The sequence below is a fragment of the Canis lupus genome, chromosome 1, assembly GCF_003254725.2.
Source record: "Canis lupus dingo isolate Sandy chromosome 1, ASM325472v2, whole genome shotgun sequence".
NCBI classification, from domain to species: Eukaryota; Metazoa; Chordata; class Mammalia; order Carnivora; family Canidae; genus Canis; species Canis lupus.
Window position 1 is genome coordinate 45,109,501 of NC_064243.1, and position 144,179 is coordinate 45,253,679.

Genomic DNA, 144,179 nt, shown 5'->3' on the forward strand with positions numbered 1-144,179 from the left:
CAGATGGGCAGTATTTAAACAGCTCCATCCCTTCATCCCACGGAATTTAATATGCCAGCTCCCCAGACCCCAGAGCCCTGTGATGTCCCTGGGCTCCTGTGTGCTCTGCTTCTCAGAACCCAGCCCCGGTCTGCGTCTTGTGCCCTGCAGGCCTCAGGCAAGCCCGCAGACGACTGCCTCTGATACCCAGCCCACGTAGCTAGCAGCCTGAGTCCCCGGCTCTGAAGCTTCCTGATGTGACACTTGCCAGGCTCAGTCCAACGTGCTGCCCACTGGGCTTTCTGCTAGCCGGCTCTACCTTCCTTCACGGGATGCACTTCTCTTCTGGCAAATCTTAACGCCCACTGTTGCCTGACCCATGGCTCTTCTTTAAGTGCCCTGCTTTGTTGTGCTTGCCCAGTTGCTTTTGCTCCTGGCCTAGATCTGCCTCCCAGCCCTCAACCTGCTGTAGTCTGGAACGTTTGTGCCCGACCCTTTTTCATATATATATATGAAAAAATATATATATATATGTGTATATATATATATATATATATTTCTATTATGTGTTTCTACCCCACTCTGACCCTTACCCTAAAGTTTGAAGAGAATAAATGAATGGAAGTGGAGCTGAGGTTCCTAGAACTCCAGATAGTGAGACTGTGGCTAAAGACTCTGAACACTCAGGAAGGACATCTTCATGGACTGGAGTGTCTTGCCATTTTCCTAAAACCTGGAATCTTGAAGTGATTGAGACGAGTGAATCTGTGTGTTGAAGGATGGCAGTGGTGGAGATTTTTTTTTTTTTATCACAGACTTCTGGAGAATTTCTAGACATCTGCCATTGAAAGATAAGCCTGGTTTCCTTGTCATAGACACAGTGAAGAGGTGGACACCGTTTCCTCAGTTCCAGAGAACCAACTGTCTAAAATCCTAACCTACAATTTATGAGATGCATACAGAACTCTCAGCAAGGATGAACGTGGGACACTCCATCCGGCGAGGAAAATCCATTTGTGCCACAACAACTGGGGGTATCATTCCTCGTCTAGCAGGGCAAAAATCAACCAAGAATGTTTGAATATTATGAAATGTATCAGGTTCATGCAAAATTATCCCTTAAGGAATACAAATTAAAAATCCAATTATAGAAATAAATATTACAGGGACTATTAAAGCCTGTTCCCATTCCCTCTTCTCATCAGAAATAGCTACTATTCTGAATTCGGGGACTGTCATTTAATTTCTGTGCATATGTGTTTACTTCCATGTATGTGATTACGTGTGTGTTTGTCTGAATAGTATTATTTTGCATTTTTCAATCTTGAGCAGTTCTACTCTATGTATAGTCTTCTACAATGTTTTTTCTCAATATGATTATGAGGCTTATTCATGCTGTTCTAATTCTGGGATCTGCAAACTATGGCCCATGGGCCAAATCCAGCTGGTGCTCTGTTTTTATATACTCCTTGAGCTAAGAATGGTTTTTGCATTGGTAAAGGATTGAATAATAAACAAAGTCAAAGCAGCAGACAAGACAGAGGCCATCTGTGGCCAACAAAGCCTACAATATGTATTATCTGGCCCTTTATAGAAGAAGTTTGATGATTTTTGTTCTTTAGTTTTGTCTGGGTTATTCTTATCCCTATATTCTTCTAAAATACATTTAAAAAATTAGCCTGCCAAATTTCATGAAAAATCTTTTTAGGATTCTGAATGGAATTACTTTGAATTTATAGATTGTTCTGAAGGGAAATGATGCATTTATGATATTGCTCCTTTCCATCTGTATTAGTTATCTATTGGTGCTTTAAAAATTATCTCAAAGTCAGCAGCTTGAGACAACACAAATTTATTATCTTTTTTTTTTTTTAGGCCCAATTCTAATATGCATCTCACTTGACTAAAATCAAGGTGTTTGGGGGCTGTGTTCTTTTCTGAAGGTTCTAGTGGACACTGTTTCCATGCCTTTCCCAGCTTCTAAAGGCTTCTCCCATTTCTGGACCTGCAGCCACTTTCATCTTTGAAACCATCAGTGATATTTCTTTGGCTTCTGTTTTGGCCGTTGCATCTTCTTTGACTCTGACTGACTCTTCTGCCTTCCTCTTCCACTTCTAAAGACCCTCAAGATAACAATTGGGCCCACCCAGATAATCTAGGATAATCTTCCTATATCATGGGAATGATCTCAAAGCAATCATAATATCATCTGAAACCTTAATTCCCCTTTGCCATAAAACTTCACATATTCATGGGTTCCAGAGATTGGGATGTGGATGTCGTTGGGGCATTAGTCCACCAACCACAGGCCCATCTAATGAGTTTTTTTCTTTCAGTAATTACGTTTCTAAGTTCTATGACTTGCATTTGATTCTTTGCATATCCTCTCCTTTGCTGAGACTGTCTCTTCTTCCATTTGTTTCACGAGTGATTGCAGTTGCCTGTTGGAACATTTTTATGAGAGCTGCTTTAAAATTCTTGTTAGATAATTCCAACATTCGTGTCATCTTGGTGTTGGCATCTGTGGATTTTCTTTTCTCATTTGAGTTGAGATTTTCCTAGTTCTTTGTATGACAAAATTTTTGGATTGTATCCTATACATTTTAAGTATAATGTTATGACACTCTGGTTCTTATTTAGATCTTTAATTTTAGCTGGCAGTTAGCAGGTTTAGGTTCAGAACATACATCCTGGCCCACTTTTGTGGTTTGTGGTTCCAATATCAATTTAGTTTTTCAAAGCCTTTGCGTTACTATTCTGGGATGCTATGCTTGGGTGCAACCCTGGGGGGCCAATCTACAACCTGGGTAGTAGTCTTCACCAGAGTTCAAATCTCAAATCATTTGCTGTGTTGATTTGGGTTGGTTTCACACATTGTGCTCTGGAGAATTTTCCAGGACTTCATATTCAGATTTCCCTTCTTTCTATAATGCCCAGCTCCCTGACAACCCCAAACCCCTGCTAGATGTTTGTTAAGTGCAGGACAAATATTTGGCAAGTCTCTAACCCATAGTCCTGGGGTAATAGTCCAGTGAAGTAGTAACAAACGGTGTTGATGTTAGCTTACAGTGGATATGGTTGATAGAGTTTTAAAATTTTCTTTGTAAAGGTTTCATGTACTTTGTTAGAATTATTTATTGGCACCTTAGATTGTTTGGTGCTGTTCTACTTCCAAACATTTTTAAAAAATAAATTTGAATTTTGAGGTAAGTTGACTGGAAATTTGGAGGCCGTGGCACAAAATTATCATATAAATATGGTAATAGTGATGGTCCTTTCCTTAGGGAATTACTTGAAGTTGTTTGGAATTGGTAAAGAATTCTTAAAGCAGCTTTCTTTTTGTTCAGTTTGAGGGGAAAAAGTGGGAGAAAGTAACTTAGAAGGCTGCAGATATTCTTATAAAAATTGAAAGGGAGAACAATTTAAGAATTGAAGGAAAGAAAAAAAGAAAAAGATGAGAACAAAGTCTATCATAATGAGGCTGGTCAATGTCTAGGACGACACTTTGGATTATTAGGTAACAAGGCAACCTATGTAGATAAAAACTAGGATGCCAGCCACCTCTTAGGGAAGGGAAAGACTAGTCAACTGGATAAGCAGGGCTTTGTTTGTGCTAGTATAGTGGACCAGCTTTGCCAATAAGTATGGACAGATTGCCTATGCTGGAATATGAGTAAGCAGTGCCATCAACTTGGAATTTTTATTGTACATATAGCAGGTCATAAAAGCACAACTTGTACTTTCTTGAAACATTTATAGGAAAAGGTGGAACAAATCAGATGATGAAGTAGTGGTGTGGTATAGGTGTTGGAAAGTGTGCAGAAAGTAAGAGAGAAATTATAGTTGATTCAGAGGTATTTTGCGTTTTTAGCCTAGTCATTTTGATAGACGATGGTGCCATTAACTGAAAAAGAAAAAATAGAGGAGGAGCAGAAGTATGAAGAGAAAAAATAAAGTGTTAGGTTTGGGACACGTAAAGTTTGAGATGCCTATTTTACTTCCAATGGTGGTGTATGTACTTGGCTACATCAGACTGGAATTTAGACAAGTATATGCTGGAGTTTTAACTTTGGGACTCATCAGCAAACAGATGGTATTTGAAGCCATAGGAATGTGTGATATTACTCAAGAGAAGAAGGTAGAGAGAAAAAGAAGGACTACGACCAAGACCTAGGACACTCCAACATTTTAAAGCTGGGCAGAAGAATCTGGGAAGGAAACAGAGACAGTTATATCACCCAGTCAAAAAAGAGGGAAGTGTTTCAAGAAGGGAGAAGTGGTCAACTGTTTCAGTTGCTGCTAAAAATAAAAAGGAGTTGGATTTCACATCTTGGAGCTTATGTTGGGCCTTGAAGATAGTTACAGCTGTGGAGATAACATTCTTATTGGATTGTGTTAAAGAGAGAATGTTGTGGACATTCAACTATGGAGAGTTGATTGATGTAATGAACACACATTCATGAATAGAGCAGATAAAGGACAAACGTAATTTAATAAATTTCCAAAACTTGTTTGCCTGAGAAAGGAACAGAGGATTCTGGAGCAGAATGGAGGCCAGCAGTATTACTTGGCTTCTCTCTCACCCCACTAAACTGGAGTCCCATTCATGAGTCAAAAAATTCCTAAGTTTCACTATATACTCTCAGTTTTGGAAGGAAGTGAAGAGAGAGATTATTTGCTTTTTAAAATCTTCTGATGGGAAGTTGTGAATGAATAGAGAAAGAAATCAACAGAGCTGACATTCCTTGTTGGAAGAGAAGGATCCGAGCTTCACACTTAATTCGGGGATGGAGTCCGAAGCCTGGGTGTATCTCCCTATGGAAATGCATTATATCCTCTTTCCCTCACCCCTGTTAGCTAGAGTGACTCACCATAAAGGACAGTTAATAATCTTGGAAGATACAGTGTAGTCTAGGAAATCTAACTTAGTCTGCACACCACCTAAGCTGAGCTTCCCTCCTCTCTTGTATACTGCTCCATCCCAGCTGCTGTTTTCTCAGACCACAGGAAGTAGATAAAACATGACATACTCAGGCTAAAGCCACGCCGTAGAAGAGAAAACATGATCCACACAAAAACTTGTACTTAAATGTTCATAGAAGAATTATTTATAATGGCCCCTCAAAGTAGAAGCAAGCCAATGTTATAAACAAGGGGATACTACTGGGTGTAAATAAAAGAAATGAAGTACTGATACATAATACAATGGATGAACTTCGAAAACATTATGTTAAGCAAAAGAAGATAGCCACAAAAGATACATATTATATGGCCCCATTTATATGAAATAGAATCCATTTATATGTTCAGAATAGGCAAATTTATAGACAAATTTATAGACTTAGAAAGTACATTAACAGTTGCCTACGACTGGGAGCAGGTTGGAGGAAAACAGGGGGAATGGCTGTTGATTGGTATGGGTTTCCTTTTTGTAATGAAAAAATGCTCTAAAATTGATTGTGGTAATGTTACAAAAGTCTATAAATATATATAAAAATCTTTTAATAGTGCATTTTATTTTTTTCTAAAAAGATTTTATTTATTTGAGAGAGATAGAGATTGTGAGAAAGAGAGAGAGAGCACAAGAGTGGGGAGGGTCAGAAGGAGAAGCAGACCCCTCACTGAATGGAGAGCCTGACTTGGGGCTCAAAAAAATGACACTGGGATCACGACCCAAGCCAAAGGCAGATGCTTAACCAACTGAGCCACCCAGGCACCCTTGGGTGCACTTTGAATACGTTAATTTATGGTATATAAATCAATATCTCAATAAAGCTTTTATGGTAAAAAAGGAGACAAAGAAAGAGAGAGAGAGAGAGAGAGAGAGAGAACATGGTCTTAGAGAAGGCACAGAGAAAACCCTCCAAAACTATTCCCAATATGGAAGAATCATTAAAATGTCTGGGCAGAGTCAGCTAACATGAGCAAGGTAAATAAAATAAAATTAAATAAGATAAAATACACACATACACAGCATAGCAACTATGCAAAAGTACTACAGGTAATAAGGGAAAATAACCAATGTAGAACAAAAAGGAAAGCCCCTCAATCTAGTAGAAATTATAACTCTGGTAATTCCTCAATATTGCTTCATGTAATGCTGAACTGAATGAGAACATTAAGTTAATAAGGCAGAAAAAAAAAGACAAAATTAGGAAACAACAGAATAAGATCAAAAGGGATATTACAGATCTAAGATAAAAAGTTGGGGCCACAAGCAACATCCTTATTGAACTAATTAAAAAATTGTAAATGGTAAGGGATAAAATAGACATTACTGAAAGCTGAATTCCAAGTCCATAGTCTCTCTTTAAGCTGAATTCCAAAATCCAAAAAACTAAGAGAATTTAGAGGGGTTTTTTTTTTTTTTTTTTTTGGTAACCAACGAGGTAGCATAATCTGTCCTGAACAGATGTGAAGTTATTTATAATCTTTGCTTACCCCACTTGATTTGAATCTTCATATTTAAACTTTTCATTAAAAGAAAACATTAAAAAGGTGATTTACTTATAAAGGGGAAAGAATGAACTTGGCCTCATATATCACCACAGCAATATTCAATGACAGCAAACACTAGAGTAATATCTACCAAGTTCTAAGGGGAAATGAATATGGCCCAAGAACACTATATCCAGCCAATAATCAGTTGAGTGAAAAAGCAGCAGACTGCATTCTCAAATACGAATTAAGTCAGGGAATATAATACTCATGAGTTCTTCTTAAAACCTATTGTTTGACAATCCAAAAAATTAGTAGTTTAGGCTCAACAGAAACTCAAGAATGGAGAAGTTAGATTAAAAGGAATGGTGGTGAGCAGGGAATCCAATTCAAGTTATTATCCGGTTTAAGTTATTTATAGAACATTACAAAGGCTACATTTAATCAATATTTCTTTTTTTTTCTTTTATCCTCCTGAACATATGTGAACCTTGGAATACCTTGATTCCAGTGTCATGCTCCCATCTTCCATATTACTGTTGTCTAGTATTTCCATTTTGCTTTTAAAAACATTCCTTCTGAAATAATCATTCATTTTATTTCACAGTCAATGCTTAGAGATTTTGACAAAACATCTTTAAATGTCTTTGGTCATCACTGCTTCTTGTATCCCATTAATTGAATTTCCTTCTTCCTTAAATATATCTTTTTGAAGTTGTTTCAGTGAGGGAGATAAATTTTCAGTTTTCTTTTGTTTGAAAATATCTGTATTTTGCCTTCACTTTTGGGTAATAATTTCACTGAGCACAAAATTCACAACTGATATTCATGTTCCTTCAGCACTTTGAAGTATTATTTCCATTATCATCTGGTCTCTATTGATGCTTTTGAGAAGGCAGCTGTCAGATTTATTGTTCATTTGTAGGTAATTTAACGTTTTTCTTTCTAGTTGTTTTAGGGTCTTCTTTCATGATGATGCCTCTGGATGTTGAATTTTCTTTTCCTTTCTCTTTCCTTCCTTTCTTCTTTCTTTTCTCCTCTCTCTTCTTCCTTTCCTTATCTTTCTCATTTTTTTTCTTGCTTCTATCTTTCTCATATGGTCTTCCAGATGAACTAGAATTTCAAGAAATTGTAAAAAAAAGGTGGAGCTTTGATTGGAATTTTGTGTAAACTATTAATTAATTTGAAACTGATTGATATTTTGATATTGATATTCCCATTTAGAAACATGCTATTTCTTTCCATTTGAAAATGTCTCTCTATAAATGTTTGGTCAGTTATCGAATCATTTTGCATAATTCGTGTTAAACACATTTGTAGGCTTGCTACATTTTGCTTCTATTTTGAATACATTAGTTCCTTTTTAGACAAAATCCAAATTTTCTGTTGGTTATTGGTGTATTAAAGAAATCTGATTTTTTGGTATTTTTTTTCTATCAAGATGTGTCAGATTCTACACAATATCTAGAGAAAAAGAATAAAGGTCAAAAATAAATAGGGGATGCAAAGAGCAGAGGTTTTTTTTTTTTTTTTTTTTTTTTTTTTTTTTTTTTTTTTAACGCAGCAAGAGGCACCTGGGTGGCTTAGTCAGTTAAGGGTCTGCCTTTGGATCAGGTTGTGATCCCAGAATCTTGGTATCCAGCCCCTTGTAGAGCTTCCCTGCTCAGTAGGGGGTCTCTTATGCCTCTCCTCCCTGCTAGTGCTTACTTTCTTTCTCAAAGAAATAAATTTTTAAAAATGCAACAAAATCAGTTTTTTAAAATACTTCATTTTTTTTAAAGAATAGTTTTAGGTTTACACAAAATTAAGAGAAATGTAGAAAGATTAAAATATTTTTTAAGAAATCTAATTTTAAGAACAAGTATCCTTTATTAGACAAAATCCAATGAGTACAGAGTGCATTTTATTTTTAAATAGAGGGAAAGAAAACTAATAATTGAATATAACCAAGAAAACCTTTTAATATATCTAATTTTCCTACTAAAGATTAGATATATACATTGCAGAAATTTCTTATTGTGAAAGTTGAATCACACTTAAGTGAGGAAATAAACACACAGAAAGACTGCATGTATTAAAATTAGTAGAGTTTGAATGATATCTATCAAGCAATACTTGAAGATAAAAAATTCCAATTCAGAGGTAGTAGAAATAATTTTTGAGACATCAGGGAATAAACCCACCTTTTTTTCCTAGACTGTATTTTGAAATAGACCCTAGAAATCATAGAATCAAAGTCAATATCTGAGGATAAAGTAAAATAAATGATCAATTTATAATTTAGAAATCTCTGAAAGAGCTCAAGTGGCTGCCTGACTTTGTAAAACAAATCATGTCAGACATATTTAATCCTCTTTTATGGCAAATGACCGTCCACAAAGATAAGAAGCATTCATAAAACAATCTATTTTAACTTCAAAAAATGTTTTTGTTCTATTGTATATGACATGCTAATTATAAGCTAAGGGAGTATGATATTGTGGATGATTCTTAATGGCTAGTTATCATTAACTTGTTCCTGATTGGGAACTCATATTAACAGGCAGTTAAAAGAATTTGTGGTAGAATTCTTTGAATTCAATAATTTAGTTGAAAACCTAAACAAAAGATTTGAGATATCACTTATTTAATCTGCAGTTATTATAAAACTAAATACTATATTATTACCTGAGGCTGAACTTTAAAACAATCTTGAAATATTGGAAAGAAAAATTCTAGAAGCTTAACCCATACTATGAGAGAAAACTGTAAGATGTGGGGAATACTTTGGGACTATTTGGGGATAAAGTAGCTACATAGTAAAACAAAAAGATTGGCTCAATGGGAGTACAAAATTAATAAAAATTCCTAGTGTATTTGTGGGGCAGAAGTTGAGCTGGGGTCTAAGTGTCAAGACAATCATAGATCAGGATATGATAGTAGGGGCCCCTGGCTAGCTCAGTTGGTAGAGTGTGTGACTCTTGATCTCAGGGTTGTGAGTTCGTCTCATGGTGGGCATACAGCTTACTTAAAAAAGAAAAAGAAATCAAAATGTGATAGCAATAAGAAGTATGCATTAAAAAGAGTAAGAAAGAAATGTGGGTGGAAGGAAAGAAAGACAGGCAAATATAGAATTTAGCTATATTGGAAAACATGGCACACGAGATCTCAAAAATCACTTTTCTCACCAATACTAGTCATGCATCTATTAGAACGTTATGTCTCATTTTAGTCCACACATTTAAACGGATGTGAAGAAATGGAAATGGATTTGAAGAAGAGCAACAAGAATGATTGAAGGGCTAGAATATATATCCCGGGCTGAAAGGTTAAGAATCTAGTATTGTTTGGACTAGAAGAGAGATAGGTAAGAGATGATTTTATCACTTTCAAGATATAAAGGATTTTTGTGAAAGAAAGCCCCCATTGGCGATTTCTCAGGTCTATAGAGGATGAAAAGAAAGCACAAAGGAGCTTAAGTTTAAGCAGAAAAGATCAGGTTTGGATAGAAGGCAGATGTCTCTGCCATCGGGGTGATGAAATTTGAAATGACTTCTAAGGGAGACTCAGAGCCAGGCAGCCATCTCAGTCTCCATGTTGGATGCATGGTTGAGCAGGGAAAACGAGTTTGAGAAAGATGACATCTCTCAGGGGTCAGCAGGCTACCTCCTGCAGGCCAAATCTGGGCCACCATCTGATTTTTGGATAGCCCATGAGCTAAGTAAGGATCACTTTTACATTTTTAAATCATTAGAAACAAATCAAAAGAATGTTCCATGACAAAAGATAATTATATGAAATATGATTTCAATGTCCATAAATACAGGTTTATGGGAACACAGCCATGCCCATACCTTGATGTATTGTTTGTGGCTACTCAGGTACATTAAAACGCTCGAGTAGAGTAGTTGTGACTGAGATTGTCTGGTCCATAGAACCTAACATCGTTATTATATGGCCCTTTACAGGAAATGTTTCCTGACCGCTGACCTTCATGATTGCAGCCACTTACGGAATACATGGAATTCATCCTCCAAAGTCTAGAAGCTTTCTTTGTTGTAATAAAAATGGACGCCCCGGGGGTCGGCTGAGGAATATAAGTGGCACATCCTTTGAAGTGTCTTGGAGAGAGCTTTGGGTCCACAGAAAAACACGCCAATGCTGCTGCTGCAGTAGGGTAAGACAAGGAAAGCTGTTATGATGTAGGAGCAAGGCTAGCCAAAAACCAAGACAGAGTTATAAAATTAGCGAAGTGCTCAGGCTTGTGACTTAATTTATTTTTCTCCACTCACTTCCTTTTTCTTAAGTTCTCTATCCTACTCTCAGTGCAGTGCTCCCACCCAGGCCCCAGAGTCTTGTTAGACCCTGAAACACACAGGCAGGGGGAGCCCAGAAGATTGAGGGTAGCAAAGCCATGATGACTGGGGAGGGAGTTTCAGTGACAGAGGTGATTTCACTTGGATTTCTGGTCAGGTTGCCCCAATTATGTCCTCCTGGATTGGTGACTAGAATGTGAGGTTCCTGTTCTGCTTTACTCATCACTGTCGTCTCAGAGCCTGGAATAGTGCTTGGCACACAGTAAAAAATGCACAATTGTTTGAATGAATGAATAAATGGTTCCATCGATTATTATCTGGATGATCTTGGACAAGATCTCAGTCTCTGCATGCACAAAACAAAGAGATTAATGACTACATGTATATGTTTTATTGAGAACAAAATGAGATAATGCATTCAAAAAGATTTTAAAAGTGTTATTGTTAACATCTTGTTCAGCCCTGCCTTGTTATACATAAGAAAATTTATACTAAAGTGATAGTAACTTTGTTTTTCCGATTGGAATGCCTTTGGTTTTCAACGAAGGCCAAAAAAGAACAACTGGAAAAGGAAAAAGACATTGCTGAAAGTGGAGTCACCCAAAAGCTGTCATCTCTAGTCATGGCATTTCAGAAAATGGTGTGGAAGAGGTATTTTTGCAACTAGTGACTATCCCAGGGCTGCTCAGATCCCCTGGGACCATGACTGCCAGCTCTGCTGATACATAAATAACACACTGGTGCAAGGATTCAGGTTGTCTCTGGAAGTCAGCCGCAGCTAGTCTCTACAGGGACTCATGGACCATGTTTTCCCTGGTCTTGCAGTGTCCTATTCCTTATAACATTTTTCCAATCTTTGGCACAAGCTGAATTAGTTACTAGTTACTCTAGAGGAAAACCTCTCATACTTTGCTGTGCATAAAATCACCTAGGCAGATTTTCATAAACGTAGATTCTCAGAATTGAATCCAATCCAAGGAATGCATTTTTAGCAAGGCCCCCAGATGATATTGAAGCACATGGTCCTATGAGACACACTTTGAGAAACATTGTCTTGAAGAAATTCCTAGGATTCTAGGACCAGCCCACCTAGCATCTCTGCTCCTTGATAGCTGGCTCTTGTTGGGAAGTTCCTCTATAGCCTCATTCTTCTTATATGTTAGCATGGTTCTCTGCCATGTATCCAATCCACATTTATAATTATGTGTTCGAGGATCATAATAGCCATGGTAGAAATTGATGGTTCAATTCTATTTCAGACTCTAGCTTCAAAGGAACTTATCAAGTGGACCCATTTGTAAATGACGCTATGTTTAAAATATGTAACTACTATTTTTTGAAGATATTATTCCTTGGTTAAATTTGAGAAAGTGCCTTTTTAGAAAGTATTTTCCTCTGAAAAATATGAGTTTATGACTTAATGAGCAACTTTAAGGTGTTTATGGAAATAGAAGGCACTAGTTAAGAATGCTATTGGTTCTACCACTCTGTTGCTGAGGAGCTTTGGGCACATATATTGTCTTCTCAGAGCCCCTGTTTCTTTATCTATGAAATGAGATGCATTATAATACCTAGCTTCTAGAGCCTCTGAGAGGATTAGACATGACATTGCAGGTGCAGCCTTCTGTCCTGTGCTTGGTCTTTGGTGAGCTAGTAACAGCTTATACTCTGACCCACAGGATGTCCATCTGCTACATGGGGCTGAATAGAAGATGCAGAGTGGGCTGTTAACCCAATGATGATTATAGTTCTCCTGGATCAGCACTCTTGTACTGGGTTGTTTGAATTCCAGAGTGAGACATTTTGAATGATAGATGGGTCAGGCGAAACCCTTCCCAGTGAGGAGTCACAGCTTGGCTTTGTGTCTGATACCCAGAGGTAGCCCTGCATCTATGTTCAAAGACGCCGTTATGGGTGGTGATATTTTTCCATTCGTGTAGGTGTCACCAAAGAGATTGCCCACTGGCTCATTCCCAACAGGCTAAAGTTGCCCTTTCGTTTGCAGTTGTAGTGACTGTTTGCAGATCCTGAGGATACCCTTTGATGCTCTGCCTTTAAGACTCCATTTCAAAGGCTTCTGATTGCTAGTGGCCAGGTGTACCACTGGTGTCCCCAGCAGTTCACAGCAACCCTGCCTCTTTTGAAGTTGTGGCTATTACACTGCACAACGAAGTACACACTTTGCTGGATTCATGTAACTGTCATGGTGATGCAGTCACCAAAAAGTCTCACAAAGGCCATTCATTATCTACCTTCCACTAAGGCAGAAAGGCCAGTCCTTCACGAGCACTCCCTTTATTACTGTCCCTGCACACGGCAGTCTATCGCTTGCCTGGTTTACCCTCCTCGGTATTCGTGGTTTCAAGCGTGGAGATTTCTTGTCACGGATGCATACTGTGTGAATCACAGAGCTGAGAATCTGCACGAAGTGGGTAAGGCACAGATGCGGCAGCATTTTTTTTTTTTCTTTTATGAGGCAATGGACAAGTGCAACAGAACCCTAATGGGATTGGTAGAGAAAAAAAATTCTTCTATAAAGTTTAATTACCCACGATTGCTTAGAATTAAAAAAAAAAAGATTCCCTGTAAAAGAAGTGTAAAAACACAAGGCACTATTCTTCAGTTTACAGCCTGCAAGCTGCAGAGCTTGCACATGAATGAGGAGCCGGATCCAGGACAACATTAGCAGCATCAATCAGTCTGGGCTGCTGACTTTGATGAGAAAAGGACAAATTCTACATGAGCTGCAAAGATGGCTTTAACATTAACAGCATTATTTTTAGCTCTGATAAACAATAAAGAGAATCCTCCTGTTCCCCCTCTTATTTGCTAAATAACTATTGTGCTCTTTTCGGTGGGGTTGATGCATTTTTCAAAACAGTTCAGCGATGCCATGCATGAAAGGCATCCAAAATGTCACCCACCAGGAGATTTCTGCTCAGCAGATATATGGGAGAGTGGGTGTGCCTGGGAGTAATCCACCATCTTGCTGGATTCCCAGGTTCTGCTGCCTTGAGCCCTTCTCTCTTTAAATTGTATGTTTGTTTTTATGTGTTGGCTTTTATGCTTGGTAAGTTATAACCCTGTAGGGGCAGACCCTAAACCCCATTTTAAAAAAATCAAATTACTTTATACCCTGAGTGCATTCTGCAAATAAAATCGATAAACAGAAGCTTCCCGTGGATTTATGGAGGCTTAGAAAGAAGACAAGGAGGGCTACAAACTTGGTATCAGACAATGGACACGACTTCTGGTTAATCTTTCCTAGTGAATGTTTTTCATTAGAAATTCCTCCCAATGAGTCATCGTATAATTATATTTTGTACAGCACCTTCTTTTCACAACCACAGATGATAATTATGTTGGCCAGCTTTTTTTAAAAAACCCATTTTGCAGTTGATTTGTAGCAGCCTGCTCTGTGACTTTTTTCTGTAACCCAATTAATCGGTGGTTCATTAGGAGATACAAACATCCCTAACGGTGCTTGGTCACCATTGAGAATTAACTTGCTATTCCCACCAACTCCATTTCCTTTGGGAAAAATTAGGAATCTAGTCAAAGCTTTTCACATCCTTCTCATTGTCCCTTCATCTGCTGATGCTGGCCACTATGCTCAGCTCTGTGGGCACAAAGTTGCTGCCTTTGAGGATGGCCATGGTCAAATAGAAAGCTAAATAAGAGAGAAATAAAAGTAGGTGACATGTAGCGTTGGATGCCAGGAAATGGTAGAGCCATTTTTCTGCCCACCGTCTCTCTGTCCCCTCTTAGATAAAACAAATATATATATATACACACACACACCTTCATCCAGAAATATGATAATATAGTTGCCATACCCAATGATTTTCTAGGTAATACCATCAAAGACACTTTGCCGAGTAATGACAAATCCACTTGTGCTCACACACATCCCTAAACTTCGCTACCACAAATAAAGCCAGTAATTTTCACTGAATCTTCACCTGACTATAACTGGAGAGCTGGATGTTTTCTGGTGGAAAAGCACTATTAAAATATGCTAACAATATCCCAGTCATAAGTTAATGGTGGCTTTATTTTTCTCATAAAGCTATAATTTATCACATGTGGGATTTCCACTTAGGTCTATTTCTTTGGGTATTCTGAACATTTTAGTCACATAATGAATGTTAAGAATATCCTATTAGATAGAGAGCCCTGTATGCTATAATCAGAATGTTAATTTCTCAAAAATATCATTTAAAAACATTTTGCACATATGCATGTACAAATGAGAATTGGAGAGTGTGCACACAAGCAAATGTGGTTCCAGATGGACACATTTACTCAATTTAGTTTAAAGGTATTTTTACATTTCTGAAAACAATGGGTGGTCTAAAATACATTCATGCAATATGGATTAGAAGTTCCCAATCATATGGTAAGTCGGCACCTTTCTTTATCATTGGGTTGGATTGAACAGTTAGTTCTAACAAATGGTAGTACTCTTCTAGTCTTTATTTATTTCTTCAGGATAAGAGAAACACTTCTACTGAAGTTATGAAGAAATGGCCAAATCTTCAAAGTTTTTATGGTAATTAATTACATAAAGTTTTACATCTATATGGCATGGTGAAATCATTAGCAGATAAGTCAAATGTGGCAAACTATAAATACTCTGTGAAATATAAGATCAAAGATCGAAGTCCTATGGAAAACAACTTTATTCAATTAATTAAAAAACAACCCGATCCATAGATCCAGATGGTTGACTACATGCACAATGAGTGTGTATCAAAAAAGTAGCAAGCTGTGACAAAGATCTATTTATTTTCATTCTTGTACCTTCTTGGAAATGATTTCCTGATTTTCTGAATATTTTGTTAAAGCTTGGGAACATATCGAGAACATTTACAAAAAAAGGCAATACAGCTATTTTTGTGAAAATATGGATTAGGAAGACTTGACTATCAATGCCTTTTTATTTAATTAACTTACCATATTTTAGTTGAGAGAATGCTTTTCATTGTTTTGTGTTTGAAGTACTTTTCTGTGCTTGCCCAATTCAAGCAATGTAAGCAAATGTCACATGCCTGTGAGTTTGGGCATGCCAATTGAAGGCTTACTTTCTATATGTCCACTTACTAGTTGTTGATCTCTTTTAAAACTATACTTGCATTTAGTTATACCGCTGATAAAATTACAAAAATTAATTCAAATAAAAACAATAGAGTACACTTTCCCATTTTCTACTTTCAGTCTTTGATCTCTTTTTAATTTTTTCCTCCCCTTTCCTTATTTGTATTCATTTTGATGCCCATCAATTTGTTTCTCTATTACTGTTATTTTTTGCAATTTTCTGGTTCCTTTGGAGCTTGCACTATTCTCTTTGATCTGCTTCCCTTCAAGCTTTATTTTTGGTGCTGTTTTTCATGTTCTGTAAAAAAAAATACATTTTTGCCCTTCTTCCCTTTATTCTTTTGATTTAACTCCTTCTTAGAACAAGAACAAACTCCAGCTTTGAGTGAACAGGTAAATGTTTTTAAAAGAGTAAGCCCTAAGAATCCTTGGCTTCGTGCTGATGAATAGAAATGGTTGAGAGCCTACTTCAAAGGCCCTCAAGAACAAAGAACCTTTTCTAAGACCACTAACAAATCCACCAATTCTTTCTGACCCATCTTTGCCAAAAGATATGAGCTAATGACAGGAAAGACCTGTCTTGTAAGAGTAGCCAAGTAGGCTTGGGAACAAACATATTCTTGACATAATCAAGGAAAAACATACTGTTTATCTCTTTAATAACCATCTTTTTTTTTATAACCATCTTGAGGAAAATTAATGTTACTTTGTCCTTTGTGCAGAACAATAATTGGATTGTGTGTTTCATTTATATCTGGACAAAGGCCAGGATATTGAAATACTTCTCAAAATTAGATTTTCTTGTTTAAAAATTAGATTCTATTGGCATTCTCTTTCTGAGATTTCTTCATTAAAAGCTTCATTAAACATAAATCTTCTTTTACACAGCAGAAAACAAAATTATTTTAAGAAGGTCATTTTAAAAGTCTTTTGGAAGGCGGTGCTAAGCTCTTCACTGGTGACTTGTCTTACTGAGGATCTGGCATTCCAGGGAAGAAATGATCATTGATCTTTGCCTACATGTGTCTTATATTAATTACATTGATAGTTGGAGCTATATAACAAGTTGTGTTCTAGTGTCTAAGGCCATTACAAATAGACTATTTTCAAAATTTGGGTCTAGGAAGTATGCTGCAGAGGCTTGATTCAGTGATAACTTTAGGGGGCCTCTTTTGCTCTGGGGGAGATGAAGTCATCCATCAGGAAGAGTTTATGTAGCTAATGTGCTGAAAAGCTCAACTGGGTTTCCAGTACATTTACATACTAAACTTTGATTACAGCTTCTGAAAAGGAACATACACACTCTTCACAAAGGCAACAAGACAAATGACAACTTTGTGGTTTCCCTGCCTTCAGACTGTTTCCTATTCCTCATTCCCTGCACGCTTGGACAGACAGGCTTCCCAGCACTACCCGACATAATTGTTTGGGCAGAGTCAGTGTAAACTCAATTCTGTACTCGGTCTCTTGGTGCTGTCTTTGGCTCACACCTTTCTAAGGTTAGGATGATAATTAAGTGGTTTGGTTTGAAGGGCCTTCCCCACTGGGCCGCAAACTTCACGTGTAACAAAAACAAACAAATACCATGTGACACATCAATAAAGGGTAGTCATATCACAGAGTGGTCCTGTTTATACGAACTTAAAGCAAAGATGTATGGGTCTCTGTCGAAAGCCTGCAAGTGGGAACATTCACTCTATAATTGAAAACTAACTCTATGTAACATTTATCAGATGAGCAGATTTTTTTTTCCCAAAGGGAGAAAATACCCACAAAACAAAACAAAACAAAACAAAACAAAAAAACAACCCTGGTAGTGGTTGCATAGGAACTTGTAACATTTTGTTAGTTTTGTACCTATAATCTTGTAAAGGAACTCACAGATAAAATGATCCAGTCTCTGCCCCTGGACAAGTACCTGATGGGTGGGAGATGAAGGGTAGTGACTTCCAGGCTCAGAGAAGGTGAGGGGTCTAGGAGTTGGGCCTGGACGTTGAACAGGCAGCACAAGGAAACCAGATTCTGAAGCTCTGGAAGCTGGGATGGACTCAAAGCACGACATTTAGAGAGAAGACAGGACACTGGAACTGGGTTCTGGGCCAAGTGTCAGCAAGAGTCAAGGCAAGAAACAAAGTGGAAATGGGGGAGTTTCAGGAATGGTGCCTGGACAGTCCCTGCTTGCTGTGGGCTTGTCCAGTCTTATTGGTCATCTGAGGCCGAGCTGGAGGGTGGGAGCAACTATACAGCTGGTCTACTCCCTCCTTTATTCCTTCCCTTAACCCTGCAGTTAAAGGTGAAGATTTTCTTGGCCTCCCTTGTTGGATATCTTTTACACTCAGGACAATTCAAAGTCAAGAGAAGGTCTCCACTGCTTCCCATGGACTCTCTCCTGGGCTGATGCAGGCACAGTGTGGTCAGGAACCCAGGGTCTCTGCAGGGAATGCTCTTGCTTTGGGTCTGGTGTATCCTGCGCAGGCTATTGGGGTTGGCTGGGGGTCTCACAGAGCTGCAATTGGGCAGGCTATGAACCTTGGACTGGGTCACTCCTTCCACACATCCCTCACCTACCTCCTTCCAACAGCTGGACCAGAGAGATCTCAAAAATTTAGTGATACTTAATGAAAAAGAAAATGGAATTGTTCTGGTGCAAAGAGAGTGTAATAAAAAGATCATAAAGAGCAGCCAAAGTGACCAAAAGAGAACTAATATTCACCAGAAGAGTATTCCATGGAGCAGAGAACATGCTGGGGAATTACAGAAGGCTTCAGAAGGCAAGGACCCTGATGAGAGACCATAAAGCAGCATCACCGGAACTTCAGGGAAAGCTGGGAACAGGGAATTAGTCAGAAAGAGCCTAGGAGACTTTAATTCACTCTTAATGGTTCAATACCGATAAAGTGGACAGAAGAAAGGTCAGGGTAGAGAAGATGTAAATGACACGATTAATCTGAGAGCTACGAGTAATTTACATTAAACTCTGTGACCTGCACACAGAGGATATGTGGTCCTCTCCTCTGGATATGGTGGTTCTTTGAACTCCTGTCCATCTGAATTTGCTTCTTTGTCTATCTCATCTAGTTTCCTGGTTCTAGCACAGTTCACATCTAATATCTCTCACGTGTGTGTCTCTCCAGCCTGAACTCCTCTGACCCCTGACTCATATTCACCTGCCTACTTGGCATCTCCAGTTGGATGGGTAACAGGCATCTCAAACTAAACATGACAAAGAACCGACCTCTTGATAATCCTGTGCCTGCAAACCTGTTCCTCTTAGTCATCCTGAAATTAGTAAGTGTAACTGCATTCTAGCTTGGGTCACGACGCTCTCGCATCTAATCCATCAACAAGCCATGTCAGCTCTACCTTCCCCAAATACCCGTATCCAATCACCTCTCAGCACCTACACTGCTCCTAATCCAAACCACTACCACTGTTTACCTCTTCCCTGGCCTCTCCATGTCTGCCCTGGGGCACTTATAATTTATTCTCTCACAACGGCCAGAGGTGATATCATTAAACATAAGACAGATCATGTCACTCTTCTGCACAAACCTTTGCGTTTCAGTGGCTTTCTCTCAGAATGAAATCCAAAGCCTTGTAATGGTCTGCAATCGTTCCCCACCCCCCCAACCCCGCCGCCGTTGCCTCTCCCATATGCCTTCTGCCACTCTTCCTCTAACTTAACTCTGTTCCAACCTCACTGGCCTCCTGGATCATGCCAGGAACAGTGTCTGCTGCCTCAGGATCTTGGCACATGCTGTCCTTCTGCTCTTTCCCAGTTATCTACGTGGCATACTTCCTCACTTCCTTGGCCTTTCATCAAATATGGAAACCATTCTTTAAACAAAGACAATATTAGGACATACTGACTTTCAAGAGACATAGATGATAGGGATTCAAAACAGAGACTGAGTTAGGGGACTTAGAAAAACAATGATAAACATTTGCATTAGTGTTTTGCACTTTACCAAGCTATATATTTTTTGAATTATGGAAACAACACTGTGGCCGCATGGGATCATTTACAATTTAAAATGGGGCCCAAAAGCTCAAACAAGCTACTATCTAAGAGCAAATACTCTTCCTCCTCCATGTTGAAATTTATTATATAATGATGATAATAGGGTAATAAGGGATATAATAATAATGATAATAGCTAATATTTACTGAATTCAAAGCACTGTTTTAAGCACTTTACACGTATTTTCACAGTTAATCCTCACAGAAGCCTGGGAACTAAGCACTAATATTTAATCAAAGCTTAGAGAAGGAGACTAGGTCAGTGGCAGGATAAATAACCAGATCAAAGTAAGCAGGTGGTTAGGAAGGGGCCAGGATTTACACCCAAGCTCTCAAGCTTCAGATCCTAGATCTTTAACCCCCCATGTTAAATCCCTGCTTGGTCTGATAACATTTTTTTTTTTTTTTTGGTCTGCTTTGCTAAATATGCTAGATACAGTTTTCAGTTGGACATAAGTGAATTCTCCAGTTGGGTAAGTTGAGATCAACTGTGTTTACTGAACATTTCTTCAAGACCTAGGTAGTTTAAGAAATATCATCCTAAAAAAATAAAAAGAAAGACAGAAAGAAAGGAAGAAAAAAGAAAGGAAGAAAGAAGAAAGAAAGAAAGAAAGAAAGAAAGAAAGAAAGAAAGAAAGAAAGAAAGAAAAAAAAAGAAAGAAAGACCATCTTTGATTGAATTTAAGTGTGAAAAATTTCCGTGCAATTGCTAATTGTCAGACGCTGTAAGCCAGTCAAGCCAAGGCCCGTGGTTTCTAGAATATCCCATGACCACCATTTCTCAGGTTTGATGTTTTCTCTCTAAACAAGGTGTCCACTACTATGCATTAGCAGCTTGCCCCTTAGACTTTTCCACTTCAGCGGCAACCTCCAAGGAGCTTCATGGGCAGAGAAAAGTTAGCGCCTTACCTGGGGTGAGCATAGGCCAGCTGCCGGAACTCATTGCTCCAGTTGGGTCTTCCATAGAATGTTTTCTGCTTTAACCCCGTGACCACATCAGTATTTTCATCCCAATGTAAAGCAATGTGAACAGCCTAAAATAAAAGTCGTGATATCAGGTGACATTTAGAAAAAGAAAAAATAGGAACCTGTTTCTAAATAAAAGATCAAGTAATTATGTTCATTTGTTGATTGAACATGCAAAAAATTTCCTTGTGTGGCTAGAGATGCTTATCATTAATATAAAAAAAATCACTGATTTTGCCTTTTGGGATAGACATCACATCTCTTTTTTCCTTGTGTTCCACCTTGGGGATGGTTGAAACAAAGGGTTTGATGTATACATGGTTGATGTGCAGTAACATGAGCCTGGGAGGATTTTTTCTTGACAAGGATGCAAGTAGTACAGTAAATATGGTCAAGGGAAAGCAAGCAGTAAGCTACTTCTTTTTTTCTGCCAAATTTCTCAGAAATTAATCTCTACCTCTGTCTCCATTCACTTAATATTAAACCTTAGGGATTTGAAAAGGGCCCTGCCAGATTAAAATGATAGGAAATGTTCAGGAAGCAGTCAGATCTTACAATCAGATCAGCCTACTAGGATGAAACGGTTTGAAGTGTACTTTCCAGGTTCAAGTGCTAGGAGGATGTGGAGTCTGGCAGTCAGACCCTGGTGGCCAAGCACAGGAAGGGACATGATTAGAGCTCTGTTCCTAGCCATGTGCCTTCAAATTATACAAATGCACCCAGGCATCAGGTAAGTAGTGGCTGATAAATAAGAGCCTGGGGCATAGCACTGCCTACTGATGATTTTTTGAGTTGTGGAATCCCAAAAGCCACTTTCCTTCTTACTTCCTGGGATTTGTGTCTTCTATGCTTCCCCCAGAGGCCCCGACACAGCTCTTGAGTTCACATGCTTCACCCATTGGTGCTCCAATTGCTCATGGCCTCTGACTCATCCTGCTCCTGACCAGTTTGGCTAACAACCCTCGGGGTCCTACCTTCACCTCAGGTTCCTGCTGTACACCGGCCTCCCGGGCTGGCCTTCTTATCAGTCTAGGAAAGCAGCCAGGGGCAGGAGGGGTGAGCAGAAAACAGTGGAGAGGCCCCAACAGGCCTGACAGTGATGGTCGACAACGGTGGAATTGCAGAAACCCGGGCTGCAGGAATTTGTTGTCAGGCACGTCTGACCTGGGGTGCGGTGGGGGTAGGGAGGGGTAGGGATCCTATCAGAATGGAGTTTGGAAATAGAACCCTCCAGGAGAGAGAGCCATAGCTGAAGGATGGCAGGATCCTCTCCCTGCACAGGTTTGTCAAGACAGAGAATGAAGCATGAAATATGAGACAAGATCTTGCTCAGGAACAAGAGTTGAGGATTGAGCCTTGAAAAAGAGCAGAAGCCTTGGTACCAGAACTGGGACTCAAGGTCAGAGTTGTGTCAGCCTCCAGATTGGAGCATCCCATCAGTATTGCAGCCCCACAGCCCTATTGCTTCAGAGTAGGATTGACTGGTGCCATACAGTCAGCTGATTTCAGCTGTGGGAAGAAGGTGGAGGCAGCCAATTTACTTTTGACAAAATGCCAAATCTAATGACCAAGTCAGGTCCATTCTCCTTGGCTTCTCTGCCAACCACAAGGTTGATCAGTACTTCTTGATTTTATATGCATTGCAAAATACTATTTCTTTGACTTCTTTCTGACTCTTCTTTTCATTCAAGGACAAAACATTAGATTTGTATTTCTGTGATGTTCTCCTGTCTCACAATGCAGCTGCCTTCCCAGTCTCTAGTCCCCTTTGGACCACTACTCCCCAAAGAACTTTCATTTTCTTTTTTTTTTTTTTTTTTTTTTTAATTTTTTTTTTTTAAATTTATTTATGATAGTCACAGAGAGAAAGAGAGAGGCAGAGACACAGACAGAGGGAGAAGCAGGCTCCATGCACCGGGAGCCCGATGTGGGACTCGATCCCGGGTCTCCAGGATCGCGCCCTGGGCCAAAGGCAGGCGCCAAACCACTGCGCCACCCAGGGATCCCAGAACTTTCATTTTCAAGGTCCCAATTAGCATTGTCTACAGAGATGACTCCCAGCTTTCTCCCTGATGCTCTCATTTTCTGGCCCGAGTAGAGTCCTGGGTCTTAGACTCCCCAGGCATATTTTTACGTATTTTTTTTTCTGTAAATACGTAAATACTTCGAGTGAGCAACACAAAAAGAAAGAGAAGGTCTCTGTTTTGTGAGGAACTGGTCTTTGAAGGGAGGGGAAGCCCATGTGCACAACCTCAATGACATAAGTCAGACCCTGATGCTTCTTTATGAGAGACAGAAACAAAACACCCTGGAGAGGTACACAAGTTACGCTGCTGAAACCCCAAATACTTTTGACTAAGAGAGCTGGGGATAGCCATACAGGGGACAGGGTTTCAGAGAATCATTCCATGCAGTAGGCAGTGGGGAGGACAGAGGACATTAAGTGACTCCCTCCGGTAGAGGGGACATAGGGGGAAGATATGGAGGTGCACAAATATAAGGCATTGTTTGGTGGTTCTAGTGCCAGAGGAGCATGATGGGAATGCAATAGAATGAGCCAGTTACCATCAGGTCAGGAAGAGCCTTGAAGTACTTGCTAAGAAGTCTGAGTATTATTTAATAGAAAAAAGGGCCCCTTTCTACTCATGTTAGTGGTATTGTTGAGGTACCAATCAGTGATGTTCAATACATTTGGAATTATGTTTGTTCCATATTTCTCAGCCCAGTGTTCAATTAATCTCCAAACCCTGTTGATTTGCCCTTCATAATACCTTTTCCATCTGTCCCTTCTGTTCTTGTCAGTCTGCCACTTTGAGGTTGTTGAATTCAGTTTAACAATTGGCTATTTCTAAAGCAGCCTTTTGATTCCTCACTGACAGAACACACCAATTATTTTTTCCTGCAATTTGAGCATCTAAAGAGTTTCAACATGTCACGATAAAGATTTAAGAACACGTTTATTTTAATTTACTGTATTTAGTAAAAAAAAAAAAAGTATATCTTAAAGCATACTTTTAGAAGGAGCAGAGGTGGGATGGAACAGAGTTGTGGTCACAAAATCCAACAGGGCCTCAGTCTCAAAACTCCCAAATAACTGGGAATTCTTAGATGGACGCATGTAATAAATTCACTTCAGAAGCTGAAGAGCAAGTGCAGAAGTGGAAAGTACAAACAATGGCTGTGTCTGTACTTTATCAAGTGGATCATTAGTCAAAAATCCCATTTGAATAAGAGAAATGTTTGTTTGGAAAACATAATTAACACTATTTAATTCATTAAGATGTTTTAAGCTTCAATCCCAAGGAAACTGTATTTCAGATTATCCCATAGGAATAAATATTTAAGGCTGACTGCAAATAAGACCTTAGAAATTCATTTAGCTGCTGATTTTTAAGCTAAGTCTTGCTCCAAGGTACAGAGTCAAATTTCAGTGATGTCCCATAGAGCATTGTGTGTGTGTGTGTGTGTGTGTGTGTGTGTGTCTATGAGAGGGAGGCAGAGAGGGAGACAGCAGGAGTACCTACTCTCAGGAACACATTATTTGTAAATTTAGTGATTAATGCAATTTTTGGCTCAAACATACTTTCCCTGAGTAAATATCAACAGGAACAACCATAGAAGTGCTGATTAGAACACGCATTTCATAAACCTAGTGATCACTTCATCACTAGCTTCCATATGCGAGGAGTTAAAAAAGATTTAAAACTTAGTAATTATCATTCAATATTGTCAACACTGAAAATACTACCCTAGTGCAATATTTTGATATCTGTTATTTTTGGTAAATTCAACCTTAATATTTCATTAAAACAATACACTGCAAAACATGTGCCACAACAAAAGAGCCTCTTGATCTTAGGTGAATGAAAATAGGTGCACACAACTTCTAAAAATGCCTTAAGATAAAGAAATCTCTAGATAAATCATGTATTCATAATGATTATTTTCTGTACATGTTCACATACTTCACAATACAAAATGTTGAATGTAAACACTCTGGAATTTTTTTTTTTCTGTCAACTCAGAATAGCTCAAAGCATTGAATTAGAAACCAATCAGCAGCTGAACAAGACTATACAGCTGATTAGTAATATTTGCTTGATGTCACTAAAATGACAAATGCAATTTTTAGTGACATAATTTTTTCCTGGATTTTCATGCTTGGGATTGTCTTCCATTAGCCAACCTCTTTTCCAGTCTTCTTTCCTATTCCTCAACAAGTTAACTGTGGATTTTTAAAAATCACTATGATTTGAATAGTTCTTTCTAATCTGATTTTATTCTTCTTTCCATTTTCAGAACATACAAATAATTCTTTCATGCCACCAGATAACTATATATATGACACTGTCCCTCTTTTCTTTGCTCTATTATTAGATGACTTATGTAATACTGATTATTCTGAGTCTTATCAATACCTGATTTTCATCCCAGCTGGTGAGAAATATATGATAGCTCAGAAAATGAGCTTTCCCTCGCTCACTCATAAGTGTTTCCAGTGAGAGTAAGAGATCAGCAAACCACTCAAAAGCCTTTGGATCGCGGCAAATCCAGTAGAAATACACCTGTCAAGAGAGAAGACAAGAGAATGGATCTGTCCCTCTTTTCATAATGTGCTGATAATCACAGACTACTTTATCTCCATTAAATTATTTGAGCTCAAATGGGCACTTCTGCAAAATGACATACTTCTCTCTGCCAGGGAACAGTCACACTGTGATTTCTTTTGAAAAAATTCACATTGTGTTTGAAAAAGTCCAGAGTGAATTCAGAGTCAGGAGTCTGTGGGCTGTTGCCAGTTTCACTGGATGAGGATCAATTCACCACATTCCTGGCTGTGCTTCTTTTGAATGAGGTTAATAATCATAACTAGCTGTGCCTTTCATTGCTCCCAAAGGGGGATAAACCATTAGACCAACCCCCTTAATTTTTACTCATGACCTAAGCTAGGGATTTGAACTCTCTTCTCCAGAGACCCTAAGGGCTTGTGCACTGATCTACTTCACCATCATGATTTCCGACTTCCGAAGGGTGGAGATTATGGAAATTGCAGAATCAAGTCACACACAGGCCAGAAGTTTTCCCTCAGTCAAACATATCAGTCTCCAAGAAAGCTGGTAGGTGTTGGTTATGGTTGTGTGTCAACTACTATAATGAAATTATGTCTAGGAACATTCTTTTTTAACTCTCTGTGTTTAGCAAATGGCATGTGACAAGAAGTAGTCTAGATTTGCTGAAATAAAGGCTTAGTTTTTGTGCTTTGAGTTTTAGGTAATTGTATCTAGAAGAAACCACAGGAGATAGATCTATTAATTCTCCTGATTTTTCTCACATTCCTGTTCCTTGCTCCCCACTACTGTTTCCTTCAATCCTTCCCCAAAGAGACTTCTCTATAGCTTAGCAAGATCTACCAGAGAGTTGGCCTTTCCCTCCATCAGGAAATATCTCCTCCAATAGATGCTGTACTCCTGCCTCCCCTCTCCACCAGCCAGGCTTCAAGCTTGCAATCATGATGAAAGTTATACATGAGATTAATTAACAGACCAAGTTCATGAGGAAGAAAATTCACAGAATATATTTCAAGGCTAAATATCTTGCCTATTTTCTCCAGGTTTGTGCAGGAATTTGTAATATTGATAGTAAATAAGAGTGAAAGCTAGTGAGGGTAAGACCTTTTCTCTTAAAAAAAACCCAGAAAAACATAGGGGAAGGAGTAAAAAGGAGAGAGAAGCAAATCATAAGAGACTCTTAATTACAGAGGACAAACTGAGTTTTGATGGAGAAGAGGTGGCTGAGGATGGGCTGGAATGGGTGGTGGAGATTAAGGAGGGAAGTTGTTGTGATGAGCACTGGGTGTTATATGTAAGTGATGAATCACTAAATTCTACTCCTGAATCCAATATTACACCATATGTTAACTAACTAGACTTTAAATTAAAAACTGGAAAAAAAAAAAGAATTAGAGCCCGATATTTGTTGGACAGCTATGGCTCAGGAGGCACTTTTGATACTAATCTCAGCTCAAATAATGATCTTTAAGTGTCTTAATCCCCCAAAGGAGCACCTATCTCTTCACAGTTGTAAATGTGAACCAATGGTTCCTTGTATGGAACACCTCATAGACCCCCACAAGTATAGTGATTGTGTTCATCTGCTCCCTTGTTGGCTCAACAAATGTGTATTCCATGCTTATTCTATGTCAAGACTACTCTCCTCTCGGAACTTTAAGAGCAAACAGAAGAAGCAAAAATTTGCCATTCTCCTAGTGTTTGCATGCAGAGGGAGAAGAAAGATGGTAAGAAGTAAAGCATAGGGTACTTCTGAGAGTGATAAGTACTATGGAGAAATGTAGCTGGAAAGGGCTGCAAACTAAGTCAAAGTGTCAAGGGAAGGGCACGTTTGAGCAAAGACGAAAGGAGGCAGAGGGATCGTGGTTGAGGTGGGAGCCCTACAGATGAAGGGAGCAAGGAGTGGGAGCTCTGGGGAAAAGCCAGGAGGTCTGCATGGCTGGAGCTGTGAAGGAGGGAGGGCACTAAGAAATAAGGTCTGAGGGGAAGGCTGGGAAGTACAGATGTGCGGCTTGGGCCATCTTGACTTTGACTCTGAGTAAGATGGGAAGGCACTGCAGGGCAGTGAGCAGGGGAGTAACAGGATCTGTGGAAAAATCAGGGGAAAGGAACCCTGGAAGAATGGAGGCCAGGAGGCTGATTTTATATCCCATGTTAGTGACGAGTACTGCTAACTTCTTTCTTTTCACTTTGCATGGTACCTGATCTAAATTAGTCTTTGAACACCATAGCCCTCCTTTTGACCTGCCTTGCTCCCCATGGAAACAGAAAATCTATTGACTGAATTTAATACCATTCTTACCAGTGCACCTCCCCTTCCTTCTGCTCTCAATAGGTTGTTTCACCTAGGAACATTGATGGTGGCATTTGGATTAGAACAAACACCATTGATTTATTTTCTTTTATTTCCATTTCTTAAGGAACGTGCTTAAAATACATTCATGTAGGAAAAATACCCCATCTACTTTTTTAAAAAACTTGTCAATTTCAAATCCCGTCTCAATCATCCTTACTTGAAAAATGCCCACATCTTAGCTTCCTGCTCACACTGACCCTTATCCTTTCAAATAGAAATCATGCCTGTCCTTGCTTTCTTGTGGCTTAGCAGTGTGTCAGCGTTCTTAGGGCTTGCCAAGCCTTTTATACTTTTTACTTCCTTGTAATGGCTTTGTGTGTTTTTCCCTCTGTAATTGACTTATAGGTGACACTGGGCAGCTTTGGTGCAAGAGGCAATGAAGAAAAACTGAATAGGCTCAGAAGTGCTTCAGGCAGAAAAAGAAGAAAAGAGACTTTGAACAGAGAAAAAGGCTATTTACTTTGACTCTCTTTCATCCTTCTAACGGTGAGGGACACTCACTGTGAAGGGACAGGGCAGTTCTACTTCTGCATTTCGTCCAGTAGCAAGGACCTGGTCACCGGTAGAACAAATATCCCAAACAACAGGCTACCCCTCTGTGATCTTCCAACACTTACCCTTCCTCAGCCTCCCAAAACAAAAAGCCCTGAAATCAGTTACCTGTCTCAAGCTTGGCTTCCAGGGTTCTGCGGCTGATAGCAGAGGCCCCCAATACTTAAGGTTACTTTTTTTTTCTTAAGGTTACTTTTAAAAGAAAAGTTTTGTTAAACAGAGTCATCCTCAGTAAAGAGATGAAAGTTCTGAACTTTCATAGCAACAAAGTTCTTGCTTTTAAAGAACTCATCTCACACATTTCTGTAGACAAAACGGATTCCCAGATGCTTCTGGAGACCACTCCAGGAGTGTACAATGGTTTTAGAGAGTTCTCTGTGCATATGGCCTGTCTCAGGCTTTAGTGTCACATTGTTCCCAGCAGGGACCACCGTACCATCCTCAGCCACCCCCACCTCTGAGGATGTGGGTCTGGGCAACATGCAGTGCTGTGATCTCTGTGAGCACCACTTCATCCCTATGCTCCCTGCAGCTGGGCTTCTCTCTAAGAATTCTGCAGACTTGTACTTGGACCAGGTTAGGTTGATCTGGGACCAGAAGGGAATGGACTTGTGCTACTTTTTGAGAAATGATTTCAGAAAATGAAATAAGAATAGCTACTACTCTCCACAGATACTCCCTGTCTCATGGCCTGGATAGGCATCCCCAAACACAGGCGGAGGACATAACCACAAATATAATCTATATTTCTTTAGACCCCAAATAAATTTCCTGAAGATGGAATGGGGGCAAAATTTATTCATTTATATGTCTATTTATTTATGGCCCAGGACCTCTCCAAAGACAGAAATTTTATGTGAGGACACAGTTTTATGACACACTGTGGCACAGTAATTAAACACTGTGAGGCCCCGAGACCTCTAACCTGTCCTAGGCTTCCAGCTTCCAATTTTAAGGCTGGGTAACTGGGGGCACGTTTTTAAACTTGATTTAACTTGTTTAATCTCTTTCCATGTGTATAAACAAACAAAACAACCCTCCAAAACAACAACTTATGAGATTATGGTGAGGATGAAAGAAATGGTTCATGGAAGCATCTGGCACAATGTGTGACACAAGCATTAAGTGCTCAGAGCTGTTTGTTGTGATTGCTTCTCTCTTTGCTGTCGTTTGGAGGAGCTTACAGAATGAATACTACATGTTTATATTAGAGACAGCAAAGGGAATCATTTGCCTTACTTGGGGATCTGTGTTCCCACAGGGCACTTGTGAATCATACAGGTGGTGATCATTGAGAAGAGGTGAAGCTCAACTTTATTTCTAAGATCTGGGAACCTCAGCATTGATCATAAGGATGTAGTCCTGACAGAGGAATCCCTTCATTAGCAAAGTGCACACCAGGCTCTGTGTGTGCCATTTTATAGGGTGCCAAGGTTGACCTTGACCTCTACCGAGAAGAAGGCCAGTGGAGTTGCACTGTGACTGCTTTCTTCTGGACAGCACCTTCTGTTCCCCACAGTTATGAGCTGAATGTTTGTTATCATCTCCAGATTTATATGTTGAAACCCAATGACCCAATGTGATGGTATTTGGAAGTGAGGCCTTTGAAAGGTGGTTAGATTTAGATGAGGTCATGAGAATGGGTCCTCGGATGATGGGATTAGTGTCCTTCTGAGAAGAGGAAGAGACCAGGATCTCTCTATCTCTGTCATGTGAGGACACAGCCAGAAGGTGGCCATCTGCAAGCCAGAAAGAGAGGCCTCATTAGAACCCAACCATGCTGGCTCCCTTATCTCAGACTTCTAGCTTCAAGAACTGTGGACAAATACACATTTGTTGTTTAAGCCACCCAGTCTATAGTATTTCTGTTATAGCAGCCTGAACTATATGCTATATGCTAAGATATCCATGCTGTACAAAATAATTCTGAGCTGACAAAACCTTCAAACAAATAGGGTGATGGAGACTTTCCACTGAGGGAATTGTGGCCATTTAAAAAAAAAAAAAAAAAAAAAAAAAAAGAATTCTCCCTAAAAAGATAAAGACTGTGACTGATTAGAAAATATAAATAAATGTTTAATATCCTCAATAAATGGTAGCTATTATTGTCCTGGTTTTTATTTTGTTGTTGTTATTGTGAAGGTCTTCCTGAACGAATATAATAACAAACAAATTTTGGAGCAACTATTTCTTCTTGTTGAGAAACTTCCTTAATGTGGCTTCCATGTCCCATTTTTAAGGAAAATATAATTATAAAGTAGTTTTTCTGGTTAACCATTATCAGACTGAGACCAGTCTTTGTAAATCATTTTAGTCTCTGAAGTCTTTTTCTTTCTTTCTTTTTTTTTTTTAAGATTTTATTTATTTATTCATGAGAGACACATAAAGAGGCAGAGACACAGGCAGACGAAGAAGCAGGCTTCCCTCAGGGAGCCCGATATGGGACTTGATCCCAGGACCCTGGGATAATGCCCTGAGCTGAAGGCAGATACTCAACCACTGAGCCACCAAGTGCCCCTGAAGACTTTTTCTTTAAAAGTTCTTTAAAGTTAATTATTTCATGGCCGTACTACTGCTCTGCCCTGTGAGTGAGGGCCAACATCATTTGTGCCTCAGTTTGTTTTAATTATAGTTAATAAGACTTGTTGGACAACCAAAATGTTCATTAATAATAAAATCACTACATCAATTGTGAGATATCTATACTTTGGAATACTCTGAAGACAGTAAATAAAATGAAGTTGATCTATAGGTATTGACACCAAAGGTGCTCTAAGCGATATTATGAAGGGCAACAAAAACAAAACAAAGTGTATCTCTTTCTCTCCAACCATATCTCTACTAATTTGTATATAAAGTAACACACTGTATATGTGCATGGGTGCAAATATGTGGAGAAGGGATGGAATGAGACATGTTCCACTGTTCAATGGTGAACCCTTAGGGTAAGGTGGTGGTGGTGGTTAGTTTGGGGAGAAAGGCTAATGAAAGGAGATTTTTTTTGACTGAGTATTTTATTTGAATCTTTTACAAGGACTTTATAGTCTGGTATTCCTTGTGTGGCTAATAAGCCCAAATATTAAAACTATTAATACTGGTTACCTCCCCACAGGGCAATGGTGAGGCCTAATGCAGGACTGAAGTCTTTTGAGGCTGTCTAGTGAAAGATGGGAGGCACAGGTGTCTTCTTGGGGGGGGGGTGCACATGTGGCTTCATGTACCCCAGTTCAATTTATTACAACACTGTCAGTGGTTAGCAGAGAGATGATCAATTCTAGGAATAGCCAGAGCTCCAGTGTGAGGGAAAGGGAAAGCAAATAATTTCTCAAACTAAACAGATTAAATTAAGTGCATTTTTCATTCATTAGAAAAGAGAGCAGGCCCTCCTTTGTTTTATTAATATATTTAAGTAGGGTATGGATTTTTGCCTTTCTTGGCCTCTTTGCCTTGTTCCCACTGGCCTGAGCTGTCTTTTTATTTGAATTATCTGTTTATTATATTAGGTTAAGGACCCAAGGCCATCTTGCATGGGACACACTATAAATACCCATTATCATGGTTATGTATTATTGAGGTGATGAAGGAAGACAATTTATGAAGAAATGCGATTATCTCGGTTTTTCTATAATCTATCTTATTATAGTCTAAAGATTACATATGCAGTGAGGAAAAGGAACCAAATCTTCCAGTTGGCCGTTCTCTCAGCCCTGTCTACACGGCTGTGACATTAGGGGAACTAAAATGTATAAGCCAATATATTTGTCCCTGCCATCTCCCCCTCCCCATTTGTACACACCTATTTCATTCATCATTTTGACAGTTTGCACAAGCAAACTGTCCTAATTTTTTTCAAGAGCTCTTTTCACAAATTGAGTGTGATGTGGAATTAATCATCCCGTTAGGCAGGCGTTGGAGGATGTTCATCACGATGGGGCATTTGCACCCCCAGCGCTCAGTGTCCTTTGAGTTGGATCACAGAGACGCCTCAACCACTCACGCCTCCTTCCCTCATCCCAAAGGAGCGGTGTGTGCTCATCTGTGTTCAACTAAGTGAAGTTTGGCTCTTACTCGTGTGTTGAAAATACCCTTTTCACATATTACAGCTTTTCCCCACTTTTTTTCCCCCAGCAAGCCATCATTCTACTTATTTTTACTTTGCCTTCTTGGGAAATTTCCTTCTAACCGCTTCATCCCCTCCTCCCTACCATCTTTAAAAATAAAAGATCGTTAGAAAGAAATTTTAAAACACCAGCTTCAAATAGAAAGTGCTACACATGATCCCAGAGAAGCAGCAGGCATCCTATTGGCTATTCTCCTGCATTTTAGAAATGTTCTAGAATAATATGGCAGAGGAGAAGGGTAAAGAGATACAGTTTGCAATGGTAGCAACTAAGAAAACTTTGCAGGTGGTTTTTTTATTGTAGACTTGCAACATCAGGCTAGTATGTAAAAATGTTCACTTTTATGCCAACTGGTCTCTTATACAGGGAGAAAATCCCACCTAATTGCAGTTAAATCTTTAGGCTTAAATTTCCAGCTCTGGACCCCTATGCTGCATTTCCCCTTTTGCTTATTACAGAAGAGAACAATCTGAAAACTATAGCCCAGATCTATAATTGTGAAGACATTGTTAGATAAATATGTACTGCTGTGCTCTCCTGCACTTTAAAAATTATATAGATGCCGACAGTTTCGTGGAAAGAGTATTTATATCTCAAACACATGTAGGCGGCCCTGACAAATATTAGTTACATAAGCCTAATGATAGCTGTACTCAAACAAATACAAAGTGGCTTTAAACCAGAAAAGCTTCTTAAACTTTTTCTTTTGCATGCAGCCTCGAAGCAGGTGGGTCTCAAGTGGAATTTTCAGCAACAATTCTCAATAGCATGAAATCTCACTTTTTGCATAGAAAAGGCCTGACATGGAAATTAGAAATGCATGCTTCCATCCTGACTTAGTGGCTAACCGATTGGGTGACTTTGAATAAAACACTTCCTAGCCTAAGTACAGATGCTGACTTTCACGGTCATATGCAGAGCTGGGAGTTTATGACTTCTCAAGTTATATTTTGTGATTCTATGCTTTTAGTTTTCTTTCTCCCAGATACCATTATTCTGACCTTCATTTTCAGTGGAACATCGCCCCAATATTACCCTCAGTTTCCGTAAGTTATAAAAACATTGTTTTTTTTTTTTTTTAATTTCCAATTCCTTGGTTTCTGGTTTTTTGGGGGGGATAGAGATCAATGTCCTGGTTTTATAGTTTTGTGGTAACTGCTTAACCCTCCCACTGAAACAGCCTTGAGAAACCCCATAAACAGAGTCCAGAAATAACAATAAAATAGTGAGGGAGGAGGTGGTATTAGGATTTTGTGGGTTTCTGTATAGACTCTGAGATGTTGTGGCTTCTTATAAGAATTTTTCCTATTTGTAGTAAAATAATTGGAACATATTACTTGAATCATAAAATTACTGAACAAATAGTCTTTTTGGTTAAATAAAAAATGGATTAATCTTAATAATCTAGAATTTTATAAAAAATTACATAGAAGCCATTTGTTCATTTTGGCATGTAGATATTTATTTACTCATTGATTTACTCAAAAATTATAGTGTGCGTGTGTGTGTGTGTGTGTGTATCTCATTATAAAGACACCCAAAGAAGTCATACTCAAGGAGCTTAGAATATATTAGGGGAAATGAAATCCTTTGTGAACATGATATAAAAGCATAAGGATAATAGATATTGAGAGAAGGGTGAGGAGTTGTAAGTCTGGTGTGAAGAGAGTGAGGGGCTTGTCATGTCAGTGTCAAAGGGCCTGGCACGTAGTAGGTGCTTAATAGATATTCAATGAGAAAATAACTGAGTGAAAGTGAGACACGCAATCCATCACCCATCTCCATGTGAAATATAACGTGACCTCCAATGTTGTGAAAACTATGAAGCAAGAAGCTGCTTCTGTGGATGGGTTTTACTTGGTAGACAGTGAAAGGAAAGAAAAAGCCTACAGGGGATTGAGAAGTTATCATAAACCATAACAAAGCACTGTCATGGGGTCTGAATAGATAAAAGAGTAGTTGCTTGTTTTGTCCTATTGACTGAACGTCTGTGTCTCCCCAAACTCATATTTTGAAACCTAATCCCCAGTACGATAATATCTGGAAGTGGGGTATTTGGGAGGTGATTTGTTCACACAATTCAGAATGGAATTAGTGCCCTTATGAAAAAGACTCTAGACCTCTAGACTTCTGTATCTACTTTTTCCTCATTGAGTTGCAAACTGTAAGTCAACAAATTTGACTCTTGCTGCCAAAAAAAGAAAGAAAGAAAGAAAGAAAGAAAGAAAAGAAAAGAAAAGAAAAGAAAAGAAAAGAAAAGAAAAGAAAAGAAAAGAAAAGAAAGACTACAAAGAGCTCATCCCCTTCTGCTATGGGAAATTAGAGCCAGAAGACTGTTGCCTATAAACCAGGAAGCAGGCTCGCATCAGACACCAAGTCAGCCAGTCATAGATCTTGGACTTCTTAGCATTGGAACTGTGAGAAATCCATTTCTGTTGTTTATAAGTGATCCAAGTCTATGTCACCATGATACAGCAGCCCAAATGGACTAAGACATTTTGTTGAACTTATTGTGGTATAGAAGAAAGAAGATGAGTGTGGATTCGAAGAGTCTGGATTCAAACTCTCATTCTACTATTTATCTCTTTATTAGCTCTCTGTGCTTTGGGTTCCTCAGTAGTAAATTGAGAATGTTACCTAACTGAAAGAGCAATTATGACAATTTGATAATATAACTCTATCATTCCTATGAGCTTTGTGATCAACTTCAGTTTTCTCATCTGTAAATGGGAATAAAAATGGTGAGTTCCTTAAAAAGATGATGTGAGATAGTATGTGTCAAATGGCTAACTTCCTGCCTGCTTTCAGTAGCCATGGTTTGATGAATCTAAGCTATTCGTAGCAGTAGTACTAGAACTCTATCTACATCTTTGGCAGCTATAATTAACTTTTATATCATTTTATACACATTTACATTATGTTATTTACACATCACATTATTTATTTGTCTTTATGTGGTATTAAAACTCCCTGTTGGATATGGACTCATTTCTCCATTGCGCAGAGCAGGAAATCCAGCTCAGAGAGGTGATCTGAGTCACTCAAGGCGATGCTTCTAGTGAGGGTGGAATCAGGCTGAGGAAGATTATCTGGCCAGGCATCCCTCTGCCTACAATACAATGGTGGCAGTCATATCTACCATATGTTGGTTATGTCATGGAAAGAGCCAGATGGATCTAAGTTTGAATCTTCATTCTGCCTTTTATTACCCATGTATTTTTAGGGCAGTCACTTTGGTTTCTCTAAGCTTCAGTTTTTTTATGTGAGAAAAGGCTTGCTACTATCTACTTTATAAGGTTGTTGGGAATTATAATGATCAAATGAGAGAATGTATGTCAAGCACCTGTCACTTGGAAACGCATGAAATGACAGTTGATTTTTCTCTTATTTCTTAGTTAGAAAAGCCTCAACTTTAGAGACCTTCTGGTATTGCCCTGAGTGCTTCAAAGGATGCTATTCCTTAATAAATGTTAGGGGCAGAAGGTTTCCATGACTAACTAAGCTTGGGAAGGATGAGTGAAACAAAACTGAAAGAGGTTCTTTTCTACAGGACTTATTTAATAGGCTAATAGATTATATGAATCTTCTAGAATAGGATTTGTAGTAGCTTAAGTCCTTTCAACCATTGAACTCTCTTTAGTGGACACATGACTAATGTTCATATCTGACTCACATTAGACATGCTAATCTAATCAACTGAATTCCTTTGCTAGATGAGGGAACTGGAGCCAAAGTGTGAACTGGAAACATGGTAGGATCAGGCCTAGAACCAGGCTTGCTTGACACTCCGAGTCCTCCTGATTTGACACCACTTGGTATTAACACAGCTTCCTTTCTCCTGCTGCTCGAGTGTCTGCTGCTGGTCCTCAGAGGGTTAAAGTATGGACCATCTTCATGTAGGACAAAGGATGGAAGGCAACTATGGAGGCATCTTGTCAGAGAACAGACAAGAAATGTCAAAAGAGATTCAGAGCTTGGCAACACCAAGTAAGCAGGCCACTGAATCCCAACTGTGGCATTTTTGCTTCTTGTTAAGATCCTGAGTCCATGAAAGGAAGATGCTGAATTGCACGCCTGCAGCCATAGTATCAGGCGAAAGAGACTAAGGGAAAGGCCGCCTGTTAATATCACTAACTGTAGCCCAGTCACAAAGCCATTTGCAGCCTGTCCATATTTTACTGACATGAGCAATTACATGTCCTGTAATGGCAATGAAGCAATAAAATTTATGTCTTGTCATCTTTAACAAGATTAGACATAACCCTTCTCATAAATGTAATACCGAATGGAGATTTTTAAGAACATAAGTATAGTTAAGGATCCTTGAGTTTATCCCTCATAGTTAATTAAAATCCTCCCCAAGAATTGGCAGATGATAGATAGAAGGATGTTGAACCTTTTAATCCATGTAAGTGTGAGCTAACGATTTTTTCCATACCTTGCTCAGCTTCAGCTGGGTTTGTGACTCACATTTGTACCATATGGATTTCAGAAGAGAGGCGAAGGGAGTGACCCCTATTCCTGCAGCGATGCACACGCTCACTGGATAGTGAAATACGTCCGTCAGGGTGGTTCCAAATGGCCCGTCCACGGCCAGCCTGCAATCACAAAGTGCGGCCCTGTGACATCCAGAACGCTCTGCTCTTGAAAACAAAGCGATCCTCAACCGCTTCTTATAGGATGTGTTCAGAACTGTGCTTGAGGTTGCCCTGTTTGGAGAGCCTGGACTTAGCATAAGGAAGTAGAGGCCTGTCTCATAGGCATGAGGGTGGCCAGACAGGCTGGTCCAGGGGCCATTTGTGGAAGGACAAAGCCTGGCTTTTCTAGCTTGAGCTCATACCTCTTCCCATGGGAAGCTCTTTTTATTGATCTTAGAAGCTTGTTTTGGCTCCAGGCATCATGAAGCCTGGTAGAAGAGAGCTTTCCCTTCCCTTCCCTTCCCTTCCCTTCCCTTCCCTTCCCTTCCCTTCCCTTCCCTTCCCTTCCCTTCCCTTCCCTTCCCTTCCCTTCCCTTCCCTTCCCTTCCCTTCCCCTCTCCTCCCATCCCCTCCCCTTCCCTCCTTTTCCCTTCCCTTCTTTTTCTGCAGCTGCCATCAGAGACATAAAGTAGAAGCAGAAGGTGGGGGCAGCCTGAGTGGCTCAGTGGTTTAGCACTGCCTTCGGCCCAAGGTGTGATCCTGGGGTCCCGGGATCGAGTCCCACGTTGGGCTCCCTGCATGGAGCCTGCTTCTTCCTCTGCCTGTGTCTCTGCCTCTCTCTCTCTCTCTCTCTCTCTCTCAATGTGTGTGTGTGTGTGTCTCATGAATGAAAAAAAAAATCTTAAAAAAAAAAAGAAGCAGAAGGTGGTTTAGAAGGCTTCCCCGTCCTGTTGCTAATGTTCTTCTTTATTTTTACCTATTCATTCTCACATCTTCGTATATTCATATAAATTTAATCTAATAGAAGCCATTCATTTGGAATAACAATGATTTGGAGATAATTTGTCAGTTATGTGGAATTTCCAAAACTTGTTATTTTTTATTTTTGTGAAGGCAAAATCTGGGTTTTTGGCACTGAAGTTTTATCTTTGCTTAGCAAATTTTTCTTTGTAAGGATGAAGCATATTTATTGAATAAATATGATGGTCTTTCGTGTGATCCAGAATAGAGGGGCCCCTGGATTCTACTCCATTTCACACCAGTTCTCCACACTGGCTTTTCTTTTATTTCCTAAAATACAGAGTACCTCCCTTCTGTCCTGGGGCCTTAGCATGTGACAATCCAAGTAACCAGAGAATACTCTGTCTCAATTCCTCCCCTCTCCCTGGACTTGGTTAACAGTTACCCTTTCATTAGATCTTATCCCAATCATCATTTCCCTAGGGAAACTTCATGGACCGCCTTAGAGTCGGCTAGATCTCCTCATATAATTTATAGCCCATGTACCCTCCCTCCGTAGTCCTCGTCACATTTGTAATTTTATAGTTTTTTGGGCGCGTGTGCATGATTTGATTTGCATCTGTCTCGATTACTGGACCACAGATTCTCTGGAGGGAGGAGCTAGGTCTGTCTTTGCTCCACTCAGCATCCCAGTGCCATGCGTACTCTCTGGCATGGAGCTGTTCAATAACAATTTGTTGAATAAATTGTAAAGGGAATCTTTAAAATATTTCAGTCAGCAGAATGTATTAAATAACCTCAACTATTCCAAAAGCACACATTTACATATGAACAAAGATATGCTAATTAAAAGGCTTCTAAGTTATTCATAACCATTCCCTAAGGGATATCTGTTGAAGGCACCGGAGGTTGGCCCATTTGGGCTTACTATGTGTTCATGAAAGTTCAATTGGGTTTTATTTTTAAATATTCCATATGCCAGACCTCCTAATAATTCAAATTAACTCTTCTCAAGTTAATCTTAATTAATAAGGCTTTATTACATATTGATATATGGAAATGGAAGAATAAAAATAAAAGGTCATTAACCAGAAAGGGTTAGTATCTCAGCCCACTGTAGATTAGTTTATAAATAATTAGATAAGGGGGATCGAGAGAGAAAAAAAAATGAAAGTGTCCAAGGATTAAAATGTCTTACTGTTAATTGTTTTTATAATTAGTTGTATTTGGGATTTATTTGACACTGATTTGAAAAGATAACAATGAAACCCAAGGAAGAATTTTGTCATATAATCCTACAGAAATACATAATAAACCCATTTCCACATAATTAGAATTGAGGATGTAAGCTGGAAAAGGCAGGAGAAAATATTTCATCCAACTTCCCTGCTAATATAGTAATCCTTCTTTCCTCAACCTGTTCTGATGTTAAATTGCAGTGCACCTTGTCTGTGTAGGGACAGTTCAAAGCAGGAGATAGTTTTTCTCATGTCTCACTGAAATCTGTCTTCTGACAACTCACTCCACTTGCCTTCCTGAGAAGCACATACCGGGTCTCTTCCCTTTCTCGTCTCAGGCCTTTAAGTGGTTGATTGCAGGTATCATGACACCCTGATTGTTCTTCCTTGAACAAAAATGTCTCCATTTCTCAAGACCTCTCACAATCCTGAATTGGCTTCCTTTGCACAAATTCTTGTTTATCTAGTTCACTCAGCTACTTCCTCTTTGATTTGGACACAGAGTTTAATGATGCAGCTTAGAGAATGATTAACCTTTCCAGCATTCACACTGTGGCGGTTCCTTTTTGCTTAGAGTCACACCCATCCACCTCATCGACCTCCAACCTGGACTGTCTGAACCCACTGCCTTTGCTCGCCTACATGGTCTTCCTGTCGATCATCACTTTCACTGACATCTCTGCAGTAGGTGACCTTTCTTAGTTTGCTCATAACAGTAACTAACCTTTTTTACTATGCAATATGTGGAGGGCTTGATAAGGACCGTCACCTTGAATCCTAAACAGTCTTACATACTATTATTATCATCTTTATTTTATAGGTGAGGAAACCGAGCCATAGGGTTACATACATTCTCTAAGATCACACTCAAAACTGAGCTTTAAATCCAGGCTGTTGGATATTGGTGTCCTTGGCTCTGGGCAGCAGGTTAAATCACTGAAAACTCTAGCATCAACTCTGAGAAATTCCTCCATTTTACCTCATAAAGCAAAATCTTTTATTTTTTTATTAAAAAATATTTTTTAGATTTATTCATTTGAGAGGAGGGGGAGGGGCAGAAGAAGAGGGAGAGAGGGAATCCTCAAGCAGACTCCCTGCTGAGTGTGAAGGCCCTCATGGGGCTTGATCCCATGACGCTGAGATCATGATGTGAGCTGAAATCAAGAGTTGAGTGCTTAACTGATTGAGCCACCCAGGTGCCACTTTTTCCTGGGGCTGATTTGAATCCTTTCTGGGTGCAAAACAGTGGAAAATTATAATGTTTGCTCCCATGTGTTTGATTTAAGTCAAAATCAAAACATTAAGAGATAAAATGATCCAAGGAAGTCCAATAAAATTCTGATTCTTCATATATTGAAGTCTTGAATAAATTGTAGGGTTTTTTTTTTTTTGTTCTACTGTTAATACATATGCCTACACATGTACAGAGGCAGAGGTCAAATGAATTTAACAAATGAAGGGAAACTGCACTATTTCCAGCAACTCATTTTTATTCATTTGATATTTATTACCAACTAAGAGAGCCTATTCTAGACACTAAAGGCAACAAAATGAACCACATGGATAATGTCCTTTTTCTTATGGAAATTCCATTCTAGAGTGGGAAGATACATGGTAAACAGATAAAGGAACAGGTAGGTAGAAGGTATGGAGATGATAAGTACTATGTGGAAAAATAAAGTAGAACATGGGGCAAAGGGATTACTGAGAGTCAGGTGAGGGTCATTGTTTCAAATGAGGCAGAAAGGAAAGACCTCCCTAGGAAACAATAGAGCAAATACCTGGGAGAGGTAAGGGAGCAGCCTAGCAGAGATCTGGGGAAGAGTGTTCCCTGTGGAGGGAACAGCACTGGTAAAGGTGCTTGGGAGAGTTCTTGCTGTAGGAGAAAGACAAGGAGGCTGGAAGAAGGGCTGAATTCAAGGAGGGAGTAGGAGGTGAGGCAGAGGAGCCCAGGAAGTCCTGAAGGTAGGGGAGAGGGTGTATCATGTCAGGTTGTGAGCTGAAAAGGCACCCCAAAGATAGAAAGCATATTGACTACTGAGAAACATGTACCAAGTTCTCATGGGGGTATTGACTGAAATGCTAGCTGGTTTGTGAAAGGCAAGGTTGGTTGGTAGACCAGATAACTGTATACACTAAGAGTAGAGACCAGGCTAGCAACGGGATGAAAGTATTGATCTTGGCCATGCCAGAAGGAGCACAGTGATGTGTATGTGTCTAATTTTATTCCTGATTTTAAGCATTTTCACTGCATTCTGAATCTTAGAATTCTGTTACAGTGCTTCCTTTCCATGATTAAAAAGAGAAAGTCTTAAGTGGAGTAGTAGTCAGGGGTTGTCATCTGACTTGGGGCCTGATCTGAACACATGACACTTACATTTGGTTTGTTATCACTCTACTTTTTAGTTCCAGTGTTTGAAATGAAGGCATGTGACTCTTCCTAGCCACTGAACACAACCAAGCCCAGTGCTACAAAGTTACAGTTCAGTGTCTATAGGAGGGAGGAAAGAGGGACAATAAGCTGATTAGATTCTGTGCCTTACATTTATTCTCATGCCTAGTTTGCTACCTGTAAATATTTGTTAAAATAAATGAGTTACAGACACCTGGGTGGCTCAGTGGTTGGATATTTGCCTTTGGCTCAGGTTGTGATCCCAGAGTTCTGGGATTGAGTCCTGCATCGGGCTCCCTGCAGGACCCTGCTTCTCTCTCTGCCTATGTCTCTACCTTTCCTTTCTTTCTGTGTCTCTCATGAATAAATAAAATAAAATAAAATAAATGAGCTAAAGCACCCATACTGGGTCCAGGTATTCATTAATTTCTTTATTAGATATTTACTCTGTATGTAATACGTGACAGACACCGTTCTAGGCACTGGACATAAATAGGAGGACAGGCAATGCCTTGCCCTCAAGAAGTCCCATTCTCAGCATGTCCTGAAAGTGTTTACCACCAAATTTCTTATAGCAACGGCTGATGCATGGTGGCTCCTGACACCTTCCAAGGATAGCAGAAAAAGGAATCTCTTGATGCTTTCTTTGAAATATCAAATTCTTTCAAAATACTTTCCTTAACACTTTTTGTGTGTATTTTCCTGGGGCCTTAAACATGGGTCTGGCCTGATTATTGGGTAATCCTGCTGTAAGAGGGGGGAAACAACTATAAGCCATTATTTAAAGCCATTGCTAAAGGGAGCCAAAGAGCGGCAATTTACACTGGGACATCTGTCCTGTGCCCAGGCTTGTCTGAACAGGATGTTGTTGTGGATTGAATTGTGTCCCCCAGTTGCTATGTTGAAGTCCTAACCCCAGTAGCTTAGAGTGTGACCTTATTTGGAAATAGAATTGTTGTGGGCATAATTAATCAAGTTAAGATGTGGTCATACAGGAGGCAGGTGGGCTCTTAATCCAATACGACCAGGATTTATAAGAAGAGGCCACAGAGACACAGACGCAAGAGGCGAGAATACCATGTGATGACAAAGACAGTAACTGGACTGCTCAGCAGGTGCAAGCCAAGGAATGTCCCAGATTGCTGGCAAATCCCCGGAAGTGAGGAGGGGTCAGGGCAAGATTCTCCCCTTAAGGTTTCACATGGAGCATGGCCCTGCTGTGGTTTAGATTCAGCCCCGGGAGTCTCCAGAACTGTGAGAGAAGACATTTCTGCTGTTACAGGCCACCCAGTCTGTGTTCCTTTGTGACCACAACCCTAGGAATCGAATACAGATGTCACAGGTGCTCCTCCCTCCTTCCCAGAACAACTCTCTACACATCGACCTTGCAGCAAAGTTGTATCTGCGTGCAGGTTGATGCTGATTCTGTTTGGCCTCTCGAAGTTCTAGAGAGTGGAGGCAGTGTTTTGCCATCTCTGTATTCCTGGCATACGGTGGAGGTTAAGAATACTTGTTGCACACACACAGGCAGCACTGACTGATTGAATGGCACATCTTTCTGGACCATGAGGTCATTTTGTCATCCTCTGAGCTTCAATCTGTAATCGTTTAGCTCTTTCTCCAGTGGATGGGGCCTGCCAGCCTCACTCTGACTGTAACGCATCGTCCTTAGGAAAACCAAAATGACAAATATAAAGACCTCAGACTGCAACAGCAAAAAGTTCACAGGGCTGTCTTACTCATCGCAGGCTGCATATAATTAGCCAAGTGTTGTTTTGGAGCTGAGAAAGCAAAATGCTCCTTCCTCCTGGATCACTGCCTGCCTTTGTTGAACATTTGTGTGTGTGTGTGTGTGTTTTTTTTTTTCAAGAAATGTACTTGCTTCTACTGGAAATCTACTAAATTAGACTTTTAATCCTTAAATTTAGGTCCTTAAATTAAAAAAATGGATTAAAACTTGCCATCTAGAATAAAGATATTGCTGGATTTGGTAGGCATGTTGATGCCCTAAAATGCCTTATTCGTTATACTATTCTAGCTTCTCTGTAAAAAAGAAATGGACTCCAACCTTGGCAGGCTCCAGGGTTCCTTCAGGGCTTGTCCCTCTGCACCAAAGGCCTTCCATAAAGCTTCTGTCCAGTCCCCGGCTACCCGGATGTGCAAACTGAAGAAGTCTTCCTGAGGGGCGGAGGTGAGGGTGAAGGGGTGCCATTCCAGCCACGATATGGATGGGCACTGTACCAGGACGTATTGCCCCGGTGCCATTTTAAAGTTCCGCTTTTTCATGTGAAGTTCTAGAACTCCAGACGGATGGCTCACCACCTACATCAGAGCAAGAGAGTCGTTTGTCTTTTTTCTCAGGTTAAGGAAGAAGACGATGGCTTTGGTTCCATCAGAGGTTTTTAAATTTTAAAATCAGCTTTTTAAAAAAATAATTTGCCTATGATATGCTATTTGCTATGACCTTCCAAGGATCTCTGCCATCCCTTTTATATCTGGCCTGGCAACTCCAGCAAGCATGAAGTTTATCTCCTTCAGAGTGCAATCTGAAATTGGGGTAGCTGCACCCAGGTGCCATGTGGTGTCTGACATGTGACTTAATGCGTCCAATGGCCAAGCTCTCACTAGCACAGTTAACCAGGACCAAGAGAATAGGAGCTAGTCTATCAGACATTGCACTTAATGATGCTTAGAGTTCTTAAAATACTCACCGAACTCTCTCTGTGGTTTAAAAATGTGGGCCCAAGTGTGTTACCGTTTTCAACGATCTGTGTCTTTTCTCAATCTCTGGTTGATTAGCCCTGTTATTTTTTTCATTCTAAGTGGAAAACAATCTTCAAATTCACTGTGAAATGTTTCGTTTTGTTTCGTTTTAGTCAGGTCTCATGCACTGTCCTGCTCAGGCTCTAACTTTTAGGTGTAGGGAAGTAGCAGGCAAAGACTCATGGCTTTTTTTAAGCGCCTTGCCACGTGCTGCTTATCCAAAGGGAAGAACTAATTTCCCTTCTACGATTTCCATCTAGTTTCCTGAAAAAAAATCTTTCTAGGCCCATGTGTCTTCTTTTGTGGCAGGAGGTGGAAGGGAGCAAAAGCAAATACCTAGATCCTGTGACAGTATTTTTCCATTCAGGAGAGAATCTTACAGCATTTTAATCATTAGTTCTGTTTCCCATCTCCCTACTGATATTTGTTCTGATTCTGCTGTTAAATTGTCTCCCTAGTAACAGCTCTAGTGGATTTCCAGAAGTTTAACTGTCTCGCTTTTGACATAGCCTGATATCCTTTGGTGCTTAACTTAAAAGCAGCAACACGGAAATAGCTTAAAACAGAAATATGAAGCAATTTCTATGCATCTGCTTTCATGAGGACAGTTAAGGGGATAGAGTATTCTGTTAATAATATATTAGCAGTATAGATGTGGTTAGCGGAGCATTTCTTCTTGGACATTTAAAACACCAGGGGCAAGGTATTTGGTATTTTTCAGTTTCCTGGACCTGTTTTCTTAGTCTAGCTACTCACATCTTCCTCCAGCATGCAGTAAAATTAGAGAGCTGTGAGGAGGGCTGCAAGTTTGGAAAACACTCCCCAGAGCCCTCATTCACTAGGAGGGGCTCCGTGGAGTCCCTCCCCTCGAGCTCTCCCTCGATCTCTGAACTTGAGGTTGACCTTTCCCTGGCTTCTGCTCAGTAGCCCCAAGTGGGAATATGTGCCCTTGAAAATGCATGTCTATTATTTATTCATTTGAAAAATCCCTGTCTTTATGTGCTGAAGGAAGTGATTATGCTAGAAGTTACCAAGAGTAGCATCAAGCTCACTCAGTCTCCATGCCCACCCCCCCCCCAGCATCCCAGTGAGAAACCAAAATAAAGAGAAAAACAGATGATTCCTGGGCTGCACCATAACCTTTATCAGAATTCTGTGTACCAGTCTGGAGCCCTGATCCCTGTCTTCAGTAAAATTAGTCACACTAAAAGACGCGCGGGATATAAGCAATTATTAGAACAGAAGATGGGCCTTTAAATTACAGACAGTTCTGCAATAAAAATGGCAAATTAAAAACTTGGGCTAATAAAAAATTTTCATCTACACTCAGGCTTTTATTCAGACATAAAGCTACATGCATACCTTGGTAATGACAACTTCTTGTTGAAACCGCCAAAACCTAATTATTCTTTCACACGCATATAAGACCACAGGGCCTAAAACCCATTTCCAAGCCTGCAGAGAGCAGCAGAGAGAGAGAGAGAGAGGGGAAAAGGAAATGAAAATAGAATCCAAATATTTTCAATTTGAACAAAATCAATACATAACATGATGGGATTCAGACATTTTCCTTTAACTTTGGGCCAGTTATCAACAATAAAGATACCTCCTTGTATTAAATACTATAACACTCAATTATTCCTTGAAGTCTACAAGCTTATTTAAGAGATTAAACTCTTCTGTATTGGTTTTTATGCTTACTTGATCAATGATGCCTTTATGTAATTAGAAATAATTGAATTTGCAAAGAAATAGGAAAGCAGATTGATGTTTACGTTACATACAATAGGGTCATAAATGTTCCCAACTCAGCCAAAGTCAAAGGCTTACAGAGCTACATTCTTGAGCCAAAACAGAGAGAATTAAATAAATTAGAGAGGATTTAAATTTAAATAAAGAGAGAGAATTAGGAGAATTAAATAAAAACATTTTGGGCAGTAATTTTTTGGGCCAACAATGCGTCACAACTTGGGGGGCTGCCTGAAGAAGCACCCACACCCACACCCACATACACACACACTCACACATGCATGCATATCTAATGTCGTCAAGAATAAAACATAAAGGTAGTGTCTCAGAACTCTAAACATAGGTTTACAGAATCAGACCAAAATCATCTTCTGGACAATTGTGACAATGAAGGTTTCCAATTCTTAATAAATCCCATCCTATGTTAACCTTTTATGAGAATAATCTCTATTACTGATGATCAGTTTACCAGCAGGGTAGTCTTGTACCAGTGGCTGTGAACAAACATAGGGTGTCCTCTTAACCTGGGAGGGAAGGAATGGGAACTTAAAATGAAGACTTATACTAGATCTGATACCAAACAGCCCTACAAGGCACGTGGTTGGTATTCTGTTTGTTTTACAGAAGAGGAAACTGAGGCTCAGCGAGATTGAACAGATTGTCCACATCACAAAGGTAAGTAGGTGCACCAGAAGAACATGACCCCAGAGGAGTCTGAGAGTCTGACTGCCTGGCCTGTGCACTTACCATGTAATTGTGTTTTTTTCTGTCCAATGCTGACATTAGTACTGACCCTTGTTTTACAAAACATTACAGAATGGATCATTCATTGAATTTTAGTATGTTAAGGGTTCTTTGAAGTCTCATTTAATTCTTCCTTTAAAGAAGAGAAAAACCTGGCTTCGTGGGAATGAGTAAAGTTGTGTCGGGAGACATAATTCTGTCCTGGGGAGCCATGACTGGAACTCAAGCCTTTCGCAATTTCCCTAAATTCTCTGCTTGGGATTCCAAATGCACTGTGACCTTCCTGCTAGCACACTACCTGAGGAGCTGGAAGGATGTCTCGCTCTTATGAACTCATGTTCACTAAACCCTTTTTGGCTGACTTGCCATCTTTGTTGTTCGTTACTCTCTTACCCATTATCCTGTTTCATGTTCTGTTGATGGGTCACAGCCCTTCAGTGTTATTTCTACTACTGTAATCTTTCTTGTTTATTTCTCTTTTGTTTACTGCTGGATCTGTTTGCATGGCATCTCTTCTCACCTATGTCAACCCTCCTTGCTTTTTCCCTGGGAGCCTCTTGTGTACCTGATAAAGGCTCGATTTATGCAGGCAACACAAAACAATTTGACCCCCTTACTCTTCTGCCTCATGTTTAGAATCGCAGCGAGAAGAAAGTCTTTTGTCCACCTATGCTGCGGGTGAGGCAGTATGATGAGTGGAGTAAGGGAGAAGATAGGAGGGGGTAGGCATGAAGGATGAGGTTGGACCAGGGGAATGAATCCTTTGGTCTCTTATGCTTGAATGAACCACAAAGTGTTTTGAGAATTGGTTTGGATATTTACAGAAATGAGAGCAAGAATGCAATTCTTTCTATGTAAGCTTAGAGCGATATTTGGAAAAACAGTCACATAGTCTCCATGTACTTTTACAAATAATCTTCCATGCCCATTTTAGAAAGTTTTAAACATCACACACTTCATTTTGGTGGTGTCAAATCAGTCATGGTCTCTGATTCTTCCATGTTGATAAAATAGAATGGATTATTTTTCCTTGTACGGTTAGTCAGGAAGGAGAATGCAAGCTATTAATCCTTGGCTCTATTGCTAGTGTATAAAATGGCCAGGAGGAGAAAGCCCAGTTTAGTTATACTGTGATATTCCTGGAGCCTCTAGAGGTTAGGGAGTGAGGGATGAGGGTGGCCAGAGGTGAACATTATGTTGTTCTGAAGCAATGACCGGGATGGACAAGAGTAAGTAAAGACAGGAGGCCATGTCCCAGAGCACGGGGAGCCATGTGTGAGGTAGAACCTGAACTGAATCTCAGAAGACCTGGCTTCTGGTCTGGGGGTTACCATCCCTCCACCAATGCCTTGCAGCAAATCTTGGGCCTTTTTTGTTCAGATTTTCTGTTTTGTAAAATGTGAGAGTTGGAGAAAAATATTAGTTGGGTTTCTTTCAGCCTCTTAAATATTTTAGCTTTATTCATGGAGGTAAATATAATGTTAGGGGTATGTTCTCATAAAGAACAGCAGATAGCAGGCAAAGTGAGGGCTGGGAGGAGGCCAGAGTTTCAGAATGAATGTTGAAGAGAGTAGAGATGAAAGCTCATGGCCACAGAGTCGAAGCTCTGGGTTCTTGATGTGACTTTCCTGGGAATGCCCTTGGTGATCACAGGGAAGAAACTAAAATTTGGGCCACAAGTCCTCCATCTATTAAGTAAAGGGGCAGGGCTATTTAGTGTCTACGTTTCTCTAATGCTAAGATACACTATGGCTTCTTTATTTTTCCTTCTACAAAAATACTTAAAAAGTCATGGTACAGTGAATATTTTATGAGAGAAATAAAGTTACATTGATTTAAAAGCTGCAATAATGAAACTTGTTTCTTCCATTTTCGCTCCTGGTTTTTCATTCCCATCACAAAATAAGGACATGCTGGTTCTGATTTTATTTTATGTGTGTGTTTATAAATGGCCTCTTTTTCTAGACAGTAAGATTTCCAGGGGAAGGAACCATGTCTCTGCATCTTGTGTCTAGTGCGACCCCAAGCACGTACCAGCCGTTTAAAAAAAGTTTGCTTCACTGACTCTACCTCAGTTAAAACTCCCTCTTGTACTGTTGACATCATGCCCTAATAATTTATAAAGTGTTAGCTTTATTATTATTATTATTATTGTTGTTGTTGTTGTCACTTGTTGATGTTGTATTTAAGTGAAATAAGGTGTTTCTTTGGCTAAGGAAGACTAGATTTCTTTTGAGAACAGTGTCCATAAGCAGCTCTAGCCTCTGGAGCTTTGTATGTGTCTGTGAGTCTGAGACAGAAGGGGACTGAGGGTATAATTGGTTCCCTTGATCAGTTCCTTGTCTACACGGTGATGTACAAAGCATTCTCTATCCTAATATGGGCGGTAGTGCATCACTGAAGGTGAATTGATAAATGTTCTATTGATGAAAGTACTATGAAAAGGCAGTTAGGAGAGGCAAAGAGGAAATGACGAGTAGATGTGGTGCAGTGAAGTGCAGGAGCCCTTCCTTGTCCTTGGGATGCCTTCTGGATTCAGTGTCTATAAGACATCAGAGAGAATATTGTACATTCAGCCAAGCAGTAATTGCACAGCCCACACATGCTTTGAATCAGGATCCATTAAAAATAATGAGAAAGAGTGACAACATGAGTTTGGGTGTGCAAGGAGGTGTAGCAGGGGAGAGTTAACAGAGAGATGGGTAAGTTCCCCCCTTTTAATAATAATTAATGTCAGCATACACTGCTGGAGCAGGCTCTGGTCTGTATTCATGAGGTGTGGGAGAGTATTGATTTTTCTTTTTTTTTTTTTATGGAGACGCTGTAGCTGAAGATTTTAGAGAGGCATCCGTGTTCCTCATTAATATGCAGGCTGGGTCGTGGCTACCGATAGTTGAGTTTAAGACAGAGACAATCTATACTGACCATTAAAAGAACCACAGTCTAATGGGCACATCTATTCCAGTTCTCTCAGTTTTAAACATTCCTCCTGGCAGTTTTCACTTTTAAAATCCAGTGCTTGACGTAATATATTTGAGGATTTTAGAAAAAGTCCATCACTATAGTCTTCATAAGTTGATGACTTCATTTTCCGAATCCCCAGCATTTACATACTATTATCCCATTTTTAATGACACATATTTTAATGACACTGTTTCCTTCTAGTTTTGATCTGCTGGCTTCATTTATTTGCTTTTGTGCATCACCCAGCTGCTCCAGGGTTTGCATTGTTCGAAGAAACCGAGGAGAACAAATAAGGTCATTATTTCTACTTACCTATACCACAAACTGTAATGATGACAACATGCCCGGGAAATCTTATTTTTGAGATTTTGTGGACATTATCATCTACTCTAATGAATTAGGTCTCTTTTTGTCTAATGTCATTATTGCAGTCATGACAGCTTAATTAGGATAGGAAGTAAATGCATTTACTACCCCACTTTTTTTGATCCCCAAAGTTGTAGGATGCAAGAAGGCAAGCTCAATAAAGAGGGCAAGCTTCTCATTTGTTTATTGCTTAACGTTTGTTGGAGAGGTGGTGCTATTAATTCCCAGAATGGAGAAGGCAGTTCTGCAGGGGGACAGGGAGCAGGGCTTGCTGAGCAAAGAGAGGGTGGCAGGCCAGAGACATGGTCAGTGCTTGCAGTGCTGTGCATTCCACCGTGACAGACATCCACATTTAACCGTGAATGGAAGAGCACATTTCAAAATGGACAGAATGCTTTTTGGCAGTAAACCTCTTTTAAAATGATCCATAACTAGATTTCTCCATTAGCACACTTAATAAAGAGTAGGCTTTGTCTAGTGGTGACATGGGTTGTTCCTTTCTCAAGCACATAAAACTCTAGGTTTTTTTTTTTTTTTTTTTTTTTTTTTAATGATGGAGACAGTTATTTTTACAAAGCTCTTGGGTTCAGTCTTACCGAAGGCTCCTTGCCAGAAAATTGAGGCATGGGGCACTGGGCCATCTTCTGCCATTGAGCATGGTGGTCTCTACAGAAGGTGACGTTGTGCAGCAGCTGACTCTCAGGAGTTTGGCCTCGAACAATCCGACTTGCCATTAAAACAAAACAAAACAAAACAGAACCTAAAAATTTAAAATTGATTTTGTGCAGTCTTGTGATACCACAGATATATATTCTACACTGGGCTCTGGAGTAACACTTCAACTGTCTTGAAACTCAGGCTGTCATTCATTTCTCTCAGCGTCTTTAAAAATAGGAATTTAAGAAGCTTCAAGTAACTTTGAAGATCCCAGAAAAGAAGTGCCCCTCTGCGGTATCCTGTGTTAAATTGAAAGTGTCTATATTAGAGAATTCATAATGAAGGGAAATTGTTTGAACACATCCTTTTGTAGACTGTTGAATTTAATTAGGTTACATCTCGTCCTGATTGCTGATTCGGGCTAATTGGCTAACTTTGTACTATTTGGGTCTTTGGCAGATTTATTTAACTTCTACCCTTATTGGTTTGTTTCTGAGCACCTAGAAGTTTTCAAGTGAAGAAGTCAGAAGAAGTGCCCAGAATAATGATATATTTCCCCCCCCCCCAGTGACCACTAGCAGGCCTAATGTTTGACAGGGTCAAAATAGGTCAGTGTGAAGTGCATCCTCAGGACCACATTGATGAATCTGAGGATGAAAAGGAAGTCTGCCTTCATGAATGGAGCACTGGATCAAGAGTCCTGTAATCCTGCTATGTTATATTTGCCACGAGTGCAATACTGATTGACCTTTGATAGGTCGCTCTGGTATAAGTTCCTCGGTTTACCCATTGGTGCACTGGGCTACAAAGCATAAGAATGAGGTCATGTAATCTGGGAGTTGTTCAATTCCTAGATGTTTATGAATAAAACACATTGGCTTATTTTTGAAGAACATGGTACTCACAGACTGAGAGACATTAGCATCACACGTGCTCACGTCCTGTGTAGCCTGCAGAATAGCAAGTCCCCTTTTGCATCCTTGGGCACTCGGGGAGGGAGCACCTGTGCCCCTGGGGACTCCAAACCTCCACCTGGAGAGCTGACACTGCGGCCTTTGTCCCAGTCTGTTTTGTGGAAGTCATCCAAAACATCCCTCTGAGTTCGATGAGCATAGCTATCTGTGAATCTCCCTTGAGCGATTGATGCCCAGAAATGGGAAGGGTGAATAATAAATAGGAACCAGAGGAAAAGATTCTATAACTTTTAACACCTTAGTTCTCAAGCTCTAGGTAACATTCTCCATATTATCTGAACTTCAGGACATTTCACAAAGGCAGTATCTTTTTAAAAATTAAAAAAAAATATGTCTTCATCTATGCTATCCCATAATAGAAAGATTAGTGGGCTTTAACACATTCCAATAATCCTACTTTACTTGGCATTTTGTATAGAATTTGCAAATTACTTTTTGCTGTAAACAGTAGCTGTAGAATACTTCAAGCTGAGAAGATTAAATGAAGCCCTTATCCCAAAATAAGCCTTTCAACTAAGTTAAAATGACTAAAATATTTCATCTTATGAAATGTTATTTGGATATTAAAAAATATCTCCAATGCAACACTGGCCCATTGAAATCCTCTTGTGTGGATGCAGGATGGGGCGGGGGGGTGGGGAGTTGCGGGGGGAGGGGTGCATGCATGATTTTTCTGACGAGGAGTTCCAGACCCATGTGGATGATGAAGAGCCTCTTAAAAGTGCTACAGGGGTTAGTGTCCCTGTAGCAGGAGAAGAATCCAGAGAGAAAGGGAGGACTGACAGTCTTGGGGGTGGAGCACTTTGGGACCATCCATCCTACTCCCCAAAATACACAGAGTCAGGATGAGGGATCAAGCATCAGGAGAGCTAACCGCCGATCTTTTAGAGACTAGAAAGCCATTAGCCAGGCAGCAGCACAAATATCAGCATTAACTGACTAGGATTTTAAGGATGAACAGAAGGATTGACATTTTTTTGGGTAAAATATGCCCCTGGGGGGCAGGAAGCATTGCTCCCTTCTACAATTATCTGTGTGTCAGACAAGCTGGTGGGTGGTGGGGTACTCTTAGGCTTGGGCAGTGGCAGCAGCAGAAGTGACCCCCTTCAAGAAGTGGAGGGCTGAGCTGGAGGAGCAGTTAGTGTGGGGAAGAGGAGAGAGGAGGCGAATCATGTAGAGCTGCCATAGGGCCCTGGGTGAGCCCCACAATCACCCTGTCCTGTATGCCGGGCAAGGCTCTGCCGTCTCTGTGGCCGTGCTCTTCCCAGTGAAGACGGAAGAGAGCCCCTCTCCCCCAGGCTCAGTAGCTGCAATAGGAGCTGTAATGGGAGCTGCAATGGGAGCTAAAGGTGCAGGAGAGGGGATCTGCTGGTGCGGGAAGTGGAGGAAGATCTTCTGGAGAGCCAGGCAGGGTCTTGGCAACATCCTGTGCCAGATTCCTGCAGGTGTGGAGGAATGTCTCCTGTGAGCCAGGAGAGGGCTGTTCCAGAAAAGGTTGGGTTGTCTGAAGACTGGCGCCCTACGTCTGACTCTGGCACTTATCTGTCCTGGGACCTTGAGTGAATCACTTAACCCTCCCGAACCTGCCCCCTCCCCCCCTTATGAAACAGGGATAACATCACCATCTTTATTAGACAGGACTATTGTTGGAGTCAAATGGATCATGCACACAAGTATGCTCTGAAAATTGTGAAATGGAAAAATAAGGCATCAGTCAGTTTATGGAATAGTTAATGTGGCGCAGAGTAGTGAATAGATATCAATGGGTTAGTTGGTCCAGAGTCATTGTGAGACTATTTAAAGAACTGAAAACCTTGTATTTGAGGGTGCTATAGTTCAGGGACTTCTCTGTCTTTCTGACATAGAGTTTAATAGTTTCAGACAGGTGTTGAATGACCTAATGGCATTTTATGGGATGTTTGGGCAAGAAGGAATTCTAGAAATCAGACAAGGAAACTGAGGTCCAGAGAATTTAAAGGTCTTGCACATGACCACCATGATGACTAGTGGCAGAGCCCGGGTCTGGCTCCATCTGGCACACTCTTCCCTCCTCCACACCAGGTTTCCCAGTGGGTGGTTTGGTTAAGCAGAAATGACATCTGGGTGTCCGAAATATATATCCTGACTAATCCCATGTAATTTGGATTGTGGAAATATGTTATGAATGAAACACAGATCTATTGTTTTCCAGCATTCATTAACATTTCTGCATCTTATAAACACATCAAGATTCCCTAAACAGAGTTAGCAAGGAAAATAAAGATACTACTTCACCATCTATGTTGCTTAGTTTTGGTTACTAAAAAAAAGATGTTTGCCCCAGTGAATGTTCTTTTCCATACATTCTGTGTATTTTTTAGTCCCTGCCAGTCATGTTCCTCCACCCAAAGGGCTTTCTAAGATGATTTTGAGGTTCACAGACATAAAATCTTATACTCTGAGCACAGTATGGACTTACCCGGCCCCATGGATAGCCAGACCAATAAAGAAGATGATAAACACATGGTGTGTGTACCAGAACAACTCATATGAGACCTGTCTGATGGACTCGGTGGAAGAGGTCATGATCAAGACTAAAGCCAGAGAGATGATCAGGCCAGTAACACCCGCGATTGTTGTTAGCAATTCAGTAATGGTGTTCTAAAAGAAACAAGCATCATGACATTAATGTCTTAGTTATGTTTTTCCATTTTAGGGTCAATACTTGAGAGTCCAAGCAGGGAGTAATTCAAAATGTTCTAATCAGGAACATGTTAGTTTCAAAAAGGGTCCCTGTATGACTCAAGAAGGGAGCTTCCTTGTCCTTTCCTTTGTCCCATTTGATGGCAGACATTTGCTTTGCTCCAATTTCATCAAATGCCATTGAATCACTTACATGTTTTCCATCTGTGTAAATCAACCTTTCTGTCAAAGTTATTATGCTGAATTGAAATTAAGGCAATATATGAAAATGCATCTTAAGATAAAATACTGCAAAATAAATCCAAGTCTCAAATTTTGAATCTTTAAAATAAAAATGTGGATTGCCATGCTTAATTGCATTTTAACATTAATAAACACTTTTTTTAGAGAGATTCCTCAGAGACATTCCTAATAAAGCAGCTGCACATTCTGTTCCCCTGGTAGTTATTCCTTGCTCTTGCTTTTTAATTGGAAGGACCATGACTTGCATTTCTTTCATGCCACCTCAGGAGGCTTGGAGTATGGCTTTGTAAATCCTAGGTGATCAATAAAGATACAGCTATTCTTATCTGGTAGACACTGCCAAAAGGCTGGATTTCTGACCCATGAGTGCAAGGGATGGTTAAATAGCCTTTTAGAATATGAATCACAAAGCACTTTGTATTTACTGTGAGTTTTCCATACTCTTGCCAAGTCATTAGTATTCATACGTTGTGTTACTATCGTTGAGACGACCGTGAGCTCAATAAACTCACACTGTATCTTTTGTCAGTAAAATCTCATTAATTTGGGCTGCTTTGAGATCTCAAGGTAATTTGAATAGGGACTTCTCCTTGTTTATATTTTTTTCTTCATAGAGCAAATAGTTGAAATAAAATTGGGAGGGGTATGTCTAAAACGTTTAAAAGATTTTTTTTTTTCAAGTGTACTCAGGCATTTTAGAAATCCGTTTATATCATAGGATGTGCTAATTTCAAATCATCCTTCTTTGCTTATTAAAGCAAATCCCCACTTCCCCTTTCTTGCAACATATTTTTATAGACTAGTGTGAGTTGCCACGTATCCTCTAAAATAATCCCATTGCATCTCTTTAGAAATACTCTATAACATACACTTTGTGTTACAGATATTTTCTCCGAATGTACCAATTTGTATTATTGATCTTTCTCCAAATACCCCAAAGTAGAGGGCTTCTTGAACTTAATTAGCACTTACATAGTATATTGCTTTTAAAATTTTGAGATAACTATATTGGGAATAACTTAATTATCTTGTTAAATTGCTTTAAAAGTACTTATAATAAATACTGTTCACTGTATGGTCTTTTCAAAACATTGAGGCTTATTCTCGGCTGTCTATAACAATGAGCTTTCCAGAGCCTAGTGGGGAAAAAAAAGAGTTAACCCCAGCAAGTGCCAAATAAAATTGCGGCTCAAATGAATGACCCCAAAGGCCTTCCCACAGGCTTAGGGCATCTGTGTTTTTGATTTATAACTTTGAAACTTGTGCTTCTGATTGTTGTCTGCTAAGAAAATGTAGCTCTATTTGATCAATGGTCAGATATTGGAAGTCATCTTAGGATAAATTAGGGACATGCCAAGGAAGAATTTCCCCAAAAAGAGACTTTGAATTTTGCTTCTTCAAATAAGGCTGCACGGGCAAAACGGTCACGAAAGAGGTGGCTCCGAGGTTAACAGAGACATTTCAATTGCTGGAGTGCATTGTCTTTGGGTTCTTCCTGAACAATACCAATTTTTTAGCCTATTCAACATACTGGATGCCTAGTCTAATAGGTCAGTACATGATCCAATATTTTGATTAACCAGGGAAAGAGGGGTAGGAGGTAGATAAAGAGAGAGCAAAGTCTTAATCTCTACAGGTGGATTTCTGGAGCTACATTTCTGATTTTGTTTTTGTTTCCCACATGTGCTGTCACTCTGTGCACACAGGTAATTAGTGTTAATGATGTCACTAGCCATGCAGGTCTGATTATTAAATTAGCTACTTTGCCCAGTATCAGATTTGGCAAACCAGCCAGGCACATGTGTGCCAAAATATGACACAGGAGAAGAGATCCAAAAGCAATTTGCAAATTGAAAATGAAGACATCCAATTTATAATCCCTGGATTTAGATGGCACTTCACATTCTTTGATTCTAGCATCAAGGCAAAAATATCTAATCATAAGCTGTTTTAAAATTTAAAATATTAAGGTTTTAACAGGTTACTGCATTTCCTGTTTAGGTTTATTTATTATGTTTTGATTTAAATAGATAAAGTGGCATCAGTTTTTCTTCCTGTTCATAACCTCTTAGCAACATTTATGAAAAAGTAGCTTTTTAAAAAAATGGTGAAATTGATATTAACATTTGGCAGAAACTTCTCTCCAGCTCTTTTATTAATAGCTTTTGAAACACAGTGTTCCTGATAAAGCGATCGGAAAATGAAGGGTTTTTCAGATGAGAAACTAGGTAGCATACAAGGAAGGACTCACTGTGTGGAAGGTCCGGATGGGGTTGAGGTAGCTCTCATTTGGGGCATTGCCAAGTTTGGAAAGTGTAGCCGGAAGGCCCTGTACTTCAGCTGACTGGCTCCAGTGGTAACGCTGCAGGTTGCACAAATGTGCCACGATGTGGATGGCTACGGTTGAGGAGATGACATCAGACACGCGCCATACGGATTTCTTCCTTGTGGCTACTCAAAAACTCAATGCCTCTATGGTTAAGTTTCTCTGTTCTGGTTTTTGTGATCTCGAAAGAGTGATTTATTTGTGCATCTTTCACAGTGTCTTGGATGGAGTGGATTGAATAGTTCTAAAGGTACGCTGTGATTCACTACATTCCCTTTAATTATATGAAGAAATAGAGTAAATCTCAATTCCTCATAATTTAATTTATCAATATATGTTCATTCTGCAAGTGGAATAGGTATTAGGATATCACAACATAATTTTATATATGTTCCAATATATAATTCCATTTTGTATGTAGAACACGTTCTGTTTTACATGCATGTATATAGATTCCATATTTTATATATTTATGTAATATGTTTTCCAAGAAATCGCAGAGCATTATTCTAGAAATCACAAAGCAGTATTCTAGAATACATGGGCATATGTGCATTTGACGTAGGTGATAGATACCAGGGAAGAGTTTTTGTTCTCTTTCAGACATTATACTTTCTATTCTTCCTTTATATATTTCAGAGTATATGTATATTTACCTGTACACACACACATATACACATATACACAATATCTTTGCACAAATTATTCCTAGAGGATCAAAATAAGCTAGTATTTATAGAACTAATCCTCTCTGTATATTCTTTTTTTAAAACGATTTTATTTATTTATTCATGAGAGAGAGAGAGAGGCAGAGAAATAGGCAGAGGGAGAAGCAGACTCCCTTCAGGGAGCCTGATGTGGGACTCAATCTCGGGACTCCAGGATCACGCTCTGAGCCAAAGGCAGGTGCTCAACCACTCAGCCACTCAGGCATCCCTCGCTCTGTATATTCTTTTTTCCTTCTTTTTTTTTTTTTAAATCTGTATATTCTTAAGAAGAAAATTCAGCTTTCTCATTCTGAGAACTGGTGATGTCTAAATTCTAAATGATGAGAACAAGCTCAGGAACACAGCATCATTTAGCCTGAAGAGCCTGTGCCCAATGCCACTCTCTCCTGTCTTGTAAAATCTGTGGGGAAGCTAATAGTCACAACATCTAGACAAGGACCTCCTCCCGGTGCTTTTCCTGCAAATGAAAGCCCTATTGGGTAACCTGTTGATACCGGCCACTGGGATCAGATTCAAGTGTGAAATGAGAATTTATGACCCAGGGTGTAGATAACTTCCCATTTGATTATCTTTTTTTCCCTTCCACCATGAAAAGCAGCAGTGACTACTGCTACTATTATGCAGTCTCTATGCATTGTAGGCAAATTCTGGAAACTTCTATGGTTGTACATTGTGGGTTGAGGTGTGGGGATTGAAAGAAAAAGTAACAGTAGGAACTTCTGAGAATGTTGGTGGCATTTTGGTCCTGTGGTCCATCTGCTATTTAGTTTTACTCTCTCTCCCGAGTTTTTTTATCAGAGCCATTCCCTTTTCTGCCCTGCAAAGTTGTTTTCATGCTCTAAGACCCAACTCAAAAGTTGTTTTCTATCAAGTATCTTCCAATTCCACAGGCACCAATGTTGCCAATGATACAGCAAATATTTGATTGTAACATTTCCCAGACATTATTGGAAGGCAGCTATGCTCACCACTATACCACCAACGCTCCCAGACATTATTGTTAATGAATACTTATTTGCATCTAAGTTGCCCAATGGACTCTGATGCCTCAAGACTTTTTCATCTTGTAACCTCAACACTTGCTTGGCACGTTGCTTACCACCAGTATGTGCTTAATAAGAATTTGCTGAGTGACAATGAGCTTCCAGAAAAGGACAAAGGGTCAGGAGGTTGTCTGTAGATGCAACATTGTTGGAGTAGTGTTTTCCCTGCTAATTCATTTTTTTTTTGCATATTTTCTTGCAGCTTTCAAGTTAGAAATCAATTCCAATATGCTGTTGGTTGAAGCTCACCTAAGAAGGCAAAGCACGATGGTATTCCTGAGTCCATGGTGTTGACTGCCTTCTTATGGGTATGGTACTTATGGGTATGGTACCGGTAGCACCAAAAAGACATTGTATTTCTTCCTTATGTTCCATTTGTCAATAAATGTGGCCGTGTCTATGAAGGGGTTGCCTTGTTTAGTCTCAGTGTTAACAAAGCTAGAAAAGTTTTGTCTAGTAGCCATCACTCCCAATATGTTATATATAAAAGGGAAACTATTTGCTAAACTGGACACAAATATGTTCAGCACTATTCCTAATTTCTAATTTCTGATAATTATCTTAAAGTATTTTTTAAAACGTCATATTTCTCATTGCTAATATATCCAAAATTTACTATCCTCCAAATACCGTTATGAATACTTTGGGTGTATTATCTCATTTAATTCTCATGTATTAGTTTTATTGCCATTTGGCAGAGCAGTATTCAAAAAGTTATGGCACTTATTGTTCACCAAAGGCAAAGGTGAGATAAAACCCTGTTTGCCTGAATCCCGAGCCCTATGTTTGACCTTTAAGTTATATTGCTTCTTTTCACTGATTAATAATTGTTATACTTTACTGGAAACCAATTTCTACTGTGGGCTTAGTTAAAACTCTTTGAATGGTTCCCTGAGTGTCTTTAGAGTCAAATAGCTCCTAAGACTAATTGCAACCTTTGGAGTCTCTGTTGCAGGTGGCTGGCCACTCTCCCTGTGCTCCCCACCCCTTTACCCTTACCCCTCTCTCTCTGGTTGTCCTCAAGTCTCCATGGACTAAAGCACTCCAGACAGAGTAGAGCTGCCCCCATTTTACAGAAAGAGATACTGAGCTTCAAGCCAAATTAAGTGACAACACTTACAATTCCATTATCCACATGTGACAGCCAGAAAGGAAATAAAGGATAGATTCCATGTCTTTTATATTCTGCATTCTATGGCTTTCTCCTCCTGTGTAAGGAGTTGTTGATCACAATCTATTTTCTATTAGATTGATTTCCACATGAGAATTTGACACTGTTAAACTAGATTTAAGTACATTTATTGAATGAGCAAAGATATCGAACTATTTATTTATTCTTATTGCCAGGTCTCCCATAACAGAGCTGAGTAAATTTAATGAAGTAGTATAGGAAAACCCAAGATGCTGTTTAAGAGGTAGCTCCTGAGGGAATGTACTGAAAACTACTCTCTCCAGCTTTTTTTCACGTACATTAAAAGTCAAGTCTGAAATGTTCCTTTGCTCCAAAGGTCTCCATTTTGTTTCCTTTCTTACAGGTAGAAGTTAAAAAGTAGAATATCTTATTTTATTTATCTCAGGAATTCTCAGAGGGAAAACTACTTGTGCCCATTCGGTTTATCTAAACATTTGATTTCCTCTGAGGCCCGACCCTAATTTTACTGTGATCTTGGCTCAGAACTAAAGGTATCCCACCCACCAACTCCACAGCTGCTGGGACTTGGTAGATACCCAGAGAGATACTGATTTTGCATTTTTCAGACATGATATATTCTATTTTTTCCTTTACACACTAAATTATTTTTATTTTTATTTTTTTTTTAAATTTTTATTTATTTATGATAGGCACACAGTGAGAGAGAGAGGCAGAGACATAGGCAGAGGGAGAAGCAGGCTTCATGCACCAGGAGCCTGACGTGGGATTCGATCCTGGGTCTCCAAGATCGCGCCCTGGGCCAAAGGCAGGCGCTAAACCGCTGCGCCACCCAGGGATCCCCACACTAAATTATTTTTAAAGATTTATTTCTTTATTTGAGAGAGAGAGAGAGAGAGAGAGAGAGAGTGGGGCAGAGGAAGAGAGAGAGAATCCCAAGGTGACTCCCTGCTGAGTGGAGAGCCAGACATGGGGTTTGATCTCATGACCCATGAGATCATGACCTGAACCAAAACCAAGAGTCAGAAGCTCAATGGACTGAGCAACCCAGACACCCCCACTTCAGTTATTTTTATATGAACAGCCACACTATCTATGTGGACAGTGCAATTTACTTCAAGTATAGCGATACGGTTTGACTTTTCTCTCTCTTACTCATCAGAATCTTATCGTGTTACTAGATTTGTTATTAGAATGTAGCCAGATGGACACTGAGAAGGATACTTCTCAGTTACTTCATTTTTTTCAGCCCACGTTCTGATCTGTAAAATGGGTGGATTGAATGAAACTAGAGGCTATCGTGGCTTCTTTCCAGCTATCTGGCTCCTGCATCTCCATCGAAGTTAACTGGGAACACTTATCATCCAAAGAGATCTGTAATCCAATGTGAAAGTGATGCAAACACGAGATGCATGTTTTAATGTTTTCAAAAGCAACACTGGTTAAAGGAACTTTTTAAGTTTTGTGGCAAATCCCATGCCATCAGTTATGCAGGTTTACTCTTCCCAGCACCTCTGAGGACTTTCTGCTGAGCCCGTAGAAGAGTCTGAGATACACATTTCCAGAATCCACCCAAATGTCAGGCTAAAAGTTGCTATAACTGGGTCTTTGCACAATCCTACTTTCTCACCAAAGTACTTCTACAGTTAAAAGAGAGTAGCAGTCTTGGACAAACCACAAATGCACATTTAATTGGTGTGTGAACTTCTGAGTTCAAATAAGGAGCTTTTATTGAAGAGTGAACAAAAAAATCATAAAGGCTACAATTAGAGCCAGTTGCCCTGAGAAAGTTTCTTTTCCTTCTTTCTTTCCTTCTTTTTATTTTTCAGGAGATGAAAGGAAGCATAATTGAGGGAGAATCTTGGAAGGGCAGTCAGTTCTTGCTATCTTTCTGCCTGCCTGTCAGTGATAACAGTCATTTTGGAGTTAGTCACCTCCTAATTAAGCAGCCTTCAGAAATAAGGACCCAGGGACATATCCTGGCTCTGCTTCTACAGCCACAGCCTGGTCCTCAAACTTTTAAGTTTGTGGTCTGATTTCTGCAGGAAAACACGTTGACTATGGCACCATGGGCATGCCACTCATTTGTAAATCCCATTAAATTATGCTAGGCAGGGCGGGGGAGACAGCCTGCTTGGAGGTCCCAATGCCTCGCCCCCCCCCCCCCCCCGAATTAGTAGCAATTCTTTCCGGATCTGGTCCTGAAGAATTAGGGCCTCTGGGGCTGTTCTCTATCTTGGGGTCTCCAAATCTTTCTATTCGGAGCCCTTCCTCCGAGCTCACTCCTCTCAACCCGTCCCTAACGTGTATTGAGGTTTGTAAACTAATCTTAGACACGCATCAGGAGCTGCGTCCTGGAGCAGGTCCCTGGAGCCTAGCAGGTGGGAGCTGCCTGGGTCACTATTCGAGGCCGCCTCTGAAGGAGGCTCCGGGTCACGGTGCTGCTATTTAGTTGGAGGGTCTTTAAGGTCTACTATGGACCACAGAGTCCACAAAGATCCACATTAATAAGAACGAAGAGGCTGTGAAACTGGGATTTTTATACCACCAGGGTTATAGGTCTCTGAAAATGATTTATTAGTGGTTGGAGAATGCTCCAGCAGCTCTTATCACAGGCAGGCAAGCGGGAAGGCAGGAAGCCAAAAGAAGAGTTTCTGTCACTGCGTTTTCGGTGATGCCCTTGATTATAGATACCATTGTTTGTCTCGCCCCTCCTCCCCAGCCTACTTCCACCAGGCTCTAATTACATCCTTTAATGATTTGACCAATTAAAGCCTGCAGTTCAACTTAGAGAGGAACGGATGAGAAATTAGGCGCTGGCACGCCAACTTCGATGTGGATGCACTTCTTCCAAGGTTACACACCTCTATTAAGCCAGTCGGCTATTTGAAAAGCAGCATAATGGGCGATGCTAATAAAATAAGCACGGGGACATTTTCAGCTGCTCCCAAGCGAATACACCAGAAGGACAAAATGTGAAAAGCAAAGGGATATCTATGAAACCAGGGCTTAGCATTTTTTTTTTTTTTTCTAAAAGCGCAGTTGCCAGCCGCATTTCTTCGTTAGTGTGAAATGTAATAATTGCTATGTCAGGGTTTGGGAGAAGCAGAGAGCTTTCTCCCCACCCTCCTGCCTTTGCTGGGAATGGAAGCAGCCCTGCGCTGCTGGTTGCCATGGTGGTGGGGGAGGAGTGCTTTGCTCTCAGAAGCAGTCTGACCCTGGGGAGTGGGGTGGGGGGAGCCCTGGGATGTTTGGGAGCCCAGCAAAGCAGTGGGGGTTCAAGCAGAAGAAGGCCCGGAGGGGATACTTGATCCTCTCCAGGGATCTGTGATGGAAGGAGGGAGGAAGAGTGTCCTGATTCCGCTTGTGGCAGAATGTGAATTTATCTTATCTCCCACGACTGGCATCATTTTGAATCTCTTCCCTGCCCACACCCTATGTTTCCTTCACCGAGCTGCTGCTGGACCCCTGAACAACTGCTCTGTCACCTCTTGTACCTTTCTCACAAATTCCTCTAATCTCTTTTGCCTGCTGGCTGACTCCTGTTCATCCTCAAGTTGGACCACATTTGTTGAGGGTCTATTATGTGCCAGGGGCCAGGAAAGCCAAGTCAGATAAGGTATATTTCAGCCCCTGTGGCGATCAGAGTCTGAGAAATCTTACTTGGTAGTAGGAGGGGTGACTGAGGTCTGCGGGAGAAGTGGGCTGACAGCCCAGACCTGGTAGGTCAGGGGGTGGCAGGCCTGGCAAGGAATCCTGGATACGGCAATGTCTTATCCACTGAGTAAGAAGAGGAAGAGCATTTAACATGAAGGGGATAACAGGAACAAAGGCACAGACTACTGGCTGGGCATCTCCAAGGAGAAGAAGCCAGGGAGTATGGAGGGGGCAGGGCTCACTGAGTGGCGGGGCCCTCCGGCCATGCTATACTTAGGTTTGATTCTCTTTGCAGTAGTGGCAAGTGGATGACCTTGTAGTCCATGGTTTCCGAGAGACAACCTGACAACAAGTCTGCACATCTGGAGTTGGATAGATTGAATTATTGTTCTTTTAAGTCCATAGAGGAAAAAGCATAAACATACTTATCATAGATCACAGGACCAATCAGTGGCAGGGGAATAAAATAATTTGGTTGCCTGATTCTAATCAACTGCTGTCCCTGGTAAATTATTATTCTCCATTCTGAAAACAGTACTGCCTACACTACTTTAAGGTTACAGCTTCTTTTAGGGTATCTTGCACATCGGAGACATTCAATAGACTTCACTGATGCATTTATTCTATCGGTATATGATTACATAGAAAATATACATACCCAAAGGTTTAAGGACAAACCTATTGGATAACATTTTCTTTTATTCTCTGCTTCCTTTTCTGATGTGTTTCGATGATTCGTTTTCTGATGGGTTTTTTGGACTCTTCTCTCTTTCTCTTAGAGTCCAGTTCTGCCTTAAACCGATTGCATAGGGATAATATCCTTCCTGCCATTTTACTGTATTTTATCTCCTCTTTTAATGTAGGGATGAAAGATTCTTAAGATTGCATTTTATTATTATATTTTAAAGAATTTATTTATTTATTCATGAAAGACACGGAGGGAGAGGCAGAGACATAGAGGGAGAATGCAGGACTTGATCCCAGGACCCTGTGATCATGCCCTGAGCTGAAGGCAGACGCTCAACCACTGAGCCACCCAGGTGTCCCAAATTCTTAAGATTTTAAAGGAAACTTAGAGATTCCTTGAATTCTTTCTCTGAAGAGGCTTCCAAGTAGCAATCTGGACTCCACTTTGACATAGCCCACGACGGGAACTCCGTGTACTCAGGGACCCTCACTCCAATTTTAGATAATTTTGAAGGTCTGGAAAAGACTTCCATATCTAAGCTGAAGTCTGCTTCCCTGAGTCTTCATTCCTTCATTTGTTCAACTCATACATTAAAGGTTATTGGCACCTCCGTGGACTCTGCCATAAGTAGGCACTTGGGCCATAGAGATGCATTAGCTTGTTCTTTGCCCTCCATCCCTTGGCTAGTTTTCTCTAGGACATGATGTCTTCTTACCCTGATTTCTTAACAAACTACAAAGAACTCTGGCAGACATTTCCTGGGTTGGTTTAATCTGGCACTGAAGACAACTGATGGGGAAATCTCCCCACATGTCTCACTGCACACCCGAAGTTGTGTTAATTGGCACTCGGGCACTGTCTGTCATGTCTTGTTGCTTAATTAAATCCACATTTGTTTTGAGTGTTCTTTTTACTCTGCTATTTTTTATGCATGAGAGGATAAAAACAAATGAGGAAAACATTTTATAGTTAAATTAGTTTGAGAGAAACAGTCCTGAACCATAACTCTTTATTGTGCACATAGCCTTTCATTTCAGTGTATCTGTTGTCCAACAAAACCACAAATGAGTTGGTTATTGCTCAGCGTCTTTTCTTCCTCATCAGAGCTTAACCTTGGCCCCGCATGCTAATTTTTATTGTATTTCTCTTGAATTCTCTTGTTTTCTTATTCAAGAAATAACAATAACGCTTTATACGCTATAAAGCTTCATATCTTTTCAAGGTCCTTTTATATCCACTGGCTCCATACTATTCAGAACCCTGTTCACCTACTTTTCCTTTTTTCTTTTTTCTTTTACTGCCTATGATACCATTTTCCTATGACTCTGAATGAGATTTTGAGTACAGATCAGTTTTATTTCCAATGTGAATCATATTGAATAGCACAGTTTTCATTTTGCAATTAGGTATTTATTGTCATGATCTCAACAAGCTTAATTATTCACAAATGACAATGAAATTTCATAAGCTTTTCCCTGACAAACTGCAGGCTTGCAGGGAAAACTATATGAGTCTAAATCAGAAATTCAAAAATTCCACTTAGGGGCACCTGGGTGGCTCAGTGGGTAAAGTTTCTGCCTTCAGTTTAGATCATGATCCCAGCACCCTAGGATTGAGCCCTGCATCAGATTCCTTGCTCAGCGGGGAGCCTGCTTCTCCATCTCCCTTTGCTCCTTCCCGTGCTTGTGCTCCTTCTCTCTCTCAAATACATAAATAAAATCTTAAAAAAATCCATTTATATAATGTTTATGTGGTCAAATGGAAGGCAAAGTCTTATTTAAGGGTGAGCCTTTGGTGGAAGGGGAATGAAAACAAAACTGCCAAGCTAAACATTAGGTTTTGTAAAATCCACTGAGCAATGAATACGAAGCACTCACTTGCATTAACGGCTATCCCATAGGCGACCAGTTTGTGGAATTTGAGATTTTTGTCTAACTGTCTCCTCCACAGTCCTCTGCAGCACTGGGGTAACAGAAAATGAAAGTCTTATCTGGGGAAAAAAATCACAGTGATAATAACATCCTGAGAGCTAAGAGTGGGACTCAGGCTCTGCCTCAACATTCCTGAAGGTGGTGCAATGGGGCACAGTGGTTAGTGGCCATTAATTTGTCCAAGAAGCAAAATCAAATGGATATTACTAGCTTTGCTGAAATTTCAACTCAATAAAAGTGAAAGAGGTAGTATAGTTCCCTGACCATAAGTCCAAATTCTAGAATAAACCTGCTAATGTCTGTGCCTCGACTAGTTTAGGAAGTGGAGATGGAAACCATCATCCTTATGGATGTAGTTTAAATAGATTCTAAAGTATTCCTTATTACATGAAGAAAGGCTCTATATTCACCTACATCTAAATATTCATAAAATTTTGATGATGATTATATAATAAATTATTTCATCTAGTTACGGTTATTGACGTTCTCATTTTTCTGTACAGTGCATTACTCTAGTCAGCAGGAAACACAGTACCCAACACAATCAAGTCAATATAATTAGGAAGTATTCTGTTATGTGTGGTAGGGGTTAAAATCTACATACTGAAACCTGTGTGCTGTGATTGTGCATTCCTGGGCTGAGAGCTCTGAAAGACGTGTCCTTAGTGGCATTTGGCTCAACTGCATATTTGTCTCCTTTCAATTACAAATGGTAATATTTCAAACTGTTATAATTCTTTTATCTTTGTGAGACAGGTCAATTCTATTAGCCATCTTTTTCCAACAGAGCAAATGCATCAGGGAAAGGCTGAGCAATGACTCCAATGTCTTGCTGGGAGTGAACGGCAAGAGCAAAAGTCAAAAGAGATGTACCAACTTGTGATTTTTAGTTTTAGCCATTGTGTTCTCTCAGACAAAGAAACATACTTCAATTCAAATTTCAGAGTAAAGCACATCTTGGTCTTCCATGGCACTTATATTAGGACATTATAACAGCTGAAAAATTTTCAGATATTTTAGTACTTACGGTACTTGTCCCTCTCATGAATGAAATAAGGTTTCGACTGATTGGTAATAGAATTAGCATACAGTTAAAATTCAGGCATACTGCAGATGCTCGCGCCCAAGCCAGCGTTGACTGTCCATTTATAAAGACACAAGAGAGACACAGTGAGAGTAACGAAGCTGGGGAAAACAGAGTTTTCCAAAATGATAATGTGTAGTCACCAACTCTACTTACACCCAGAATAACTCGTGTGTAAAGGAAAGACTCCTCCTCTTCATACCAACAGAAGGTGTCAATAAACAGATATAAATTGACTCCCAGCCATGAGAGCTAATGTTGAATGAAAAGAGACCAATCAATACTATCTTCAATCTTTCCTTCTGTTCAAAATCACTTGGGGTTCTTCTTTTAAAGTGAAATGAAGAACTTCTAAATATTAATCAGACTTACTCTATACTTATTTCTCATAGATTAGTTTTTAACAGTGATGGTATTACAATGGTAATAAATTGTTAACTTTATAACAAAGATTTTAAGCACATATGGGTATACTTTAAGGAATTTAATGAAAAGTACAAAACCTTCCTAATCAACATCACTCTAATGTTTTAAATCAATGATGGCAAAAGGAGGAAATCTTTAAAAACAACCCAGTAAGTACTCTAGAAAAATTCCAATTTCGTAGTCTAATTCAAAGACTTCATTTGATTTAGAGAAACATTCATACATTATGCAGAAACAAACTACTTGACTTTAAAAATAATTAGAAATGAACTCAGTCGAAAAACAACTTTACATGATTCTGTAAGGGTAAATTAAATATATCTACTGAATGTTTTCTAACAAGTTTTAGTCTTTTACCAAAGTAATACTTCAAGCTATTTAGCATTCCTATACAAATTATCTTAAAAATCAAAGACTGTCTAATATATATATTTAAACTTGAATAATAAAAATGATACTTACTACTAATATGACAGAGAGACTTTCATTCAAAATCCAGCACCCCATCATGACAGCTTTGCTGTCAGTAAATTATTTCTTTCATTCACCTGAGCCTGGATGCTGTATCCTTAGTAAGGGCTTCCCTGCTAAATTATTTTGTCTTTTTGTCTCAGGAAGCACCTACTGGGAGCAGCTCTCGAGGAATTTCTAATTAAGGACTTCTTGCCAAAGGCACATCACCAAAATGACATGCCTCATGACCTGGGTGAGTACAAGGCAAGCCTCTGTCTAATGATTCTCTTCTTCAAAGATTTCATAAGAAAAGAAAGCTCATTTTATTAAATTATCCTCATGTACTTTATACCCCATTCATTTTCTACATGATTGCAGTCAAGATGATAATAAGTCTTTACCTAAATTTGAGAAATAACCTCATTGCCGAAGGTTGGGTACAGCAAAACACTTCACATGAACTTTGTCTACTTTATTTTCTCTACTTCTTTACTTCTTTTCCCTTCCTTCTTTTAAAAAATTCCTTTATAGAATGGTGGTAAATAAATATGAATTAAACAATCTTTCAGAAGGTGGTGAAGAAAAGAGAAAAAGATCTTTGAGTATGACTGTAAACAATGAAGTAGATGGTATTGGTGGGATTGATCAAATGAATACTATTCCCCTCCACCCATCCCACTTGATGCACCCATGAGATAGATGAGAATATCTTTTTATACCTAGTGATGCTAGGAGAGGCTGTGATGAATCTGGTCATTCTATGGCTTTGTGTTCCATACAATATCTATGACTACCTTGATAGAAAAAGTTGTTCCAGTTGAAGCAATTTTCTGGTTAGTCCTGGCCAAAGTATTTCATTTAAAAATTTCAGACAATTAAGATGAAAATAAGAAGATATTTAAATCATTTAAACAATTGCCTAAGCTTCTGTGTCTTTATGTGGTGAATCTATTTGGTTTTCCTATACAAATTTTAAAAATTTAAAAATTAGTAGGAACATTAATTTGATATTCATTGAAATAATAATAATAATGATAATAATAATAATAATCCTAAATCCTAAATATATAATCCAGGCACTACGTTAAAAACTGTTCAAGTATTATCCAATTAAATCATGCATTAGCTCTATGGGGTAGGTAGTAAAAGCTCCATTACACAAATGTGGAAAGAGACCCAGTGAAGTAACTTGCAGTAAGAGCATTTGGGACTTGAATTTGGTTCTCTCTGACTTGAGTATCTTTTTTGTTGACCACGAGTTTATACTGTGTTTTTTTTAAATTAAATACTAATATGTGGGTTTGTGTATCAAAAATACTTAAATACAGGTATTAATTTCATTCCTATAAATTGGACACATTTAAGCTATAAGAATTCATTGAATTTATTAATTACAAATAAATAAATTACTACATATGATTAAGTATGTTGTGTACTTCGACATAATGACAATGAATTATGGAAAAATGAAAATGACCCATGTGATCCAGTAATTCTACTACTGTGTATTTACCCAAAGAAAGTAAGAACACTAATTTGAAAGGACCTACACACCCCTATGTTTACTGACTGCAACATTCTTTACTATAGGTAAGATACAGACGCAATCTAAGTGTCCATCTATAGAAGAATGGATAAAAGAAGATGTGGTCTATGCCCCCCAATGGACATACACACACACAATGGAATATCAGTCAGTCATAAAAAGGAATGAGATCTTGCCAATTATGCTAAGTGAAATGAGCCAGACAAAGAAAAACAAATGCCATATAATTACATGTATATATGGAATCTAAAAAACAAAACAGACTCATAAACACACAGAACAAACTGTATTCAGTACCTTGTGTCCAGGCCCAGGTACTGGACAACTAGGGACCAACCGTCCAGTCCAGAGCCTATGGAAATTCTTCAGACTATCCAATCCTAAGCTTGTTCAGCCTACTCACCCTGCATTGTGAATGTCTTCCTGAAAAAAACAGCACAGTAGTGGCTCTCCTTCTTGCTCCTTGTGCTTCCTGAACTACCCTGCTGCTTCCTCATGTTGCCCAGTGTGGTGTGACGTGCCCTCTCTTCCTGGGAACTGGAAGTGATAAGCTCTTCTTTCAAGGCAGATGTCTGCATATCTGCCAGACTTACCGTACTTGAGTGAAACAAATCCCAGGTACATTTTATTTGATATATTTATCTGACAGAAAGAGAGCGCAAACAGGGGGAGTGGCTGGTAGATGGAGAGGGACAAGCAGGCTCCCTGCTGAGCAGGGAGCCCATCTCAGGGCTCGATCTCAGGACACTGAGAGCCTATAAATTGGACACATTTTATAGGCTCTATAAAGGCGCCCCGCCCAAGTACATTTTAAAACACCTGTATTTCTAAGCATCTTGAACTTTGGTGTCACAGGTTAAGTGTTTTGATGAATGGATACATTTTCTACTTCTCAGCTGGCCCTGATTGTGTTGCCTCCTTTGAGCCTATTTCTCCATTTGTTTGTTGGGGCTAATTATATATCTACCCCACAGAGCCAATCTTGTTGCTTCTTTACCTCCAGTTGCCCTAACCGACTCCTAGCCATCCACACTCATAAACACACTCACACGCGGGAGATGATGCCTATCTGGGGGAAATCTTAGAGTTACCAGTTAAAATCTAGCAAATTCGCTTCTCTTTAGAAAAAGACATCATTCTTGAGGAATCTTTCCCTATAGAAATATATAAAAGTACAGGTATTTTGGCAGCATTAACCTGAGGTTAGAGTGCACTTAGTGAACTACTTTCAGTAGCCTCTTTAAAAGTGAGCAATATAAAGATGTAAAGTCTTCATGTTCATTTCTTTAAGCCAATAATCTTCCATGATGAAATGATTTGTTATTTCCGAAGTGTTTAGGATTTACATATCTTAGAGGCCTTATTCAGTTGGGTTATAAAAATTAATTCAGAGAGAATACATCTAGAATTTTATACTATCTTGTCTGTTTTAGATTCAATAAGTGTGGGGAAGGCTGGAGCTTTCCAGCCTTCTGTACTCTTCCCACAGCGTTACAAATGAGAGGCATATATTGCCGAATAATAATGTGTAGTCACATTTTTTGGTTAATTGCTTTGAATATCGCTAGTGCCACAGTAAAAATAAAATGTAAAGGTTTAGGTTTAAAAACACATCTTTCCAGCTCCATTCTTGTTTGTAAAATGCCATGTGTTTTATTCCTCATTTGAATATGTAAAGACACGTTGTGTTAAAGTGTAGCTATTATTCATTTACAGCACACAAAAGTGGTTCATGGTTGCATTATAAGAGTATAACTCATGACTTCAGCGTTTTGCTTCAGACATTTTACTTTTGTAGAACTTGCGATGATATTTAGTTTACTCATATAAAAAATATGCGGATTTCAAATTATATTTAAATCCATTCAGAGCTCAACACTTTTGTGCAACTAATGTATATATCTTTTCATCTCAACTTTTCTATTTTCACATTTAAGAATAATCTGATGGTACCACAGGTTGGTTTATAATATTGGAATCAGATTTCATAAGACTCAAGATATCTACTACCACACACCAATTCCAATTCCATTCAGCCTCTGGGCTCCTTCCCGGAAGCTCTCAGTTTGGATAAATAAGACGTTGTGGTTACTCTCATTATTTTTAATTTACCTGGGGAAAGCTTGGGGATGCCTATCATACAGCAAAGATCTGCCTCAATTTTTACTTCAATGAAGAAATCCGTACAAATTACAATTTAAATTAAGACTATCTGAATCATTTTTCCCTAGAATCACGGCCAAGTTAATAGGGTTGCATATAAAGAGAGAGGAAATTATACGAAAACTACTAAAATGATATAAATGCTCAGAATTACTTTCACCTAGCTGTTTTCATTGCTAATAAGTAGTGTCCATTTCATTTCTCAGAATTTTCTCAGAACAAACAAAGTAAAGTTTGCATCGTTCATTTCTTTTTTTTTATTTTTTTTTTTTAAGATTTTTTTTAAAATTTTATTTATTTATTATAGGCACACAGTGAGAGAGAGAGAGAGGCAGAGACATAGGCAGAGGGAGAAGCAGGCTCCATGCACCGGGAGCCCGACGTGGGATTCGATCCCTGGTCTCCAGGATCGCGCCCTGGGCCAAAGGCAGGCGCTAAACCGCTGCGCCACCCAGGGATCCCTGCATCATTCATTTCTAAGGCAGGTATAGTCTTTCTAATTAAATGAGTACACTCCATCGATTCTTTCAGTTCTCCACCAAAGATGATGTGAGTTTTTTCCCTTGTAAAGACCACCAATAACAAACTATCTTTAATGGAAAAAGTAGGAGGGAAACAAAACAAATATGTTTATAAAGGCAGGTTAATTGCTTGCGAATATGAACACAAACTATGCTGCCCACACTATGTTTCAAGACTGGATCTGCTCTACTATATTTGTAGTCCTTTTTAGTTTCTTAAACAGTTGACCCAACAAAAAAATACTTTGATCCTCCAGGGCAAGACTGATCATCTAGTAACTTTTGCTGCTGCATACTAAAATCTAAGCTCCCTGTAGATATAGCAGAGCGCTTACAGTATAAAAATAGCATAGCCGAATTTTCCTCTTCTAAGGGCTAAACATGTTTTTGCCTTTTCCTCAAAGAAAGGTAAACAGGTAAGTATTAAAGTGAAAAAGATGAACAAAATAAAGGATAAAATGCAAACACATATCATCTCAAATCCTTAAATAGTTATTTTGAGGATCATTTGTTGTGAAAATAATACAATTATATTAGACAAATTACATGCTAGATAAATTCCATTTTTAAAAGGAAAAGCAAGGGCAGCCCGGGTGGCTCAGCGGTTTAGCGCCACCTTCAGCCCAGGGCGTGATCCTGGAGTCCCTGGATCGAGTCCCACGTCGTGCTCCCTGCATGGAGCCTGCTTCTCCCTCTGCCTGTGTCTCTGCCCTCTCTCTCTCTCTGTGTCTATCATGAATAAATAAATAAAATCTTTAAAAAATAAAATATAAAGTTAAAAAAAAAATAAAAGGAAAAGCAGAATAAAAGAAGAAACGAAGCCTGTACATTCAAATAAATCCTATTTTAAAATAAATTTTAATTAAGAGTATCACCGATACCCTACCTTTCACTGCGTTAAGTATATTATATTTTCATTTCAGGAAACACCGGTGCTCTCTTAATATCACTTTAAAATGGCTTGTCTCACAAATTTAGTTAACCTTATCCAGTTTGAGGTTTTTTCCCTTCATTTGTTCAACTTTCATAATTTCAAATGAATAGCACCTGAGACCATCACACGATGCTGGACACAGTGGGTGGAACAGGTCTGGATTCTATTATTGAGAAGCCTTTGGTGTAATGGGGAGGCAGCAGGTGCATGGGCAAGTGAAGAACCACTGAAGGTGTGCGCATCCTGCAGTGGTAGAGACGGTATACCTGGGAACCACCGAAGCACAAAGAGATCTATGTGAGGATTTACTCTAGAGAGAATTCTCTCTAGAAATAAGATCAAGGTCATAATTATATGATGCGAAGAAAAGGAGGAAAATAAGTCTAAGTTTCTGTGTCTCCCAAAGGTCAGTTTAATAAGCTCCTCAAACCTCAAACAGCAAACAAAGACCACTACTGCCTCCAATCCTCTTCCCGTGGTCACTTCTGGTCTGGTCTGCTAAGCCCAGGGGGCTTCCATGCTTTGTTTGCTTCCCATTCTCCTGCCTTCAGCTTCTTCCCTGCTCATAAACATTTATAACACATTTCTTCTTTATATTTATCAAGTTGCCTGAAACTCTTCTCAAAGCCATTTGGAGAGCTATGTTTTACAGGGCACTGATGCTGTATCGCCTTTAGATTGTGGTTCAAAAGACAGCAGAGTGAATGACTTGTTTCTGACCCCAAACTAAGTGGCATGGTTCAAAGTCTCCTATTTTGCCAGCTTAACTTTTTGTTTGGGGCACCTGGGTGGCTCAGTCGGTAAAGTGTCCGCCTTTGGCTCAGGTCATGACCCTGGCTTCAGTCCTGAGTCCCGGGATCAATCCCCATGTCATCGGGCTCCCGGCTCAGCGGAGAATCTGCTTCCCCTTTAGCCCCTCCCGCTGCTCCTTCTCTCTCTCTCTCAAATAAATACAATCTTTTTTTTTTTTTTTAATAAACATTGTAAAGTTTTAGGAAATCCGATGAAAGCCAGAATTACCATGCTTCTTACACATTTTATATTGTGTCTGGCATACGTTGGAACTTAGTAGATGTTAAATAAACACAGAATCCCATTCCTTTCTCTATTTCTTGACACATAAGAGAATTCCATACAAATCCCTATACGGATACAATCACAGGATTTATAAGCAGTCGGGCTTTTTCCTTAGAGTTGAAAAGCAACAAGAAGGAAGTTTTCCTGTGTCGACAGTGAATCATTTAACTTCGGAGTTCACGAAAATTTAAAGTTTAAGAAGGCTAGTCTAGAATTCCGTTCTTTGCATATTCAAGCTGTTCATCTCTCAAAAGTCAAAGTGGATGCCAGAATTCCATAGATTTCATTTTTCAAGATGAACATTCATATTTGAACATATTTCAAGGCAGATGGTTTACAGTTCATGTATTTGTTGCCGTTTTTCTGCCACAACAACTAAATATTGAAGCCACATATTTGTGATGAGGAAAGCACTTCCAAGCCATCTCCCTGCTGCTCCTCGGTGCCGCTCGCTCACTGGTCCCCTGGGTGCAGCTGGGCAAGGCTCGGAGGAGCCACACGGTGAATTACACCCATTTGATTTAATAGACGGGGGTGTGTGGGGGGGGAGTCACATAAAACAAGTTTCCTATAAATAAATATTTCTTGTAGCAGCCATGAATTTTCTGGTAGCAAATAAGAGAGCAAATGAACATCTATTGAAATATTCTGTTTTCATGATCCACCTAGACAAGCTGGAAAGTTTACTTTTAAGCCTTCTAGCACCCTCGAAGGTAGTGTGCCAGACTGTGAGACAGTTTGATCAGGGTTCAGAAGAGAACAGAGAGAGAAAATAAAGGTTGGGCATTTTGAAGAAACAAAGCCAGCAGATGTGGAAATGCAGCTGGAGAAAGCACCGCACCTTTGTACTGGAGGGTGGATGCCAATGGCATTCAGCAGGTTCGGGGGCCCCTCTGTGCTAGGATGAAATGGTTTGCTGTTCGTTTGTCATCTCACGCGCCGTTTGTTATCGTTCTGCACAACTGTCAATAGTTGCATTATTACAACTTTGAAGACTCATTTCATTAATAAAGGACCATTAGGAAGCTAAACTAGAAACAAAATAAAAAAAAAACAACGGAAAATAAAAGAAAGGAGGTATGTTTGCTTGGTACCATAACAAGATTTCTCCGTGTATTCAATAAGCACTGAACAAGAAATTGACAAAATAGGACAAAACCTGTCCACCGTCATTATTGTCACCATCATCCAGCACACTGGACATGCACATGCAAAAAGATGGAGGTGGTATTTTTTTTTTAAGACTTATTTATGTACTTGAGAGAGAAAGAGTGTGGGGGGAGGTGCAGAGGGAGGGAATCTTCAAGCAGACTCCCTGCTAAGTGTGGGGCCCAAGGTGGGGGCTCGATCTCATGACCGATGTGATCACAACCTGAGCTCAAACCAAGAGTCATATGTTTAACCAGCTGTGCCACCCCGGTGCCCCGACTGAGTGATATCTTTTCGAGATGACTTACAGAGCCTCATACTTTGGATCAAGATTGCCTAAAATCATAATACTTAATCTTAGGGATAGTTTAAAGCAATATTCTCATTTTACAAAGGAGAAAGCAGAGACAGGGAGGTTAGGGACTATTCTAAATGCATACTACTGGTTACTGGAGAAATGATCTAGACCCCAGGATGCTCCAGATCCCTGGCTAGTTTGTTACATCTCCACTACACTTCTGTTTTCAAATCTTCGTAGTTTATGGGAGAGAGATAAAACAATTAGCAAAAATCATCTCCTAAAAGCTCACTTCAAGAAGTTCGATACTAGAAGATGGGGCCTGGAAGTGCTAATAAGGAGGGTTTAATCACTCTCCAGAAGCCTAGGGAATGGATATTTCCGGAAGGCTTCCCAGGTGCCAGGCATCTCATACAATGTGATACATAATCCCTACAGACCTCTGTGGAAGGTATGATAAGGTTTTATAGATGAGGAGGAGGTGGAGAGGCAGAGAGACTCAGCAAGTATACTAAGAGCTCCTTGTTAGCACATATCACAGCTGAGCTGCAAGCCCATCGTGCCTGCCCCTCAGTCCCATGGTCTGTCTGACCACGTTGCTTTTAAGACAGATGCACAGAGGCATTTCCCAAACCAACGATGACAACGTCCCCTATGTGCGTGAATGCTTCTGCTTTGACTGGCATCCAGAGCTGCAGGGCATTTTATGATGGCCTAGCTGATTAATTTGAACTGATAAAGAAAAAATGTTATTCAGGACGACTGGAGCCATTAAGCCGTTTCTGTCACATGTAAAGATAGGATCAGTCATCTAGTGCTACTCTGCCCTACCCCACTGAGAGCATAACTTTTGGAAGAGTGTGAATTTTATTTTATTTATTTATTTTTAAGAGAGTGTGAATTTTGAAAGTTTGTACTTAAAATGTAGACTTTCCCAATAGGAGAAAACAATTTAATAGGACAATTGTCCTAAAGAAGTGCCTTGTGGATGATTTAAAACTAAAATGCATTTTTCTAATGGCAACGTTTTACCAATTCTTTTGGCCACGAAGAGAAAACAAAATAATTGCACAGAGTCCACCTGAGAGTGCTCTGTAGGAGGTGGTTTGTCGGGAACAGTGACCCCCTCTAAGTAAGCTGAAAATCATTGTATCAGTCTTTTGTGGCTTTGGATGCTGGTTCTACCTCTACACCGCTCTCTAACCTCCCAGCTGGTGGAGGTGTGAGTCGAAGGTGCGGGTGCTAGCTAGAGCAGAAAGTCTCCAGCTGCAACTGTTCCCTATTTCAGGTCAAAGTCCCTTCCAGGAGGTGAGGCCAACGGATCCCAAATCACGGCCACACGTTCTCTGACTGATTAATATCGGTTGTGAATAAACCCATCTGCCCTTTGCATTTTATCCCTTATTTACGTAACATCAATTTCTCCTCCTTATCTCTGTCTGTGTTAGCCATGCAAACTCCTTGCAGATACCTCAGCATGTATTTCCCTGGCTTAGCTATATTCTCTATTCCATTTATAATTAATATTTCCCTCATCTGGACAGGTTTTTCTTGGTATGATTTTTTTTAAAGATTGTATTTATTTATTCATGAGAGACACACAGAGAGAGGGAGAGACAAAGGTGGAGGGAGAAGCAGGCCCCCTGTGGGGAGTTTGATTTGAGACTCGATCCCAGGACCTGCGATCACACCCTGAGCCAAAGGCAGACGCTCAACCACTGAGCCACCCAGGTGCCCCTTGGTGTGATATTAGTATCATAAGAAAGAGGATGTGTTGTTTAAGGGGATGAAGGTGGTACAGTGTGCAATTTGGCTTTTCTCAAAACCTCTTGGTCAAACTCCCAACTTTGTTCAGATGATTTTGTTGGATGACTGCAAAATGCCCACAGTATTCTGGGCACCTTCTCAATTTTCTGCCTCTCCCCGTTGTGTGGGTAGGTCTTGCCTACCTATATGTTTGCACCCTAAGTTTGGCAACTTAATAATTTTTTGAACCAACCTTGACTTTATGTCCACTGGGCCGGGTCTCCTCACTGATGCCCTCGTGCTCATCCATCACGTCTCATGCCTTCATGGCTCAAAATAACACCAGGGAACACTGGAGGATGGAAAAGGAAAGACCAGATGCAGTGTGAAATTGGAGGAAAAGCTTGAGGGAGAAAACTACTGCAGGAAGCTCAATCCACTCTGTTCCTGATTATTTTTAGGCCATACAGAGTTTGAAGATGGACAACAAGAAGTAGAGCATCAAAAGGCTGCAGAAAAGAGAAACATGGCCATTCCATGAGCAGCATCAGGGCTGTCCTTCATGCTTTCTCAACTCTCCTCTCGTATACGCCTCCATCTGTTCCTCACTTGACAAATTTTATTGAGTGCTGTGTGTCAGGTATGCTGGGCCATGGGGGGCCAGATGAATAGATGAAGGCTGAAGTCCACACGCCACCAGGCAGCAAGCCAGTGATCAGCTGGTGTCACCTGGATCTGCCTCTGTATCTCAACTTGTCCCCCCCTGTATATTTCAGGAACCTCGCTATATGCTTTTTTACATTTCACTTGGATTTTTGCAGCAGTGCCCAATGAAAATGTCCATCTAGAGTTATTTTGCTTTCATCCCATCTTTGCAACCATTGCAATTACCTTTCTAAAGCTCAGAATGACTCATGTTCTAACTCTATGTCTATGTCTGCAATGACTCCAGGGAAAGCTTAGCCTCCAAGGCCCCACTCCAGCTTTGCACACCCTATGAACCAACCACACGTGAACTCGTGAGTATGTCTGTATTTTGCTCCTGCTTTCTGGAATGTTCTTCCTTCTCTTTTCTGCTTGAATGAGTCAGGGTTCTCCAGAGAAATAGAACAAGGGGGATGCACACTCACGTTTATTTATTTAGTGGAATGGTTTCATGTGATCGTGGGAGTTAACAGGTTTGAAATTTGTTGAGTAGACTGGCAGGCTAGCAAATCAGGCAAGAGTTCATATCACAGACTTGAGCCCAAGTTGTCCAGGGTAGGAGCCTGGAAACTCTAGTAGGGTTTCTACTACTAGAATCATTGCAGTCTTGAGGGGACTCCCTTCTACCCTGAGGATCCTCAGTCTTTGCTCTTAGAGGTCTGAACACATAGAGAGTAATCTACTTTCTTCCAAGTATACTTGTTTAAATATTAAATACATTTAAAAAATACTTTCACAGCAACATCTAGGCTGGTTTTTGACCAGACAGCTGGGAATGCCATAGCTTAGTCAAGTTGGCACATGAAATCAACTGTCAGATGCCTCATAACCTTAACCCTCTTCCTTGATTGGTTCAAATATGACCTTCTCTGGCTGTTTTCTTCTCCTGGAATGATTTACAGCCCACTGTGGTAAGTACTGAAAGGAGGAGTTGTGGTTCAAGGTACAGTACTTCCCTTGGGCATCAGCAGTCTGCTCAGTTGGGGGGATGATGAGGAGGAGTTCCTTGAGGAGTTTGTCCTGTGCTATGAACCTTGAACCACATATTAGAATTCAATCAGGCAAAAAGAGATGTAAGAGTTTTCCAGGGTGGGGGGAGCAGTAGAGCAGAAGTCACAAAACAGAGTCACAAAATCACATAGATGTGAGTGGCCTGCATGTACATGGAGGTAAAGGTGAGGACAGGTGACAGGTAAAAAGGTGAGGACAGAGGTAAAGATGAGGACAGCAGGGGGCAGAGAGGAGGACTGGGGATGTACACCAGGGCCAGATCTCCGAGGGCCCTTATTAGTTTCCTAGGACTGCTATCATAAAGTACCACAACGTTGGCAGCTTCAAATAACAGAAATGTATTGTCTCACAGTTCTAGAAATCAGAAGCCAGGAAGCAAAATATTCACAAGGTTGGTTCCCTCTGGAAGTTCTGAGTGGGAATCCCTTCTGTGCCCCTCTCATGGTTTCTGGTGGTTATGGGCATCATTGGTGGTCCTCGGGTTGGGGCTGCATAATCCCAATCTCTGCCTCCATCTTCATGTAGCTTTCTTTCCCTTGTGGGTCCCTGAGTCTTCTTTTCTGTCTCTTATAAGAGCACTGGTCATCATACTTAAGGCCCATCCTAATCCAGAATTATCTCATTCTGAGATCATTTACTTTTAATATATTGCTTACAGTATTATATCTGCAAAGACACTTATTCCAAATAAAGTCTCATTCTGACATTCCAGGTGGAAACATCTTTTGGGGGCCGCAATTCAACCCCATATAGGCTTGTGGGAAAAATAATAGATTTGAAGCTGAATCTCCATCCAGGGATCACAGAGTCAGATTCCAAGTAGCTAACGTCAGTGAGTCTGGGGTCCAAGGGGCTTGCTACAACCCTCCTCATCTGAAAGGGTTAGCTCTGCTTAGCTCGAGAAACAAAGTAGGCCAACATTCTCATATCTTTTAATTTTTGAAGAAAAGTTAGATTTCTAGAATTTTACGTGAAATCTCCTTGTTCGAAAATCTGGAAACAAATTTAAATTAAAATGAAAAGCAGGACTCACATCGCCATATGAGTGCAAGAAACACATCTGCTGTCTGGAAGTGACTCATAGACTGTTAGTCTAGAACCACCACTGTAGGGAATGATAAGCCATGCCAAAGCATGAAATGCAGGAGTACAGGCCCCAGATTGCTGTATCAGAAGATGATCCTGGTGTCTGGGTAAAGACAGACTAGAGGGGGTGAGCCTGGAAACCAGAAGGCAAAGTAGGAGGCCATTGAAATAGCCCAGGAGAATGTGCTTGAAAGTTAAACCAAGGAAGGAAGCCCTTAACCCATTGCCAAGCCCTGTATGAACACTTACTGGAGGAATAGAGGAATTAATGGCCATTTACAAATTCTAGGACGTGTGAAATAATAAAACCAAAGGAGGCAGAAATGTTCTCTTGTGCACTTAAAATATCAAAGAATTCTTTTCTGTCACTTTTAGAAACTAGATCAACTAACATTCTGCTTTCATTTTCAAATGAAAAATATAACTGTATACACAACTAATTAAATTAATATAGCTTATTATGACAAAAATAATTTCTTTTGACTTTGTGGACAGCACCACATTTTATATTAAGCTGCTAATACTCATAACCATAAGATTTCAAAATCAGCCAAGCTTGAAAAATTATTGTCTCCAACATTCCCTGTGATCAAAGCAACCCCAATTATAATATTATATTAACCAAGCTAAAAAATAGTATTACAATTTCTAACCTTTCTGAACTGTAATTAGCCATCTAACTATGTATCCAAATTTATTTGATATATTTGCATAGTTAATTAATTATGATTTATTTAAAAGTATTTCATTTGTAAAACTTTGCTCTCCTTAGTCCACAAATCAAATTGCCTAGAGATAAATTTAATTTTTAAATATCTTTTAAAAATCGGGTTAAGATATGTTTAAGACACAGCAGAAGAAAGTTCTGGAATATATGACTCTTTTTCCTTTAAAAAACAAAAGTTTTAAGAAAAGATGGGGGCTAAGTTTGAGGAACCTGACAATGAAAATGAAAATGATGCATCTGGGGAGCTATGAAGTCTCTTCAGAACAACAATTGACTAAGTAACGAGCTGGAAAAGATAGCACCCCTAAAATCACATAATGCACACCCAGAGAAAAAGCTTCCATGCTTGCAGGATCTATTCGGCTTTCTTCAGTGTATTTGGCTGTCGGTTTAAGTCACATGATCTAGAATGCAGTAGAGCTCCCACTGAGTGCCCAGTATCATGCTCAAGGTCAAAATATAATAGGACATAGATTCAATGTTTGAAAAACTTTTGGAGAGAAATACCAGAATTTAAACTGGATGTACATCTTCATGAACTCCAGTTTCCAGGTAAAAAAATTCAGTCACTCAAATGTTTACAAATAGCAAGATACCCTGATGAAGAAAGCTTCCAAATTTCATCTGGATTTTATAGGCCATGTGAACCTATCTGTACAAGTTTAACAACTGAGACTTCTGGTCAAAGCTGTGACCCTAATAGATGCAGAGGATTCCATCATTTCTTAAAATCTTTTGACATGCTCGGTAAACAGTTTTGTGTTCTAGGTGGTGCTGAAGGGAGCACTAGGCTAAACTATTTTTAAATATGAAGGAATAGATGACTACGCTTGTGACAAGAACAGACAAATCCAGGTAGCCAGATAAAGATGTTGTGAAAATGATAGTGGTGTGAGGAGGCTTCCAAGGTGGAAACTCAGCTTCAGACCTACGAATTAAAGAAGATGCCCGGGACATATCTGAGAGATGAGACCAGCATCCCTGTCCATTGGAAGTAGCTGTGAAATCATTCCCTAATCCATCAATAGGAATTGAAAAATCTTTGCTTGTAAGCCAGAAAGACACATGTTCTTGTACTGTACTGTGGAAGGAAATAATCACCTTGAGTGTGGACACCTTACATATGTAGTGAGAGCTGATGAAACATGGAGTCACAGATCTATGCAAAATCGTTCATAGCCAGTGAAACTTTGAGAGTCTTGGCAGAAGCACTGGAAAATGTTCCACGGAAGGTTAGACTCAACTATTGGGTTTCTCTTAAGACCTGTAGAAACTTTAGTATGTATAAGGTTAAGTTCAATGCAAGACAGTCCATAGCCTATTGGTTATGGTAATTGAATAAATACCATCTAAATTATTAGGGATGAAAGAACAATAGCTACACAAAGAGGAATTATTCCAAGTTATTTTCAAAAGGTAACTGGACTACATTTTGAGGTATATATCATGAGGACAAAAAGAACTAAAATGTAAACTTAAGGAAATAATACTATTCTGAGGCTATTGTGTATATTGAAGGATAAAGAAAAGGAATATTCATATTGACACTGTTGAAAACCAAGTCTTTCCATGGTAGGGAAAAAATGACACAAATGTGAAACCAATGAGGCTGAGAAAAAACTCTGTAATTGTAGATTTGAACTAGAGGTATTAGTCTGACGTCATGATATATGTTTATCTAAAAGATTATCTTCTAGGCCTAAAAAGGCCTAGGGGGCTTTAAAAAACAGAATAATGAAATGGCAACAGACACTGAGCATCTCTTGGCTCGGGGTGTAGTTTCTAGTTACCATTTACCAATAAGAGAAACCATAAATCCACAGAAAAGTATTGAGTCCAAGTGCTGAGTCCAGGTATGAAAGCAAGGAGGCTATCTACCAGATTCCCAGTAACATGTTGGCAAGATCCAAGGGCCAAATTGAAAGAGTCCCCACTGGCTAGAGATGAGACCATGTGAGAGCCAATAAAAAAAACAACACATCAAATATGTTTAAATGCATGACTTCATAAGGAAACTAAAAAAAGAAGTACCTTTCTGTCACCTTTGAAAACTGTTGGAATACCAGTTCATTTATTAGAAAACTGAAAAATACAGGGGAAAAAAATCAAACACATTTTCATCCTATATTTCCGTTTGAACTGTGCTTAGGGTAACCAATTGATGAAGAAAAATTTCTTTTTCAGAGTACTGAAAGCTTACGATTCCAAGGGAAATAATACAATTTTAAAATTATCATTTTGCATCCCCACTCTAACTCTAATACTAATTTCAGCTGGAGTGGATTTAGGCGATTTTTACCACTAGCTGATAACATTAAAAGAAAAAAAGAAAGACAGAGAACAAAGAAAAAAAGAAAGTGAGACATTATGAATCTCTTGATGGTGCATATGCATAACATTATGATGTATTTACCAAACAAAATATTAAGCTTTTATTCACTTTTTAAAAAGATTTTTATTTATTTATCCATGAGAGACACACAGAGAGAGGCAGAGAAATAGGCAGAGGGAGATGCAGGCTCCCTGTAGGGAGCCTGATGTAAGACTGATCCCAGGACCCCGGTATCATGACCTGAACCAAAGGAAGATGCTCAACGACTGAGCCACCCAGGCTCCCCTTAGCTTTTATTTGATTAGGTTTCTTTACATAACCACAAATTTTCAGGAATTATGGGGTATAAAGGGAAAACTATAATACCTGCATCAATTTAACAAATTCTAGATTAAGAGTTGCTCTATAGGACAACCTACTTGGTTTCTTCAAACAACAGTGCAAAAGTTGGAGGAAATCTGTACATCAGAAGAGACTTAAGACTCATTAAGCAGTTTCAGTGTATGGACCTTAATAAAAATCTGGCTGGAAAATAAATTATAAGACAGTAAGGAAAATTGAACACCAATATATGTATATTAATCTTTAGATATGGCAGTGTTACCATGGTTATATTTTGTAAAGAGTCCTTATCATTAGAGATATATACTGAAATTGTATGGATACAATGATATAATGCAGATATAATATCAAAGATTTATTTCAAAATAATTAAAAGATTGGGGGATAACAAATAAACTCTTAGCCAAGAGTTTATTATTATTATTTTTATTTTTAAAAGATTTTATTTATTTATTGAGAGAGAGAGAGAGAGAACACAAGTGGAGAGGAGAGTAGAGGGAGAAACAGACTCCCTGAGGATCCCAGGACCCTGAGGATCATGACCTGAGCCAAAAGCAGATGCTTAACTGACTGAGCCACCCAGGTGCCCCAAGCTTATTATTTTTGAATATGGGATGGGGACATGAGGGTTCATAATATTATCCTCTCTGATATATAACACAACAAGGAGTTATAAAAAAAGAAATAATAAGAGGATCATGATCGTTACTAGATGAAATGATAAAAGGTAAGAACCACAAAATAACAAAGATGAAAAAAAAGTAACTAACCTAACAAAATAGAGATTTTTTTTAAGCATGGTGTTTCTATGAACAACAGTAAATTTTTGAAAAAAATAGATAAAATATTTGATTTTCAAGAAAACATAAATTAGTGTAATGTGCTCCAGGAAATATAAAAGACCTGGTAAAGCAGTAGTGATTAAAAAAATGAATAGTCAGGACACCTGGGTGGCTCAGTGGTTGAGCACCTGTCCCTGGCTCAGGGCGTGATTCGTGGTCTCAGGATCGAGTCCCACGTCAGGCTCCCTCCCTGGAGCCTGCTCCTCCCTCTGCCTACGTCTCTGCCTTTCTCTCTCTGTGTCTTTCATGAATGAATAAATAAAATCTTTTTAAAAAAATGAATAGTCAAAATCCTACCCTCTCCTTTCCCCAAAAAAATGATAAGACAATAGTCCCAGAAAATTTTAGAAGAAATTTTTAAGGAAACTTTAAAAGAGATCTCTATCTTATAAAACAGTTCCAGACTAGTATAATCTTGGTAATCAAACTAGCTAAGGAAAGTATAAGAAAATAAAATTATAGACAAATTTTATTTTGAAACATGACATAAAATTTGTAAGTAAAATATTAGCAATTTGAATATGAGTATACAGAAAATTTTGTTAGGTCCAACTAGTGTTTATCTGAGAAATGCAAGTGTATTTTTTTAAAAGAGCTGGAAAGCTTTAAGAATTAGTCACTATGTTAACAAATTCAGATCAAAATTAATATAATCATCTCAATGGCTGGAGAAAAATCATTCTATAAAAGTTAATATTCATTTATGATAAAAAAAACTCCTATTAAACTAGGAATAAAAGGGGTTTTTAGCTCCAGAAGGGCATCTAACAAAGAGTTATATAAACTTCATACATAAAGATAAAATTTAAAATCATTTCCATTAATATACTTTATAAGCCTAAGATGTTCATTATACTCATGCAACCGCGTTCTTGTGAACCTAACTAACAAGGTAAGACAAGAAATAGAATTACAATTTATAGAATTGTCAAGAAAAAGCAGACTGCAAAACTGCAAATTATCATCTACAGGCATTATCTGATAGAATCAATTGACAAAATTATAGGTGTTAAAAAATTTCAGGATAATTAATATATGCAAGATTAACAGACACACATTAACAGATTTCCTATTTCTACAATATAATCAATTAGAAAATCCTATTCACATTGGCAATACCATTGATAAGGTAGCTGGTAGCAAATTTAACAAAAGATATGCTAGATTCTCATGGGGAAATTACAAAATTTTGTTGAAGAACATTGAAGGAGCCTTGAAGTAATAAAAATACATACCATTTTCATGAATGTGAATGGGAAGACGCACAGTGATGAAGATGCCATTTTTCCTTCCAAATCAGTTTTTAAGTTCAATAGCAATTGCAATGAAAACTCCATCACTAAGCTTTTGGAATTTGAGAGATAGATTCACAAATTAAAATGGAAAATAGTTCCCCAAATATTTAAGAAAATTGTAAAAACAAAATAAACAGAGGAAATAGGCAAAAACAAAGATAATTCTTGTATCAGGTAACAAGACAATATAAAGTTTAATTTAAAACACATGATATAATATAAAGCAATATAAAATGATGAGGTTCTGAAACAAGAGCAAATTGCTGAGTAGTATAGAGAATATAATGTCTAGAAGAAGATTTGTCTTATGTGAGAACTTATATGAAGGGTGCCTTCTGCAAGTGGGCAGGAGATGGACTACTTAATACATAATAAGATGATAAAATGACTTTCATGCAGGAAAAATATAATCTGGTTCCTTATCTCACATCATACACAAATCACTGTTGTGTGGATTAAGTGCCTAAAGGTGAAAAACAAAATTTTGAAACTATTAGAAGAAAATACAGGAGATTAATTTATCATCTGGGAACAGTAAAGAACGTCTTAAACAAGGTACAACTCTAAAGAAGATTTATAAATTTGATTACATCAAAATTAAAGTTCTAATTGATATAACAGATGAAATATGTACTTAAAGAAATGTAAAATCTATGAAAAATTTTAACACATACAGCTGATACAGAATTAGTATCTTTAGTATAAGGAATATGTAAAAAAATTTTAGAAACTCATTAAAAAGAGACCTCACCAGAAAGCTAGGCAAATGAAATTGTACAATGAGTTTAAATGAGAAGGAGGAGAGGAAGTCAAATTGGTCAATACACATGTAAAGGGAAATTTAACTTTATTAATAATCAGAGATATGCAAACTGAAGAAACAAAGTATCCTTTTTACCTTACTTGATTGGCAAAAATTAAAATGTCAGTTCTATTGAGTTGGCGAGGATAAGGGAAAAGGAACTCTTTCAAACTGTGAGTGTGTTGTTACAACCACTTTGGAAAGCCATTTAGTAATAGATAAGTGTCATGAATATTTGTACTTCCTGCCACCTAGCAACTCTTGTAGGTACTCGCCTTAAAGAAACTTTCACACGTGTCCAAGGAGATATATACAAGAAATTTGCTGCAACTTGCAAAAGAAGTAATAAATTTTAAAGAACTGGTGTTCACGAACAGGGGAATGTATAAAAGGCACTTGATTCTGAGCTATGTCTGTTGTTGTATCACCTTTATAATTCTTGGACATACTCATCTCTTGATCTGCATTTTGCCATCGATTTGGTGTGCAGAATTATGTACCCTCCTCCTTCCTCAGTGATTTTTGTTCTTTATGTTTTTGTGGATCCTGAAATAGAAAAAAAATTGACCAGAAATTAAAAATAATAAAGCCTTGGTTTTGGAGGATACCCTAAATAGTAACCCAAGACACAGTGAAAGGAAATGTATGGGGTGGATGGAGGAGGATGTGACCAGAGGAACATTTGAAATGAAGAGTGATCAGGAGTTCCTTGGCTGCTGAGAACTATGGAAGGTTGTGTGAAATGATTTGAGAACCAGAAGCAGTATCCTTTCAGTACTGTTCTAGGTCAAGTGCTTTATTTTATCCTTAAAATAACAGAATTATTGAGCAAATATTTTATTAAAAAACCATGTGATCTCCATTAAAAAATTTTTTAAAGCATATATAGCCTTTTAAATATAGTCCTGTTGTTGACTTTGGGGCACAAATGCTATGAGACTATTTTCTTCTTTTATGATTACATGTTAATTAAATATTCTGATTACATTACATAGTGATTACATATTCCCTTGCTCCAGTCTTTCCAAAGGCAGGCTTTTAGACGATCTTGAAGTAGTCTTTCATAAATTATCACTTAATAAAAGAAAAGAAGCATAGCCAATTATAATTAAGTGTTCAAGAGCTAACTTTTTTTTTTTTTTTCTTTTCAAAAATAAGTTCTGGGAAATTTGTGCAGCCTTGTATTCTGAGCAGCTAAAAAACCCTATAGCAACTGAAAAACGACATTGTTAAATAAATGAGGTGCAAAATTTGATTTACCTTAATATTGTTACAGTCTGGTGGGGAAACTCCACAATATTCTTCATTCTGTCACTTACAAATTAAAAAAGTATCCATTGTTTATTTAGCTCCTTTAATGCTGTGGTTGTCAGTACAATTGCAGATGATTGATCTAAGCTCTTCCATGTTAAGGAACATGTGAATAGTGCACTCATGCACACATTTGAACATGTTTATGTCTACTCCTTGAGGACAGGCATGATTTATTTGTGTGTGCACAGAAATGAATTTTAGTTACAAGGAGTTACAATTTAGGGCAGCTGGTGATACTCTTCTGTTCACCTGTCTTGAATAATTTACAAACTTTCACTTATGGGCAAATTTAGTACTCCTTATCATGCAGATAATTTAGGGAAAAATTTAAACGTTTAGTAATTGGTCTACTAAATCATTATTTAGGTTTATGTCATTATATCCATTCAGTTTTGGGTCACTTAGGAAGGTAGAATAGAAATGCCACTCAGGTTCAGTGTTAGGTTTAAGCAAAATTAATTATCTGTCTAGTGGTTTATCTGGATTGTGCTGGATCTGCTAATTAAATTTGTGTGATATATAGTTAGCCAAATAAATTATGTAAGGATAACTTTGGAAATTGACAACATGACATTCCTGAATATTCTAGTAGAACCTATAATATAGTTCATTTTGTGTGAGTCTTAAATTTCCACTTCTGGCTTTTTTTCCTTGGTCTATGTACCTGTGAGAATTAATGACGGGTATTCTGTATTGCCAGCCATGACACTTTTGTGGTGGAATTAGTGATTTAAACATGGTTGGCAGCAGATTTAGTCACGCACCTTACTAGCTGACTTTTGCTAAAGTACTAACCCTCCTGACCCTCAGTTTCTATAGCCATACAAGGGAGATGATAATAATACTTATCAAGTGATTGCAAAGATACCTTAGGATGGTAAACATCAATTTCTGGGCACAGTGCAGCATAAATGCATAAAACCTGTTAGTTATTATTATGGATAGTCCCTCTCATGCAACAGGAATCTACAAGTTTCTTCCGTGAGATAGTGAGGAGGCTTATGCTTGGTTTCTTCCTTATGTCACCTATGATAATGCTCCTCAAACCTGGCTGCAAATTCAAATCACTTTTGAAACTTCAAAGCAATATAGATATCAGATCTACTTCAAAATCAGTAGGATAAGAATGTTTGCATTTGGCCTAGGTATCATTATTTCTCAAAGTTTCCTGAAGTGATTCTTATAAGCAGCCAAGGTTGAAAACTACTGGCCAATGGAGTCTTCCCTTTAAAGAAAATTCAACCCTTGGCTGTGTGGGGATGCAGAGGAGGGGGGGTGGAGAGATTTACCTCTTTCACTTCACCAAAAAGCACCTAAAATTATAGCCTACAATCCTGCTTCTTCTTTTCTTACCTGCTAGTCTCTTTTCAAGCTATTGTAGTTAGAGTTCCACCCTTGTCATGGTATATCCACATTACCCATGGTTTTCTAAGTGCAGGATCTATTTATCTACATGGCTGACCTCTCCCTCCTTCGCTTCCTCCTCCCTTGACTATAATGCCAGCTTCATCTGGTTCTCATTCCATTTCTCCCAATTGTTCTTTTTCAGTCTCCTTCATAGATTCTTCTTCCTTTGTCCCTTAACTGTTGGTGGTTTCAAAGGTTTTATTCTTGACCTTTTTTTTCTTCTCACACTTCATATTCTCCACTAGCCACCTCAGCCATACCCACGGTTAAACTGTAATGATGATAAGCCTAAATCTCAATTTCTAGACCAGAGCATCATCTTGAGCTCTAGACTTTGACTTACCAAAGGTGTTTTTGTTTTGTTGTTGTTGCATATGTGGAATAGTTTCTGGCACATAGAAGGGGCTTCCTTAGTTTTAAAATTAAATTAATCTACCAATGAATGAATGGCTTATAAGGCCAATACCACAGTAAGCAGTTTAGATTTCATCCTTGACACAATAGGAAACCACTGGAAAAGTTTAAAGCAGGAGACCGGGTGGCTCTGTGGTTGAGCATCTAACTTTGGCTCAGGTTGTGATCCCAGGGTCCTGGGGTCGAGTTCTGCATCAGGCTCCCTAAAGGGAGCCTGCATCTTCCTCTGCCTATGTCTCTGCCTCTCTCTCTGTGTCTCTCATGAAAATAAATACAATCTTAAAAAAAAAAAAAAAGCAGGAGACAGGAATGGTTAGAAGTGATTGTGCATTTTCTGAAAGATTAATTTTAGCCATAGTTTAGTAGAAGTTTGAAGATAGGGGAGACAACATAACAAGATGAAATAAGATTATGGAAAGCTAATATTTATTGAGTTCACACTACTTGCAGGCAAATAGTACAGAGCTAAGCACTTTTTGTGTAGTATCTTATTTAATGTGTACAGCAGCCTGAGAGACAGGTTTTATCCTGTCGGAGATCTGAGAGGGATTTAGTAACTTGCATGGGGATGCAAAGCAAATTAGTGTTGGAGGGCTAATCAGAGGAAGGAAATGGGAGGCCCTGGTAGTAGAGGGTGAAAGGAGAAAACTGATTCAAAAGGGAACAAAAAGGAACAGAATTTGGTATCAGTAAGTAAGTGGTGATGGGGAAGAGGAGAATGGTGGTTCATGGCCTCTAGGTTACCATCCTGGGCAAAACTATTGGCAGAGTTATGGGCTCAAACTTCCATCCCATTAAATTATCTACTCCTTGGCACATTTTATCATTTTGATGATGTCCACATGTTTGAACTTACTGTCCTCTCCCTTCATCTTGACATTGTCATTTTTTTTTTATTTGTTCAAATAATATAAATCATGTCAACACTTCAAGATCTGTATCTCAAGTTTTTTTTATTTTTTTTTTTTTGTATCTCAAGTTTTATGTCTTTAGTGAAACTTTTTTCTTTTCTTTTCTTTCTTTTTTTTTGAGAGAGAAAGAGAGAGAGAGAGAGAGAGAATCTCAAGCAGGATCCACGCTCAGCACAGAAGCTAGTCATGGGGCTCATTCTCAGGACAGTGAGATCACTACCTGATCTGGAATTGAGTCTGCCATCTAATCAACCCTGATACCCAGGGGTGCTCCCATGAAACATTTTTTTTTTTTTAGGAAAAATAATTTTAGCCAAAACAGAATCTCTATTCCCTAGAGTATATTACCTACAACCCAAAATTTAGGCAGGTGATCATAGTTGTAGAGTATGATGTTTTAAGTACATGAGCTTTGGAGCTAGGAAGAAACTTGAGTAGCAGATGACTTTGGCAAATTATTTAACTGCTCTGAGCTGAGCTTTCTCAGCTTCAAAACGTGAATTTCAATGACAACTAGTAGTACAGCAAGCAATAAATAAAATAATGCATGTGCACTGCTTAGCACCTTGACTGACACATACCAAGTACTTACTAAACGTTGGCTATGAATACCTTTATTATTAAATGCTTATATTTATCTCAGTGTTCTCATAGTGTTCTATTTTATACTTGCATGCTTTGGCTTCTTAGGAACAATGTAATTATCTCAAGGGCAGAGAAAGTGTTCAGCACATCTGGCAAATTACTAAATACTCAATAAATGCTGAATGAATGGATGATTGCACAACTTCTTTTGCTTTTCTTTCGGTGGCTAGCATAATATCGGACCCTTACCAGACACTTCATAAACACTACTTGAGTGTTTTTAAATTATTATTAAAAAACAATGATCAGTATGATCTCATGCTTGATTAACCTAATTGAATGGAACTCCAAGTACATTGTAACCAGAGGAATTTTCTCTAAATTACGAGCAGCAGAACATTGTGTTGATGCTTTTTCTTGATATCATTAGTATCTGCCTGAATATCTTCATCTGGAAATTCCTATTTCCTTCATGTATATGCCATTGCTAAGACTACAAGGGTGGAATCTCCTATTTTATGAAGAGGATGGAGCAGAATTTCTTCCTCTCTCTTCCCTTCCTCCCTCCTTTCTTTCCTTCCTTTGCCCTTCTCATTCCTTTCCATCCTCCCATCCTTCCTTTCTTCTCTTCCTTCCATCCTTTTTTCCCTTCTATTCTCAATTCAATAAATGGATATCACATGCCTACTGTGTGCAAGGCACCATGCCGCATTGAGGATCCAAAGAGAAACATGAAGATTCAGTGAGGAAGAAATCACAATCCATCCATCTCAAGGAGCTTATAATTTAAGGTAAGGGATAGACTAATAAACAATTATAGAGCAAGAAAGTAGAACAAAACACACAGTGCTGTGGGGAAAACACGGGGATCACTAACTTAAGATTCATTTTCTGTTGTCCTGGAGTTATCCAATATGTAATTCTTTGAGCAGAGTAAGTTAATGTGAAAACACATCATTGTGACCTTCAGTCTAGAAAATGTGGGGTAAAATTAGGCTGGAGCATCTTCTCTCTTCTGACATTATATATCTGATTCCACTGATATATAGTACACAATTATTTGAAACAAGTGCCTATAAAGTCCATAAAACCAAGTGACCTTTCAAGAGATAACAAAGGTAAAAGGTTACTGTCATCACTCTCTATGAATCATCTCATTATCAATATTTGAGACTTTGAAGTAAAATAATGGAAAGTTTACTCAGAGCAGTGACATCAGATAATTAAGTCATTCTTTGGTATTTAACGCAGTGTGTCAGAAATAGTACTCCGAAGTATTTCTACACGTGCTTACATATGCCAATTGATTTTAGGTTTATCATTTTGTAACTACAATGATACAACTGGTTCTCTTCCCATGGCATGTAATTGTGGTGACATCTGTCATCTGAGATCAACTAAAAACATGGCACAAATGGATACATATAGAAATCACAAAGCAAATATTATAAAATACGTAGAACATTTTGTTTATTTGTATGCTGCAGTGCATCGTCTATCATGTTTACTTCTTATTTAATGTTTTAATTTGTTCCTTTAAGTAAATGCTCCTGCACATTCATAAATATATTTCATAATGTTATTGCTACAGAATACCCATCAATGTATCTGACTTATTAAAACAAACAGCTCTATATGTACTTGTGTTATCACCCATGTGACAAGCTACCAACTTGGTATCACTACAGTAGCTATTTACAGGAAATAGAATAATTATGCTGCTGCTGTAAATTACAAGATTTCTCATTGGAACCATAGACTGTTAATAAGGATTGCATTCATTACAGATTTATCAGGTTTGTGTTTCTGCTGTGAGTTGGCATTTACATATCTGTAAATTAATTTGCATAAAGAATTGAAAGCAATTGATTGAGGCTATTGGAGAAAGCTCTCAAATCTTGTGAAGTTGTTATCTGCATAGTTAAAGATGGAAAGGTCCTAAATCTGTTCCAAGTGACTCTCTTAATGAGTTGCCTTTGGACCCCTTCAGTGAAATCATGTTGTTGTTGTTGTTTACTGATTATGCTGTTTTTGGAGTCAAATTTGCTAAGGCCACTATCTTCATCAATTTTGTGTTGCCAATTAAGCAGCAGAATCTAAGACAGGAAGTATGCCATAGCAGTTATAACATAGTGGTCAATAATAAATGGCTCTGGAATCAGATTGCAAAGATCAGAATCTCATTCTATCTTTGGTTAGCAATATGATCTTGACCAAGTTCTCTCTGAACTTCTCTTTCTTCAACTGAACACAGGAATATTAATACTATTCATCTTACAATTTTATTCTAAAAACCAAATGGAAAAATATATATGACACTTGGCAAGGGGCTGGCACTCCAAAAGCACTCCATGCATTTTAGCTATTGCAATACGTGTATACATTTCAAAGTTTAAAACTTGAGGTAATTGACATATAACATTGTATTAGTCTTAGGTGTACAACTCAATGATTTGCTATATGTACATATTATAAAATGATTACTGTCTAATATCTGTGATGTCACAGTTAAACATTTTTTTTCTTTGTTAAGAACTTTTATCGTCTACCTTCTTAGCAATTTTCAAATATACAAGACCGTATTATTTACTATAGTGGTCAAGCTGTACATTACATCTCCAGGACTTATTTATCTTACAACTGGTATAATTTTGTATCTTTTGACCACCTTTACTCATTCTACCCACCCCTTACCCCCTGCCTCTGGAAACCACTAATCTGTTCTTAGTATCCATGAATTCAGTTTTTTGAAGATTTCTTGAATAAATGAGATTATATAATGATCCGTCTTTCTCTGTCTGACTTATTTCCCTTAGCATAATGCCCTCAAAGGCCATCCATGTTGCCACAAATGGCAGGATTTTTTTTTCTTATAGCTGAATAGTATTTCATTTATTTGTTTATATATTTCATTATATAGTACATATATAATATCTAATTACATATATAACATAATTTTATTCATATATATATATGTTTTCATATATATTTTTTTTCTTTATTCATTTATCCATTAGTGGACACAGGTTGTTTCTGTGTCTTGGCTATTTTTAAGTAATGCTACAGTGAACATGGAAGTACAGATACCTATTTGAGATAGTGATTTTATTTCCTTTAGATAAATACTCAGAAGTAGAATTGCTGGATCATATGGTAGCTCTATTTTTAAGTTTTGAAGCACTGCTATGCTGTTTTTCCATAGTGGCTGCACCAGTTCCCATTCCCACCAACAGTGCAACATTCCAATTTTAATATCTATATAAGCATGCCAGCTTATAAACATTAGATTTATCCTCCCAGATCCTTATTCTGATGAACTTAATTACATTTTTAGGCTTAGCATGAGAATGTGTCCATGCGGTAGAGTAATTGATGGTAGAGATATAACAGGTCTTCACAGCCTCATCAAAATGATGCAGATATTTCCCTTCAAATTTTAACACAGTATTTACAATTACTACACCCTAGGTGAAAGCAATGGACAAAGATCAGAAAACAACAACTTCTGAAAATTGGTTTAAAGAAAGACAAGTACCATATGGTTTTATTCATACATGGCATATAAGAAACAAAACAAATGAGCAAAGGGGAAAAAAAGAGGGGGAGGGAGACAGAGAGACAGAGAGGGAGAGAGAGAGAGAGAGCAAACCAAGAAACAGACTCATAATTACAGAGAACAGACTGCTGGATACCAGAGGGGAGGGGGGGGGCAGTGGTTTGGGGGAAATCAGGGATGAGCACTAGGTGGTGTATGGAAGTGCTGAAATCACTACATTTTGTACCTGAAACTAATATAATGCTGTTTAACTAACTGGAATGAAAATAAAAACTTTTAAAAAAGAGATGGTTTCAAGGTTAGAGAAACAGTAAAAGTAAGTTCTATGAACCATCAATTAAAAATGAAAGACCAAAAATAGAAAAAAAAAGTGGTTAGTAATGTACCTGACAGACAAAAACCATTTGTTTATTACCTAGTTTCATTTTGACAACATACTAACATCAGATCCCCTTGTCGTGATCATGGAGTTCTTCACTTTGTCATTGAAGGATGGCAAGTAATTTCGTGCATGCACTTCTACTTGGGTTTCCTAAGGTCGTACAGACCTGGTATAGTCTAGTGGAAAGAACCTTGTAGAAGATAGAGCCCTGAATTCTTACCTAATCTCTTTCTTCAACAGCTGTGTGATAATACAGTTACCTGCTCACATTTGTTCACTATAAAATAAAGGTGCTGGCCCAGATCATTTTTAAAGGTCCCTTTGAGTACTGGTGTTCTGTGAGCTGGGAAATTTGTTAGAATGTCAATGTAGATTTGCAGTTGCAAAACCCTCCCATATCTGCTTAAGCTTTCTTTTTTACAGTGAAGTGGTGTGTTTACATTGAATGGTGCTTGTTCCCACGTTTGCAGCATTGCTTATTTCAAAGGGGTTGGGAAAATCTGTCATACTAGAAATATTCAAAATTACAATCTATTTAAAACAATTAAATAATAGTTCCGTGTTTTGCCATTGTGTTTGCATTTAGAATAAAATAGCTATTTAATCTGTATAACAATTTGAAACTAATGATGGTTAAATCACCTAATACTCCTTGATATCAATGCAAATTAATCTGAAATTTAACTCCATTTGTTGGAACCTTGCAATCTCCAGGCACTTGCATTAGATCTCCTCTAGGAAATGATTTAAAAACATTCTGACATCAAATCCTTCTTGACTTTGGGGATTGCATTTCAAAGTACAAGAGTTTTTCATATTGGATCATAAATCTGCTCCACAGGAATTCGGTCTCCTTAGATTCCAGCTTTTGGTTTATGCTTCCAAAAACAATTATACTAATAAAAATGTCTAAGCAGGGGATAAACAGAAGTAGCAAGTACTTTAGAAGCCAAAACAAGATTTTTTTTTTTTTTTTTTTAGCAGAGGGGGAGAGACACCTCTTTGGCATTCACCATTATAAAACACAAGATTAATGCAGTTCTCAATAAGAAGGCTAAGTGCATAAAATAAAAGAGCACAACCATTATCCATCTCAATGGATATGTCTCCAACTCACCAATCCCAACAATACATAAAAAATACATGATGTTATTAGGTGGTGGAAACTGGCAATATATCGTCCATAACTTATTTATATAAGGTTGTCCTGAGAAGCAGTGTTTAACTCTGTTGGCTAGGCAGATAGGAATTGAGACCGGAGTCTTTGTCTACCGAGAATCAGGTAGTAACTGACAAACACTTCTGCTTTTTTATTTTTTTTAATTTTTAAAAAAGATTTAATTTATTCATTTGAGAAAGAGAGAGCACATAAGCAGGGGGAGCTGCAGGCAGAGGGAGAGGTAGAAGCAGGCTCCTGGCTGAGCAGGGAGCCCAATGTGGGGCTCCATCCCAGGACCCCGGGATCATGACTTGAGCTGATGCAGATGCTTAACGGGCAGAGCCAGCCAGGGACCCCAACTGATAAACATTTCTTGAAAACAGGGGAAACGTGTGACCTCTTAATACCTCCGTCATTTTCTTCGGGACGAGTTCTTAGTTTGCCTCTGAGATTCTGCTGATCTCACAGGACAAAAGTCATATCATTGTTCTGTCTATACTTTGTACTCACTTGTTTACATTATTAGGAAATATATTAAACTAATAAATGTCACAAAATTTAGGAAGTGGTACTTGCAATCAATCACAGAAATATTTGAAAGGACTGCTGCTGTCTCTAGCTACAACACTACAGCCTGGTTGGGGCTTCCATGGATCTAGGGCTGCTTGAGATGTCCAGAGTCTCTAGAGATGAGGATTCTCAGCAATAGGTTGTATATCATTTAGGGAGGTCCATTGGTATTGATGAGAAATAAAATGGAAATGAGGTTTGGCCACATAAAAGCAACTCTTGAATCTGAGTTTTTAAAAAATTTTAAGATTATTTATTTATTTTTTCTTTTTTTTTGCCATTTTCTATTTATTTATTTATTTACTTATTTATTTATTTATTATTTTTTTAATAATAAATTTATTTTTTATTGGTGTTCAATTTACCAACATACAGAATAACACACAGTGCTCATCCCGTCAAGTGCCCCCCTCAGTGCCCGTCACCCATTCACCCACATCCCCCGCCCTCCTCCCCTTCCACCACCCCTAGTTCATTTCCCAGAGTTAGGAGTCTTTAGAAATGTGTGGGAAATATCAGAAAGGGAGACAGAAGATTATTTATTTTAGAGAGAAGGTGGGGGAACACAGAGAGAGAACCTTGAAGCAGACTCCCCACTGAGTGCAAACTCTGCTCCCCCTCAGGCCAGGCTCCACCAGAGCTCCACTGATCCTAGGACCCTGGGATCACAACTGGAGCAAAAACCAAGTCAGCCTGCTTAACTGACTGAACCACTCAGGAACCCTTAAATCTTAATTTTCAGGGATCCTGGGCCCCTGACAGAGAGAGCACAGAGTCAGGTTAGGGTCACTCATAGGAGGTGTATTCACTGCATAGTTATGACAATTCATGGTGATATCTACTATTTTTTGTATCTGTATTTGGAAAATCTTATTTCCATGACTACCTTTAAAGTTTGTCGACAAAACTAAAAGAAACCTACAGAATGGGAGAAGGTATTTGCAAATGACATATAAGATAAAGGGCTAGCATCCAAGGTCTATAAAAAACTTATCAAACTCAACACCCAAGAAACAAACAATCCAGTCTTGAAACAGGAAGAAGACATGAACAGATATTTCTCCAAAAAAGACCTACACATGGGCAACAAGCACATTAAAAAATGCTCCACATCATTTGCCATCAGGGAAATACAAATCAAAACCACAATGAGATACCACTTTACACCAATGAGAATGACTAAAATTAACAAGATGGGAAACAATAAATGTTGGTGAGGATGTAGAGAAAGGGGAACCCTCTTGTACTCTTGGTGGAAATGCAAGTTGGTATAGCCACTCTGAAAAACAGTGTGGAGGTTCCTCAAGAAGTTAAAAAATAGAGCTACCCCATGACCCAGCAATTGCACTACTGAGTATTTACCCCAAAGATACAGAGGCAGTGAAACTCTGGGACAATTGCATCCCAATGTTCATAGCAGCAATGTCCACAATAGCCAAACTGTGGAAGGGGCCAAGATGTCCTTTGACAGATGAATAGATAAGGAAGATGTGGTATACATATATATAATGGAATATTACTCAGCTATCAGAAAAGATGAATACCCATCATGTGCTTTGATGTAAATGTAACTGGAGGGTATTATATTGAGTGAAATAAGTCAATTGGAGAAAGACCATTATTATATGGTTTCACTCATATGTGGAATATAAGAAGTAGTGAAAGAGACCATAAGGGAAAGGAGAGAAACTGAGTGGGAAGAAATGAGAGAGGTAGACAAACTGTGAGAGACTCCTAACTCTGAGAAACAAACAAAGAGTTGCAAAAGGGGAGGGGAGTAGGGGGGATGAGGTAACTGGGTGATGGGCATTAAGGAAGGCACTTGATGGGATGAGCACTGGGTGTTATACTATATGTTGGAAAATTGACTTTATTTTTTTATTTTTTGAAAATTGACTTTAAATTAAAAAAATAAAGTGCTTCAAAATACGAAAAAAAGTTTGTCTATATACAAACTTTCATCTTTTTTTGACAAGAGAATGCATTATTTTTAAAATAAAGATTTTAATCACAAAATGACTTTATAGGGAATGAATTGATGGTTTCCAGAGGGGAAGTGGGTGGAGGGATGGGTGAAATAGGTGGCAGGGACTAGGGAGGGTACTTATGATGAGCACCAGGTGGTGTATGGAATTGCTGAATCACTGCATTGTATACATGAAACTAATATTACATTGCATGTTAACTAACTGGAATTTAAATAAAAACATAAAAAATTAACTTTAATTTCTATTCAAGTAGTCAAACTAATGAGTGGATAAAGCCAAAATAAGTGCTAATAAAAATTGCTAAAATATTTCTTCCAACTACAAAATTCAGAGCTGTCCATCCCTTCACTCTCTTTTTTTGTGGAGACTGAAAGTTTCCCATTTGGACATAACAGGCTGTCATCAGACTTTAAATGTGAAAAGTACTCTCCCATATTTGGTAGGGATAGCACATGTCTTTTAAGGTCATCAGTTTATAGGGAAGTTAAATCATCTATTTTCCTGGGATACCATCCAATTGATTTCTCAAAGGTCACCAATGAACTCCTTCAAGTGAATTCAATTTAAAATTTGGTTTAGCCTTAAAGGGCACTGCAGTTCAATGGTCTAAATCAGGGATTAACAATTAAAATTCTGTACCCTGTTTTTCTGGCATATTGGTGACAGGAGAGATTTCATGGATGCTTAGTGTTAGTGAAGGCTGTAGGCTCTTGCTTCTGCTCATGGGCATTTTACTAGCTCAGGATGTGGGATATATTTGTTCCTTTATAAAAAATATAAATATAAATATCTCAATATAAATATCTTGAGAATTTAAGATTTTTGGATTTCACAACTCATGTAACCTATTCTAATCAGTTAATTTGAACCTGCTGAGTTCAGCTGCAGTAGGAAGTCAGTCATAAGCAAGAGTACTCATATAAATCATCTATTTGTATTGTACGGTATAAAGCCTATCTAGAGATATTCTGATTTGGTAGTTTAGGGTTAGGACCATGGAAAATATATTTTGACAATGTTCAAATGTTCAATGTTCAATGTTCAAAGCAAACAGTAGCAACACACATATATATACACAGGTATGTATATACATATATATATATATACACACACACATATATAAATGAATATTTTTCACTTAATAGTATACTCTAGAAATTTTATAGCATCAATACACATGGGAAGATCATTCTTTTTAATGGCTGCAATGACTCATTAACTTGATGGACATTTTATTTATGAGCAAGTTTCTTTATTCCTTTGTGCCTCAATTTTTTTCATTTGTAAAGTGAGGATAATAATAGTACCTGGCTAATCATGTTGTCTTGAGGATTAAAGGTGTTAATATACATAAAGATTTTAGAAATATGTCTGGAAGCTAATAGGCATTACACAAAAGTTTGATATTATTGTCATCATCGTTATTACTGTCACAGTCTGACAATAGTCCTAAGAGATATTAACATGTGTACACAGAGTTGTTTGTGTTTTTATGTAGTGGCAATTCCATGAGAATCGGATTTTTTTTTTCAAACTTTTATATGAGACAACATTGGTAATTTAATTTTAAATGAACTGGAGAATGAATTAAGTGGAGTGAGGGAGGATCACAAGCCCCCTAGGAGGCAGAACTCAGGTGTTATTTTACTCTGTTGCAGAAGAGTATAGCTTTGGACAAGTCATAAAGAAATCTCAGGAGCATAGTTATTTATGCATAGAATGAGGATGTTAGAAGAAATGGTCTCTAAGTTTCCAATAGTTTTGACTGTGACCTGGTCTTGTGGAAAAAAAGAGAAGGTATGTATACTCTAAGATTTCCCCAGCATATAAGCTTTATGAGGGAAGCCATCTCAATTCCTATCCAGAGCTAAAGCCACAATGTCTAGAATGTGCCTTTCTGCTCAGAGTAGGCACTAAATAATACTCTTAAAAAATGTTTAATGAGAATGTTCAAAATGCTATGTCAAAACCAGACACACAGTGGGTCTTCACACCTATTTTTAAAAACTGATTAGCTGACTAATCTGTAGGAATCTCTCTAGAAATTTGGCCCCAATGCCTATCTAATCTTTCAACATCAGAAAAAATGTAAATAAATTTAATTTTATTCTTAGCACATTAATGGATATCTATTTCTATTGTCATGTTAAAATATTTTAATGGAAGCACTTCAACAGTTGTAGTATAATCTGTCTAGAGTATGTTGTGAAAGTAAAGGGATGGAAGAGCATGAAAAACTAACATCTGCACTAGGTGTGTGCAGAGTGAACATTATTGGAAATGTCTAGCTCCTCTTGGGGAAACCATTTAAATGCAGTAGTGTAATTGGAAGGATCTTTTGGACTATAACTTAGAGTGATTCTTTTTTGTTCTAAAGATTAATGTATTTTAGAGAGAGAGAGAGAGAGAGAGAGTGAATGATCAAGGGAGGGGTACAGAGGGAGAGGGAGAGAGAATCTTAAGCAGAGTCCTTCCTTGCTCAGCGTGGAGCCCAGCTCGGGGCTTCATCTCACCCCCGGAGATCATGACTTGAGATGAAGCCAAGAGTCAAAGGCTCAGCCTACTACACCACCCAGGTGCCCCAGAGTGATGCTTTCCACATTGATGAATGAGAATGCATTTTTATAGAAAATGGTATGATTACAGTTACATTATGCTTTGAGAACATTGATATTTGCTATGTGATTTGAGAAGGGCCCAGAGGTGTTGGGAGGTGAAATGATGGACCCCTTGAATTCTTTAGTCTCATTTCCTATTGGATGATTTGAAGCCACTACTTCCAGGGATTCTGAGGCATGTATGTATCTTTGTGCTTAGAGGCCCCTGAATAGAATTAGTTTTTTCATGCCGGAGTATGGATTTTTAAAATGCCAAGTTTCATTTAATTAAACAATGAAACCAAACCATACTTCTTCTTAATCAGAAATATTGTGGGGAGAAAGTTTGGAAAGCCAATGAATTATAATAAATAATAGTGAGTTTTCATATAAAACTCACTGAAAAGATGCAACAGGTCAGCCAATCTATGAACCTCTGGAGGGTAACAAGACAGTAAACTTGACATTGCACAGTATTTGACATACTGTGGTATTTGACATACAGTGAATCATTATTTACATTTTATCCAAAAACATTTACCTGAGAAAAGGTCATGACGTTAAATTTGGAGACATTTACAGCAATTGCCAAATGTTTACTATCTACATGAATGTCATGCTTCTCAGTCAAAAGCAGGTTGATGTGCTAAATGTCAATTATTTCAACTTGTTTGATGGTAGCACAGATTGCCAAGCAACATAAAAAGAGGTTTAATAAATATTATATACACTGCTAACCATTAATCTTGCCTAGCAAAGGCTCGAGTTTTACATATAGAGGATTTATGACAAGCAACAGCTCAGGACATTAAAACTCAATTATTGCAGTACTGGATGGCGGCACTATCATTAGCTTCTGGAAGCCGCACCTTGTTTCTTCTGCTTTTGCTGTCACTTTGGTGAAGGCATTGGGGAGAATAAAATTATTTCGGGAAATCACACTTTGATGTTTTCTTTGTGTTTTCCGGTCCCTTTCAGAATTAGCAGCAAAGGAGGATTACCCAGTTATGTTGGTGGGAAATTGAATTGTTCCATTTTTCTCAATGATTACAAGACATAATGATATTCTGCAACAACTCCAAAGACTTTAAGGGAACAACACAGAAATGCTAAGAGGAATGCAAGAGTGCCAGGGGAATGAAACCTGTGAAGCAGCCAGCAGTGAATGAAGGGCAAAGTAGACTCCAGGATGGTTCATCAGTACCTAAACTTGATGACAGCAAGCTCTGAGCTATTTTTCATTTTCTTCTAGTAGTAAAAGATGAATTTAACAAAAGTCTCAATGATATAGCCACAGATGTGCCTTGGATCAAGTACCCAAGGTCAATATTCTAAAAAGTTGGCCTTGGGACTAAAATGAACATGTATATACAATGTTTATATATCTACTCTTCCTTGATTGCCTTTTTGGAAGAATTTGAGCTGGTGAATAAACTCAGGTTACTGGCCTAAGTTTGGTGCCATCTAATTAGCATCTGCTGAGTGCTACTGAAGTCAGACATGGTACTAGGCTCCGATGCAAGCAATTATCAAAGTCAGGTAGGAGATGATAACGCAGTGCATGTTAGACTGTAAATACCACAAGAGAGAAATAAAACCCATTCCCAGAGAGTTTAGAAGGAGAAATTATGAGCAGTTTCAAAGAACTCTTTAGGGAAACATCATGCTAGACTCTGAAGGAGGGTATTCATTTGGAAACAAGAAGCAAAGATCTAGACCAAAAGATCAAGAACCGGGGTGGAAATGTTTGTTTATGTCTGTGGAGGTGGGTACATGGTTAGCTTTGCCTAACTCAGAGGATGAAAGGAATGTGGGAAGTCAGACCAGAAAGGTAGGAGTCAGATAGCTCATGAAGAATCTGGGTTTCCAGTTTCGAGTTTGGCTTTTATTCTGGAAGCAAAGGTGAATTCCAGAGTTCTGTAAGCAAGTCAGTACTGGCTTGGCAGGTCCAGGAAAGTGAAAATGCCATTATTGGAAGAACAAAAGAAGGTGGGGGAGTCTCAGAGGGTTTAGAATCAAGGTGAGAAGGGCAGGGGAACAGACAATCTTATGTAAAGGCCAGGTTGGCAAAAGTAACCACGGAACGCCGTGGCATTTTCTTCCAGGGAGACCTTTAACTTCTCATCATCAGGAAAGGTTTAGGAGTTCTCCCTTGATAGACGGCTGAGCTAATGGGCCTCTCCAGCCATAGAATGAAGGGATTTCTAGAAATGAGGGTAAAGAATTTTCTTCTCTTGAATATATGAGTAAACACAGGAGAACACTTATGGTAAGCTCCTCACTTCCCAGATGCAAATGCAGTTCAGCTGAGCTGATTTGCAGCTTATGCCAGAAGTGTTGAGTCATCTCTCAAAACAAATTACATAAGCAATTCTTTCAACACTGAAATGTAAGTTTATTCTAGAATCTGAGACATATTATTCTTATTCTCCAGCACTGGGCCTAAGCTAGACAAAATTGACCTTTAAAAGGGTCAAAAGCACTTTCCAGATCTCAAGGTCTTACTCTTTTCAAACTGCGAGGCCATCTGATATTTGCAACATCATGTAGTTATTCATGTTAAATGCTTATGGCCTGTGGAGAATGTTACGATCTTACCAGACAAGGCTAAGTCTTTCTGTTAGATTCACTTTTGGTCTAACTTCACATGTTAGAGTTCTCACCAGTCGCCTAGTAGTCGCCTTACAGGATACCGTAAAAAATGGGGGCAATATGTAAAGTGAGTGCTCTTCTGAAGGAACAAGCAGGACAGCAACTGAAAGAACGCATGGGAAGAATGGAAATTCAGAAAATAGCACTCTGATGCTTTGTTTGTATTTTCTGGGCAAGCTGATAAGTAGGTAGGTAAACAACTTGCTTAATTCAGAGTTAAACCTAGTATATACCCTTCCTACCTGACTGTAGCTGGAGTCCTGGGGATTTCAGTGCGCTTGAAAGTTATTTTCAGTATTTGATTGGCTTCATGTCAGAAAAGTAAATTTCTGTTTTAATCTGAGAGCATAAAACGATAGTTGGAAGCCACAGAGTTTTTGCCACCAGGATAAAAATAAGTACAATTAAAAAAACCCGAGGAAATAGACTTCTACCATCCAAATAGAGAAAGGGTTGGCTCACAAGATTTCGAGTTACCTGCAGGCTGAATAGCCGTTTGGGGTTCTTTTTATTGGTCAGCTGAAATGGGATGTGGATGTTAATTGTATGGCTAGACTACGGTGATCTTTAATATCCCTCCGAATTTTTGAGATCTTTTGCCAGAAGAGTGCTGGGGACGATAAAGAGATCATATTAAGGACTTAAGCCTGAAGAAGGTGGCTAAAATAACTCAATATGCTTTATATGTCTTAGCTAAGTGATGAATTGGAAAGACGCAATAACTCTTGACTGCCATCTGAAGGGTAAAAAGAAGGGTAGGATTATATATAGTGCCAAGAGGAAGTATAACGAGAAATAATACCATGAAATTTACTAAAGGAAACTGCAGGATCTGAATTAGAAACATTTTTTCAAATTAGAGCTTCACAATCTAATGTGTTTTGGCACTATCTCCCAAGGGCAGCCGTAGAAGCCCCTTTGAACGGCTCTGCACAGTCTTGGTTGGAGCGATTTAAGCATCATGCCCTTTAGAAAATAAAAAACCTTTTCTAGAAGACAGGGAGGAAAGGATTGTACAATTTCTTTTCAACATAATATTTTCGGATGTGAGGATTTCTCCTTTCGGATGTGAGGTTTTGTCCCTCACAGACCATTTCTTCTGCAAACAGGCAGATCCAGGCTTACTTGTGCCTAAATTGTGCCGTGGAGGCTACGTATTAAGAAGCATCAGCTGGGAACGTCTGAAATAGCGCTCCAAGCGTGCTCTTCTGTAGTCATGGGGGTAGCTACCTCTTGGGATAGTCTTCTGCCATCTTATATGGCTTTGGGGTAGCCCAGACAGCTCTGGAAAATTTCTCCCCTACCTTTTTCTCTAAGCGAGGACTTCAGACTTTTGTCTGGTGATCATCAGCCTAGCAGATGTGGAGGGTGGGGAAGCACACTCTTCCTTCTCATGGTTGGGGTTTGATGCTTCCTGAACAATGTGGTCTGCTTACCTCACCTTCTCCCCCTTTTCCTAGGACTGAATCTGCTCCTCACTCCTTAGGCAAGTCCACCCACCATCCTCATTTCCTTTACTGCAATTAGAAATGCCACACCTTCACTTTCACTTAAAATAAGGAGTTGGCAGCTTACTATACGTAAGCAACAGCAGCAGCCAGTAGCCCCCTATCTGAGTCAGAGCCCTGGATCTCTCTGGTTGTCTAACCTAGTTGTATATCCTCAGGCAAATCACTGAAATTTTCTAAAGCTCAGATTTTTCATTTGCAAATTGAGGAGGTTCTACTTGCCTCATGGCTACCATGGGAACTGAGAAAAACTGATGTGCATGGAGCCATTTTACAGTAGAATCAGAGGCCCCTGCAGAAAACCTGCTATGCCTTTGTCTGAACTGGGCCAAAATCTTTGCTCTGGGCAAAGGAGCAATTGTTTTTAAGTAATTGCTTGAGTAGTCAGCAGGAGAATGGACATTTTGATCACAGCACTGATAGTTGTGGACTTTGTAAGGATAAAATCAGCAGTCAATCAAAGTATAACTGAGTAGCTTAACTTGTTAACACCCATAGAGAATTTTTTTCCTTTCCTTACTTCAACTCATGTGATTGCCTCCTCCCTTTTGTCATAAAACTCCCTCCTTTCACCTAAAAGTGAGACGAGTTTGGGTTTTGACTGGAGTCTGAATTCCCTGAATTATAATTAATTAATTAATTAATTAATTAATTAATTAATTAATTCTTTGATTCCAAATACATGCTTATTTGTCTCTCACTGTGGCTTTTAGTTTTCTGGTTGACAGGATCAAAAGCGATAACACACACACACACACACACACACACACACACTTTGGTGGTAAACTTCTATGTTAATGTGAACTAGTATTATTAACAGTAAAATAAGCAAATCTTTCTTTGGTCCATTGTATATACAATGACCTCTCTGGTATGACTATGTCTCTCCTAACAAGATTTAAGTTCTGAAAGAGAAAGGACATTTATTACATGCTACTTTAAACCTGTACAAATCTCTAGATGCCTTCAAGTGTGCTTTATGGGCTAGAGAAATCAGGGAGCTGGAGGGTATGTCTCTTCTTTTTTTTTTTTTTTTAAGATTTGTAGTTATTCATGAAAGAGAGAGAGAGAGAGAGAGAGAGAGAGAGGCAGAGACACAGGCAGAGGGAAAAGCAGGGTCCATGTGGGGAGCCTGATGTGGGACTCGATCCCAGTACCCCAGGATCACGCCCTGAGCCAAAGGCAGATGCTCAACCACTGAGCCACTCTGGCGTCCCATGTCTGTTCTTTAGTAGAGCAGGAAGAAATCTAGATCCTACACAGCTGGTAGTGGTCACGGAAAGGGAAGCGGGCAGTATAAGTCCAGGGATGGGTGAAACAAAACGAAAAGGGGACCTTAGGGACTGGCTTCTGACTTCAGCATTTCTGGATTACCTCTAAAGGAAGATTAATATAGGCTGAACTGTGTCTGTTCAAAATTCACATATTGAAGTCCTAACACCTCATACGTCTGCATGTGACCTTATTTGGAGATAGAGTCTTTAAAGAAGTGATTAAACCAAAATGAAATCATTAGCATGGGCCCTAACCTATTATGACTAATGTTCTTATAAGAAGAGAAAGTTTGGATACAGATATGCACAGAGGCAAAACCATGTGAAATCCCAGCGAAAAGATGGTCATCAACAAGCCAAGGAAAGAAGCCTCAGAAAAAAAAACACTGCCGACACCTTGATCTCGAATTTCCAAAATTGTGAAAAAACAAATTTCTGTTCTTTAAATCCCCAAGTCTGTGGCATTTTGTTATGACAGCCATAGCCAACTAATCCAGAAGGCTTGGGAAATTGTAACTCCTCATTCTCTGGTTGCATGAACCCTGCTCCCCTCTTTAGGAGTTGGTCATCACCAAACGTATAGAATTGACAGAGTCTGTCTTCCTCTTGATCACCTGAATGCCTGCTTCTAATACTCTATGTTGTAAGAAGGAAACAATTTTCCCCCCTGAAACATCACTCCCTGCACATGGCATTTAATTCTATAGGTCTGTAAGGACACTATCGTGTTGTAAGTACATCAGGAGAGACCAGGGGTTGACTAATTATAGCTTGCTGCCTAAATCTGCTCTGTTGCCTGTTTCTATAAACAAAGTTTTATTTGGAACACAGCCACACTGGTTTGCTTATATATCGTCTATGGCTGCTTTTGTGCTACAATGGCAGAGCTGAGTAGTTGTAACAGAGAACAGATAGCCACAATGTCTAAAATATTTGCTATCTGATCCTTTACAGAAAAAGAATGCTGACCACTGTTGTTGACTGAAGGGCCTCCCTTGTGCCTAAACCCTTGACTATCATGGATGTGCATATTTCTGGAGGAGAAAAAGAGATTTATAAGCTAAAGAATTTGCCATACAGCCAAAGGTCATTTGTGAGTCAGAGACTGCCTATTTTAAGTCTTCAGCAACCACTTGTGGGGTGACTTTCTCTGATGTCTCTTGGCATATTATCTTAATTTCTTTGTTCACAGTCATTCTGTTCCCACAATTTATAATAAATTAACCTTCAGTAAAAATTATTCATTCAGCACTTACAAATTAGCTTCCTGTAGAGTACCTTTTACTTTGGGTACCGTGGGAGAGAGATTCAAAGTCAACAGAAAAGAGAGTTCGTGTCGTTAGAGAGCTTTTATATATAACAGTTCAAACTGCTTGGTTAGTTGGCATGGTGGCAATTAACTCATAGGGCTGATCATTTAGAAGGTTATTACATGAAATAATAAATAACTTTAAAATGATTAGGGAACTTAAAGTAAGACAAATTAACAATAGAAGTGCAACAATTGTGCACTGAAGATCATAAAACATTGTTGAAAGAAATGGAAGAAGATCTAAATGAATGAAAAAAGATATTCCATATTCATGGATCAGAAGACTTAATATTCTTAAGGTTTAATATTCTTAAAATGTCGATACTCTCCAAATTGATGTACTGATTAAACATTATGTCTATGAAACTACTAGCTGCCTTTTTATTTTCCAGAAGTTGACAAGGTGATCCCAAAACCCACGTGGAATCTCAAGGGACTCAGAGTGGCAGAAACTACCTTGAAAAAAAAAAATTAAAGGATTTACACTTCCTAATTTTGAATCTTGCTACAAAGGTACAATAATCAAGATAGGGTGGTACTGGCAAAAAGATAAACATAGGTCAATGGAATAGAATTAAGACTCCAGAAATAAACCCATATATTTTTAGTGAATTGATTTTTGGCAAAGATGTCAAGACAACTTAATAGAGAAATAATAGTGTTTTTGATGAACAATACCATCAAAAGAATGAAAAGACAACTCACAGAATGGGAGAAAATGCTTGGTGAATCATGTATCTGATAAGATACTTGTATCTATATATATCTAATATATATATTCTGTAAGATATATATCTGTATCTTTATATATTAATATATAAATATATATTTATATATTTGTATCTTTATATATTCTGTATCTTTATAAATATGTTTATAGATATCTGTGTCTTTTATATATTATATATTATTATTTATTATTTATAGATATTATATGTTACAGAATATATAAAGAACTGTTACAACTCAATAATGGAAAAGACAGTAAGTCAATTAGTAAATGGTCAAAGTATTTGAATAGATCGTTCTCCAAAGATGATATATGAAGAGCTAATTAACACAAGAAGAGATGATCAAAATAATTATTAACTGCAAAAATGCAAATTAAAACCATGATGAGATACCATTTCATATTGACTAGCATGGCTATAATAAAAAAGGTAATAGCAGGTGTGATGAAGACGTGTAGGACATTGCTGGTGGGAGTGTTAAATCTTGCAGCCCCTATAGAAAACAGTATGATAGTCTTCAACATGTTAATTATACCATATGATCTATATTCCACTCCTAGTGTATACCTAAGAGAAATGAAAACATATATCTGTACAGAAACCTGTACATGAATGATTACACTGCATTATTCATAATGCCCAAAAAAGGAAATTAACCCAAATGTCCATCAATTTTATAAATGGGTAAATAAAATGTATTATATCATATAAGAGAATGTTATTCAGATATAAAAATGAATGTGATATTGATATGTATGATACACAAATGAATCTTGAAACATCAGGCGAGGTGAAAAAGAAGAGTTACAAAAAGCCACATCTTATTTTCTTGCATATGTTTATCAAATATCCAAAATAAGCAGATCTATAGATACAGAAAGCAGATTAATTGTTGCCAGGGACTGGGAGGAGGAAAGAATGATGGAGTGACTGTTAATGTGTTTCTTTTCGGAGTGATAAAATGTTCTAAACAAAGTGTGGGTGATGGTTGTACAACTTTGAATATGGTAAATACATTTCAAATGGATGAATTTTTCAATAAAACTATTAAATAAAAGAAAGAAGGATGAGACCATGGTGGGTACTTAATAAATATTTATTTCATGACTTTTCAAAAAGATGCAGACTTCAGCAGATGAGTTACATATGAAAATAAATATCCTGAAAGTGCTCTAACTATATGAGTTGTCATACGACACTCTGAAATTCCTCTTTCTGGAGGACTTTTTTCAAATAGGAGAAGTTTTGATCTGCCTGAGGTGGTCTTGGTGTTATCTTCTTGAGAAGAGGAAGAAGGATTACATGACTTTAGTCCTTAAGCTCGACATTGAGTTTGTCCTTTACCGATGTCCATGTGCAATTTCATAAATAAATGTTGATTCAGTAAGAAAATTCCCCCTTAAATTTCTCTGATATTTTTTTCGACGATTTCATTGCAGGGGTGCAATGCTCTCTAGCTAGTTTTGCAGTGGCAGGATGCTCTCTAGGGAGGTATCAGCACTTTCTTTATTCTAGTTTGGTTGGTTGATAACAAAAGAATGAAAATGGGCTGAATCTCCTGCTTCTGAAATATTTACAAGTGAAAGGAGAGGATTGGTAATTTATTATTATTAGCCACTCTACCTTAATATTGAATAAAAATCTTTGGAGAAGCCATGTGGATAGCTAAGACCTTGTTAATGATCCCAAAATGTATTTCCCACCTCTGGAATATTGACTCAGTTACCAAATAAATAAACGTGATTTTTCCAAATCACTCACTGCACCCCAGAGTCACCCTTCCTCTCTTTGCAGACCTTTAGTGCTATTCTTGTAGTTTGTTAATAAAGATAATCTTGTTGCGAGTTAACTAATGATCAGTTATATCATCATCTCCCCATAGCGCAGATTACAATACTCCAATCGTGCTGCTATTTAGATTGTCACAGAATTTTGTTTTCAAGGAAAAGTTAACTTCCTTACCTCAATGTAACAAGACCCTTTAGAAGGATGAGGTCATTTGCTGGGCAAGATGCAAATACTAACCTATGTGCTTCACTAACCTACCATGACCTCATGTTCAATGCCTAAAAGAGTAATTCAAAGGAAGTTTCCAATATTCACTACAAGTGTAATAGCCTTGACATTGTGGTCACAGTGTAGGAGCTAAATAAATTCAGGAGAGAAATATTTATTTAAACTCTCTGGCAATGATACTCTTATTCTCTTTTGTTATTGAATAATTGAAAAGGTATCAAATAGCAAAGTTTCAATTATTCATTGAGTTATTTCATTTACTATACAAATGTCTGTAGGCAAATAAATGACACTGGAATTAAAAACTGGCAACATCTCCATGGGTTTGCTTATCGGGTCATCACCGCTTGAATCCTCAAATATGAAAGCTTTGTACAAATTGTCCATCAGCGATTGTAGAGGGAGTTTGGTATTTGTATTAGTTTCTGCTTCTACCATGACAAATTACCACAAATTTAGCACTTAAAACAACACCCATTTATTACCCCGCAGTTCTGTAGGTCAGAAGTCCCAGTGCAGTTTAGCTTAGCTGGGTCCTCTACTTAGAATATTGTAAAGCAGAAATCAACATGAAGGCAGGGTTGTACTTTTTTCTGGAGGCTCTGGAGATGAATCCATTTCTGAGTTCATTTCACTAATGGCTGAATTCAGTTCCATGTGGTTGTGAGACCCAAGTCTCTATTTTCTTGCTGTCAGCAAGATCTTTGCTCGGAGCTAGTCTTTCCTCCTAGAGGCTGCCTGCATTGCTTCTTGAGCATTCCATGTGGTCCCCTTTTCCAGTAACAATGAAGCGTCCCTTTCATGCTTCAAATCTCTTGGCTTCCCCTTTGCTGCATCTTTCCTGCCTCTAGCTAAAGAAAGCTCTCTGCTTTTAGGGGCTGATGCAATTAGATAGGTCCAACCAAATAATCCTCCCCATTTAAAAGTTTGAGACCTTGACTGTATCTACAAAGTTTCTTTCCCCGTGAACTACAGTTTCTTTACAGGTTCTGGGGATTAAGGCATGAATATTTTATGGGGCATTATTCTGCCTATCATAATACTGAATATAAGACAGAGAGTTTCATAATATAAAACCTTAGTATTTTTTTGTCCCAAAAGAATAAAATGAACAAAATGATACAGGAATATCCTGTTCAGTGCTAATCGTGAGTGTAGACAGTGCAATTTACCTCTCTAATTCCAGAGCATTTACATTTATTTTTTTGGAATATTGTGCTTTGTAGTGTGTCCTTGCAGTTTGTGCCTTTCTTATCCTTTCTTCCATTCTAGAATTGCAATCATGCAGTATATATTCTGATCATGCCAGGACAAGCAAAATAAAGATGCACAATAGTTTACATATAGGACTTTTTAGCTTTTTGCATATATATGTAAAAATACATATTTATTACATATTTATATATAAAATACATAAAATATATTTATTTTAGTTTTTTTACAGACCTATAAAATACATTTGTCCTTACTTTCCCAGATTCTGGCTTTCTGCCAACGCTTTCTGTTTGTAAACCCCATAATCTGTGTAGAGGGTGCAGCTGGACCATGAAAGTAAACTCTATGTTCTGAAATTCTTTCTCTATCACATTCTTTCTGACTTTGTAACTGTGTCTTACATTGATGGTCCCTGGAAACCAATGTTATGAATTTGGTCTCCTCAAAAAGACTAAGCTTCCACATTCCTTCTCTATTTATGTCATTCAATCCTCTACTGACATCTTCAAACCTTTCCTGCTATTACATGGGAAGATATTTATCTGAAGATGTCACCTCAATGTAAATGTTACAGCTGCCAAGAACTATGAAAAGTCTAAGATCTTATCCTATTTGCAAGCTAATAAGTTAGCCTGTTACAGTTTTATGGATGCCTGCAGAAGATATGAGGCTCCTGGGTCAGAGACAAAGGATGTTATTACTCATGGCACAGCAGGAAGCATGAACTTCATGTTTACAATATTTCCTTTGCTCCCTGAGATCCATGGGTGTGATATGGAGGAGTGGGTTTGTCTCATGGCTGAGCAGCCCCAAACTTTTAAAGGTAGCTCAGAAACTCATGATTTAAGGGGGCTCTAAGAGGTTGGCTAACAAACCTGCCCATACTTTGTCTGGAGCCCTGTGCTCCAGAGGGAGACTCTATGGCTTCCAAGGCTGTTTACAGATTTCATTCAAAAGACAATGCTGGAAAAAAAGTGACCAGTGCATCTGGTCATGAGGTATGCAAAAATGTGAGAGACCTGTGGAGAATTGTTTTCTAACAACTGCTTCTTGTTTAAAAAGTGTCCCTTGGGGAGCCTGGGTGGCTCAGTGGTTGAGTGTCTGCCTTTGGCTCAGGTTGTGATCCCGGAGTCCTGGAATTGAGTCCCACATCGGGCTCCCCTCAGGGAGCCTGCTTCTCCTTCTGCTTATGTCTCTGCCTCTCTCTGTGTGTCTCTCATGAATAAATAAAAATAAAAATCTTTAAAAAGACTAGGGGTGGTAGAAGGGGAGGAGGGCGGGGGGTGGGAGTGAATGGGTGACGGGCACTGGGTGTTATTCTGTATGTTAGTAAATTGAACACCAATAAAAAAAAAAAAAAAAAAAAAAAAAAAAAAAAAAAAAAAAAAAATAAAAAGTCTCCCTTTGCAGATAAGTGTTCCTAGCTGATATAAACCAGACTAGCTTTGCCTAAGTTTAGAAAATAAGTTAGAGCCATTTATAATGATCTAAATTATATACATACACTTTATAATTATTTACTTATTGAAAATAAATTGCAGAAATATACACGTGTATACAAATAAACACTTTCCAAGAGATTGCTTAAAAACAAGCAACAAACTAATTATTTCTGACATTTACTAAGCAGAACAAATGAAACAACATACCTATTAAAAGATTAAGTGAGATGTGGTTTAGAGAGCTGTGCTCACATATTTAAGAAGGGGTTTCTCTGGGAAAATAAATACCACTTTAAGACAGTTTTCCCACAGTTTGTTTTTCAAACAGAGATTCCAGTAGCTCATCCTTAATAAAAATAATTCATGGCCAAGGAATTTAGAGGACATGTACCTTTCTCCAATGAGAATCCCAATGCAGATTAGCCTGTTAGAGGTCCTGAGAAGTCCTGATATGAGGAAACTGGTTTTATTTTGTTTAATTCAATATTATTTTGGTGGATTTAATAATGAATTTGTGGTGTGTGTGAATATGTGTGTGTTATACCTTCAGCAGAGCACACTCAAGATGTTGCCAATTTAAGGTGATCAAGATTCACCAGCTTGCTTTTTTCTCATTCACACAGGCTATTTAAAGTCTTAAAATGTACCTTGAATTTGATTTATTCTGCACATTGCACATTTAAACACAACATTTTTATTGGGCTTGATTATCTGGAAATGTCGTTAGCTTATTCTCAATGTCCTTCTGCTTTCTCTGATCTATTTATAAGGTCAGTCCCTGAAGTTTAATTTTCATATTGATGAGGAAATGTGCTTAATGTTACGGGATTGATTACAATGAATTTGAAAGCCAAGTAGGGAAAATCTATTCCCATCAATGAATTTGTTTTTCAAATTTTGACAAAATCATCTAGAAGTAAAACCACAAAAGGGTAAACATGATATTATCCCAATGCTCTTTTATTATAATGGTATGTAAGAAGCAATGACTTATTGTTGTAAAAATTAGAATGCTGTAAATGGAACTATAATTCAAATAAAGTACTGAAAGTAGTGAATATTGACTTTTGAGTAGATATATCAAGCTACTTCATAAATCACGAGGAAGATAAAGATCCATGTGTACTCTTTGCACTCTAAAGTATATCTTAAAAAACGACCAGCTACTATAAGTTCCTCTAATTTTGATATAAATTTATTTATATCATTTGATGATTTTTCCACATAGTTAATTTCAGTTTTAAATAGCTTGATTTTCCCCTGCTCAGTTGAAGATGAAACACACATCAGGACACTGAATGATAGGAAGCAAGAGCAATTTCTTTTAATGCAAGATTTCTAATAAATGATGATGGTTTCTTTTTATATATTTACTTCCCATCTTTTTAAAAGATCATCTTTATTGATGTATAATTTTACATTAAAATTAATCGATTTTACTGCATAATTTTGACAGATGTATACTGCTAAGTAAGCATCACCATAAGCAGAATATGAAACATTTTTGTCAGCCCTAAAACCTCCCCTGTGACCCTTTACATTTACTTTTTCTGTTCCTTTGCCTGGCCCCTGGCAACTACTGATCTTTCTGTTACCATAGTTTTGTCCTCATCATTCAGCATGTAGTTCTCTATGTCTTTCACTTGTAAAATTCATTTTTTTACATAAAGATTTTGTTTATCCATTCATGAGAGACAGAGAGAGAGGCAAAGACACAGACAGAGAGAGAAGCAGGTTCCATACAAGAAGCCTGATGTGGGACTCGAACCTGGGACTCTGGAATCAAGCCCTGAGCCAAAGGCAGGCGTTCAGCCACTGAGCCACCCAAATGTCCCAGTAAAATTCATTTGAGAATCATCTATGCTTCGAGTCTATCAGTCTTGCCTTTCTCTTTATGACTGAATAATATTCACTTATATGGCTCTGCTATTTGTATATTCATTCACCACTTGATGCACATATGGTTTGTTTTCAGTTTGGAGCTATTATGAATAAAACTGCTGTGAACTTTCAGATGTAAGTCTTTGCATGACATATATTTTCATTTCACTTGAGTAAATATGTAGGAGTGGGATTTCCGGATAGTATGGTAAATGCACTTTTAGCATTATAGGAAGTGGAAAACTTTTTTGCCAAGTGGCTATGGCAAATTTTATTTTATTTATATGTTGAAGCAATGTATGAAAGGTCAATTAATCCATATACTTACCAATACTTGGTAGAGTTCCTCTTTTTAATTATAACCAAATTAGTGTATTTGTCATAGTATTTTTGTTTCCTGAATGACTAATGATATTGAGTACCTATTTATGTGCTTATGTGCCATTTGTATTTTTTTCTTTAAAGAACTGCCTATGTGTTTTGCCCAGTTGATTTTTAAGTTGTTTTATTTGGTATTAAATCATAAATTCTTTGGATGTTTTAGGTAGAAGATTTTTTTTATCAGATATATGTTTTGAAAATATTTCCTACAAGTCTGTCTTATCCTTTTAAAAAGGATAAAGTATCTTTTAAAAAGGAATGCTTGTTTTTTAAAAAAATATCATGAAGCCCAATTTACATATTTTTTCTTATGGTTTGTTTTTTTGTGTCCTAAGAAATCTTTGTCTCTCCTAAGGTCACAAAGATTTCCTTCTGTGCTTTATTGCAGAAGTTCTCATAGACTTATGATTTACTTTGAATTCTTTTTCTGTATATGGTGTAAAGTAAAACATTTTTTTTTGGCATATGGATATCCAATTGTAGCACTATTTGTTGAAAAGTGTGTAATTTCCTTATTGAATTACCTTGGCATTTATGTTGAAAAGCAATTGACTGTATATACAGTCTATTTCTGGACTCTCTATTCTGTCCAACAGCTCTATATGTCTATTTTTACATCCACACCACACTGTCTTGATTACTGTAGACTTATAACCCCTTTTGGAATCAGTAAGTTTCTGTTCACTAGTCTTCAAAATTTGTTCAACTATTCTAAAGATTTTGCAATTCTATATACTTTCTAGAATCAGCTTGTCAATTTCTACTTAAAAGCCCTTTTGGGATCTCAATTTTTATTGTGCTGAATCCATGGATCTACCTTGATAATACCAAGTATTTCAAACCACTAACTTGATGTACCTCTTCCTTCATCTAAGTTTTAATTTCTCTCAGCAATGTTTTGTATTTTTCAGTGTATAAGTCTCACATAAACTATGTTAAATTTATCCTCAAATGTTTCAATTTTAATAGTACTATAGTGGTGTTATCTTTTTTCTTTTGAAAAATCCATTTCCAATTGCCTGCTATTCATACATAGACATACAATTGATGTTTTCTTTTTTCAATTGATATTTTCATACTGACTTATTCTCTCGTAACCTTGTTTAAGCCATTTCTTAGCTTTCTTAAATTCCTTATAATTTCCTACATTGATGATCATGTCAGAAAATAAAAAGTTTTATTTTTCCCTTTCCTATCTCTATGCATTTTATTTTCTTTTTCTTGCCTTATTGCACCAATTAGGAATCCAGTACAATGTTGAGTAGAGTGGCAAGGGAAGATATCTTTGTCTTATTCTCAATGTCAGGAGGAATTCATTCAATTTTAAATATTAATTATGATAGTAGTTATAGATTTTTTTGTATATGTCCTTTATCAAGTTGAGGAAGTTTCTTTTGGTAGATCGCTGAGAGTTTTTATTATTAGGTGTTGAAATTGTTCAAATACCTTTTCTACATCTCTTGCAATATCATGCAATTATTCTTTTTTTTTCTTCTTCATATGGTGAATTACACTGATTTTTGAATGTTGCATTCCTGAGTTAAATCCCACTTGATCATGATGTGCTGTCTTTTTAAATATGGCTGGATTTGATATGCTAATATTTTGTCAAACTTCTCCCCTCTATGTTTGTAAAAGATATTTAATTGTAGATTCTTATAATATTTTTGTCTTATTTTGGAATCAGAATAATTCTGGTTTTTCTCTTCTATTTTCTAGATGCAATGGTGTTATTCTTTCCTTACATGTTTGGTCGAGTCTAATAAGACCACTGAAGCCTGGAATTTTCTTTGTGGGATGGTTTTTAAACCATAAATTCAGTTTCTTCAGTAGGTATAGTCTTCAAGATTATTTCTTCTTGCATGGACTTTTTGTTTTGTTTTTTGTTTTTGCCTTTCACAGAATTTTTCCATTTTATATAAGCTGTCAAATTAAATGGTATAAATATGTTTATAACATTTTCTTACTATTAATATGTATAGAATCAGTAGTGATGTCAATTCTTTTATTCTTGATATTGGTAATTTATATCTTCTATTTTTTCAGATAACCAATTTTTGGTTATACTGATTTTTCTCTATTGTTTATCCCATTTCTGTTTTGTAGTCCCCTTTCTTGTTATTTCCTTCCTTCTGCTCACTTTGGGATTAATTTCTCAGGTAATTATTTTTAGACTGTTTTTCTTTTTTTAAAAAAATTATTTATTTACTCATGAGAGACACAGGGAGAGGGAAGGGATGTAGGCTCCATGCAGGGAGCCCGATGTGGGATTCCATCTCAAGTCCCCGGGATCACACCCTGAGCCAAAGGCAGATGCTCAACCACGGGCCATCCAGGCATCCCTAGTCTGTTTTTTTTCTTAATGTAAGTATGTAAAGCTATAAATTTCCCTCTAAGCACTACTTTTGCTGCATCCCACAAATATTGATATGTTATATATGCATTATCATTTAGTTTAAAATATTTTCTCATTTCCTTTATGATTTGTTTTGGGCCTATGGCTTATTTAGAAGTATGTTATTAAATTTTCTGAATTAAAAAAAATTTTTTTTAGTTTAATCCTGCCATGGTCAAAGAACATACTTTGTATGATTTCAGTCTATTTAAATTTATTGAGATGTGATATATAGTCTGTTTGGGTGAGTGTTCCATATAAAGTTGAAAAGAATATGTATTCTTCTGTTTTGTGGTGGAGTGCCCTATAAATGTCAATTTGGTCAAGTTGATTGATAGTGTTGTTCCTCAGATCTTCAATATTTTAATGATTTTTGTCTCTACTTATTTTTTCAATTGCTGAAAAAATATTATTGACATATGTAACAATAATTTTGGATTTCTCTATATCTCCCTTCAGTTCCACCAATATTTGCTTCATATATTTTGTAAGTTTGTTATCAAGTACATATGCCTTTAGGATTGTGATGGATTGACTTCTTTATCATGATGAAGTGTCCCTCTTAATCCCTGGTGATATTCCTTGTTCTGGCATCTAGTCTTTCTGGTGTTAATATAGCCACTGTGGCTTTCTTCTGATTATTTTTTTTTTTGTGATATATCTTTTCTCATTCTTTTATCTTTAATTTACCTGAGACTTTATATTTAAAATTGGTTTTCTAGAGACAGCATATGGCTGGGTTTTGCATTTTTTATTAAATGTGACAACTTGTTTCTTAATTAGTCTTTAGACCATTTATATTAAATGTAATTATTGATGTGTTTTGGGTTAAATCTACCATCTTGCTAATTTTTATCTATTTGTCTCATCCTTCCCCCCTCCCCCGCTTTTTCTTGTCTTCTCTTAGACTAATTTTTCATCCTTTCATCCTACTGCTTTCTGGTTCTTTCACAGGCATTCTGGAATTTAACCTTATGCATGTACACATCATTATTCAGGCAACACTATAAGTGGATATATCAGCAGATCTGCGGAGCTGTTTCTGTGAAGCTCCCTCTTGTCTACCATCCTGCCCTACAAATTTTAGACACTTTGGTTTCTCCTAACTACACACCCTATTTGTTCAACTCAGGGAGACCTTCTACCTCTTCTTGCTTTCTGCTTCACTGCTTTGGGTGCTAGAAACTGCCCTGAGGTGGTAAACTAGGGTAATTGTAGGATTTACCTCAATTTCCCCCTTCTCTCAAGAAACCCTGACACTTATCCCCTGTTTTTCATTGTCTAGAAATATTTGTTTTCTATATTTTGTCTGGCTTTCCAGTTGTGGATAGCAAAGGGCAATTCCTATAGCAGTTAATCTAATGAATGAAAGATTTGGTGATGTTTTCTTTATTCTGTAGATACAGTTGTCCATATAAATTTTTAATACCAATTTTGTATGTGAGTGAATGATGTCCACCTTAGAAATTAGTCCCCACAGTGGAAGAATGTCCCTCCCTTCCCTTCCCAAACTTCACTCTCCAAACCTTAATTATTTCTCATGAAAGTATTTTCAGACTATAAAGTTGAATCTATATTTTTCTTAGCTGGAACTGTTTAAGGAACTAGAAAAAGGTTTTCTGAGATCTCATTAATGTATTCTTCATTTTGGTATCTTAAAGGGATTTGAATTCTATGTTCCTGCCAACTTTAAAGAAGACTTTAAAACCATTTTTTCCATTTACAAAATGTAGTTAAAAAACCAAAAGTGTTCATTTCGTCCTTTACTGGGATTGGAAAATTCATAAAATAGAGTGGAGTATAAAATGGGGAAAATTGTTGAATTATTAAGGTCATCATTTGATATAAACAGTTTACTCTTACCCTTGGCCTTTAAAATGATGAATCTGTGACATAATTTATGAAGAAAGGGAAAGGGCAATCCAAATAGGGTAGAGACACTGCTAGAGAAATCTAGAACAGTCAAGATGGTTTGCTGTCATCTGCAGTACAGGACAAAAACCATGGATGAAACAGCTGGCCATGGGACACCTTGTGCCTCTGGAGTCAAAAGTCAACACCACCAAGGCCACAGGGAGGAGTGGAGAGCTTGTCAGTCTTCTCACATTGCTGCAACTCAACTCTTGGCAGACTGGCTTTGTGCAGCTTTCTAGATAATCTCTTCTCTGAGGTCAGAAGAAGGAAGGCACAAGAGAATTGAATTCTCTTTCCTTTTCACTTAGTGGGGCCATTCTTACTGATGGGAAAAAAGTAGTTTCCTACAGGGCCGTACACTCAACAGGTTGGAGATAGCATTTTCTCTGGAAAAATAACCAACTGGTATAATCGAATTCCTTCCTTGAAGAGCATAAGTAGCTTTTTCAAAGTTGCTTTCATAATGACTTGCACTTTATAAATCAAAATTTGTAGTTTTGCTTGAGGAAACAAGCTGCTTAAGCAGGCCCATTTTAGAAAACCTTTTCTGAGACTCTCTCTTTTCACTCAATCATTTCAAGTATGAAACCTAGTGATTTGGGCATCAAGAGTATTTATTCAATTTCCTTTCATACTGTACTGTAAGAAATGAGAGTAATTGTGTTCATTTTTCTGTTTATATGAGGTGATAAACTATTCTCATTTCAACATCTCACAGAGATGTACTTAGATTGCCCTTAGGCATTGTGGTGTAGAGCTATACTAGCTTCCCTGCTAAAACTTTCCATTTAGGCTTTCTGTCACTGGATAACTCTAAGAGTCTTCTTAGTTGCTGCCAAGGAGTTAGTTACTTCTAACCAAACAAGAAATAATTAGAAAAAAATATAGGAGACTATCATTGGAAATAGAAAGTGAACATTTGTCAAATGCCTGGTCATTCAGTTTAACTAGCTAAACATATCTTGTATGAACGTCTATGTGACATGCACTATTGCTTGAGGTTGGCAACACAAAGATGAACAATAGAAAACTCCTATTCTTGTGGAGCTTATTCTCCATTCACATGGTAGTCAGATAATATCAGTACAGTGGGTTGTGTGTTGAGTTAGAAGTCAAGGGAACTGGTAGAGCATGGAGGAAAGGCATACTCTCACAGAGCAAGGAGGTGTCCCAGACAGCTACACAATATCCATAAAAATAATTCTCGTATCCTTTGATATCACTGCTACCAAGTGAAAGCTGTAAAATTCAGAAGTAGAATGTATCACTTATTTCTGCAAGACTCCAGTGTAAGAATTGTGGTGTTTAAAGAAGGCATGCAGTGATGGATTTGCTGTAGCACTATTACCACAGAGTAAAAGGTAAACAAACATCAGTTTCACAGGAGAATCTCTGAAGGATATGGGCCTAGATATTTGTAAACCAAGACTTTATATTTTTGTTTCTATTTAATAAATTTACACTCCCTTCTCCCATATCTCTCTCCCACCTGCTACCTCTGGCAACCACCAGTCTGTTCTCTGTATCTATGAGCTTGGTTTTTCTTGAATACCGCATATAAAAGATCATATGGTATTTTATTTCTCTGTCTGACTTATTTTACTTAGCATCATACCCATGAGGTCCATCATTATTGTTGCAAATGGCAAAATGTCACTCTTTTTTATTCCTAAATAATATTCCATTGTGTGTATATATATATATATATATATTTAATAATGAAGTTAACTTTATTCACTTTAAGAACAAATATTTTTAATGAAAGTACATATAGAAGAAAATGATAGCTAAGAACTATTTCCTTTTAAATTTAAGACAAAATGGATTCTCAACAGCCTTTTAAAATAATCTATCCTGAAAAATTAAATTCTGTAATTTAAATAATTTACCATCATTACTGAAATTAAAACACATTAAGCAGATTCTTACTCTCCAGTGACTGCTTTAGAACCATGAAAGGCAACATAGAGGAGGAACAGAGATGGGCTCCATAGTCCAAAAGAAATAATTTGTTGAGTTTATCAATCTAATACTTCTTTCTAAAATTAACTATATTCCTTTGAAGTAACTGAGTTGAATTTTAAAAAAAAAGCTGCAAATAGGAGGTAACCTCCCATACAGAACATTTTGGTAGACTTACAGGAGATTTATGAATATCTATCTCCACAACTAAGTAGGCAATAAATCAGAAAGATATTTGATATAAACATTAAAAAAAAACCTGAAAGGTCAGAAGGCACATTCTAAAGAATATAATCAAGTAAATAAAAGAGAATGAAAGTTTACCAATAAAGTAAAATTCTCAAGAAACCACTGAGACTTAGAAAACTACTTTAAAAATTAAACATTTAAATTTTATGCAAAAACAAAAATACTTCTTATAAGGGCTTTTTGTCACTTAGCTGTAAAAAAAAGTTTTAAAAATTCACTAACAGAAATAAGAGGATATATATATATATATATACCACAACTTCTTTATCCATTCATTCATCAGTGGCTACTTAGATTTTTTTCCACTTTTTGGCTCTTGTAAATAATGCTGCAATAAACATGGAGGTTAATGCATGTTTTCAAGTTAGTGTTTTTTTTTTTTTTAGATAAATACTCAAAAGTGGAATTGTTGAATCATATGGTAGTTATATTTTTAATTTTTTGAGGAACGTCTATATTGTCTCTACCAATTTACATTCCCATCAACAGTGTACAAGGGTTCCCTTTTATCCACATCCTTACCAACACTGGTTATTTCTTATCTTTTTTATCATAGCCATTCTAAACAGGTGTGAGGTGGTATCCCATTGTGGTTTTGATTCGCATTTCTCTGATGATTAATGATGAGAATTTTTTCATGTACCTGCTGGCCATCTAAATGTCTTCTTTGCAAAAATGTCTATTCAGATCTCTCCTTTTTTTGAATTGGATTGTTTGGGTGTTGTTTGTTTTGCTATTAAGTTTTGTGAGTTCTTTATATATTTTGGACATTTACCCCTTATCAAATATATGACTTGCAAATATTTTCTTCCATTCAGTAGGTTACTTTTTCATTTTGTTGATGATTTTCTTTGCTGCACAGAGCTTTTTAGTTTGATGTAGTCGTCCCATTTGTTGATTTTTTGTTGTTGTTGTCTTGTTTTGGTGTCAGATTTTTTAAAAAAGTCATTGTGAAAGCTGATATCAAGGTTACTATGTTTTCTTCTAGTTTTATGACTTCAAGTACTTTTAAGTCTTTAATACATTTTGAGCTAATTTTTGTGTGTGGTGTAAGATGATGATGCCTCCAGGTTGGTTCCTCTTTTTCAAGATTATTTTGGCTATTTTGTGTGCTTCCATACAAACTTTAGAATTATTTGTTCTTTGAAAATGTTTTTGGAATTTTGATAAGGATTGCATTGAATCTGAAGATTGCTTTGGGCACTATGAACATTTTAACAACATTGATTCTTCCAACCTGTGAGCCTTTAAAAAGAATTATAATCATATTCTTCTTTTAAAGTTATAAAACTACTACTTATTTGATTATAATACAAACATACTTGGACACATTCCCTTGATTTTTATATCAAATATAATGAGTGTTTTCTACTTCTGAATCACATTACAACTGGTTTATTTTAGTTTTTTATGGTGAAAAAAATTTATATTTAGATTTATAGCCAGCTGGACTCAGTTTAGATGATCCCAATCTGATCAAGGTGTTTTTTTTTTCTTTTTATTTATTTATGATAGGCATACAGTGAGAGAGAGAGAGGCAGAGACATAGGCAGAGAGAGAAGCAGGCTCCATGCACCGGGAGCCCGATGTGGGACTCGATCCTGGGTCTCCAGGATTGTGCCCTGGGCTAAAGGCAGGCACTAAACCGCTGCACCACCCAGGGATCCCTGATCAAGGTGTTGATGTTGGCCACATCAGTGTCATAGAGCTTCTTCACAGCCTATTTGATCTGGTGCTTATTGGCCTTGACACCCACAATGAACACAAGTGTGTTGTTGTCTTCTATTTTTTTCATGGCTGACTCAGTAGTCAGGGAGAACTTGATGATGGCATAGTGATCAAGCTTGTTTCTCCTGGGGGTGCTCTTTTGAAGATATTTGGGGTGCCTTTGGAGGCGCAGGGTCTTCGGTCATCAGAATGTAGGTGATGTATGGATCTTTTTTTTTTTTTTTGGTGACTGTGCATGCCTTTCAGTACCACTTTCGTAGCTTTCAAAGCCTTTGCTTTGGCTTCGGCTTTGGGAGGGGCAGGGGCTTCCTTCTTCGCCTTCCATGCCATCTTTGTGAAAGGGATCACAACTGATTTTATTAAGTTATTTGTGACAGTAGATAACTTTTTCTGATAAAAAAACACTTTAAAGATTTTACACTGTAGTGAAATAAGTTTGTGCAATCACATTTACAAATGACTGTCCTCAAGGCCTGGGATCCATAGGATTTTTTGTCATTTCCCATGTATTCTTAATTATGCAGGGCAAGTAGTCTAGCTAAGGAGGGAGTCTAGCTGACCCCCTGACTATGATTACAGTTTACTTTCCTTTACTGGTTTTCATATTCAAAATAACTCTCTTTGGAGGGATCAAAGATGTCATTTGAGTTAATTTTTTTCAGGTATAACTCGCTTCATTACATAGAAAAACTTATAAGCCATAGTGCTGTATGTTAATTTGTAGATACACAAATCTTGAGATTTAGCTCTCTCTGAATGTCAAGAGTTACTCTATTACTTAGGACAATTTGGTTTTTCAGTATCAAGTAACCAGTTGTTTGAATTTTAAAAGGTCCCCTCTTCAAGGTTGTTTTTGCACATTTGAGGTTCCCAGAAGAGTGAGTGTCTGCATATGTGGGCAATGGTGTTTGGAGCATAGGGGTATGTTGAAATTATAGGCCTGGGCAGCATTTCAAATGAGCATGGGTGGAGCATTGGCTGGAAGCTGGTCAAGCAGGGCTTCAAAATATGTATCAGTAAATCCCAGAGAAATGTCAAATGAGGAACTTCGGTGAGCTGGATAATCTTGCAGATTAGTCTAGAAATTCCTGCAGTTGGTAAATATTTTCCCTAGTGTTTTCAGGCCTGGTGTTATTATTGAAACGCTGCTGATCATGCACCAAACACGTCTGCATAGTTTTCTAACCGGGAAGGTGTATTGCTGACACAGGGATTTACTATTCATTTAATTCTTTTGTGTTCTTTTAGTCTCAGTAGGACATTTGTTAGGTCTCAGGCTGTGGGCCAGGACTTATTTGTATTATTCCCATTTGTGAAATAATAATTACAAAAACAAGAAGAGTTGCTGGTAGGGAAAGAGATTATTTTCAGAGGGTGCTTTGTTATGTGTACATAACAACATTCAAACTTCCAAAATGGAGCATAAATTTGGAATTTAGTTCCTCGACGTAGAGCGTTCTTCCTCTTTAAACCATCTACAAGGTCGATTGGAAACAACTCGCTCTGACATGCGAATTTTGACATTCCCATAGATGCTCAGCTACCCTGTAGCGTGGCATTATGGAAATCTAATGTGCCAGCTAGCAGTCACTTGCATCTTCCAAAAGTTAATGCCTTAAGAGGAGTTGTTTTGCTATTAGAGATGGCTTGAAGTTATGGGACCAGACTCCACACACCAGTGTCTAATCTATCTTGCAGTTAAGTTTATAGCAACAAGATGGTACTGCCTAGCTATATATGCTAAATTCCCTGCATAGGTGGTGTTACAGTTCTACTCTAAATAAAGCAATCAATCAATATTTCTTCTCTGCTTACACTCCAATCTTCAGAACTGCTTGTTACGCTAGCTAGATGGATTTACTTAGAGCAGTGAAAGACATTCAGCAAGTCCATCCAATTTCTTGATTTATTTGCTATTGATGCATAAAATAAGCTTGTCTGTGAAATAGCCAGGTTGAAATTGCTGTTCTCATGCATTTTCATTGTTATTATTTGGCTAGATTGACTCTTGAGGGTCAAATTAAAACTCATTCATCCAGAGCTACATGAGTGACAATAGATAGCTTCTTCAGTTAAAATCAGTACTAGTCCTGTATTTGAATAAAACTGTTGGAGAATCATAAATAGGATCTGGGTTTACCAAATATTCTAAAAGCTAGGGAGAAAGAACATTCACATGAATTGTTGGTCTTAGAAACTTGCTTACAATTTAACATCTAGATTTTATTATCACTAAAAATGAAGGAATAAGCCATAAACCTAAGAAGTCAATGGCAGCATGTGTAGAATTTTCTAGTACTAACAATAATTACAATAGTGAAATTTATATTTTATATTGCCTTACAGCTGAAGAAAGGTCTTCACAGGTATTATGTCTTCAGATATCACATCTCAAGATATTTTAAAAATAAACTACTATCCAGATGTTTGAAGATTAGATAACTAAAAAAATAGTTCTCGGAGATAGTTGTTATACAGAAAAGTCCCACCTGTTTTCCAATTTTAAGAATGCAAATATCTTTTCAAAAGAGAGATAATAGATGTCTTATTTTTTATAAAGATTATTTTTGCAGAATATCAAAATAAACACATTGTCAAAGAAAACAATAGTCAATGTGTTACTTCTTCCAAAATGTATGCTTAAAGTCATTTGACTTTTAATACTTAAAAGACGTATTTCTTATAGAGCTTAGAAATAGTTCCAGTCCAAGGCCTTCATTGTGTAGATGAGGAAATTAAGACACTAAAATCAAGTGACTTTCCCAAGGTCACACATTCAGTATCAGCTGACATGAGAAACTTTGTCTTATTACTCTTACTTCACTATTTATTTTTGAAAGACCAAATCTCTGTAATATATGTCATAGTTTCTAAAAAGAATTTTCTAGGGCATGGCCAGTCTTTTTTTTTTTATAGAATATATTTTTTAAAGATTTTATTTATTTATTCATGAGAGATACAGAGAGAGAGAGAGAGAGGCAGAGACACAGGCAGAGGGAGAAGCAGGCTCCATGCAGGGAATGGCCAGTCTTATAAGGTAAAACAATCCCATGGCAAAGATTCCTTGTAAATTCCTTGTCACCTTTCTCCAATGGTGATTCTTGTTCTTTACTCTTCTTTTCCTTTTTTCTTCTCTTTGTAATCTTTTGCATCACTGAAAATTTGTTATGCTGGTTACACTATCCAACTACAAATTTTTTGAAGACAGGGAAAATATTTTGGGGAGTTGGCTGAATTAGGTTTTGGATGTACAAAAATTTCTGGAACAGATCTTCAGACTTTCCTAATAACTGTTGAATTAAAGGTGATCTTTATTATGTGCTGCTCTTCTGAAATCTTTCAGACTGGGGTTCCCCAGATTTTCCTATTACATTAGAAGCAAAAAGAGGAAATAATACATTGACTTACAGAGAAGAAATTTAGATCTTCAAATACTTATATGTATTTTGCATACACTTTTGTTTTTCTAAGTTTAAAGAATATGATCCACAAGAGTAGAAATATTCCCAAATGCCTCCTGTATCTACTTTGGTACAGGAATTTAAATATGGGATAAGAAGGCTGTCACTTAAAATAAATTGCAGCATTAGGCAATGAGTTTGGGCTTTTCTGGTTGGAGGCCAAGTGGAAGATGGTTCTCTTGGCTTCAAGAAAACTGAGTTAATCCTAAGAAACTTAAGGCTTTTGGTAAATGATAATGTAAGGTCTGCTCTGCTTTTCCTTGTTAGACATTTATAGGCTATCAGTGCTTTGTTTAGGGTAAAATAATGATTTGGTAATTAACAGGTCATTTGATTGTGTAGAAAACCCCTCTCATCTCCATGTCCTGACTCACGCATCTTACTTATCCACAGGAATCAAATGAACTTCACTTAATAGCAATACAGACAGAATTTTAATATGGTGGCCATTACAGTACTTTCTTCACTATTGTGCCACTTCTAAGGCCACTAGACAGAAAGAGACCAGGTGACAAAGATAGCCAACAGGGTCCATAAGACTTTTCTTTTGGAGTTTTTCTTTCCATTCCTTCCATTTAATATAAATATTCTTCCTCGATCTCCAAATACCTCTTCTTTACAAGGTTTGAATCACCCTTACAAATGTATTTTCTTGTACTGTTGTACTGTTTCAGGGGGAAGAATCCTGTCTTTTTATTTAAGGATTTTTATTTTTTCTAGAAATTTTTTTTTTTTTTACTTTAGAGTTTTGATCAGGAACTTGAAACATTCTACATTTTCTGTTTCTTTTGGCAATAAAATTAAGTCTGGAGTGGAAGAACTGAGTAACCTACAGCATATCCATTTGTCAACGTAACATTCTGAGTAGTACACTTTAAACTTTTAAGCATATACATTTTTAAAAGATTTCCCTATAAATAGCTAATGGGGAAAATTTTAATGTGTGAAAGCTCTGAGTCATCTGTCTCATCCACGGCTACTGTCATGAGAAAAGGAACAGAATTTGTCATCAGGGGTTCACTTCATGGAGCATTCCTTTTCTGAATCTGAAAATGTCTGTAGATGTGTTTGGAACATGTTTATAGGTACTTTAATTTGTATCTGAGAAATATGATTCTTTTATTATAACTTAGAAATAATACTTAAGCAATTAAAATAATGACTCTTGTCAATAGGCATTATCATTAAAGATTTTGAAAACGCTGGATATGTAATTTTTGGTCAAATCATTTAACCTTGTCACACAAGTGACATAGGCCAACATATAGGTTATGCTGCTGTCACCCAGTGGGCAGTTAAGAAACTCTGTTCTTTGAGATGCACATGAAATGAGCTTGAACAACCACACAAGGCTGTGTAGAATTCCAATGACTTCATCAAGATGTCTGTGACTCTTTGCTGGGTGAAGGTAGGAGAGTGAGCAGCACATCTTTTTTGGCCAACTTTGGCTCTCTTTTTGCTTCTGCTGTAGTACTGTTCTTCATTCTTTACCTCGTGGCTATTCCCACCTCCCAGTCCTGGTGTTGACACAAAGAGAGAATGCAAATCCTTTTCCTGATCTTCCTTCTGCTCCAGAACAACATTAATGAAGATTGATCACATACAGTAGGACTTTTACTAATGGTTTGTGGTTTGCCTTGATGAGAGGGCTTGTCATCATACTATTATAGTAAATAACATAACATTGAATTTTAGGTAGTCCTGACCTTTTATAACCAGTTATTTTTCTCAGTTTATTTTTTTATACAAACTTAAAAAACTAATGAGTGCATGTGCTAGTTTTTAAAAATAGCATGGAAGGGTATACAATGAAAAATATCCTCAGACCAGATCCCCAACTGCCCTCATCAGAAGTAACTACTGTTAACATTTCTTTTTGTAATCTATAATATTTTAATATATATACAAGCTTGAGTATGCAGGGAAATCCTTTTTTATAAACAAAATAATGTATCTGTTTTTATCCTTACTCTTTCAACTTATCTATGCCATTGAATTTGAAGTAAATTTCTTGTAAATAGTATGTAGTTGGATCATTTTTTTGTTTTTTTAAACTCGGTTTGCCAATTTCTGCCTTTCAGTTGGTATATTTAAACCATTTATCCTTAAAGTAATTACTGATATGTTGGAGCTTAAATCTAAGAGTATATTATTTTTTTCTGTTTGTGTCTTCTGTTTCTTATTCTTTTCTTTCCTTTCTTTTCTGTGAGTTGCTTGAACATTTTTTAAGGACTCCATTTTGATGTATTTATGGCATACTAGAGTACATCCCTGTGTATTTTTCCAAGTGGTTGCTCTGGGTATTACAATATACATACAAGCTTTATCACAGACTACTGGTATCAACATTTTACCACTTCAAGTGAAACCTCACTTGCACTTCCCTTTACCTCCCCAACTTTTAAATATCATTGTCTTAAGTATTAAATGGCGTTATAATTTTTATTTCTACCCTAGCATCTATTTTAGAAAACTCATGAGGAGGATAGTCAATTGCATTGCTTTCCTTGCTATTTTTTTCTCCCTTCTTAATGGCATGGATACATTCTTTTTCACTTAGTTTCTGTTTGAAGAGCTTCCTTAAAAAAATAGTTTTGTTTGTTTTTTTGGTCACTGGACTCCAACAGTTCCTTGCTGGTGCTGCTTCAAGGGTTGGAAGGAATGTTACCAGGCTGTTGCCTCATGTAATCCTCTAGGTGAGGGAACAGAGTCTCTGGCTTTAGGGCAGAGAACCTGTCCTGTGAAGGTGCTTGTTGTGGTAAAATCCTCTTTGTAGGTGCTCAATGTCCCCACAGGTCATGTCTCTGTTAGAAGGGGAGAGTCCTGGGCCCCATAGAGAAAGAGAGTTTCCCTTTGTGGCCTATTTTCATTTGGACTTCAGATCTGTCCCCTGAGGTAGTTCTGCGGACAGAACTCCCATTAGATTCCATTGTTACTATGGCTACCTGGGCCATGTTCTGTTGTTAGTTTTGGGGGTTGGAAGATGCCAGAGCTGAATTGCCTTATTCCATTGGGCAGTAGGTTCTAAGATGCCCCAACATTATATTGTTTCTTTAGTCTGACTCTTTAATTAGCTTGTCCCTCTCTTACCACTTCTCAGAGTTTATCATTGTGCTTAGCAGGGAGGAGCAGGGCATGATGAGTCTATACCAGCTAGTTTGTTTGGACAGAAGTCCCTTAGATTTTTAAAAATTAGATTGTTAGATTCTTAGATATCTTTTAGCTAGCACAGAACAAGGACTTTCTCAAGGCTATGCAATATCTAGACTCTTTTCTTCCTTATTTTATCTCTAGTTCATCTCCATTTCACCTAGGTTTTCTAGAGAATCATGAATTCTCACTGAGGCAGAGAATTCTGCTATCTCTGGTCCCTAACCTGTAACCCAGCTCTAAGTTTCTTTGTTTCTTTTCAGCCCATCAATTGGTCCGGTTGAACAAAAGAGGCTTCTATTCTGTTCCCCTGGGCAACTCAAAAGTCAGGCATAGACCCAGGACAAGGGATCTTCCCTTTCACAGTAGCCTTTGTCCTTTGAAGACATGCACTGTTTTAAATAGCATCTTCTATCACCCTTCTGAGTTCACATTTAAGTAGATGGAGCATTTTTGCTCCACCTTTTGGCCAAAGACTGTGCCTTGAAGGTTGGGATTACATCCCTAGTATCAAGCAGAGTGCCAAGCACCAAACAGCATTTATCTGTTATAAATGTGTGTTAAGTGCAGGAATAAAAGGCGGGCTGTTACTATTTCTTCCATCGTGTGAATGGGTTCAGCATGACAATAATAGGTCTGGAGGGACTCTAAAAGGTCAATTAGTTCATTTTTCTGCTTCTGTCCAAGAACACATACCAGATAACTAGGTAGCTAGTCTGATTTTAAGTATATAAAAGGAAAGAAAATTACAGTTTCCTCTGGTAATCCATTCCAGTGTTTAACAACTCTCATTGTCAGCAAGATTTTCTTTATATCTAGCCTAAAGCTCCCACACTGCATTCTTCAACTTTAGCAAGTAAAAATGTGCAACCAGGATTTAAATGGTTTTTATTTCTTTAATTACTCTTGAGCAAGTATTTATAGGCCAAATACTTTTCTATGTGTAGTTTCATAGGCTTTTCTTAATCAGAAGGTATGTGCACTTACCTGTCCTTGTCACTTAGTTCCAAACCGCCACTGCCCTGGTATTGGCTCTTTACTGTGGTATATTGATTGCATTAATGGTTTCAATTTGCACCATCTCTTTTGGTTGAGCCCTCCCACTTTAGCTCTGGGCTTAGCCATGTGACTTGCTTTGACCAATGGGACCACAGTCAGCTAGGTGTGAGCAAAGACTTGAAAAATGGCTTGCATATCCTCTTTTCTGGTGAGAACATGAGAACATGCCCAGTTTAACCTGCTAGAGAGATAAGACTATCTGGATGGATAAGATAACCTACCTGGAGAAGAACTGAGTCTTCTGAGGTGAGGCCATCCAAGAAACAGCCAGCTCCCAAGGTCAACTGATTCTGGTGCAGATCATCAGAAATAACTGCCCAATGGACCCATATACTCATGATACATAATAAGTGGATATAGCTTTAAACCATTAATTTCTAAGATCTTTTTGTTTGCAGCAAAAATTGACACTCTCCTTAGGAATAACTTCCTAGCTCTGGTGGCAGTCAACCTCAGGAATAGGTTCCCCATGCTGCTGCTTATGAAACAGGTAAGCTTCCCTAACTCTTATTGTCTTACTTTCTGCCTGTGCATTTTCCTCATTGCTTTGCTTTGAGTGATTAACCAGCACAAACCACCTTGGACCTACTCACTTGGAGTCTGACCTTCTTTACTGACTGGTGGTGGGGAGGAAAAAAAATTACTCTATCCTTTAAGTTTTTCTAGCTGGTCTAAGAATTAAATTGACATGAGACAGATTACCAGGAGAAAATCAAACAAGTTTAATAACATGTAAACTTCTTGTATCCATGAAAGACACCCAGTAAAACTGGGTAACTCTTCAAAATAGCTGAAGCCATCACCTTAAATATCATTTCCAGCTAACGACAAAATAAGATGTTGGGGGTATGGAGTAAGTTATGGGGGCTTACCAGGAGAAGTATGGTAAACAAAGATAAACACAGATTTAAGTTTAGGCCTCCACTGGGAACAGTGTCTAGAGATTTAGAGTCATCCCCTCTTCCAGTTATGAGGGAGAAGACCTTACAAATAGAGATTGCCCTTATACATGCAAATGTCCCTTACAAAAAGGTAACTTTGACTCAATTTTCAGAGCTTCTCCTGTGTCTGCAGTTTCTTAAAAATAACCAGTTTAGAATAATCAATATGCCAAAGAAGCATATCGTAGAGTGGCAAATTTGCTTCCCTGTGGATTCCAAGAACTGAAATGAGGAACTTAAAGTAATCAAAGAAATGGGCAGTGTTTTTTGAAAAGTGAGTTTTAAGATCACTGTAGTACTAAATTATACCCACTTTAAATGTGCTTATGTTTTTCTCAGGAGTATTTGTATTCTGCTAGTGTTAATTCTCCAATTGTTTCAGAGTAACTGAACTATTCCAGACCTTCAATCCCACCTACCTTTCTTGGAAATGACACTGCTGCCACCTACTATGAATGGGAGACAGAAACCTGGGACAGATTCCCCAGGGTATGTAGACATAAATATATTCTCTCCATCCTGCTCTCAAAATTCTTAATTTTATTTTTTCTTCTTAATATTCTTTCATACAAGGTTAAGCTTTTCCATTTCCCTACCAATACTTTACCTTTTCAATTTAACACGTTCTAATCTTATTTTCATGGACTCTATGCTATACTGAAGGTAAAATAATGATCAGCTATTTGTGAAATCCAGTGACTTTTTGTCAGTGCTCACACTTCTTGAACTTTATTGAATATTTAATGTCATTGGATACCTCTATCTTCTTCCTGAGCCATTTTGTTATGTTTGGCTTTTGTGCCAATACATTCCACTGTGACTCCTTTAATGGATCTTTCATGGCTCTTTCCTCTCCACCTGTCTCTAAGTGTAAAATATCCCTAAGGTTAAGTCATTGGCTCTCTATCTTCTTTTCTTTATATTTTCTCCCAAAAGTATATTCCTCAGTTTCTCATCTCACACCCATTTCACCCCAAGACTGTTAGGGTTCAACCTATCACAACGTGCTCATCCTGCTTACCAAATATGTGCTTCAGTATTCAGGTGAGTCATACTGACTAGACAACTGCAGAATAAAGCCTAAGTCATTTTTTCCCTTAGTATTCAATTCAATGTGTTATAGCCAAAATAATTTTATCTGGAACTATAACATTATAAGGCACATAAATTATGTTCTGTTATTTAAAAAAGCAAATCAAACCATGAAACTGCCAAATTCAAAGGCCTATGACTCTTCTCTTTAGTGTATAGAGATGAATCTGCTGTTTCTGAATATACTCACATCTACTACACTTATATTTCTGTTCAGTCAGGAAAACGACTCTCTGGCTTTGCTTTGTTTCTTGATGCAGCACAACAGGGCATGCCAGAGAACTCTGTAGGGAAGGCTCAAAAGTAAATGAATTTTATTCACATACTGAATGGTTTTATTTGGTATTTCCACTCTGGCTCTTTCATGTAATGTCTCCTTTCTTTTGTTCTGTGTTGTTAATGCATAGTCTCTGATGCTGAATGTGCCCTGGAGAGACATGTGGATGCTCACAGTGGCCCAGCATGGTTCTTGGCACTGGTGCTTGGAGGAGGCAGGGGGACTACAGAGCCTGAGGAGATAAGTAGCAAGCTGCTGGCTTCCAAGTGGTGCAGAGTGGCTCCAAGTCTTCCTATGTGACTCATCACTCTTCAGAGTTTTTCCTAAAGTTCAAGGCTAAGTAGACAAATCTTGTCCACAGATGAACTTATAGCAGAGCTTTTATACTTTTACTGGGTCTCAGCTTCTCCCTATTTATGTCAATCATTCTGATCACTAAAATTTATACAGTATTGCTGCATATGATTTTGTTTCATTTTCCTGTAAATGTAGAAAGTGATTAAAACAAGACTCATCCTGTAGTACTTGAATTCAAGCAATAAAGGCTCATGGCAACAACAGCAGAGTAAGCATCAATGATTCACACCGTGAGATGAAGGGAGCTTGAATTATAGCGCACTAATAAAATAATGATTCCTTCCCATAATGTGATCATGATCCCATCAATGAACTAACAATGATTCAAGGGCCTTCTAAAATCACTTTTGGCATTTACTTACATTGTGTATCTGGCTTCTTTATCAATTTGAGGGACTAGGCTTTCTGTTAGCATGCTTGCAGATGCTATTAGTATGAACTGTAGACCAGGAGCTTCAGCATCACTTTGGACTTTTAGAAATGCAGAGTTTCTTTATTTTATTTTATTTTTTCAGAATTTCAATCCCAGTCCAGAACTAATGAACAGAAACTTGCATTTTCACAGGATTTTAGGTGATATGTATGCTTATGTTTTAATTTTGAAAACAATATTCTAAGGCATTAAGTCTATATTCTAAATTTCATTCATTGATACTTCAATCTAGTAACCTTTCTTGTCTCCTAATATGTTTTTTTCTTCCTGAACTTTGAGAGAAAATCGCCCAACCACATATATTTAGTTGCATTAGGACTTCTCGGTCACAGTGATTAGAATAATTATTAACATTAGAATGAGTATCAGTCAGATCATGCTGAAAATATCTGAATGCAAACCAATGAGAATCTATTTCTAAATCCTTAGTTGACTATTTGGTAAACTGGTTCAGAGCACTGTGTCTCTTTCCCTCTCTGTCTCTGTCTTTGTCTCTCACAGGCACACACACACACACACACACACACACACACACACAGCCACTGGGCATGAGGAAGTCAAGTTTCCTAGTTCCAAGTACAGGTTAAACATTATGTTTGAGGCACACTTTAATTGACACAGTAATTTTAGGAGCCCAAATGCAAGAATAGAAGTGGTTCTTTTTAAAATTTAATTAATAAATTAATTTCATTTATTTCTTTTTTTAAGAAGTGAAATGGTTCTAATAAAATTCTCTTGCTAGATCACCTGGTTTAGGAAAATTGTTTCCCAACAGGCCATTGTTCTTGCAATGATATCTCATCCAAAAAGAGAAATGCTTGATCAAACTCATAACTACAACTCAACACAGTTAAGTGAAACCCCCAACATAAGTTTCAGGGTAATCTTTATTTATATAGAAAGAGCAAAACACTATTGATAATCCTTTTTTTGCTTCCATCTGTGAGAGGGGTGCTTTAGAGGGGTTTGAAAGTACAATTTTTGTCCAAGACTCACTCAGCCTATAATGTTAATTGTGGTGAATTTTTAAACTGACATGGAGGCTGAGCTGGAGGGAGGTCTCTTTTCCAGCAGAAGAGAAAAAAGTTTACAGCACTAGAATGGCCATCTGTACTGATTACAGATCCAAACATCAGAGAGGGAGCAACAACTTCCATTACTAGGGATTCACGGGTCTCCTAACTCCATTTCAGGGATCTTGCTTGCAAGTCAAGGAAGTCCTAGAAAAATAAGTAGGACATTTAAAAAGAATCCAAGGATATCATATGGAAATGCCTTCAATTTGATGACTTCACTTATTCCTGAACTCATTTATGTATTTGTTCAATAAATAGATATTAAGGGCATTTTATCTGTTTAGCATTGTTCTATGTACTGAGTTTATAGCAGTGATCAAATTGGACAAATATAACTGCCATCTATGGCTTAACAGCTTTCTAGTAGGAAGCCACTGGAGGGTTTTGAGTGGAGGTGTGACATGATTTGGCTTGCAGTTTAGGAACATCCCTCTGGCTGCTCTGTTGAGAAGAGATTTCATTTATTAAATGGAATGGATTAGTGGACTACCAAAGACATCAGTGTGAGGCCTTTACTATGTCAATCTAGGCTTTTGATTGAGTATATATTTTTAGATCTAATTGCTTATGACTCCAGAACAATTCACTCATGATAGCTCTTTTCATTTAACATATTCTATTAGAATTAAAGACAACAAAACTCTTCTCCAGAAAGCATTACTTAAATTTTATTTTGAGTAATAGACTTTTCTTTATGTAGGGTGGTGTCAGGTTGAATGACTGGTGCAGACTACTGTAAAAAAATCTTCCTAAAAATTAGTGTAGCTGCTCAATGTCTCCTGGGACTTCCCATCAGACTTTTTGTTAAAAATTCAAGTCTTGATCTCTTGATATATTAGCTTGCATGAGTAATAGATTTGGGGATTAAGGAGGGGGGAACATTTGTTGATAGCATTTTATGTACCAGAGACTTTATACACATCCTTTCATTTAATCTTCATGCCAATATTGGGCAGTGGTAGATAATGTTATTCTTGACTCACAAATGTGGAATATGAGCTCAGAGTGGTTAAGTATTTTCCCTTATTCACAACTAGATATTAGCAAGAGTAGAATTGGGAAACCAAGCTGTCTTCCTGGGATAACACTATACTACATCAGTGAAGACTATTGCTATATACCTTGGGCACTGCTATTGGGCTTCTCACCATTACTACAACATTTCAAATTAATTAAATGTATATATAGATTTAAGACTCTTACATCTCTTACTATTCTGTAATTCAGGTCATACAAGCAACTCTCTGTCTTAAATTGTTTGTTATGTAATATTCCTGTTAAAAGCCTGGCTGTCACAGTTGATATTTGATGGGGCAACATGTGAGTGATTGTTGGCTATTAGGGTGGCTACTGTCAAAAGAAAATGTCAAGTGTTGGTGAAGATGTGAAGAAATGAAAACCCTTGTGCACTGTTGGTGGGAATGTAAAATGCTTTAGCCATTATGGAAAACATAATGGAGGTTCCTCAAAGAATTATAAATAGGTAAAATTAAAAATTATATGACCTAGCAATCCCACTCCTGGGTATATATTCAAAATAACTGAAAGCAGGATTTTAGAGAAGTATTTACATATTCTTGTTTATTACAGTATTACTCACAGTAGCCAAGAAGAGGTCAAAGCCACTCAAATGTCCATTGGTGGATGAATAGATAAAGAAAATGTGGTATATACACAATGGAATATTATTCAATCTTAAAAAAGATTGTCTTACGCTGCCATATGCTACAACATGGATGAACTTGAAGACATTATGCTAAGTGAAGCAAGCCAGTCATAAGGGCAAGTGCTGTATGATGCTACTCATATGAACTGACTAAATTAGTCAAAATCATAGAAACAGAAAGTAGGAAGGTGGCTGTCAAAGGTTAAAGGGAGGGGGGTGAGGAGAGAATTAGTGTTCATTGGGTATTTGCCTTTTAGTTTTACAAGATAAAAAAGTTCTAGGGATTTGTTGCACAACAGTTAGAGCATACTTAACACTACTGTACTATACACATAAAATGATTACAATAGGAAATTTACTGTTGCGTAATTTTTTGCCACAACAAAAAAAATCCAGAAAAAAAAGTTACCTACTGATTAGTTGCCACTTAAATATACAGGACAAAGTATTTCCGCTCTCAATTTGCAACAGGCTCGTGAATAAAGAATTATTGCAACACACATCATCTCTATAAAAGCTACTCTTATATAGTCTCTGTTTTAAACAACTGATTTTAAGGCTATGTCTGAACTTACTCCTTTTAGTATGTTGTGGCTTTCTGATGGAATTGGTGTTATTTTAGATGCAAGATAAGAAAATAAAGTGTTTACCATTAAAAAAAAGAAGTGATCGCTAAAGACAGTCAGTCATTTGTCTGTATTCGCTAAGATCTACCTTGTATATCAAGTTTGGCCTCTTAAATGCTATATACCTGGAACATATTGGTGTTTAACCTTCTATAAAAGTGGTTGGACAAATTTCCAAAACAGCAACATGTTTTTTTGCCTTTATCCAAGGTCAACCTTCATAAATGACTTTATGAAGAGTACTTTTCCATCATTTGTAAATTGTTATTGAATACAGTGTTTGTTACATAATCCTAGTATTTCTGATTTTTAAAAGTTGACATTCAATCCTTCTGATTTTTCTGACTTTGGATAGGTTTGTCTACTTCTGTTATATAATATTTTTCTTCATTTATTATAAAATGAGAATGATACCACTCATTGTATTTACTTTTCACTTATCTTTCAGGAAGCTCAGATTATATTTTTATAATGTTTTATAATTTCCTACTTTAGTTTTCTGATATCATCACTATTAAGCATTACATTTTTAGTTTGTATTTTATTGTAAGTAACTTTAACCCTGTCATGAATTTGGGCAGCCTGGGTGGCTCAGCGGTTTAGCACCGCCTTTGGCCTAGGCTGTGATCCTGGAGACCGGGGATCGAGTCCCATGTCAAGCTATCTGCGTGGAGCCTGCTTCTCCCTCTGCCGTGTCTGTGCCTCTCTCTCTCTCTCTCTCTCTCTGTCTCTCATGAATAAATAAATAAAATCTTAAAAAACAAACCTTGTCATGAATTTAACAAAATGAAATTTCTGGACTTGTAGACCTTATCAAACCAAGGTCTCCAAATTTGTCACATTGGAAGACTTTCATTCATTTGCAGTTGCCTATCGAAGCATTTCTCAAATGTATAAAAACTGTCCTTAAAGGTAGAAAGAATGAATAAAATCCTGAAGGGATTTGGGACTGTATCTCAAATAGCCCACTGTAGGCATCATATTCCTTTGTAGATCCATGTTTTATCACTTCCATAATACCTGGATTTTTTAAAGAGAAAAAGATAATTTTAAAATCACTTACCAGTCAAAATATTAAACAATTTCTCTTCAAATCTTTGAACAAAATTAATACGCAAGGTAGATGTACTGTCTTTATCCTGTGACTTTGAAACCCCTTCAATCTCAATATGAACTATGTTACAAAGGAGAAATTTAGAACTGAAAGGAAACTTGGATATGACCTTTCCCAATCCTTCCTTTGTTTTCCATGTAATGCAAGTTAGGTTAAAAAAAAAAAAAAAGGTTCAAGCAAGATCACCCAAAATAGAATTTGTTTCTGGTCCCCTGCCCTGTGGGACTACCTATTGTACAACTTGCCTCATTCTTTGTGTCCTGTTAAATCACACAAAGAGGCTGGATCAGATGATCTCCAGCTTCCTTTCCGGCTCAACTATTTTGTTTTCCTATTTCTGAAAGCCATGATCATGTTGGGCTTCAATAATGTAAGTAGAGGTAAAAAAAAAAAAAATAACGGATGCTAATGGCTGCTCTGAAGATGTCCAAAGTTATACACTCTAAACACATGATCCACATGTGACTATTTCAAAGGATTCAGTAATATTCCTAGATTATGCTGCACACCAATATGTGTGAAAGTTTACCTTTTAATCTCAATTTTCTATCCCTCTTTATTTCTATTTCAGAACGTGTCATAGAGAAAGACATTGACAGGGGATACGATCTGTATATATCAGTTTCTGGAAACACATTCAAGTCTCTGAGCCACAATCCCTCAGGCAGTGCTGTCCAATAGAACTATCTGTAGGGATGGCAATGCTCTGTATCTGTCTTGTGCAGCAAAATGGCAGCCACTAGCCTCATGTAACTATTGAGCACTAGAATATGGCTAGTGCATTTGAAGAACTGAATTTGTTTTATTTAATTTTAATTAATTTAAATTAAATTTCACATATGGCTACTAGTGACTACTGTACTGTACAGCACAATATCAGAGTCTGATAATGGAAGAGAGAGGTTTGAGGAATGAGTTGATCAACTTTAAAAACATTGGTACAAAGAGTAAGTTATAGAGAGGTAATTTTTTGTTATTTGCAGGATTTTCAGAAATATATAAATTAATCACTATTAATCATACTAAGGAAAATCTCAGAAGAAGAAATATCTTTATATTTTTCTTTTAAAAAAAAAGACAGTTAAGTGAGTCATAAAATTAACTTTCTTAAAGAAAAAAAAAGTGAGCACTACTGCCATCTTGTGGATTCTGGATGATGGGACATGGACAGGCTCAGACCGCGCTCATTTACAAGCTGTGAGGTTGAGGCCATGCTCACAATAGCCTTTCAGTTACATCTTTTGAATGTCGGAAGATGAATTATAGTCACAGAGCCTCAAAGAATATCCACATGACAAAAATCAATTTTATAAAAAATAAATCATCTTTTAGCCTTAAGTGACTGATACAGAGTGAGCAAGTCTCTGAATTCAGTAACAATGAGACTGAACAAAATCAAAGTTGGCTCCTGTTTTGCTTCATTTACACAATTAACCATTAAAACATTTACCCAATGTCCTCTTTTACCTCTTTAAAGTATTATGGCAAAGAGGATACAAGAAAGTATTTAGAAAGTTTTCAGGATTCTTGAATCAAAATAAAACTTTTTCTGTACCATTTTTTTGTTTGTTTCAAGTTTTTATTTAAACTCCAGTTAGTTAATCTATAACGTGGTATTAGTTTCAGGAGTAGAATTTAGTGATTTATCTGTTGCGTATAACACCTAGTGTTCATCACAAGTGCCTCCTTAATGCCCCTCACCCATCTACCCCATCCCCCTACATACCTCCACTGCAGTGACCCTCAGTTTGTTCTCTTTAGTTAAGAATCTGTTTTGTGGTTTGTCTCTCTCTTTTTCCCTCCATGTTCATCTGTTTCATTTCTTAAATTCCACACACGAGTGAAAGCATATGGTATTTGTTTATGTACCTTCTTATTTTAAATTTCTGAAAATGTTTCTGATTCTCAGTCATGGTACTATTTGCTCAAACACACACATACATGCACACACACCTGTAGTAATTCATTTTCCTTTCTCTCATCCTATATTCTTCCCATTATAAGAATTGTAAGACCCTTTAGTGTAGAAATTTGGCCTTGGTAGCATGGTGCTGGTCAAATATTAATTATAATTTATACACATTAATTGATTTGTTTTCTGGATATCTTCTTATTAACACTTTCACAAATACTCCCTTGGGACAACTAAGGATATGGAGATTGCTTTTATTCTAGACAATGCTCATCTATAAAAAGGTAACACAAATAATTCTGTACACAGGACAGGGATGAGAAGGACAGAGATATATAATTACAATAGGGTGTAGGGAAGAAGAGATGATTATATATATTTTATTCCTTCCCATTTAGCTCTGGAATAGTGCTAATTGATATTGGAGACATTTTCCTAAATATAGTGCCAATAAGTGGCTTTAAAATTTTTTTATTTGGCAATATCAAAGTAGCCATTTTGTTAGGGTAATTTATAAGCCTGAATTTGAGGAAAGGGAAAAAGAGGGAAAGGAAGAAGTTGTAATTAATGGGAAACCCTGAATTCAGAATTCTGGAAATTTAATCTGGAAAGTAGTAATTATACACATTGGTACGCACATGAGGCAGAAATTGAGGAGAAGGGAAAAAAAGACATCAGAACCTCAAGCATCAGAGGATTCTTTGTCTCCAAAAGACAGTTCATCAGTACCGTAGAGTGGAATGGGGAGATATATACCCTATTCTGAAGAAAGAATTAGCAGGATTTTGAGCATATTGTGATGAACAAAAAGTGCAATGTGTGCTGTAAAAGATAAAAATATTGAGTCAGAGGCAGTAAGTTCATTAGAAATGGATTAGGAAGAATAATAAAAGCTCTAATAAGAGACCTGGTCTTTTAGGTGCATTAATGGAATCAGGAGAAAAAGAGAGCTTCCTGGATTGCTGACTTAAAAAGAGAGTAAAAGGTCTAACTTTCAGTGGGATAGGGAAGAAGAGGAGAACATATAGATACAGGAGAAACTCTTTGAGAATTAAGAGACAAATCAAGTATAATTCCCAAGGAACAGAAAAGACAGCAATATCAAAGATATTAAAGCTGACAATAATAAAGATGAACATATGAAAACTAGGAGGATATCAAATGAAAGACAGTGCTTCCCTTGCTCAATTTCCTTCTTCTGGAATAAATTTATTGACCAAATGTAGGTCAATGAAATAACAGTAGAAGATTTTGAAGGTTCGTATACCAGGAACTTCAGAGGAACATAACCTATCCTGAGAGACATTCATGAAAGAAGACTCAAATGTTAGTATGCATAAATTCATTTTTTGTTCTGCTGGAATTTAAGTAAAAATGTTAAAAGGCAATGAGGAAAATTTATATCACATAAATTTAAAAGAAAAAAAAAGATCTACTTCCATTTGTGGCAGTATGGTAAACCAGGCAACCTAAAAACTCACCTGCAAATAACATCTAGGAATGTGGGATGAAATATAATATACATTATTTGAAATATAAAGCTGAACTGTAAAGGGAGCATGATATAGGAGACAAAAAGGAAGAGTAAATGAAAATCACTGCTGTAAGTGTTTGAGCTGAGACTATACAGCCCCCGAGTTTTTGACTGTCATAGAAACACTCAAACAAAGGTAAGAGAAATTGGGGCTTAGAAGAAAGAGTTTTGGAAGTGATATAGCTTACAGCTTCATAAAGCCAAGACTCCCAGAGTGTTAATGTGCAGTGAAAGGAGGGCATCTTAGAAAATTTCTGCATACCAGTTGGAAAAGATGACAAAATGATTGTGTGTCTCCATCTGGATTCTGAGAATTGATAAATGCAGACATAGTCTCATCTTAAGTTGGTGACTGAATTTATATTGTCCAAATTGCCTGGAAATTCTAAAGCTGAGAAATTAACATAAAATAGTCCTAGGCTAGTGATAGCTCTAACGCTCCTAGCAGAGAAAGAAATCACTAGGAATACCTTTATAACCTGAATCATAACAGGTTTCATAGACCAAGGTCTCATCTGCCAAATAATAAACTCACAATGCAATATTTCAAAACTCAAGATCCAACAGTCCACAATGGGTAAAAGTCAGTATATAAAATATTAGCATATAAAAAATAAACAAGAATATTAAATACCAAAGACTTGGGATAATAGGGCTGCAACATATGATGAAATATAAAGCAAATATGTTTTCTGTGTATAGAGAATGGTCTTGCTAAAAAAGGAAACAGATTTACATGAAATAAAAATAAAATCTCTGAAATGAAAAATCTAGTAGATAGGTTAAACAGCTTATCATAGTATTAGTGAATTAAAAGATATATTTAAAGGAACTGTGCAATTTTCAGCACAAAGCTAAAAAGATGGAAATATGAATAGAAGTTAAGAGACATGGAGATCAGAATGACAAGTTGCAACATAATAAGTAGCAGATGTGGAAAACAAACCAGTAAGACTGGGGGAGAGGTAATACCCAAAGGTACCAGGTGAAAGATTTTCCAAATTTCCAGAAGACATGAATTTTTAGATTCAAGGAGCACAATGAATTCATGGTAGAATAAAGGAAACTTCAGATCTAGAAATATTTAGTAAAAAATGCAGCACACCAAAATATAATAACCTACAAATTAATAACAACTCGGTTGTCTGCATGTTTTCCAATCTCAGCAAAAGCAAGGAGGAGATAAAGAACAAAGATTTCAAAGACCTTTGAGAAATAATCTTCAACTATTTCTATACCCAGCTCAACTATGATTTAAGCATGAGTGTTAGACAGACATTTTTGGACAAAAGAATTGGGAAAATTTACCACTCGTGGATCAAAACTGAAAGAAT

General features: G+C 37.9%; 1 protein-coding gene and 1 long non-coding RNA gene across 4 annotated transcripts; one reads left to right on the top strand and one right to left on the bottom strand.

Annotated features, from left to right (window-relative positions):
- Positions 1-8,411: 8,411 nt before the first annotated feature.
- On the bottom strand, positions 8,412-68,085 carry NOX3 (NADPH oxidase 3). Its single transcript, XM_025422606.2, has 13 exons — positions 68,038-68,085; positions 67,306-67,401; positions 67,093-67,203; positions 66,012-66,096; positions 56,794-56,939; positions 54,076-54,257; positions 50,583-50,712; positions 45,526-45,618; positions 43,469-43,722; positions 36,831-36,990; positions 25,214-25,360; positions 20,739-20,863; positions 8,412-10,563 (listed from the first exon to the last, which is right to left on the bottom strand). Exons 1-13 carry the CDS (start codon positions 68,083-68,085, stop codon positions 10,437-10,439), a joined length of 1,704 nt encoding a protein of 567 aa, XP_025278391.1. The 3' UTR covers positions 8,412-10,436.
- Positions 68,086-130,552: 62,467 nt separating this feature from the next.
- LOC112644343 (uncharacterized) lies at positions 130,553-134,773 on the top strand. Of its 3 annotated transcripts, none has more exons than XR_003126314.3 (5): positions 130,553-130,625; positions 131,854-132,063; positions 132,216-132,307; positions 133,141-133,247; positions 134,258-134,773. It is a non-coding gene; the product is annotated as an uncharacterized LOC112644343 (long non-coding RNA). The 3 variants fall into 3 exon arrangements; XR_003126315.3 differs by having other exon boundaries at positions 130,583-130,625; positions 131,868-132,063; XR_003126313.3 differs by having other exon boundaries at positions 130,569-132,063.
- The last annotated feature ends 9,406 nt before the right edge of the window (positions 134,774-144,179 follow it).

What these genes read in the sequence shown, in the direction of transcription:
- NOX3 (XM_025422606.2), bottom strand. Translation starts at nt 68,085, where the DNA reads ATGATGGGGTGCTGGATTTTGAATGAAAGTCTCTCTGTCATATTAGTA. An exon ending in CTGGCTATCCATGGGGCCGG is followed by an intron (nt 50,713 to 54,075) that starts GTAAGTCCATAC and finishes TTTAATGGCAAG; the next exon opens with TCGGATTGTTCGAGGCCAAA. An exon ending in CCAGCTGGGATGAAAATCAG is followed by an intron (nt 20,864 to 25,213) that starts GTATTGATAAGA and finishes CTTTTATTTTAG; the next exon opens with GCTGTTCACATTGCTTTACA.